Source organism: Phascolarctos cinereus, unplaced genomic scaffold, assembly GCF_003287225.1.
Source record: "Phascolarctos cinereus isolate Bilbo 61053 unplaced genomic scaffold, phaCin_HiC Scaffold_3;HRSCAF=262, whole genome shotgun sequence".
NCBI lineage: Eukaryota > Metazoa > Chordata > Mammalia > Diprotodontia > Phascolarctidae > Phascolarctos > Phascolarctos cinereus.
Window position 1 is genome coordinate 258465041 of NW_027555736.1, and position 144179 is coordinate 258609219.

General features: G+C 37.6%; 1 protein-coding gene, 1 long non-coding RNA gene and 1 other non-coding gene across 5 annotated transcripts; all 3 read left to right on the forward strand.

Annotated features, from left to right (window-relative positions):
- Nucleotides 1–9889: 9889 nt before the first annotated feature.
- On the forward strand, nt 9890–16399 carry BMP4 (bone morphogenetic protein 4). Of its 2 annotated transcripts, none has more exons than XM_020974889.2 (4): nt 9890–9921; nt 12648–12773; nt 13848–14230; nt 15267–16399. In XM_020974889.2, exons 1-4 carry the CDS (start codon nt 9908–9910, stop codon nt 16121–16123), a joined length of 1380 nt encoding a protein of 459 aa, XP_020830548.1. In that variant the 5' UTR covers nt 9890–9907; the 3' UTR covers nt 16124–16399. The 2 variants fall into 2 exon arrangements, with proteins under 2 accessions (XP_020830548.1, XP_020830549.1); XM_020974890.2 differs by lacking the exon at nt 9890–9921 and adding an exon at nt 10004–10116.
- A 3955-nt stretch (nt 16400–20354) lies between these two features.
- Nucleotides 20355–114150, forward strand: LOC144456210 (uncharacterized). 2 transcript variants are annotated; one of them, XR_013485125.1, is made up of 4 exons: nt 20355–20781; nt 111688–111818; nt 111971–112233; nt 113718–114150. It is a non-coding gene; the product is annotated as an uncharacterized LOC144456210 (long non-coding RNA). The 2 variants fall into 2 exon arrangements; XR_013485124.1 differs by having other exon boundaries at nt 111971–112041.
- On the forward strand, nt 97505–97612 carry LOC144456468 (U6 spliceosomal RNA). The gene has a single exon (XR_013485556.1). It is a non-coding gene; the product is annotated as a U6 spliceosomal RNA (small nuclear RNA).
- Nucleotides 114151–144179: the final 30029 nt, after the last annotated feature.

Here is a 144179-nt window from a genome sequence, read left to right on the forward strand (position 1 = left end):
GCATATGTCCAGAAATGTGAGATTGTAAACAAGAAATGGAAATATTTTCCCTCCTCATCCCATTCTTCTAATATGTAGTGGGAGTGTATAAGTTTTCAGGGAAGACTAGTACCTCTGGTGTGAGGGCTGCTGAGCCCTTTTGCTGTCCACCTGCCACCCAACCTGAGGCTCCAAGAAGCTATAGCTTCTGCAAGCAGCCACACCCTAGCAAAACATTTCTACAGACAGGCTAAACCAGGTTGAAAGTAACCAACGAGCCTCAAACCTTTTGGTGAGTAAGGAGGATGTCTACCCCAAGCATGTGAAGACTTTCCTCAGTGGAATGGGCAGATGTGAACAATTTGTCCCAACTGGTCATGAAGGTGGCTGAAGCAGGCACTGTGGACCACTTAGAGTTTGCTCAGACATTTGAGAAACCAAAGTTATCCACTGCATCCAGGGCCATCTTGACTTTTGTCTTGCCACTGGACTTTGGTGACTCTGCAAGAGAGAGTGAAGCTGGTGACTTCCAACAATTCTGCTTCACTTAATCCAATTTATGCAATTCAAAAGACCACTCATACAATTTTACCATTTTTTACCTACCTCAAAGTCTTGTGGGTGACAAACAAATGACAAAGCAGCATTTGTGAATGCACTGGGAGCTCTAGTTAGAACCCTGAACACAGGAGACCCAGGCCATAGGGTTTTCTTCTCACCCGACTGAAGCAGCAGTGGGATTCAGCAGCTCCCTAGGTGTCTGAACATCTTTTTAAAGCACTGGATTGCTTACTTCTCCTCATAAGAGACTAGCAAAGGTGCCCTAAAAATTGTTTGCTTCACCTAGTGACCTGCCCAGAGTCACACAACCCTGGCTTGCTTACTACAGCAGGCAAAGATCTTACCCTGAGGTTGAAATACACACAAAAAGTATAAAAACTTTGCAAAGATCGTTCCATTCACCACTGGTACATGGAATGTGTTCATGCTTGTGGATAACGAGAAATCCAGCAGATCTGAAAGTTGAAGCAGTTCTTGTTGTGAGAGAACTCAGCAAATATCACATTCAAATAGCAGCCTTGAGTAAAACAAAACAGGCAAATGAAGGCCAGCTTACCAAAGTTGGAGCTAGATGCACATTTTTCTGAAGTGGCTTCAGTGATGAGGAGCATTATGAAGCTGGGTGTAGGTTCTCCAATCAAAGCTAATTTAGTCAACAAGCTTGGATGCCTCCCAAAAGGAGTGAATGACAGGGTCATGACACTGTGATTGCCACTTGTGGGAAAGCACCATGTCACCATCATTAATGTATATGCTCCCACCGTGATGAACTCTGAAGAGGTCAAAGAAAAATTGTCTGAAGACCAGGAGACCCTCATCATCAATGTGCTAAAGCAGGACAAGCTTGTAATTCTGTGTGACTTTAATGCCAGAGTAGGCACAGATATCAGACAGGACAGGGAGTTCTTGGGGAAAATGGAGTTGGAAACAGCAACAACAATGGTCACTTAGTACTGAAGACTTGTGTGCCTCATGACCTAAACACAACAAAACTTTGTGGATGCACCTTCACAGCCAGCATTAGCATTTAGTAGACTATGTTCTTGTAAGGAGAAGATATCTCTTCCTGTCTATTGACAGGATGTGAGCAACAGAAGTAATGTGTGGAGCAGAGTGCTGAATCCATCATAGACTTAACCTCTCCATGTTAAATAAATATTCACATTCCACAAAAGTAGCACCAAGGCAAGCTGTTTACCAGAAGACTTACTGTCAACATATTAGACATAGTGTCAACTCAGCATGAATAGTTTGTTGGGAACTTGGAGGGAAAACTGGGTCTGTTATACACAACTGGCAACAGTGGAGCAGAAAAGGAGTGGTCAGCTTTCAGAGATTTGGCATACAGTGCTACAGTTACTCATCTGGGTCAAAACACACAAACACCAAGACTGGTTTGATAAAAATGGTGCAGAAATTCAGAAGCTGCTAAATAAAAAATGAGAATTCCACAGGGTTCACCAGCAGGATAGTTTGTCCATCTCTAAGAAGGCAGCATTTAACTCCACCAAAAGTAAAGTGCAAGTGAAGCTTAGAAAGATTCAGGATTCTTGGCTCAGTAAGGGGGTGCATAAAATTCAGTTTTACATTGGTAGTAACAATCCAAAGCACTTTTATGATGCTCTGAAGGCTATTTATGGGTCAAAGACCTATGGTCCATCTCAACTTCTCAGTGCTGATAGATCATATTGATTAGTGACAAGGACATGATCCTGGAGAGATGGGCTGAACATTTCTATAGTGTTCTCACCAGGCTGTCATAAACCAATGATGAAGCTGCCTAGGTTGAAGTCAGTCCCTCTTTAGCCAAACTTCCAACTGAGGAAGAGGTTTTGAATGCCATTAGGCTCCTCTCATGTGGCAAAGTGCCTGGTACTGATTCTATTCCAGCTGAGATTTCCAAGGCAGAGGGTCCACTGCTCATAGAAAAGTTGACTGAAATCTTCCCAGTTACATGGCAAGAGGAGGTTATCCCAAAGTAGTTCAAGGATGCCTCCACTGTCCATCTCTATAAAGAAAACATTGTTCTTTGCAATCACAGAGTGAATGTGTGTGTGTGTGGTGGGGGGTGGTCTTTTTCTCAGACATTGCTGGCAAGATTCTTGCCATAGTCCTTTTTAATAGGCTGATCCTTCACCTGGAAAATGGTCATCTACCCTAGAGCCAGTGTAGCTTCAGAAAGGGCTGAGGTCAGTATAGTGTTTGCTGTCCAACAACTCCAGGGAAAATTCCAGGAGCAGAACAGAGGTCTGTACACAACATTCATCAATCTGACCAAGGCCTTTGATACTGTGATTTGTGATGGCTTGTGGAAGATGATGGCAAAATTTGGTTGCCTGGAGAAGTTCCTTAGTATTGTACGTCAGTTTCGTGGTGGTATGCTTGCACTGGTTCTGGATAATAGATGATGCTCTCATGCTTTCCCAGTCACCAATGGAATGAAACAAGACTGTGTGTTTGCTCCTATGCTTTTTAGCATGATGTTTTCAGCAATGTTGTCAAATGCCTTCAACGAAAACGAACATGATATCAAGGTGAGCTACCAAGTAAATTATTTAACTTGAAAAGTTTATGAGCCAAGACTTTCTTTCTCTTCCTTCTTTCCTTCCTTCCTTCTTCCTTCCTTCCTTCCTTCCTTCCTTCCTTCCTTCCTTCCTTCCTTCCTTCCTTCCTTCCTTCCTTCCTTCCTTCCTTTCTTTCCTTTCCTTTTTTTTTTGTGTGTGAAGCAATTGGGGTTAAGTGACTTGTCCAGAGTCACACAGGCAGTGAGTGTGCTATGTCTAGGCTGTATTTGAGCTCAGGTCCTCCTGACTCCAGGGCCAGTGCTGTATCCACTGGACCACCTCACTGCCCCAAGGTGCATGCTTTTTCCTTTGTAGATGATTGTGTACTCAATGAAACCTCTGGGGAAGATGAAACAGAGTATGGATTGATTCTCTGCCACTTGTGCTAATTTTGGCCTAACAATTAATATAAAGAAAACAATGGTTCTCCATGAACCAGCACTGCACCATCCACAAATGGAACTGTTTAGAGCAAATGGGGGAATTCTGAATGCTGTGGATAAATTCACTTACCTTGGCAGTATACTTTCTAGGGATGACCACACAGATGATGAGGTTGACACACACATCATCAAAGATAGCTCAGTGTTTGGGAGACTCCGAAGGAAACTGTGGGAAAGAAGAGGTATTAGGCTGCCTACCAAACTAGATGTCTACGGAGCCATTTTGTTAACTTCATCATTGTATGTCTCTGAAATCTGGACGGTATACCAATTCCATGCCAGAAAACCAAATAACTTCCATTCGAATTGTCTTAGAAAGATTCTGAAGATCACCTGGACACTAAGACACCAGACACTGAGGTCCTTTCTCAAACTAAACTGCCAAGCATTCAAACTCTGCTTCAGAGAGTGCAATTCCTGTGGGCTGGCCATATTGTTTAAATGTGAAACATATATTTCCCAAAAAGACTATTTTATGGAGAACTTACACAAGCTAAGCATTCACATGGAGGTCAGAAGAGCTGTTATAAGCACACTCTTAAGGCCTCTTTGGAAGAACTTTGCAACTTTGGAATCATTTGAGAGACATGGGAGACACTGGCACAGGATTTCCCAGCACGGCATGACTGCATCAAAGAAAGCGCTATGCTTTATGAGCAAAGTGTAATTGCAGTAGCTCAAAGGAAACATGAGATGCGCAGATTTAGAGACATTTCCACTCAAAATGTTCATGTGGTGCATGACCTGTAGTAGAAGCTTCTGAGCTCTTATCAGTCAAGACGCACTGTACCTTGACCCCAACATAGTGATGTCATTTTGGTCCTCTTAGAGAATGAAGGATAATAAATAACCAACCAAGCAAGCAACAAAAGTGTAACACCAATTCTAATAGCCTCTCCTATAGAGGCTATGTTTACTGTCACTAAAACTTTGAGATTCTGATGGAATGTAGAAGATTTGGCATTTAGACTGGAAGTTTTGAGAGACTATGAAGAAAGAAATGATGAAGATAATTTGAGAACTATGGAAAAGAGACTGAGGAAAAATTTTATATGAGAGAAAAAGAGACTGAGGAAAAAACTTTATGTGAAATATTTTTGACTCATGTTGTGAAGAAATATTATGAAGACTATTTTATGAACTGTGAGTCTAGCAAGAAAGTGTCAAAAGTTGTGGCTTGAGAAAAATTAGAGGAGATAGAAGGAAAATGGAGAGAATTTCCCTGCTGGAATTGTTTCGATCTTTGTCTTGTAAAGGAGATGAAAAGAATTCTTGAGAAGAGACTTTAATTTATATCTAGAGTGTATTGAAAGTTGCTACGGTGTTCCAGAAGTAATGGGAAGTCGTCTGAAATTACAGCGATTGTTGGAGGTTGCACTGGCTGTGGTCTTTCTCATAGCTAAAACATTTCAAATTTCCTACATATAACAAAGATTTTGTCTTTGCATGTGGCTTAAAGAGAGGCAGAATAGACATCTCAAGACTTCCTCTCATATTCTCCAACTCTTTCTACAAAGGACACCTTAATTCCTGCCAAGAGTGGAAGCAGAATGTTTGGGCTAGAGGACAGCACTCTGCTCTCTGCAGGGAGATGGGGTACTGGACTAGAGGTATTATCTGTCTGCTCCCTTAAATATTGTTCATTTAGGGGACATGATTTGTTTTGAGCTAACTTTTGATTGTTTTGTCCTTTTGGAAGAGGGTAGGGAGACCTCAAGCTCTTTATTCAAAGGTTCCCCACCTAATTCCAGGTCCACAATGAACACATATAGCAAATAGCAAAGAAATTCATCTATCCAAATAGTAGCAAAACAGAAATCAAGGTGTACATGAGAGAATGCATACCAGACAACATAGAGTAGAAGGACTCTTCCTTTTGGAATGAGGTAACTCAGCTCAACCAATTAGGGAACCTTTCTGATATCTCTAGGGGAGCAGGCTGGGAATGGGGACATGATAGAGGTTGCCAGCTCCTCTCATGTCTTCCTAGAGTCTTTTTCTTCCACAGCCTGAAGTGGGGTCGGCCTCTTCCATCTTTCCTCTTGGAGCTGCAAGCTGACTAGATGGTCAAAGAAAACTTGAAGCTTGACCAGTCTCCAAAGGGAGAACTCTGAGAACTGAAGCTCTCTGCCCCTCGACCATACCACTCCACCCATCAGGTAGGACAGGACATTCATTTCCACCAATAAGGAGAGAATTCCATACCAGTGGGCTTTGGGGCAGGGGTTACATACTCTTTGTGTCATTAATTTACTACATTGTTAGTAAATTGAAAAACTAGTGACTTTAATATTTATTTAATCCTCAGATACTAAAGGTTTTGACACAGAGTAACAGTTTATAGAAAAAGATATTTCTCAAGTTTGTTAAATATGTAATATTTAGTACATTGGAGTAGGCACTTAGTTATTTTATTAAAGAGAGATGTGGCAATTAGGTCATCATTGAGGAAATATGCTATATTAACAGGTGACCAACAAGTGAGTTTGCATGACCCAGCATAACTCTGTTACAGAAACATTGTTTATAAGGCAAGAAAGGCAGGTTGCTTAGTGTAGGTAAGGTTCCTGGGTGATATGTTATTATAATCTTAGAGGAAGGTGATATTGGGGCACATAATTTTCTTGGCCTTAGCAAAATTGGGTAACCTCCTATCCCACAAAATTTGAAGATTTATTTCTCACCATACAGAACATTTTTGTTTGTTTTAAATTTTGCTTTTAACAAAATAGTGTATCTGCAATTTCTGAGACTCAGGAATAAGACAGCTGCATTTGATACTGACTGCTCGATAACTACTTATCTGATCACTAGAGCTAAAGCAAGTATACTGAAAATATAATACCTGATATGGCAGAGTATAACATAGCAAGATAGACACTATACAATTTTAATGAAGTTTTAATTTTAAGTAATTATTAATGATAATTATTGTAATTCTGTATTATTATGATTATGTCATAAAATGGGTAAGTATTGATACTATCTTTTAGGGGAGAAAATTGTCCTACTTTGTTAAAGCAGAGGAGGTATACTTTAGTTAAAGAAGCCAAGTAGCCTGATGAAGTCTCAGTTCTACTCTTAGATCAACAAGGGACCTCAGAAATCATGTAGTCCAAAAATTTTACAAGTGAGGCAACTAAGATCCAGATAGGAAGTGACTTGCTCCCGGCCACATAGTACTTAATACATTGTCAGTATCAGTCTGATTGGGTCATTATCAACCCTAAACTATGAAGGGATAGAGGGCAGGGTATTTGGATTTTTGCCAAAATTCTAGATGTTTCCCAGGTTTAAGAGATGTCTTCCTGCATCAGTGGCTCAGGAAAGGTTAAAGGTAAGAAGAGCAAAGGGAAATGGCTAACATTTTGAAAAATAAGCAACAGTGGCTATAGGAAAAAAAAGAATTTGTTAGTGGAGAGGTTGGTTAAATACCTGCTAAATCATTGCGGCCTTCAGTTTTTCAAGAAAAGCCAGTGTATACTGCCAGACATCATTTATATGTTGTTTGGTTTTTACTGAATTCCCCCCCTTCTTTTTAAAATTTTAATAAAAGAGATGGTTAACTGTGAAGGAATATTTTAGGAAATGAAGGTTTCATAAAAGTAAGATATCAATAACAGTATTTTTTTTAAAGACAAATTGCTTACAATCAACGTCATAAAAATGTTGGAGTTGGAAGAGGCTTCAGAGGTCATCCAACTGAAACTCCTATGCAAGCATCTGTTTTCCCAATGTAATCATTTTAACAGCCTATTGAGAGAACTTTCCTTCCATTCTCAACAAGTCAAGGAGGCATGAAAGGAAAAATTGCAAATGCTTAATTTTCCAGCACATGGCCAATATAAAGACTGTGCACCCAAGGACTCTACCTTGGCAATGAGAAGTCTGCATTTTTGAGCAGAACCAGGCATTTACTCGACAGTTTTAGTCAAGTTCCTTTAACGTCTCTGTACTTCATTCCTTCTCTTTTTCCCTGCCTCCCTCTTTTCTCCCTTACTATCTCCCTTTATTCTCTCTTTTCTCTCCCTTTCCTCTTCCTCCTTCTTATATCCCTTCCTTCCTCCTTTCTTTTCTTCCTTCCTTCCTCTGTTCCTTCTTCCCTCCCTTCCTCCCTCCTTTTTTGTCTGTCTGTCTCTCTGTCTCTGTCTGTCTCTCTGTCTCTCTTTTTGTCTCTGTCTGTCTGTCTGTCTCTCTCTCTTTCTCTCTCTCAAAAAGGAATGGACCTCACATGTGTAGAGAGGCCCATGTGTTGCAAAAGGTCCACCATTGGCAAGGCTGTCATTGTGTGGCAGGAAAGAAGGCAGAATAGCCTCTTCTTCCCAACCTTCTCCAAGGAAGACTTTCATTCCTTCCAGGTGGGTAGCAGGAGGTTGGCCAGATGCCACTATGCTCTCCTTAGAGAAGGGGGATACTGTGTTAGAAGTATATCTATCTGCTCCCTAAAATCTTTTTCATTTAGGAATATGGTTGGGTTTGAGCTAACTTTTGATTGCTTTGTCATTTTGAGAAAGGGTAGGGGGATCTCAAGCTCTAAACCCAAGGTTTCCTAATACCTAATACCAGGTCCAAAATGAACACATATAGCAAATAACAAAGAAACCCATTTATCTAAATCATAGCAAAGCAGAAATCGGAGAAGTTATGAGATAAGTCAGCTCAGCTAAGAGAGAGTCCTTGACCTTATCCAACAGAAAACTTTTTCTAAAACCATTTCTAGTATAGCAAGCTGCAAATAGGGACATGATCCTCTCATGTCTTCCCAGTCACTTCAGCAATCTGAAGTGGGGTCATCCTCTTCCATCTTTCTTCTTAAAGCTGTAAGCACAAAGAGGACTTGAAGCTTAATGAGTCCAAAGTGGACTTTGCTTGAAGAGCAAAGTCTGGCCCAGAACTGAAGTTCTCACCTATCTCCAATTCTCACCCCACCTCTCACACAGGGCAGGACATTCATCTCCACCAGTAAGGAGAGAACATACTAAGGGGCTTCAAGAAAGGAGCTGTACTTTCTTCCTTTATTTCTTTTTCTTCTTAAAAACAAAATAGAGGAGAGAGAAGAAAGAGACATACTCATATCTTGAAAAAGGTACCTGTGATCTAGAAAAGAGTTATTAATTGGCACCTTGTTGGGGAGTTGGAGGTAGTGATAAATGGGAAGCCAAGCAAAGGGGAAACAATTATATGTATATGTAAACTTTTTTTTTTATTTGAGTTCTTGTGCTGCACTTTGGATCACTTTTCAATCCTACCCTGTCTCTAACCGTTCTAGATGCTGTCACCCCCAAAATTCATGGCTTATTTTTGCATATCTGTGGGAGGGGGCAAGGGGTTGAAGTCAGTAACCAGATCATCATGGATCTCATTGTATATACTGTAATCTGTGATTTCATACATATACACACACATAAAAGCAGTGTGGGGTAAGGGGATGGAAAGCACACCTGCCTCAGAGTCAGAAAAACCTGAGTTCAAGTTCAACATATCCTGGCACTGTAAACCTGGGCATGCCATTTAATTTCTCCAGGAAACATTAAGACTACAAATTACAAAAGTCACCTCTCTGAATTGGTAGGGAAAATTACCTCACTGGGAGCTCCCTACACCAATTAAATCCCAGGCCTGGACTTATACATACTTATACATACATTTAGATATACATATGGCATACATACATATATGTATTTATACACATATACACATATATGCAAAAGCCTTTTCATAGATATTGTAGGGGAAGTCTTTTTAGGTTTCAGACTTTCAGAGCTTACTTTTCTAGAAAATTGTTCACAGTTTGCTTCTCAGCATTTAGAAATCTTTCAACAATTTAAAGACAGCAAACTAATCCAACTGCTCCTTTCTCCATAATTTGATTTTAGAGGTGTTTCATTATCTCTAATTACTCAGAGTAAATTATGATTACTCAGTGTTTTAATAATCAGTTTGAGTAGCAGTTACTCTAAACTTAAGGGAAGGCCAGACTCCCATGGGTATTTCTTGTGAGCAAGCAGACTAGTCTGTGCATGCTTTCTAGTACCACTGAACTTGGTCCCCAGGTGAGGACCACAAGCCATATTAGAATGGGAAAAGGAGCTTCAGAAACTCTGGGGTTTAGAATTAAGGCTGCCTTGGTTTTCAGGACCTTTCGAGGTTAGCTTGCAGGATTAGAGGATGTGGGCGGGCACTCACATGGAAAAAGGGAGGAGAAAGCCAAAGAGAAGCATGAAGGGGAGGAGAGGCTAAGAGAGGAGAGGGAGGAGTGGACCCAAGTGTGAAAGAGGAAAGGAGGGCAGGGCTGCTGAGAAAAAGAGGAAGGAAGGAAGAAAGAGGGGAGAGAAAAGGAGAGAGAAAAATGTAGAGAAGATGGCAAAAGTTAGGTATGGTTAGTATGGAAGGTGATTTTACTCTTGCAAGAATTGATTCTGCTTGCCTGGTGATTGTTATATCTCACTGATAAGATTGCAGTTAAAGATTTTTTTAGATTCCTGTGCCCTAGCCTTTGGTTTCTGGACAGGTTTACTACAACCTTTCAGACAGAATTGCTCAAGATTCTACTACTCTGAAAACACACGGTAAGCAATAATAGGCTAGGGATAGCAGGCACAAGGAAAATCACTGCAATGAGGCTTCCAAGAAAGGGGATAGAAGGGAGGAGGGAGGGAGAGACACACACACACAAACACACACACACACACACACACACACACACTCACAGAAATGGAAGAAAGGTTGTGGGGAAGTTTTGTTCATTTCTTAGTTTTCCCCACACAAGACTAAAGAAAATAGAAATGAAATGTTTAAGTAAGAGATGATGACTCCAGGATACGAACTTGTAACTGTCCTGTAGCCATAAGCAGTAACAGAATGAGACAGAATGGGGGAGGTGAAACTCTTTGTAGGTGGTTGCTAAATATTGCTTCTTGGAGCCCAAAGGAGAATATCTTTGCTCTGGGCTCTGAAACTGCTCTCTCTTTTCTCTCCAGAGTCAGTGGAGAGCTGAGAGTTCTTTAGTCCTCATGTACGGCGGGGAGTGAGTTAGGAATGCTGGCTCTGTTCTGAAGCCATGTGGGCACACCTTGCAGGGAATACTTGATTTCTGAAACTTCCCCTGAAAAATATCTTCCTACCACCACCAAAGACCTTATTACTGTTAACACACACACACAGACACACACACACACACACAGACACACATACACCTCCCACTGCTCCTATAGTCAGATTTACTAGTGTTTTCAGAGAGGCGTTGCCTTGGAAAATATTTTTCTATTGCATAGTCGAATGCGGAGAATTTTGGCAAATTGGGGAGGCATTTTTCTATTCTTTACTCTCCTCCCTTAGGATGATCTTGTCTTCTCAGTCTTGAGTTATTCTGAGGGGCTTTTCAGGAACAGAGACTTCATAGGGAATTAGTTGCTGAACTCTATCCAGAGATGTAAGGAAACCAAAAGGGCAATAAAAGATTGCTTATTCCTCTGGGCATCTGCTTCTAAATTGATGATTAAAATCAGGCTCAATTCTTCAGATATCAAAAAAGGTTTCAGTAAATCTATGTATCTTGGGTTGGAGCTCAGGGAGAGTGAATTTTTTGCTGTGAGATGCCAAGTTATCTGGAGCTATTTTCCTTTTTTCCACCTAAGTGGCCCAAGAAAGAAAAAAAAAAGGTTTTCTAAAAGGGAATTAAGCAGACCAAGTTAGAGGGATCATGGAGGTGGAGAAAAGGAAGTCAGTGCGGCACAGAAAAGAAGTGTGTGAGTAGTACTGAATTGTTTTGGATGGAGAGGGTAGGGATTCATTTTTGTAAATGTTTTATTTGTATACATTTGTAGGACAGAAAAATTTGACACCAAAAGCTGCTCACAATTATTTAATTCTATGACCAGATGGGATTTAATCTTTACAGTGAGGTTAGGATATGAAAAGTCACAGACCAGGAATTGAAAAAGAGTTGAGAAGCATTTCTGAATGGGTGTTTTTTTTTCTGGGTGTTTTTTTTTCTGGGAGTTTTGCCTAGTTTAAAATTGATTAGTATTACTGAGTATAAACCTGGGCATTGATGTTCTCTTTCGGAAAGTCAGTTCTTTTTTGGATTCAGGGTATTCTTTTGCCAAGTTCAAATGAAGGAGGTGGGCCTAAGCCATTTATTTAAGAATTCTTTTAGTAAAGAAAGTTGAGAAAACGGTTATTTCCCTTTTTAGTCTTCCTACTCCCTATCCATCCTCCTAAGTGTCGATCAAGAGCCTTTAGCTGGGTGGTCTTAGAACTTGATGTCTGCTGTTGCTTGTGGTGACTTTTCTCTGGAAAGCAATATTTTGACTGTAAGAGATTTGCAAGAGGAAGTGGTAGCAGAGTGTGTGTGTGTGTGTGGTGTGTGTGTGTGTGTGTTCCTCTGTTTTCTTTTCTTTCTTTTCTTTCTTTCTTTCTTTCTTTCTTTCTTTCTTTCTTTCTTTCTTTCTTTCTTTCTTTCTTTCTTTCTTTCTTTCTTTCTTTCAGACACAACTCACTCAAAAGACCTTGTGGTATAAATAAGTCATGCCAACTGAGTCTAATAAAAGACCCAAAAATTCCAGAATTCCCATGAGTTTCTCGTTAAAAAGGCACAGACGCAGTAGTGGGTACCCACTGAGTGGTACCTTTGAACCCTTGGCGGGAGGAGATTTTTCCAGACATCCTGTAATCCGCAGGTAGAGAGGATAGTCTTCCACTTCTCCTTTCCCCACAAGCAGCTTTTCTCATATCTGCTTGAATTAGCTGAATCCTTAGCGCTTTGGACTGGAGGTTTCGCCTTGGGCTGCTCGAATTTAGGATACACCGCGGACCCGGCAAGGCTCTATCGCGATTCCCAACTACCAGCTAGGTTCCTGGAGTCGCTGGAGGCGTTGCGATTGACTTCGGGGTGGGAAGGTGTTCAGGGAGTGGAAGGGGCGGGGAATGGGAAGGATTGTGGGGTGGAGGGAGGAAGGAATGACCCTTTTGACTCCAGAGGAGGGACGAGATTCTCAGCGCGAGAGGCGGGGACTGGCTTCACGTGACTTTGAGGGGCTGGAAGAAAAACAGAGCCTGTCTGGTTGGGAATCTCATTATTTTCAAATATTCATTTTAGGAGCCATTGCATAGTGCCATCCCGAGCAGCGCAGTGCCTCAGCTTCCCTGAGCTTTTCAAGAAAGTTTGTTTAAAGACTGGCTGTCAAGAATCATGGACTGTTTTTATATGCCTTGTTTTCTGTCAGTGAGTAGACGCCTCTTCTTGCTTTTTATTTTATTTTTTTACTACCCCCCCATTAATTTATGCCCCCGCTTCTTCCTTTCTCCCCACTCTCCCTTTCTCCAGTGTAACAATTTCGGTCTTTGATATGCAATATTATAGCCCTTAATTTTTTCTTCGCAGCCTTTCCCTCTCCAGCTCCAAATGCAACTTAAGTTGCCTTCACATCTGGTGAAGAAGGGAAGCGCAAGTGGGGAAGGGAAATGGGGGGCGGGGGGAAGGAAAACCCAGCAGTTAGCCTTATATTTACCTTCCTTGATTTTTCCCCTCTTTTTAGAAAGCCCATCATTTCTGTTTATGTTCAGTGTCGTTTGTCAAAGCTGTTTGAGCGGGCAGGGGGAGGAGCCATGTGCTCATTCCTTGCTGAGTTTATCGGGAAGCAATTAAGCACTTTTTGCTGGTCTCTTAAAAACACTTAAGCCTCAGAATAAACAAACGAGGCATCCAGCCTGCTCCAAAGCTGCTTTCTCTGTTGTTGGAACTCTTTTGACGCATCCTTTGATTCCACCCCTCACCCTCTAAGCCTACCACTCCCCTCCAACCCAGTCTTAATCAGCGGGTTGTTCTGCTGCCCGGGGGTGGGGGTGGGGGGTGGGGGAGAGGAGGTGGGAAGGGGAGGAAGAGTAGAGAAGAGAGAAGGAGAGGGTCGGAGGAGAAAGGGGGGTCGATGGCATTTCAAGCACCCCTCCCGTTTTAAACCCCTTCAACGTTAACTGTTTATCCTTGGGCAAGCCAAGTTGAGATCATGGCTAAGATAGTAACAGGGACAAAAAAAGATTAACAGAATGGAGGCTATCCGATTTGGGGTTATTTGACTGTAAACAAGTCAGAACAAGTAATTACAGGGCAATTCCTGTGTTCAGACCATGCATGGCTGCAGCTGATCCGGAGTAGAGGGAAGGCGAGACACAGACTTGATCTTTGGTCTGGTTATTAATCTTGGCCGCCATTTGTGGACATATATGTATACACAAGTGCACATATTTTCATCTTTATTTATTTTATTAATTTAACCCTCCAACCCTTAACCCTCCCTAGAGACACCATGATTCCTGGTAACCGAATGCTGATGGTCGTTTTATTATGCCAAGTCCTGCTAGGAGGCGTGAGCCATGCTAGTTTGATACCTGAGACGGGGAAGAAAAAAGTCGCCGAAATTCAGGGCCACTCGGGAGGACGCCGCCCTGGGCAGAACCATGAGCTCTTTCGGGACTTTGAGGCTACGCTGCTGCAGATGTTTGGGCTTCGTCGACGGCCCCAGCCTAGCAAGGGCGCTGTCATCCCCGATTACATGCGGGATCTCTACCGGTTGCAGTCTGGAGAGGAGGAGGTGGAGAAGGAGCAAATCCAGAACTTCAGCCTGGAGTACCCAGAGCGTCCAACCAGCCGGGCCAACACCGTGAGGTGTTTCCATCACGAAGGTCAGTCTGAATGCCCTAAGTCTAGGGATGGAGAAAAGAAACTATGCTCCCGGTTAAGAGTAGGTAGGACGGAGGAAAAGACTAGGGAAAGAGTATGTATGTGAAAAATTAAATAATAGCCCCCAACTACAGTCGACTTTACCTATGCTACTGACGATTTGAAGGTCCTGAATCGAATACTAGAATGAATTTTACATCTCTGGAGACTGAGAGGAAGGAAGTTGAGGGCACTGGAGGTGGGGAAAGAAGGGATGTCATCATTAGGAAAAGTTCTCTTACTTCCCTATTACTTGTCTTTTCCTGCCTCCTCCTCCTCCCCCCAACCTTTTCAGAGTTATCCCTGTCAGCTTTTCAAGTAGTATTTTTTTAAGTACCGACTAAATTTAATACTACAGCTGTTATTTGTAAAGTTTGTTCAATAGGGGCCTTGTAATCCTATCTGAATGTTTCCTAGTGGATGTTTCCTTTCCAGGGTAAATCTGAGTTATTAATCCACCAGCATCATTACAGCTTTGGAATTTATTTTCCCTTCTGTAACATGATCAACAAGGCATGCTCTATGTTTCTTAAATTGATGTGGAAATGTTTAGCAATACTAGAAAATTGAAGCAGAGTGGTAGTTTGTGTATATTTCCTTTCACTTCTTGCTGTATCTTCTCCGTTTTCTTTTTTATTTAAAAACAACTTGAAAAACAAATGAACAAGCAAACACACTAAAGCATGGACACGAAGCCAAGATGTTTTTAAAGAAGAGTCTGATCGTGCTGGAGTAAGGAGCTGCCACAGGGAAATTACTAGAAATATAAAAGAAGATAGGAATTGCTTTCTGGTTTTGGTACTTGAGAGTTGCATTTTTGCCTATTTGAGAGAGTTGCTAGTTTAAACTAACTAGCTAAATTCATGTCCATAAAATATCTGACTGGCAGTGTTCATAGTTCAGCCCTTTAGTTGTATCTTAATTTTCTCGTGATTTTCCTCCCTCTCAAGAAAAAAAAAGTTAATGTACTCTTTTTTCCTTTTTCCCTTCTGTGCCTAGAACATCTGGAGAGCATCCCAGGGACCAGAGAAAACCCTGCTTTTCGTTTTCTCTTTAACCTCAGCAGCATTCCAGAGAATGAGGTGATCTCTTCTGCAGAGCTCCGGCTTTATAGGGAACAAGTTGATCAGAGCCCTGACTGGGAGCTGGGTTTCCATAGGATTAATATTTATGAAGTCATGAAGCCCCCAGCAGTGTCCATGCCGGACAGCCTCATTACTAGACTATTAGACACCAGACTTGTCCATCACAATGTGACTCAGTGGGAAAGTTTTGATGTAAGCCCCGCAGTCCTTCGATGGACTCAGGACAAACAGCCTAACCATGGGCTGGCTATTGAAGTGACTCACCTCCACCAGAGACAGACCCACCAGGGCCAGCATGTCAGGATTAGCCGATCTTTACCTCAAGGGGGTGGGGATTGGGCCCAGTTCCGACCCCTTCTGGTCACTTTTGGCCATGATGGCCGGGGGCATACCCTGCTCCGTCACCAAAGAGCTAAGCGCAGTCCAAAGCACCATCCACAGCGGCCCAGAAAAAAGAGCAAGAACTGCAGACGCCATCCCCTTTATGTGGACTTCAGTGACGTGGGCTGGAATGATTGGATTGTGGCTCCCCCAGGTTACCACGCCTTCTACTGCCAGGGGGACTGCCCCTTCCCACTCACTGACCACCTCAATTCCACCAACCATGCCATCGTTCAGACCCTGGTCAACTCAGTCAATTCTAGCATCCCTAAAGCTTGCTGTGTGCCCACAGAGCTAAGTGCAATCTCCATGCTGTACCTAGATGAATACGACAAGGTTGTACTTAAAAACTATCAGGAAATGGTGGTAGAAGGATGTGGGTGTCGCTGAGACTCGGGTAGCCCTTGGTGGGAAGGGGAGAGGATACACACATGCACAAATACAAACTCACCCTCATCCTCCACCTAACCACTTATCCACACACAGACTGTTCCCTTATAGCTGGACTTTTTATCTTTTTTAAAAAAGAGAAGCAACACCCTAAACATTCACACCTTGACCTTATTTATGACTTTTACGTGCAAATGTTTTGACCATATTGATCATATATTTTGACAAAATATATTTATAACTATGTATTAAAATAAAATGAGTCATTATTTTAAAGGTAAATTTTATTATTTTTTTCATTAAACCTGCCTCCCTTTTTTTCTGCCCCATATTTTTGGGGTAGGATTTGTATACTTTATACTAGTAAGACCAAAGTAGTAGGGTAGAAGAAGGATGAAGAAAATCTCATGTCAGGGGAGTTGGAGGAAAGGAAAATGAATTGTATAACTTTGAGAGAATAGAGAATTATTTTTATTAATGAAAATAATTATAACATTTATATAGTGCCTTATTTACTGTTTATAAAGAACTTTTGTCACATTAAGAGATAGTAGTTCAAAATAATACCCCCATTTTATAGGTGAGGAAACAGGCCAAGGGAGGTTCAGTCTGAAGTCACACTCTTTTCAAGCACCCCTGGTAGAGTTAGAACCCAGACTTTCTGACTCAAATACAGTATTTTTTCTACTACACTACAATCCCCAGTTAGAAAATTTTCATTTTCATTTCTTTTAAAAACATGTAACTTTCTTTTATATCTTTTTCTTTCCTCTCCTAATTTGTTCAGCATCCCTGTGAGAAATATTGGGATACGAGATAAAACATCTAGGATTTTGTTTTTTCTTTATATAGCTCCTAGCTTTGTCCAGTCAGGAAACCTTTTTCATACTTTGTAAAGCTGTAACAAGGCCTAAATACATTTTTGCACTTTGGTTAACATTAATACCTATAATTTCTGTTAATTTACTTAAAGGTAAAGATCTTTTTCGTGAGAGGAAGAGGACTTCCTCCCCAGGGTTGGGGGAAATACTACTTTGAGATGGTTGGAGAGGCAAAAAAAAAAAAAAAGATTCTCCCTAAGACAGCATTTACCTTTTACAAGCAAGCAATAATAAATTGTGATGAAGTTCCTCAACACTTGAAGATATGGTTCCCATCCCTGCTTTTATGACACCCCAGCCTGTTTCCTGTTATTCTTGGTTGTGGCATTCTTAAAATGCATTTTCATTCATTATTTTTTTATAAGGTCACAGGCCATTTTTAGAAGAAATGGGCAGTATAAAATCAAGCAAGTATAATGCCCCAGATCAAAAAAACATTGGGAACCATATTTGAAAAAATATTTTAAGTGGAGAGTTGTTTTAGCAAACCTCTTCACCAGATCCCTGTTTCCCTTTGGGCTCAAGGAGATTCTTAGGAAAAGCTGGGAGATGAAAACTGGAGCATTCTTTTCCCTCCTCAATCCTTTAAAAGCTATTGGAGTTGGTGTCCTTCCAGTTTAGCTGATATAATCATAGAAAACAAGGAGTAGATAACAGAAGTAACAGGTATTAATATGTTAAGTGAAGTACAAAAATGGATCTGGCCCTTGTTATTGCTTTACAAAGTGTAGAAAAGTTTTCCTGCCTGAACTGGAAGGAGGACTTGGCATAGGTTTGAAGATAAGCTGCATCCCTGGTAAATTTTTAAAAAGCAAAGGTTGTTAGTCCTGGAGGTGGTGAAGTTACATGAGTCAAAAAGCAAGTTTTTTCATGATCTTTGCCATGGCATCTTGCAATAGAACTATTTTTTTCAGTAGAAGACGTCTGTTTACAGCAAGGAGCTAGAGTCCGAGTATCAGGGGCAAGAAGCAGCTTAAAAAAGTATGACTTCTGGCAGCAGAGAAAAGAGCTGACTACGGATTCAAGACAGAACTAGCTTTGGTTGTTGAGAGTTGACTTAAAGGGAGGAGCAGATCCAGGGCACTCAATGGAGGAACTCGCCAAGCAGAGACATTACAAAAGTTCCTGTAGTAAATTGAGTTGCCTTGCTCGTATATATGTTCCTTGTGGCCATTTCTTTTTGAATAAGTTGTCTTTCTTTCTGTTCTCTGCCCCTAGAGGAAGTGATTGTATTAACTAAGCTGGGGGAGGGGAGGATTCCCCTCTGTCCTCCCTACTACAAGTAGATTTCCTAAAATAGGACAGGCAAGGGGGAGGAGAATCAACATTTATATAGCACTACTATATGTCAGACATTGTCCTAAGCGCTTTACAAACACCTCATTTGATCCTCATAACAATCCTTTGAGGTAGGTGCTGTTATTACCCCCATTTTACTGTTGAGGAAACTTAAGCAAACAGGTTAAGTGACTTGCCCAGGGTCAAATAGCTATTAAGTGTCTCAGGCCAGATTTGGTCTTCCTGACTCCAGGCCTTCTGCTCTATCCACTTCACCATCTAGTTGCCAGAAATAATGATAGCAACAGATCTGGTGTTAAGGCCCCTCTGGTTTGTTTATAACAAAAACTAAATGAGAGCATGATAGAGGACTAGCTGAATGACTTTGGTGTTAGGGCTGAGGCAGTTAGGGAGTGTAATGGATAGAGTGCTGGACAAGGAGCCAGGAAGATTTGAATTCTAATGCAGCCTAAGATATTTACCAGCCTAAGCAAGTCACTTTAACAATTTAACACTTAATTCCTTGTTAGCCTCAGTTTCCTCAGTTGTAAAATTGGGATAATAATAGCGGGTGTTTCCCAGGATTGCTATGAAGATTGAATAAGACAGTATTTGTAAAATGCTTAGCACAGGGCCTGACAAATGCTTAAAAATTCTTGTTTCCTTCTTTCCTCCCTTAGGCATTTCTCTTCAACTAAGAGCTAACCCCAGGAATTAATTTCATGGGAGACATATGTGAAAAAAGAGCAACTTTTCCTTTAAATATCACCAATAACCCATTTAACTCCTGGAATTTTAAACTTACTGCATTTCTTCTGTATCTCTAGATAGCCTAGGCTATATTTTGAAAGGAAGTAATATCTTTCTATGGTGTGTGCTTGTGTGTAGGGAGTGAAGGGTGCAGTGAGTGGAGAAGTGAATAGGGGAGTATTTTTGTATGGTGATGGCACAGGGTTGTTATGGGTGTTGATTCCAAATGAGTGAATGAGCTATGTTCACAGTAGTTTACTAAATCTGTACACCGATGTTATATGTATTTACCATATGTGGTGTATTGATGGTATATGTTATACCCAGTCATGCATGTGATCTTAAGGCGAAAAAATGGGGAAGTATGATTTATTTTTGTTTTAAATTATTGAAGCCTTGCAATCCTCCAAAAGGAGCTGTTTAGTTGAAACCAATAAAAATAGAAATGGAAAAGTTGCCAAAGCCTCAGCTCCCTGCAGAGTGCAGGTGGAGAGAACAGATCAGAGTCCCACTCCAATTCAGCATTAGGGTTCTCTCAAAAAATCCCCGCAAAGCGATTTTACCCTTTCCCCTCTCTTTAATAAGGATGGGTCTTGAATAAATCTTTTAAGAAAAGCTGAACTGTCAGTTCCGTTGCCTGATTTCCAACACTTTCCTGAAATTTACGTGTCATTGAAAAAGTCTGGCTTTCCTCTTTAGTGCTTGAACTAATCTGAGAGCCCAGCTATGTTTAAGGGTCAGTCATATTCTAGCCTCCCGGCTCCTCCTTCCCATTCTTCATTGGCTTGTTTTCAGTAATGGATAATGTTCATTTGTTCAGCCAAATATTTGGTATGGGGAATTTACCATGAAATTCTGCGAATAGTATGTACCTAGTTAAGAAAACAGTCCCAACACCGCAAACGTCAGCATGAAAACCAAACTGCTAGGGTGTTTTAACTCTTTGAAGACGGACCGACGTGCAGCGCGAGGCAAGGGAGGGCTTTCCTTTGTAGTCCGGTGCTTAGCCGGGTGTCCCTGCTGCAGTCGGTGCCCTGTGGAGGACGCTGTGATCTCGGAATAATGGGGTTGATTTCAAATGCCTTTCCTGCTATTCTCTGATCATTTCCTTAGATAGTTGCCTTTTTACAAATGGTAATTCAGAGAGAAATTGCGGGGGTGAGGGGTAAATCCAAAGAGTCCGCACCTTCGAACGTTTATAATAGTCAAGACCAGAACACTTGCTTTGTGGTCCCTTCTCCCCATAACTTCAACTTGAAACTGCTTAAGAAGGGGGAAAGGGGGGGGGCGAGGGGAAGGAGGAGGAGAGAACGACCCAACATTCGGGTCGTTGCATAATGCGCTAAGCCCCTGCCAGGTGACCCGCTGACTTTGTTTTCTGTCCTGACTGTAACTTCATTCCTTTCCTCCTTGCCCCCGGCTAACGTCACACAGAGAGTGACACAAAGAAACCGCAGCTCTGGCCGACCCTCGCATCCCTCCGGCTGGACTAACTTCAAGAACTCGCAGTCCCCTCCACCCCTTTCCTTCCCCGCCCCACGCCCGCCGGGTTTCCTTTTCCTGTGACTGAGGGCCCGGGAGAGGAACACTGGCCGGGGAGGCGGGGAGCCCGCGCCGAGGACTGTGCCGGGCGGTCGCCGGGAGGCGCTCGAGCCACTCTGTGGAGGAGAAGCCCTGGAAAGGAGCGGGGCGGGCGAGTACCACGCTGAGTCCCCTGGGAGGCGATTTACGGAAGGAAAGGACCAGTAGGTGCGAAAGAGCTGCGACTCTAATCTAATTAATACAGTGGGGGGGGGAGGAGGAAGAGCTTGGCAGAGGGAGGAAGGAGACTTCCCAGGGGTGGGAGATATATCACGGAGAATGGTGGAGAGGCTCTCCCTAGGACAACATCTTTAAAGTCATGTACCCTGCCCTGTCCTGGGCTGCCAGAGTGGGTTAAACAGAATTTGCTCTTTTAGTTTCAAGTTCCAGAGATCAGAGCTCATACTCTTCGTGAATAAAAAATAACAGGTCACTTCGGCTGAAAGATTATGCCTCCAAGCCTTCCACGAGATTTTCTAGGAATCATTGAATTAAGGTTCCCAGAATATGCCTGTGTGATCCTAGACATAAACTCAGTGGAAACTTGGTGACATAAGGCTTCACCAATTGCCTCACCACCTTGAATTGTGTAAAGCAGTGAAATGCTAAAAAGAACAATAACTGATATGAACAGGTAGGGGGGCAGTCTGTGGCTTCACATTTCACATCAATCAGACGGTTATTTGTACATCTTAGGAGTGTAATTACTCTGGGATTGGTGGACAGTGTTAATTAAACATAAGTGCAAGCATTTTGATGTTTACAAACATGAAAGCAGTTCTAAAATGAAAATATGACAAAGTTGAGAGCAATGTGTAATCCCCTGGGATTTTGAGAACTTTTATTCCATCCTAAACAAAAACTAGTTGTTGGAGGATCCATAATCTCAAAATCATAACTGTGATCACTATCTGAGAAAGGAGCTGATTTAAGGAAAACATTGAGTTGCAGAATCTGGATCTGGTGGATCAGGGAAAATGAAAACAGCGAAAAGACTGGAGGTGTACAAGGAAGAAAATAAGGAAACCTCAAATCTGTTATTTTTTTTTGGCCTTTGTTGTTTTAGGCAATGGGGTTAAGTGACTTGCGCAAGGTCACACAGATAGTAAGTGTTAGGTGTCTGAGGCTGTATTTGAACTTAGGTCCTCCTGAATCCAGGGCTGATGCTCTATCCACTGTGCCACCTTGCTTCCCCATCACTGACTGATTTGTAAAGGAGTTTGGATATTACTATGAATTGTTAGCTTCAAAAGATCAGAACGAGCCATGAGAAGTCCAGGAGCTAGAGCCCACACTGGAATTTTCTAGAAGCCAGATGGAGAATAAAGTCCTTAGAGACCTTCCTGGCCCAATCCAAGCAGAGATCCTATTTATTGGCTATGCCACATTTGGGTGAATTTAGGTATGTGGTGTGGGGTGAATGTTATGTAGAAACTATGTTAAATCTATGTCTACTCTCCCCAGAAACTGAGATGGTATAGGGAAAAGTATATTTCCTAGGCATTGAATCAGATGTTTGTAACTTCTGTTCTTGCTATGTCTTTGTAAAAGCTTTAAAAAAAAAAGCAAGCCAGTCAACTCAGTAGACATTGTCTCTTAAGAGAGTCATCTCTGACAGCAGGGAGGAGCATCAGCTATAGAGGAAAAACTTAACCCTTGAGAGGGAATCACTCTTGAACTTTCCTTCCAGAGTTCAGCATAAGGAGGTGGGATTTGTTTTCTTCCCCATCAGCAGTAGTATCTCACAGCAGAGGAATTCAACCAGTAGAAAATGTGGTATTCCAGAGAAAACAGGCCTTACAGAAGCTAGCTTTGGATTCTAGTTGAGCTTCAGAGAGTAAGCAGGTCCAAGGACCTGCATAAAATAACAAATGACTCAGTAGTTACACTGCACCTAGGAAGAGCAGGATGAAGATACCATGAGAAAATTACACCAGGGTCCTGCAATGCCGGAGGTATGAATTGCCTTGGTCACACATGTTCTTGGTGTGTGTCCATTCGGCCCGCTGAAGCTGTGTGTATTTGGGGGAGAGTGGGTACAAGGTTCGCTGGGAAAATATTTTCCTGGTAGTACTTCATATCCTGACATTTCAGTAAATAAATGCCTTTGCTTTTTATCTAATTGTGTCAAATGGCTGACTACTAAAAGTGAATGTAAACCTCATGAACTATAGTTTTAGGAGTATAAATACACAGAGGGACTTTGAACCTGGTTGGTCTTAGATGCAGGAACACAACCTGTAAATTAGGGGAGAGAAGCCCCAGAGGAAATTCTGGATAGTATTAGAACTTAACTTGGAATTTCTAGCCTTTATGTTTGAACCATTTTTGGTCAAAAATGAATTTTGAGTTGCTGTATTATTTTCAGATTCTTCATGGATTAAAAAAAAAGATTGGACACAAATAGGGAACAAACTAATCTTAGATTCCTGTAAGTATTTATACAATTTTATTTTACGACACTAAAGTTACCTTTTAGTGTTGTGCTAAATATTATGTTGGCAGCTAGGCGGTGAGTGGATAGAATGCTGGGCCTGGAGTCAGAAAAACCTGAGTTCAAATGTGAGGTCCAACACTTACTAGCTGTGTGATCCTGGGCAAGTCACTTAACCCTGTTTGCCTCAGTTTTCTTATCTGTATAATGAGCTGGAGAAGGTAAAGGCAAACTACTCCAGCATCTTTGCCAAGAAAACCCCAAATGGGCTCATGAAGAATTGGATACTACAACAATAAATGTTATGTTAAAATAGTTAATTTACCTCCAAAAGATAAATCCCTTTACCACTAGAAAGCTATTGACTTTTGCAAAGATCAGACTCACCTTTTGCATAGCAAAGCATTCCATTTAACTCTGGAGGAAAGATTCCGGTGGTCATCCAGCTTACACTTGAAAAATCTCCAGCTTTAAAAGGCTTTTAGGACCTAAAGGTGTAAAAGACAACTTATGCTTTATTTATTTATTTATTTATATTTTTGCCAGTGCAAGCTCAGTTCAGACTTTGAAAATGATTTATTACTCTGTGAAAAATATCATCCTAATAGTCATCTGAATCAACGCACAATTCAGAAGTGTCCAATTTATCATGACATTATTTTTTGTAGCATATGAACAAATGTTCTACTGGCAGATAGCTTATAGTTAAGGAATAAATACTATTGGAATGTGCCATTTTACCATTTGGCATAATATTTTGAGCATGAGATGCTCAAGCATCATTCCTACCCATTGAGCTGCATTTCCAGTCTTCATATGTGTATCATTAGGCAGTTAAGTTGGCATCTTCCCATTTGAATTGTAAGAATTATTTTTTATATTTGGGAATTATCCTTCTATGTAACTATATGTGATAACTAAAATATCTTTAATGTTATACTATAATTTTCTTGTTGTTTACTTATTCAGGAGTGTTGCATTATATAGACAGACTTAGCTGTGGACCTCAAAACAGGATACACTTCATGTTTCACTGAATTAACATAAACTCTTTCTTCTCATTTGTGCAAATGTTCATCTTGTTCTAAATGTATATTAAATATAAATCAGTAGCATTTTTTTTCTTGGATATGGGGGGTGAGAGGTTTTAAGCCTGAGACTTTGGGAGGATCATGATGCCTTTGACAGTAATAAGGGATTTTGGAGAGGGGGAAGTTTAAAGGAGTTATAAGTTTAGTTTTGGAAATGTTGAGTTTAAGAAGTCTACTGGACATCCAGTTTGAGATGTATGAGAAGCAGTAAGAGATGCAATACTGGAGGTCAGCAGAGAAGTTAGGGTAGGATAGGTAGATTTGAGAATCATCAGCTTAGAAAAGAGAATTAAATTTAACCATGACATGTATTTGTTTGTTTGTTGTTTTCCCTAATAAATTCTGAATTTTTTTGGGGGGGTGAGGCAATTGGGGTTAAGTGACTTGCCCAGGGTCACACTGCTAGTAAGTGTCAAGTGTCTAAGGCCAGAGTTGAGCTCAGGTCCTCCTGATTCCGAGGCCAGAACCATATCCACTGAGCCACCTAGCTGTCCCAGATTCTGAATTTCTTGAGGCAGAGATTGTCCTTTACCTCTTTTTGTATTCCCCAGTGCTTAGCACAGAGCCTGGCATATCATAAGCAAATGTTTGTCAGCAACCAAATGGATAAATTATAGTTGTTAAAGCAATTAATAATGAAGACAGCAGGTTTTATTCTTGGAAATAAATTTTACTTGTAATTTCATGTAGAAAAAAATGAATGATGGTGATAAATATTATTAATGATTTGTGAGCAAGAAATTATGTAATACAATAAAAAATAGTGTAAAAATATCCAGAAAACCCATCATTAGAAAAAGAGGAAGTGGCTAAGTTAGCATATTAGATAGCACCTAGTGAGGTGGTACATTATCAACTTAAGTTCTTGAGTGGTACCCGTATTGTTAAAAGACTTTTAGTATGTTGAATGGATCATTTATCAATAATTTGAAAGGACATGGACAAGAATCATGTGATGAAAAAGTATGAATACTTATTTTAGGTTTGGAATTTTGGAATTGCCTGAAGGCATCAGTCTTTAATAGGAATTCTGAGGAAACTATAAGGGGTGGATGAAATTCCCAAAGCCCAGAAAAACTTCACTTTATATATTTAACAAGGGAAATGATAATTAGCACACTAATATGTACAAAATATTTCCTCAATGGATGTGGGATTTCATTGATGTGACAAATTGTGGCCATCTTTCTCTTTCTACCCTTTTTCAGATCTTCTCTAAATCACCTACAGGGAATCCATTAAATCTTATTCTAGATCTCATGATATGACAATACCCACGAAACATACAGTCTTCACTCTTGCTACATCACTCTACCTCCTTTTCTGGTTACATATCTCTTTGTTTATATCTTTTATACTACTTCTGATGTGCAGTTTTTTGCATGAGGGTATGGAGGCTGAATAATTATAAATTTGGTGCTTCCAAATCTATTGTCATGACTAAAAATTATCTCACGAGTACTATTGACAATGGGTTTCATTTTCACATATCAAAGATAGTAATATGAAACATCTTTTTCATGTAGGCTGGGCAGATTTTCATTTAAAAGGATGAAAAAGGCCTTGATTAAACAAATTCAAATACCATCCAAATACCTAATGATAATAATAATAATAATAATATTAAAGCTTTAAGGTTTGCAGAGTACTTTACACATATTCCCCATTTGATCCTCATAACAACCCTATAAGGTTAGCGCCATCATTATGCCCATTTTACAGATGAAGAAACTAAGGGAGAGAGCAATTTAATGATTTGCCTAGGGCTATACATCTAGTACATGTCTGAAGCAGGTTCAAATTCAGATATTTCTGACTCTTAAATAACAAAGTCTATCCACTGCACCCCCCAGTTGCCTTTGTGGTAATACGCTACAATCCATTTGTGGCCAGTATTTGTCTCTCAGTTGCCCTTTTAGTGACTTTCACCTTGAACTCTTCAAAGACTATGGTAATCTAATAATTAATGTTGTCTAAAAGTGGAATGGACTCCCTGACTTTCCCATAACCAAATGTATTCCATCAAAGTCTGAATGTCTACTTATTTGATATTATAATGGAGATTCTTCTGGGGTATAGATTGGATTAATTGGCTATTGAGATACCTTCCAGTTCTAAAATTCTGTGATTCTATGATTCACTTATATATAGTATAACAGAATACTTGTGTTAAGCATGGGTCTTTGAGGCCAAGGGATATTTCATTTGATTTTGTATTTCCAGTACGTAGCATAGTACATGACATATACTATAGTGAGTACTTAATAAATTGTCAATGATTATGGTTTCAGAGGGAACCTTGACTTCATTTAAAATACTGTAAAACATCTGTTCTCTTACTTCTGAACATTAACTTAACTGTTAGTACTCTGAAAAATATTAAAATAATCCAAAACCAAATTTTCCTATAAGAAAATGAAATACTAGGCAACTATCAACTTGTCTTTATTGTAATTCAACTATACTTTTTCTGGACCAGGGCAATCCAATGATTCAGGCTCATCGCTAAAACCTAACAAAACACTCATAGACCCCAAAATTCAATAAAAACAATTTTACATAATATAAATTATGAAATAAGATATGATTACTAATTAAAATGAGGTGGTTCCCTCAGTTTCTTCATTTTCCATAGTCACAATAGAAAAATATCTCTTGAATGAAAGTAACAATTCTGCTAAACCTCTGGTTTAGCAGATCTCCCCATAAGTTGAGCTTTTTATGCCTTTTTTATCCCTTTAAATGGAAATCTGCCCAGCCTCCTTAAAACAGATATAAACTACATACCTGTACCTACACATTCTTTTGCAAAGATGAGCCCTATGATTATGTGCATTGTATTTCTTTGAGGCTATCAGTATAAATTCTATGATTCAAAATCTATTATCATGAATAGAAAATTATCTCCCATACATATACTATTGACAATAGGTTTTCACTTTCACATATCAAAGTAATAAGCCATCACAGATAAAACCCCAAAAGTAATTACAAAGAAATTAAATGCATGTAATCATAGATAGGGCTGGTCTTTGCAAAGGAATGTGTAAGTACAGGTGTGTTGTTTTCTTTTGACTTCAATTAGCTAAGAATAGTTAGGGTAGAAATTTGTTCTTGTAAAACTAAGGAAGAACCCAGCTGTGATCTTTATGTATAACTAAAAACTTTTTGTAGTACTTATTGCTTTTTTGTGATTTTTTTAGGGGGGTGGTAAAATAAACAAATTACATTAAATGAACAAAATAAAGAAAATTAAACAAAAGGGAAATGAGGTGTTAATTATTTCACATGAAATATTTATTTTCAAATTTAATACTAATTTTTTTCGGCCAAAGACAAGGTTTATTAAAGATCTGCCATATTAGCCAGATTCTTGAGGAATCTGAGAGCTGTGAGGTGTTAGCTAGATTCTGAGAATCTGAGCAGTGGCTAGATTGTAAGAATCTGAGTACCTTAATGGAGACAAGGTGGACCTTATATACAGAAAGACTACAGGAGGGATCTAGGAGTGGCCAAGTACTTTGCGGTGACTGGAAGAGGGGTCTAAGGAAGATTTGGATGGCAGTGGCCAGTAAACTGGGGTGAACAGAACTCCTGGGAGCTGGCCATGTGGCCAAGGGAGAATGGAGCCTAGCTAGGATTAAAGGTGGGAAAGGTCTGGGGCTATAGGGAGGTAAGACAATAGAGGGCTAGGCTAGGTTAAAGGTAACAGAGAATTGGGAGATTGGGTGTAGCCACAATGAAAGGCCAATTGATGGGATTCTAGCCTCAGGCGAATGCCAGAGATTTGGCCATGTAGGGAAGTCCAGGGTTTTTTCCTTTCTGGGGTCCAGATCCTAACCCCATCATTCCCACCTCAAACAAATGGGACCCAAATTCTTTTGGTGTAAGGGGCGAAGGCCTCGGCTTCTGAAACTACTTCCAGCTGGCAAAGGGGTCCCAAAGAGGAGGTTGACTGGAACCAAGCACAGGATGCATCCAGCGAATAATGGGGAGACATTGGATGGTACTCGCTGTTTGCTACCAACTGTAGGTGAATGGGTTGTAGTCTGGAAGATACAAATCTGACAGAAAAGACTCCAGGGCCCAGATATAAAGCAGGGACTAGATTTAGGGCCCAAACATGAGAGTGATGGGGTGTGGGCTCAAGCCAAGATCTTCACCCCTTGCCCAAAGGGAATCTGGCTCCCATTTGTCTAGCTACTTGTCTCCCTCTTAAAGCCCTAGCCCCACCTTTTGATCTTATTCAGATGCCTTTCAAACTTCCAGTTCCCTTCATTATCTATTGCCATTGTCTATTCAATCTCTCAGACCTTCCCATGGGAATTTTCACCTAGACCCTTTTCCCAGCCCCCTCCTCTGGCCATCCAAAGTTACTTTAGTGTATGTAAGATCCACTCTGGCCCCCATTCAAACCCTGAGATTCTCTCATGCCCAAAAGGCTGAGACTTTCTCATTCCCATTTGTCCCTACTGGCGTTACTAATGTTCAGATTCCTTAAGAGTCTGGCCTGTATGGTTTATCTCTAATAAACTTTTTCTTTGGCTGGAAGAAGATTTGGGTTGAATTCATTCAGGTAAGGCTCATGTTGCGATCTTGGGGTTCCAGCACCCCTGCACCTCTGGACCTCATCAAGAGGATAAAACATCCTTAGTTCTGGTTGGATTCAGATAACTCAGTTTTCCAGCCATGTGGTATCAAATCCACCTCATAGCCAGAATCAGGAATAGCCAGGTGGGTAATATTCCCTTTCAAAGGAACATAATGGGGAAACTGAGCCAGGAGGATCCCATCTTAGACTGAGGCTAAAATTGTCCTTTCAGCTTTTCCTGATGCTGACTTCCCACCAGTATCACATTCTCTGAGTAGCTTGTGGCATTTCTCAGATGGTAGATTATTGATTTATCAATGGATTATTATGATCCATTAGACAACTCAAAATAAAATCTTATGAGCTTTTACCTCACACAGCAAGTTTCACTAATCACAGCTTAGGAGAAACTTTTCCAGGATTTACATCTCAAATTTGAATTTGTCCTGGTCTAAAAAGCTAGTAGTTAGAGATTATTTCTATAGACTTGCAAATTCTCAGCAAGCCGAAATGCAAACAAGCTTTTTGGCAAGTTTACACATTAAAGCAATAACCAACAATAGCCAAATTATTTTAGCAGTAACCAAACTGTGAAAAGTTGTTTGACATAACTGATACAAAAAGTTCACCATTTTGAAACATGAAGCAAACTCATTACCAATCAGGTGACTTCAATTTTGTTAAATGTATTTCCAAATTGCTTTACACAGAGAATCAACATCTCATCATTAACAGTTAAAACCACAACTTTAAAAGAGTGTGCTTACCTAAGTTTGGAGGCTAGCTTTTTTACCTTGAGCAGGGTGTGCTGAACCTGGGTGATGCTTCCAGGCAAAGGTTGCCCTGGAGCCCAAGGCCATTACCAGTGGGGCCCATGCTGTAGCTGCTGCTCCTTACCCTTCCTTCTTTTCCCCAGGTAGGGGAGGGTGAAATCAAAGGTGAGGGAGAAAGGGTGAAACTCTCTTCTCCAATGAGAGGGGTTAACAGATACCCTCTTGATTCAAGAGAAGAGAGTGACCAGGATTGTAAGGAGGTGTTTCAAAACTCCTTCATGATCAATCACAAAACCTCCAGAATCTGTCAAGATATTTTTAGCTGTTCTAACTTTTCCCCATAACCTCCATGAAGGAGGATTCAGGGGTGTAGAGGGAAGGGAGTAAGTAAGCCTCAGGGAACCAAAAAGCAACTGCAGTTTTTTTCAATTCCCTACCGCCAAAAGAATTGACAGAATTGGGCATACGCTTTTGATAGGACATCCATCCTTGTCCTCTATGCTGCAGAAGGTGTATCCAGGTCCATGGCCTTGAACCGACCCAGTGGACCAAGAGCCTGAGAGCATCAGGCTGAGTGTGAGACAGTCTCGTAACTGCCTGCTCAAAAAGCACCTCCAAGCCTTGGTGCTTGGAGAGTGACCCCAACTGCAGAACAAGAAAGGAGTGGGTGGGGGGAGGCTTACATACCTTCCAGTCTTGGCTGAAGAAGAATTTGGGGTTAGGAAGTTTCCCCTTTTGGGCCACTAGGCCTCAGCACATGCTAGACACCACCTTTAGGATTGCAGCTGAACCCCAGGTAAGCTGCCAGACCCCTACGACCTCCAGCAGTGCCAGCCACTCCCAACCCCACCCCTCAACACAGCACCAGACATGAGGGTCCCCCAGGACCCTCAGGGCAACATCAGCACAACATCAGGTAAACAGCCAGGGCCTGCAACCACTGGCACAAGAAGCCTGAGACAGCGCCCCTTCCACCCTGATGCAGAGTCCTGATAAAGAAAGGAAAAAGCCTCCTCCCTCCCCCTCACCCCCAAAACCAAACCCAACAGAAAAAGAACCTGACCAGATGAAGTTGTTATGGTGGCAGGGAAGACCAAGACATAGACTCAGAAGAGTACTACACTGTCAAAACACCTATGGGCAGAACCCCAAAGAAAAACAGGAAGTGGTCTTGAGACCAAAAACAACTCATGAAAGAGCTCATAAAGGAGCTTAAAAATCATACAAGAGAGGTACAAGGAAAAAATGGGAAGAGAAATGAGAGTGAAGTAAGAAAATTATGAAAAAAAGAATCAACAACTTGGAAAACTGCTTAAAAAGTAGAGTTGGCCAACTGAAAAAGGAGATACAAAAATCCACTGAAGAAAACAACTCCTTATAGAGTACAATTGACCAAATGGAAAAGAAAGTACAAAAGCTAACTGAAGAAAACAACACCTTAAAAGTTAGAATTGGGCAAGTGGAAGCTAATGAGACTATAAAACATCAAGAATCAATCAAACAGATTCAAAAGAATGAAGAAATGGAAGGAAATGTAAAATACCTCATTGGAAAACAATTGACCTAGAAAACAGACACAGGAGAAACAGTATCAGAATGATTGGACTACCTGAAAGCCATAGAGAAAAAGGAGGACCTGGACAGCATTTTTCAAGAAATTGTCAAGGAAAACTGTCCTGATATCCTGGAACCCGAAGGCAAAATAGGCATTGAAAGAATCCACTGATCACCCTCAGGAAAGAGATCCCAAAATAAAAATTCCAAGGAACATTATAGCCAAATTTCAGAACCATCAGGTCAAGGGAAAAAAAATACTCTAAGTGGCCAGAAAGAAACTATTTAAATATTGGGGAGTCACAATCAGGATTACGCAGCACTTGGCAGCTGCAGCATTAAAGAATCAGAGGTCATGGAACATGATATTCTAGAAGGCAAAGAAACTAGGAGTACAACCAAGAATCACTTATCCAGCAAAATTAAGCATAATACATCAAGGGAAAAAATGGTCATTCAATGAAATAGAAGGATTTCAAACTTTCACGAGAAAACCAGAACTAACAAAAATTTGATCTTCAATATCAAAACCTAAGAGAAACATACATAGGTAAAAAGGGAAAAGAGAACATAAGGGATTCACAGAGCTAGACTATTTACATCCCTACACAGGAAGATGATACTTGTAATTCTTAAAAATTGTATCACTAATAATATAGCTAGAAGGAATATACATAGACAGAGGGTATACATATAAGGTGAATATGAGGGAAGGACATAAAAAAATTAAGGGATGAGAAAGAGGGGCATAATGTATATAGAAGGAAGAGAGAGGTAGAATGGGGTAAATTATTTCATATGAAGAGGTGCAAAAAAACTATTACAGTAGAGGGGAAGATGGGTGACGAGCATCACTTGAATCTTACTCTCATCAGTATTGGCTCAAAGTGGGAATCATATACACAACCAGTTGAATATAGAAATCCATCTTACCTGACAGGGAAGTGGGAGGGGAGGAGATAGTGTAAAAGCAAAGTGGGGACTGACAGAAGGGAGGGCAGATCAGGGGAGGTGTTAGACAGAAGCAAAACACTGGTGAGGGAAAGGGTAAAAGGAGAGAGAGGACAAACAGGAGAAAGAATAAGATGGAGGGAAATACACAGGTAGCAATCATAACTGTAATGTGAATGGGATGAACTCTCCCCTAAAACAAAAGCAGATAGTAGAGTGGATCAAGAAATAGAAAATCCTACAATATGTTGTTTGCAGGAAACACTTCTGAAGCAGAGAGACACAAATCTGTTATGCTTCAGCTGCAGTAAAAAAAGCGGGAATAGCAATCCAGATCTCAGACAAAGTAAAAGCAAAAATAGACCTAATTAAAAGAGATAAGGAAAGAAACTACACCTTGCTAAAAGGTACCATAGACAGTGAAGCAACATCAGTACTAAACATATATGTACCAAGTGGTATAGCATCCAATTTTTTTAAAGGAGAAGTTAAGTTAATTACAGGAAGAAATAGACAGCAAAACTATACCTGTGGGGGACCTCGACTGTCCCTTCTCAGAACTCAATAAATCCAACCGAAAAATAAAGAAGAAAGAAACTAAGGAGGTAAATAGAATATTAGAAAAGTTAGATATGATTAAACTTTGGCATGATTTAGACATAAAGAGTAACACTATAAGCAAATTAGAAGAGTGTGGAATAGTGTACCTGTCATGTCTATGGGGAAGGGAAGAATTTATGACCAAACAAGATATAGAGAGCATTATGAAATATAAAATAGATAATTTTGATAATAAATTAAAAAGCTTTTGTACAAACAAAACCGATGGCAACTGAGATTAGAAGGAAAGCAGAAAGATGGGAAACAATCTTTACAGCAAGTGTCTCTGATAAAAGCCTTATTTCTCAACTATGTAGAGAACTGAGTCAAATCTACAAGAATACAAGCCATTCCCCAATTGATAAATGGTCAAAAGATATGAACAAGCAGTTTTCAGATGAAGAAATCAAAAGTATAGGCATATGAAAAAGTGTTCTAAATAACATTTGATTGCAATTTAAATGCAAATTAAAACAACTCTGAGATACCACATCACGCCCATCAGATTGGCTAATATGACAGAAAAGGAAAATGATAAATGTTGGAGGGGATGTGGGAAAACTGGGACATTAAAGCACTGTTGGTGGAGCTGTGAACTGATTTAACCATTCTGGTTTTGTTTGTTTGTTTGTTTGTTTGTTTGTTTGTTTGTTTGCTAGGCAATGCAGTTAAGTGACTTGCCAAGGGTCACACAGCTAGTAGGTGTTGAGTGTCTGAGGCTGTATTTGAACTCAGGTCTTCCTGACTTCAGGGCCAGTGCTCTATCTACTGCACCACTTAGCTGCCCCCTGATTTAACCATTCTGGGGAGCAATTTGGAACTATGCCTAAAGGGCAACCAAATTGTGCATCCCCTTTGATCCAGCAATATCACCACTAAGTCTGTATCCCAAAGTGATCACGAAAAAGGGAAAAGGACCTACATGTGCAAAAATGTTTATAGCAGACCTTTTTATGTTGAAAAAATATTGGAAATTGAGGGGACACTCCTCAGTTGGGGAATGGCGGAACAAGTTGTGGCATATAAATGGAATACTATTGTGCAATAAGAAATGATGAACAAGCAGATTTCAGAAAAACCTGGAAAGATTTGTACTAAATGATGCAAAGCAAAATGAACAGAACCAGGAAAACATTGTACACAGTATCTGCAACATTGTGTGATGATCAGCTATGAATGTCTCATCTCTTCTCAACAACACAATGATCCAATGATCATGAAGGAAAATGCTGTCCATATTCAGATAAAGAACTGATGGACTCTGAATGCAAATCAAAGCATGTTTTTTTCATTTACTTCATTCTTTCTCATTTTTTTCTTTTGATCCATTTCTTTCACAACTGTGACTAACATGGAAATATTTTTACATGATAGCACATGTAAAAACTATCAAATTGCCTACCATTTTCAGAAGAGGGGAGGGAAGGGAGGGAGAAAAATGTAGAACTCAAAATCTTGTAAAAATGAATGCTAAAGTTTTTCTTGACATGTAAATGGGAGAAAATAAAATATTATTTAAAAATAAAACCATTAAAATGTTACAATGAGAAAAAAATAATATTTGGCTTTCCTCCCACCTCAGAAAGTTTGAAGGAGAAGGTTCAAAAGGAAATGTGAAGGTAGGGAAAAAATTAGATGACCAATAAACTAGTTTGATCTCATATTTGACTGAAAACTAAGATGACTTCCACTGATGAAAATTATCAATCAATCAATAAATGTTGATTTAAGTATGCCTGCAATGTACCAGGCAATGTGTTAAGTCCTAGGGGTATAAAGAGGCAAAAGACAATTTCTACCCTAATAATCTAATGGGGGAGACAACACACAGACAAATCTATACAAAGCAAACTACATATAGAATAAACAGTAAATGATTAATGGAGAGAAGGCACTGGAATTGAGAGGGCTGGAATGCTTCCTATAGAAGGTGAGATTTTAGTTGGGACTTAGGGGAAGCCCAGGAGGTCAGTAGGCAGAGCAGAGTAAGTAGAGTGTTCCTGGTATTGGGGACAGACAGAGAAAATTCCTGGAGCTGGGAGATGGAGAGATAGAGTATCTTTTTCATGGAACAACAAAGAGGCCAGTGTCACATGATCAAAGAGTATGCAAAGAGGAATAAAGTCTATGAAGACTGAAAAAGTAGGAGATTATAAAGGGTTTTGAATGCCAAACAGAACATTTTATTTTTGCTCCTGGAAGCAATAGGAAGCCCCTGGAGTTTGAGGGGGCGTGTGTGTGTGTGTGTGTGTGTGTGTGTGTGTGTGTGTACATTACATGATTAGATCTGCACTTTAGGAAAATCACTTTAGTGGCTGAATGGAGGATGGGTGGGAATGGGGAGAGACTTGAGGCAGATAGATCCACCAGTAGGCTGTGGTGATGAAGGCCTGAACTAGAGTGGTAGCAATGTTAGAGGAGAGAAGGGGGTATATTTGAGAGATGTTGCAGAGGTGAAGTTGACAGGCCTTGGCAATAGCTTGGATGTGGGGAATCCAGGATGATTCCTAGATTGTGAGCCTAAGGGACTGGAAGGATGGTGTTGCCCTCTACAATAACAGGGGAGATATAAGGAGAAGAGGGTTTAGGAGAAAAGATTATCAGTTCTGTTTTAGACCTATTGAGTTTCAGATGTCTAGTAGGCATTCAGTTTGAGCTATCTGAAAGGCAATTGGAGATGCTAGATTGGAGATTTTCAAACTATTTTGGAGATACCCAGTTTTTCAAAGCTAAGGCCTAGCAAGCAGTCTGTGCCCTGATCTTGGCATAACAATAATCCTTTATGCTCTGGAATCATCTCACCCTCTGGTGAAATGTATTGCTTGGACCAGCACCAGGTGTTCACTGAGGGATTTAGCTCACCCTATTTCCCAGGGCCATTCATCACATATTCATAATCCCTGTGTCTTGTCACTGACAGACACATTCCCGTACCTGTTATAGAACTGATTCTGCCCCCTGTAAGCAATCATAACTCCCAAGACTTGAGACAATGCTGTTCCTACAGGGCCCATAAGAACAGTAACTCAAGACCCAAAAATAATTATGTTATGGCCCTGCCTGGTATGTATATAAGACATGCCTTTAATCCAGCATATTAAGCCCTCCTCTTAGGAGCAGGAGCTTCTACCTACAGGTGTCATTTTCCTCACTCTGAAATTAATTAAGCTTCTGTTTGTGTCCTGACTCTCCTGTCTCTTGACTGCTCTGTTTGTTTGGTTCTAACCACCAGCAGGTTAGAGGCCAGTTCTGGTCTGCTTAACAAGATAAATAGATTGAGGCAGGAACGGTAGATTTGAGAATCATCAAGATAGAGATAGTAATTAAATCCATGAAAGTTGAAGAGATCACCAAGTGAAGTAGTATAGAGAGAGAAAAGAAGGGGACCCCAAACAGAACCTTGAGGGACACCTGTGGTTAAAAGGTATGAGCTAGAGGAGGAACAGTCAGATATATAGAAGGAAAACCAAAAGAAAATGGTGTCTGGAAAATTTAGAAGAGAAGAGACAATCAAGTAAAAGAGAGTGATCAGCAGTGTCCAAGGCTGCAGAGAGGTCAAGGAGAATAAGGACTGAAAAAAACATTGAATCTGGCACGTAAGAAAGACATCATCAGTCATTTTGGAGAGAGCAGTTTCTGTGAAATGATAAGATTAGAAGTCGGATTGTAAGGAGTTTAGAAGAGATTGAAAGGAGAGAAAGTGGAAGCATCTATTAGGCATTTAGTGTCACATGACAGCAGTTGGATTGCTTAGATACCAGTGCAGAGTGATAAATAATAAATTCCCAGAAAACAATACTGTTTCTTGGTATAGTGCCACATGCAATTAGGGGATGTAGTAAATAGGTTTGATAAAGTATGAGAAGTGAGAGAGAGGAAGAATGGAGTCTGAAGAATTTTCACGTTTGAACAAGAACTATATGGAGAGCATCACTTTTTGGTAGACCCTGACAGAGAAACCACCAGCAGCAGTTCTATAGAGGGGAGGAAGAAAGACCACTGCAGAGACTTGATAGCTTCCTAATTATTCAGGAGCTTTCAGACCTTCTAAATTTAGTATCCATCATCACAGCCCTGATCATTTTACCCTAATTATGTCTCTGATGAAGTTCTTTGAAGAAAGAGCTTTGAAGTTCTTAGAATTGGAGGTCACACTTAACTTACTACACAATACTTCAAGGGTCTTTGATTTTGTTGTTGTGGGTGTAATCCTTCATGGACAAAGATTGCAACCATTTAATCACGATAGGTATTCTTTGCGAGTTGCTGTAGTCCAAAACATTCCTCATCCTATGGCTAGCCTGCTAGTGAAACTTTGTGAATTTAGCTTGGCTGGTTCTTAGACGTGTAGTTAGTTGGGAGTGGGAGTGGGAATGGAGCATATTCCAGTGTCAAAGGACCTGTCAGAGCTTGTGCTCTGTTGACCTAGCCTTTGAGAACCCAGGTGTCAGAGTAAAGCTTTGCTGAAGGACCTTGCAGAGTTCCAAAACAATCATGTATAATTAAATCACATTTTAAATGGACTAGGTAAACTTGCTCTTTAAAATAATTTAATAGAAGGCACCTTAAGGATCATCTCCTCCTATTTCCTCCTTGTTTTACATGTGAAAGGAAAGATGTGATCCCTATCCCCGATTCAGTTGATGTAGTAACAGTATTTAACCATAGATTCGAGGTTTATATGTGGTAACAATGTGTTAAGCTAACTGTAACTGTAGCCATCATTTATAAGGTACTGAGAAGTCCCTTGAGTGAATCAAGAGAACAACAGATTGGCTGAGCAAACAAATTTGTGAAGCCCCAGTGGGTGTTAAATAGCTAAGCCTTGGTGAGTTCCAATAGTCCAGACTGGTAACTCTGTTTCATTTTGGTGAAGGATTTGGCAAAGCCCTATGGAAGGCAACTAGTTCAGAGACTTAGAGATCTGAGTAAAGAAGGAAAGAGAGTATTCCAGCTATACACCTGTTAGAGTTAGAAGGGCTTACGTTTCCACGCAGAGATTTAAAGAACAACAGCTCCAGAAAGTAGTACACTATAGGTGGGCTCAGGCTTAGCCAATAAAAAGTAAGTAGATGGTTCCATAAAGACTCCAAAATCAAGATAAGGGTCGAGCTAGCTCAGACCAGTTAGGGTCAACCTGAGGACACCTGAAAAATGTTAGTGCGCTTGCTTAATGAACTTCATTACTATTATCTGACACACCCCGCACAAAATTAGAGCCTCATTAACGAGTCATGGGAGGTATGACCAAGGGAGGGGGAACATACCTGAGCATATCAAGGGGAAACATGTAAGGAAAGGTGTAACCTGGGAAGGGATGGACCAATCCAGGCCTGGGAGGTTTCGCACCGAATTCAACTGCGTAAAAGCACACTTGCCCTTGCACTTGCAGGCCCATCCCTCCTGAAGAGGGGTGGAGCCCGCTTCTGGCCAGAAACGTCTAAATCCTCTGGACTTTCTCTGTAATACATTTTCTTGATACTAAATTTTTGGTGTCAAGCCTATTTCTAACACACCTCAGAAGAAATAATTTGGGTGATGCATCTAGAAATGGTAGGCAACTTTTACCCCTGAAATTAAAGGAGGTAGAAGACTAAAATACCTGTGGTGGATCACTCCTCAAAGAGACATTGATGTGAGAATGCCCTACATTTTTAAGAGCTATGGTTTGAAGATAATTGTGTTCTACTGTCCTCTACTCCCTCCAGCTATGTTCCTGGGCCTTTCCAGTTCTATACAGGTGTGGGGAACCTGACTAAATCAAAGGGCTGCGCTTGAGAACCTAGAGATCCACCTGTGGCTTCGAGGCTGCAGGTTCCTCATCCCTGTAGGGGATTTACTCAGAACTCAGTTTACCTTCCTGGTAGCAAGGAGGAAATAAATATTAGCAGATTGAAAGAACAAATACCTAATAATTTCCTGTGCTCTCCTTCTGCAAAGACTGGATGCTTTTGAATTGTTAATGGTCACAATCTCATAATTGCCTCAGGAGAAGTACACTGAAAGTAGGCTCCACTTGCAGTTTGGAATTAGCAATCATGAACTGGGAATTCCTAATCTTGGTGGCAGCTTTATAAGTTTAAGTTTTTAGTGGATCTTGCGTCTCTCAATAGGGGATAAGAGTTTTAAGTTTCATTTTGAATTGACTCCAGCACGGCCATTTTATTTGTAAGAAAAATCATATAGCCAGCTGAAGCTTTCCTTGTAGTGTGGCATTTAGTTGAGACTTCCAATAATTTAACTCAAGATGTATTAACTGGTTAGGGGTAAAATAATTTCTGGGCTCAGTTTAAAGATAATCATTAGCCAGCTGTAAATTCCTATCTCCTGTCTATGTTTTTTGATCAATTTATAACTTGATCTGATGTAGTTTTTCTCTTCTTCTTTTTTGAGTTGTTAACCTCCTCTCTCCATTAGTTTACTATAAATATTATAAACATAGTTTTGAAATAATAAATCTTAATTGTATCTTTTTTTCCTCTGATATAATTGAAACTACAGAAACCTTGGGAAAACTTTATTTTGTACTCAGTGGTAAATTTTAGATACCCTGAATCTATGTTGAGCATAATAAAGACAGGTTCTTAAAATGTTTCAGTGTGTTGGTAAGTATGATTGGCATCATTATGTATCAATGAATCCTTGAATATTTCCATATCAGGGCAGACTAGTGGCAGGAGGAATTTCCTGCATTCAAGCAGATAGCCACTTACAGAGAGGGAAACCCAGTCCCTGGCATGATGGGCTAGTTTTTTAGAGTTCTGATCTCATCAATTTCAATAGACTAGCCAGGGGTAATAATACTCTAGCCTACAGGACTGGGCCCCAGGAGGCAGCTAGGTGGTGCAGTGGATACAGCACTGGCCCTGGAGTCAGAAATAGCTGAGTTCAAATCTGGTCTCAGACCAGATACTTGACACTTGCTAGTTGTGTGATCCTGGCCAAGTCACTTAACCCCAATTGCCTTGCAAAGAATAAAAAAAAAAAAGAAAGAATGGACTAGGCCCCAGCACTGGAGTGGTCAGGTCCTAAGCAGGAGCAGCAACAGCCATAGTATTCCTGCCAAGCACAGGAGAGTAATGGCAGCACAGGCCTGACTCAGTCCTAAGCATGAAGCATAAGGGGACAAAGTCAGGCCTACCATGAAAGGCAAGAGGGAGTCAGGTCCCAGAAGTGGTATATTATTAAGGCCTATAGCAACACTAGTTCTCATCATAGGGTATATAGAACTCAGCCTCCTAGTAGTAGAATGGGTGGTGAAAGAGAAGTGTAGCTATTGATGGTCACAGAGTGGGTGAAGATGTGAGCCTCAGTGATGGTAGCTAGTAGGCACAGACATAGACCTTAACAGCACTGGGCAGAATACTGTTGCTAGGAGCAGTGGCAGACAAGTAGCAGAGGAGTGGTTAGTGGCATGTGTAATGGCAAAGGGCAAGCCTACTGTAGTCCATTGCTTACTCTAAAATAGGACTGATTGACCTCTCTATGTTGCTGCCAGTATAAATCTCCAAGGAAAGCTTAGAAAACCAAGAGGAGACATTGTTGGGAAGGAGCTTGCTTTCTAGAAACAAAAAGTTCTCACAGGAGAAGGGGGGAATCCCTCAGAGGTCTTTCATGTGACAAATATTTTTGTGATTCTTCTACCCTGTTTTCTGGGTCTCCTAGGCAACTCTCCCTGACCCGTGATGGGCATCAGTAATGCAGGAAGTGTGATCATTTTTGTTGTAGCCCAGTGTTCTGGTGCTGCTCTTGTGCTGTAAACTATAAAAATCTGGCAGCACCACTACATGTGCCCTATCCTTTAGAGCTAGGAACAGGTCCTTTCTGGCGCTCTTTCAGGGAGTTCTGACGTTGTTTTGTTTTCGCTATGTTTCCGTTTTAGTTTTTCTTTTCTTCCTTTAGTACTGAGTGTATCAGACTTCTTGCATATCACAGGTCAGGACTGACGAAGATGGGAATCTCAAGCAATGCAGCATTACCTAGCTGAGTCAACTGGAAGTTTCCTCAATGCATCTCTTTGTTGTCCTTTTGCTGCAGCTAAGTCAATCTTTTGTTAACTGATGAATGATCTAGGAGTACCACATTTTGTTCCAATATCAAACCTAAGCTAACTGAGTACTTCCTAAGTCAGGCCAGCACAAAGCAGGAATAAAGTGTGAAAACATTGTAAAGGTAAGAAAGGGCAAGGTTTGAAGGACTTTAAATGCTAACTAGAATATTTTACATTTGATCCCAGAGCTGATAGGGAAGTAGTGAAATTTATTGAGTGTGTGTGTGTGTGTGTGTGTGTGTGTGTGTGTGTGCAAATTCAATATATCCAAAATTTTCCTATTCTTGTGAAGGATACTATTTTCACCCAGTCACCTAGTGAATCTTTAGACTTTGAGAAGAGAGACTTTCTTTTGCTTTTCTTTATATCTGCAGCACTTAGCACAGTATCTCCAGACTTCTTTTTTTTATCTCTATACCTTGAATTTTCTTCATCCTCATCTCTATCTCCTGGTGGAATTTCCTTCCTTTATATCTTAGATAAAATCTCACCTTCTACAAGAAGCCTTTCCCAGTCCCACTTAATGTTAGTGCCTTTTCCCTGTTTATTATCTCTGATTTATCCTGTATATATCTAGTTTGTACATATTTGCTTGCATCCTCTCTCTCTCTAATTAAACTGTGAAATCCTTGAGAGTGAGACTGTTTTTTATCTTTTTTTCTGTCTCCAGTTTATGGCTCATAGTAGGCTTAATAAATAGCTTGACTTGAAGTATGTATGGGGGTGGGCAGGACATAGACAGGCCTGCTCTTTAGAAAAATCATGTTGGCAGCTGAGTGGAGGATGGACTGGAGTAGGTGGAGATTTGAGGTGAGAATAACAGTCAGTCAGAAGGTTATAGCATAAACCAAAATGTGACTAAAGTATAATGAATTTCAGTTAGGCTATTTGTTTATCTTTTATTAAAAAAAGTATGATTGATGCCTTTTGTTTTTCAAACCGCAATCATTTGCCAGTATCCTTCCCCCAGCATTGAATTTTTCCCTTGTGTATAAGCATATTAAAAGCTCTCTTTTGTTTCAACTGAAAATATAATTAAAACATGTTTCTATAGTATAAGGTCCTTTACAGGAAGGAGATTTTATCAGTTCTTACTCAAACTTTGGGGAAGCAATGTCTTGTACTGAAGTCCTTCTCTCCTCTTCTCTTGGCTCTAACCTTTTTCTTTTAGGCACAGAGTATAAGAGGTCAAGAATGAAACAAAGGCCCTGAACAGATTGAGTGGTAACCAGATTTAGAAAGAAATACCTTATGCCTAATTAATATCATGGCCTTTCCCATTACCCTGAAAGAATGAGAGTATTAAAAAGAAGAACCTTTGAAAAGAGTTGTCATAGAGAGAATGAGTGGATTTAGGAGAATTATTTTCTAGGGATATGCCTGAAAGATTGACTATTCTTCTGGACTATTGAAACAAAACAGTAACTTTTATCTTATCCTACACTGTATAACTATATCTTATTAAATTGGGAAATTTTCATTATTCAAGATTTCTATAAATGTTATTTTAATATGTCTTGGGAGACATACATATCTGGGGGCATGAGGGGACTCTAAACATTTCTTTTTTTACAAGCAGAACCATGCTTGCCTTAGAAAAATGCTAAATCAGTCATTTTTCCTGGTAGGCTTATACCAACAGAGAATAGAGTTTATTATTGATATTTTTTTTCTTTGAGAGGTGTAATAAAGAAAAAGAAGTGAGCAAAACCAACAAAATGACCTTGTCTCATAGTGTATACAATATTTCACTTCCATAGCTTTCTCTGTTTCTATCATGAGTTAGGCAGTATACATCATCATCTGTTTTCATGTACCAAGATTGGACCCTTCAACTTCTTTCTTTTTTTTTTTTTGAAAAATTTTTATTGACATGTTTTGTTTTACATTGCCCAAATTGCCCCAGGTATTCTTCTACCTGCTACCTCTCAGAAAACCATATAATAGTTTTTCTCCTATAGTAGTTTTAATCAAGATTAAAATTAAGATGAAAACTACTAAATCCTACTCCTAAGATGATTTAAAGTCATAGTAGAATTTAAAATAAAAATATTTAAAGTAGATTAAAGTAGTTATCACCAAGATTAAAATGACTAAAGATCTCAGAAAGGAGAAATCTCAGTTAAAAAACTGGAGCACAAGGAGATAAAACAATAGGGAAAATATTAAATCAGAAGGGAAGATGGCTACTGAGATCTAAAATGCTTCTAATGTCTGTGAATAAATATTGCAAAACAAAGGAACTTGAACCAATATCTGATGAAACACAAAAACCTGTGTGTTTCTAAAACTCCTTTCTGTTTGATGGTAGATGTACCCCCAGGGGCTGAACCTCAAATATAGGGAAATTCACTTTTTATCAACCTCATTTCCTGCCCTAAATGTCTTGAGGTTAAGGATGTGCAGGACTGGCATTCAGTTGGTGCCATTGCCCTTTCCGTCAGGCCTGTTTCATTCCCTACATGCTGGTGTCCTACCCCAGTTTATTCCCTTCTTTAATTCTCTGGTTGAGTGCTGCTCCAGGTGGAGGGTAGCCCTTCCTCTATAGCTCTTCTTTTTTCACAAGTGGCTAGGCAGAGTTGTGAGATATGCAGCTCATTGCCATAGAATGATGCACTGATGGCAGGAGCAAGATCTTGGAAGAGAATGCAGAAGCAGTAGGAAAATTATTGAATAGGTCCCACAACCAGTGATAGATAAGCCAGTGAGTCTGATCCTGTGTTGATCCAGAGGATAGAAGCTAATGGTGAGGGGTGCTGAGTGATCTTGTTAGGGACTAACATTCGCCATTGTTAATTCTTAGTTTCTTGGCCTGAGACAGCTAAAATTGGTCTACCTCTGCTGCTTTGCCTGCCTGCCTGTCTTCCTTCCTTCCTCCCTCCCTCCTCCTTTCTCTCTCTCTCTCTCTCTCTCTCTTTCTTTCTTTCTTTCTTTCTTTTTTTTCCTTCCTCTTCTTTCTTTCTTTTCCTTCTTTCTTTCCATTCTTTCTTTCCTTTTTTCCTTCCTTCCTTCCTTCCTTCCTTCCTTCCTTCCTTCCTTCCTTCCTTCCTTAAAATTAATGACGACTAGAGAAATTTTTTAGTCTCCTAATCTTGTTGGTCATGTGACCAACTCTGGGCCCTTCATTTTCTTCTTTTTTGTTTTTGTTTTTTATTTATTTCTTTTCTTTTTTCTTCTTTTTCTTGTCCTGCATTTTCAAAGAAGATATAGATCACAGTTTTGTTTCTGGACAATAGGAGTATTGGATCTGACTCCACTTAGGTCTGAATCTTCTAGTGTTCTCTTTACTTAGGATAATTATATAAGACATAGAGGATCACTTTCCCACACAAAAGGAACAACTCTGGCAAATCTGACAATAAGAGTTTATGCACTTTTTCAAACCTATTGATTTTTCCGGTTGACTGTAAAGCATTTTTGTTCTAGAAAAAAGAATTGGTGTAAAAGTTTTAAAACATAATTTAGAAAAGAAATCATTTCCAAAACTATGAAACAAGAATCTTTTTTTTTTTCATGAGAAGAATACCCATGGGGGCAGCTAGGTGGCACAGTGGATAGAGCACTGGTCATGGAGTCAGGAGGACCTGAGTTCAAATTCAGTCTCAGACCAGACACTTGACACTTACTAGCTATGTGATCCTGGGCAAGTCGCTTAACCCCAATTGCCTCACTAAAAAAAAAGAAAAGAAAAGAAAAGAAAAGAAAAGAAAAAAGAAAGAAAAGAAAAGAAGAAAAGAAAAGAAAAGAAAAGAAAAGAAAAGAAAAGAAGAAGAAGAGGAAGAAGGGGAAGAAGAAGAGGAAGAAGAGGAAGAAGAAGAGGAAGAAGAAGAAGAAGAAGAAGAAGAAGAAGAAGAAGAAGAAGAAAAGAAGAAGAATACACATGACTGAATGGAAAATAATTTCATTTTCCAAAGCTTTGACTTAAACAAAAAGATGCTTTGGATACTTCTCATTAACTTTGATTATTGAAGTTGCTAGGAGTTAAAAGTTTACTCATTTAGCTTTATGGTATCCAATAACCAATAGAAATTTGGCCCATATCCTCAAATAAAATTTCCTTTAAAATTTGGTACTGTTTCAAAAGAATATATTTATGCCAACATTAACTTTGATAACAAATCTCCCCCCAAGATTTTGCAATAATTAAAATATAATAATCTCAATGAATTCTACTTTGTCCCATTGAGCTGAAAATGCATTTCCCAGTCTCTTTACCTGGTCTTAAAAATTAAAACAAACAAACAAAAAGCACAATACTTGAAGTAACGTCTCCATAATTTTGTACTTGTCAAATTTTTAAATATACAAGCCTGGAGAGGTTAGCTAACACTGGATGATAGGTTTCAGAAATGTCTTAACAGGCTATGATACTGGGCTACATAGAATAAGATGAAATTTAATAACTTAATTAAGGGACTAATTAAGGGATGAATGTAAAAGCCTTGGGTTAAAAAGTAATACTCATGACGCATGATCAACAAGATGGAGGCCTAGACGTTTTCTCTGATTCATATGACCTCTTAAACCTCTCCAAAATCGAAATTATGTACCAAAGTAATTTCAGCTTTTTCCATGGTCTAGGATACCAGGAACCAAAATAAGATTAAAAAGAATTCATGAATTAAAGTCTGCCTTCAGTTTACTCAATATACCTCCTCCATGCTCTTTGTAGTAAACCTGCACAATATGAACTGATTGGCTAGTGACAGAATGCAGCCCCAAATCCTGACCTTCCATCTACCTTTTTCTAGTTCCATGTAGATCTGGGCTCCAGGTTGTGGAAGTTTTCTGGGATCTTGATGGCCAGCATCATGACAGCATTGTGTGCTGCAAAAGATCTCTGCAGAAAAGTTGAGGAACAGAGAGATCAGGACAGGACACATGTCTGGGCTTGAAATAGAGCTCAACATCATACTCCAATTTTTATCCTCTCCTCCCAGAGCCTTGGAAATCTAGACCTGAAACAACATAAATCAATGTTGGTGGCAATAGCACCAGCATGGTAGCACTCTATATTATTGGAACAGGTAAAGTCAGGAACAGAAGGAACAGGAGAGCACTTTGCATGTGTTTGTGTGTGTGTGTGTGTGTGTGTGTGTGTGTGTGTGTGCGCGCAGGGCTATGTGACATGCCACTAACTTTGAAGGAAAGAGTCCAGCATCCAGTTGGGGCTACTTCTGTCCCCCCAGAAGTGCTATGGGGCAGAGAAGTAATCTAATAAATTATGATTGCCCAGTGTGGAAAGATGTTAATTCACTTTGAGATTCAAGCCCAGGGAAACTACCATCAGAGGGGAGACATTCAGAAAGTGAGCAATAAGGGAAAGTAAGAGGGAACAAAATAGATGAAAGTTACCAAAGATCTCATGAGGAAGAAAACTCAGACCTTGAACATAAGCAGATAAATCAACAAGAAAAATATTAACAGAAAAAGATGGCCTTCAGAAATAGCAAATAATGTCAGAACTCTTATGAATAAATACTGCAAAACAAAGGAAAATGACTCAACACTTGATGAGATAGAGTACCCTATTTGAGGAGAATGTACTGTTCCTGAGTTGATTAAAAGAGATGAAAATTATGAGAGCAGAATTTATGGCCTTCACAACAGAAACAATTGGTAGAATAGAAAAACTAATCTGCAATGGCAAGTCTGACCAAAGAAACAAAAGATAGAAAAACTGATTGGGAATGCAAATACGCATATGTGAAAGACAATCCAGAAGAAAAAAATATATAGTAATATTAAAGAAAGTATGCTCTTAATAAAGGCAAAAACACATTGAACTTGATGACAAGATGTGTAGAGATAGCCTAAGGACCATAGGTTTGTCCGTTCTCCCAGAAGAACATGACAGATCAAAAATACTGAAAACTATAGTGCAAGAAACAATACAAAAAAATTGCCCCAAACTTCTGAAAACAAAGTACCAGTCAAAAGAATTTACAGATACTTGGAAAATCCTAGAGAATCAGCAAAGATATTAAATTCAAACAATCAATAGCTTCAAGCACAGTTGCAGGCTAAAAAATCAACCCATAAAAATGAACTGCATTTTTATATGGTAATAACAAAATTCAAGATGTTAAAATAGAAAGGGAAATGTCATTCCAAATAACTACAAAATGAACAAGATATATGGAAAGTGATCTATCTAAGCACGCAATAGACTCATATAGATTCAATTACAAAGTGCTACTTAAAGAAATAAAGAATAACTTTAATAGTTGGAGGAATATTCAGTGCTCATGGTTAGGCTTTGCCAACATGATGAAAATCACAATACTGTCAAAGTTAATTTACACTTTTAATGCTATACTAGTCAAATTGCCAAGAAGATACTTTATAGAACTTAATGAAAAGTCTTTTGGAAAAACAAAAGATCTAGAATATCAAGGGAAATGATAAAAAGAGGTAGAGAATGAAGGGGGAATAACACTTCCAGACCTCAAACTATATTATAAAGGTGCAGTCACCCAAACCATCTGTTATTCATCAAAAAAAATAAAGGTAGATCAATGGAACAGACAAGATAATGGTGAATCAGGAACAATGCAACTCTATCATCTAGTGTTTGAAAATAGAAAACATAAATAACCCTTATTTGATAAAAACTTTTTGGGAAAACTGAAAAAATGTCTCACAGAAATTAGGCTTAGGCCAGCACCTTATATCACATTCCACAATATGTTCTAAATGGATGTGCAAAGTTAGTGTTAAAGATTAAACTATAAAAAATGAGAAGAATATCATATACATTTCATAGCTGTGTGTAGGAAATGTATCCTTAACCAAACAAGGACAATTACAAAAGCTAAAATCACTAACTTTGATTTCATGAAACTGAAAAGTTCCTTTATGGACAAAACTGATACACCTAGGATAAGAAGGGAAGTGATCAAATGGAAAAAAATATCTTTGTTTCAAATTTCTCTGCAAAGGTTTGGTATCTAAGATATATAAACAATATACATATACATACATATGTGACTGAGAGCCGTACACCAATAGATAAGTGGTCAAAGAATATGAACAAATAGTTCTCAAAAGGAAAACCACATGAAAGAATGGTTCAAATCACTAAGGTCATGTTCTATCTCCATTTGGGAATCTATGATCCTAGAACAAATCTACTTCCAATATATCAAAAGTGTACTTGACTTCATCATTCCCTCAATAGGGACAGGATTTCCAGGCCTATGTGGAGTAAAAAAGTCCCAAAACATATGCTTAACTCATGTACTCTCACCTAGACTTGCAATGTTTATGTATAACTTTGAATGAAAAATTTGTGTTATATCAGAAAAAAAAAACCTTACCTTTACCAATCTTTAGTATTCTAGTCTTTTTACTGTCTTGCCCATAACAGTGATTTTGAGTTCCAAATTTTCTCCTCATCTCATCCCTACCCCCACCCCAAGATGTCATGCATTCTGAATATCTCTTCCCCTAATCTGCCCTCCATTCTTTCTCTTCCCCTCTTCTTGTATCCCTTTTCCCTTCTGTTTTCCTGTAGAGCAGTATAGATTTCTATACCCCACTGCCTGTATATCTTATTTCCCAGTTGCACCTTAAAGCAATTTTTAATATTTGTTTTTAAAATTTTGGATTCCAAATTTTCTCCTTTCCTCCCTCCCCACTCAGTATCATAGAGAAGGCAAGCAACTTCATATATGTTATACCTGTGTAGTCATGCAAAACACTCCCATAGTAGTCATGTTGTGAAAAACTAACTATATTTCCCTTCATCCTATCCCGCCCATTGTTTATTCTATTCTATTCTCTCTCTCTCTCTCTCTCTCTCTCTTCTCTCTTTCTCTCTCTCTCCTCTCTCTCTCTCTCTCTCTCTCTCTCTCTCTCTTTTAGGCAATTGGGGTTAAGTGACTTGCCCAGTGTCACACAGCTAGTAAGTGTTTGGTCTGAGGACAGATTTGGACTCAGGTCCTCCTGACTTCAGGGGCAGTGCTCTATCCATTCTCTCATTTGACCCTGCCGCTCCTCAGAAGTACTTCCTTCTGATTACCCTTTTCCCAATCTGCCCTCCCATCTATCATCCCCCTGCTCTCTTCTCCCCTTCATCCCCTATTTTCCTGTAGGGTAAGACAGGTTTCCATACCCAATTGAGTGTGTATGTTATTCCCTCCTTAAGCCAAATCCTATGAGAATGAGATTCCCTCATTCCGTCTCACCTTCCCCTGTTTCCCCTCCACTGTAAGGACCTTTTCTTGTCTGTTTTGTGCAAGATGATATACCCTATTCTACCTCTCCCTTTCTCCTTCTCCTAGTATAATCCTCTCTCACCCCTTAATTTTATTCTCCAGATATTACCCCTTCATCTTCAACTCACCCTGTGCCCTCCATCTATCTAGCTATTTATCTATACATATAATTTTTCCCCTCCAACTGCCCTAATACTGACAAAGGTCTCATGTGTTACATTTCCATGCAGGAATGTAAACAGTTCAACCTTAATAAGTCCCTTATGATGTCTCTTTCCTGTTTCCCTCTTCATGCTTCTCTCGAGCCTTGTATTTGAAAGTCAGATTTTCTATTCAGCTCTGCTCTTTTCATCAAGAATGTTTGAAAGTCTTCTATTTCACTGAATATTCACTTTTCCCCCTGAAGGCTTATACTCAGTTTTGCTGGGTAGGTAATTCTTGTAATCCTATCTCCTTTGTCCTCTGGAATATTATATTCCAAGCCCTCCTATCCCTTAATGTAGAAGCTGCTAAATCTTGTGTTATTCTGATTGTGTTACCATAATACTTGAATTGTTTCTTTCTGGCTGCTTGCAATATTTTCTCCCTGACCTGGGAACTCTGGAATTTGGCTACAATACTCCTAGGAGTTTCCCTTTGGGGATCTCTTTCAGGAGAAGATTGGTGGTTTCTTTCAATTTCTATTTTGCCCTCTGGTTCTAATATATCAGGGCAGTTTTCCTCGATAATTTCTTGAAAGATGATATCTAGGCTTTTTTTTTTTGATCATGGCTTTCAGATAGTCCAATAATTTTTAAATTCTCTCTCCTGGATCTATTTTCCAAGTCAGTTGTTTTTCCAATGAGATATTTCACATTGTTTTCTAATTTTTCATTCTTTTGGATTTGTTCTACTGTGTCTTGATTTCTCATAAAGTCACTGTCTTCCAATTGCTCTATTCTAATTTTCAAGGAAGTATTTTCTTCAATAATCTTTTGGACTTCCTTTTCCATTTGGCCAATTTTTATTTTTAGGACATTCTTCTCCTCATTGGCTTTTTGGACCTCTTTTGCCATTTGGGTTAGGCTATTTTTGAAGGTGTTATTTTCTTCAGTACTTTTTTGGGTCTCCTTTAGCAAGCTGTTGACTTGTTTTTCATGATTTTCTTGCATCACTCTCATTTCTTTTCCCAGTTTTTCCTCTCCTTCTCTTACTTGCTTCCCCTTTTGAGCTCTTCCAAGGCCTGGGACCAATTCATATTTTTCTTGGAGGCTTTGGATGTGGGAGGTTTGACTTTGTTGTCTTCTTCTGGTGGTATGTTTTGATCTTGTTCGTCACCAAAGTTAGATTCTTTGGTCCGACTTTTTTGTGCTGTTTGCTCATGATCCCAGCCAATTACTTAACTTTTAAACCCTTTGCTAAGGTAGGGGTCTGCTTCCAGTGTAATGTACTTCCCCAAGATTTGGAAATTTTGTGCAGCTATTTTCAGAGATACTTCTAGGGACCTGTAAATTTTCAGTTCTTCCACGAGGGGGTGGAGCCAAGATGGTGGAGTGAAAGCAGTGACTTGTTTGAAATCTCCCCCAAACTCCTCCAAATACCTGCAAAAAATGGCTCTAAACAAATTCTAAAGCAGCAGAACCCACAAAAAGACAGAGTAAAACAAATTTCCAGCCCAAGACAGCCTGGATGGTTGATCAGAAAGGCGTATCGTGTCAGGCTGGGAGTGGAGCGTTGTGTGGCGTAGGCATGCAGGCTGCAGTGAACCTGAAGCAAGCCTCAGAGGACTGAATTATAGGCAGCTGTGGCAGTTTCCAGACTCCTCAATCCATGAATGCCAAAGACAACTTAGAATGTCAGTGGAAAAAATCTGTTTCTGTGGTGCTGAGGGAGTAGCTCGGGGTCTCAGATCCATTCCCTGAGAGCAAGGCCCTGGGAGGGGCAGCTGCCTCCTGAGCTTCTGGCCCACAGACTGAGGGGGAATCCAGTGGCTGATCAGAGGGGAACTGCAGGGATCTCTTTGCTGGTACTGAGGCAGGAATCTCTTGCTTTGCCCGAGCTTGAATCTGGGTCACAGTTCTGGGTGGTGGTCCTGGGGTGAGGAGGAGCGCTGGCGCAGTAGAACTTGTAGTGTCAGTGGAGAGGAAACCCTCCTCACAGTTCCAAGAGAGAAAAGACTGCTTGTGGTCAGTCACTCAAAGATGAGAGCACAGGAAAAGAGTAAAAACCTCGTCCCTTATCATACCACCTTGGAAGAACTGAAAATTTACAGGTCCCTAGAAGTATCTCTGAAAACAGCTGCACAAAATTTCCAAATCTTGGGAAGTACATTACATGGAAGCAGACCTACCTTAACAAAGGTTTAAAAGTCAAGTAATTGGCTGGGATCATGAGCAAACAGCACAAAAAAGTCGGACTATAATCTTACTTTGGTGACGAACAAGATCAAAACATACCACCAGAAGAAGACAACAAAGTCAAACTCCCACATCCAAAGCCTCCAAGAAAAATATGAATTGTCCCAGGCCTTGGAAGAGCTCAAAAGGGAGAGAAGCAAGTAAGAGAAGTAGAGGAAAAACTGGGAAAGAAATGAGAGTGATGCAAGAAAATCATGAAAAACAAGTCAACAGCTTGCTAAAGGAGACCCAAAAAATACTGAAGAAAATAACACCTTAAAAAATAGCCTAACCCAAATGGCAAAAGAGGTCCAAAAAGCCAATGAGGAGAAGAATGCCCTAAAAAAAAAATTGGCCAAATGGAAAAGGAAGTCCAAAAGATTACTGAAGAAAATACTTCCTTAAAAATTAGAATAGAGCAATTGGAAGACAGTGACTTTATGAGAAATCAAGACACAGTAAAACAAATCCAAAAGAATGAAAAATTAGAAAACAATGTGAAATATCTCATTGGAAAAACAACTGACCTGGAAAATAGATCCAGGAGAGAGAATTTAAAAATTATTGGACTATCTGAAAGCCATGATCAAAAAAAGAGCCTAGACATCATCTTTCAAGAAATTATCAAGGAAAACTGCCCTGATATATTAGAACCAGAGGGCAAAATAGAAATTGAAAGAATCCACAATCTCCTCCTGAAAGAGATCCCCAAAGGAAAACTCCTAGGAATATTGTAGCCAAATTCCAGAGTTCCCAGGTCAAGGAGAAAATATTGCAAGCAGCCAGAAAGAAACAATTCAAGTATTGGAAACACAATCAGGATAACACAAGATTTAGCAGCTTCTACATTAAGGGATAGGAGGCATGGAATATAATATTCCAGGACAAAGGAGATAGGATTACAAGAATCACCTACCCAGCAAAACTGAGTATAATCCTTCAGGGGAAAAAATGGTCATTCAGTGAAATAGAGGACTTTCAAGCATTCTTGATGAAAAGACAGAGCTGAATAGAAAATTTGACTTTCAAATACAAGGCTCAGAGAACATGAAGAGGTAAACAGGAAAGAGAATCATAAGGACTTATTAAGGTTGAACTGTTTACATTCCTGCATGGAAATGTAACACATGAGACCTTTGTCAGTATTAGGGCAGTTGGAGGGAAAAATTATATGTATAGATAAATAGCTAGATAGATGGAGGGCACAGGGTGAGTTGAAGATGAAGGGGTAATATCTGGAGAATAAAATTAAGGGGTGAGAGAGGATTATACTAGGAGAAGGAGAAAGGGAGAGGTAGAATAGGGTATATCATCTTGCACAAAACAGACAAGAAAAGGTCCTTACAGTGGAGGGGAAACAGGGAAGGTGAGGAGGAATGAGGGAATCTTATTCTCATAGGATTTGGCTTAAGGAGGGAATAACATACACACTCAATTGGGTATGGAAATCTGTCTTACCCTACAGGAAAATAGGGGAGAAGGGGACAAGAGAGCAGGGGATGATAGAGGAGGGCAGATTGGGAAAGGGTAATCAGAAGAATACTTCTGAGGAGGACAGGGTCAAAAGAAAGAATAGAATAAATGGAGGGGGCAGGATAGGATTAAGAGAAATAGAGTTAGTTTTTCACAACATGTCTACTATGGAAGTGTTTTGCATAACTGCACATGTATCATATATTGAGTTGCTTGCCTTTTCAATGAGGGTGGTGGGGGGAGGAAGGAGAAAATTTGGAACCAAAGTTTTAAAAAACATGTTTAAAAAAAATGTTTTCACATGCAACTGGGAAATAAGAAATACAGGAAATGGTACAGAAATCTATCCTGCCCTACAGGAAAATAGAAGGGAAGGGGATAAGAGAAGGGGGGAGAGATAGAAGGAGGCAGACTAGGGGAAGGGTATTCAGAATGCATGCCATCTTGGGGTGGGGGAGGGGCAAGATGGGGTGAAAATTTGGAATTCAAAATGTTGTGGAAGTAAATGTTGAAAAGTAAAAATAAATAAATTTATATTAAAAAAAAAGAAACTGTTTTGCTATGACATCTAAATAAAAAAAAAATTCAGTTCTTCCAAGGTGAAGTGATCAAGGGTGAAGTGTTTATTATTTTCCTGGCATGGGCTCTTGTTTATGAGCGATCACAAACACTCTTTTCTGCCTTGGAACTGTAAGGACGATTCCCTCTGTATTGCCACTATAAGCTCCACCAGGCTAGAACTCCTTCTCACCCCAGGACCACCATCCACAGCTGTGACCCAGATCCAAGTATAGGCAAAGCAAGAGATTTCTGCCACAGCACCAGCAAAGAGATCTCTGCTATCCTCCTCTGATCAGCCACTTGATTCCCCCTCTATCTGAGGGCCAAGAACTCTGGAAACAGCAGCTGCCCCGACTGTGCTGGCACCGGGGCTGGGACAGAGCTTCTCTCTCACCACAGTCACAGACCTTTCCTACTGACCTTCTAGGTTATCTTTGGCATTTGTGAGTTGAGAATTCTGGAAACTGCCACAGCTGCCTGTGATTGGGTCCCCTAAGTCCTGCTCCAGGTTCACTGTGGCCTGATTTTTGCTTGTGCACCCATGCTGAACCGTGTTCCTCTCCCAGTCTGGTGCAATAGCCCTTTCCAATCAACCATCCAGGTTTTCTTCAGCTGGAAATTTGTTTCACTCTGTCTTTTTGTGGGTACTGTTGCTCTAGAACTTGTTTAGAGCTGTTTTTTACAGGTAATTTGGAAGGGTTTGGGAGAGAGCTCAAGTAAGTCACTACTTTTATTCCACCATCTTGGCTCCACCTGGATTCTTTTTTTTTATTTAATTTTTAAAATTTATTTATTTTCAGTTTTCAATATTCACTTCCACAAATTTTTAAGTTCCAAATTTCTCACCCCGCCCCCCACCCCAAGATGACATGCATTCTGAATACCCTTCTCTTTTATCTCTCCCGCCCTCCCTTCTGTTATCCCCTTCCCTTCTATTTTCCTGTAGAGCAAGATAGACTTCTGTACCCCATTTCCTGTATTTCTTATTTTTTAAACTTTTTAAAAATTTTTTAAATATAAATTTATTTATTTTTAGTTTTCAATATTCACTTCCACAAGTTTTTGAGTTCCAAATTTCTCACCCCTCCCCCCACCCCAAGATGGCATGCATTCTGAATACCCCTTCCCCTGGTCTGCCTTCTCTTCTATCTCTCCCTCACACCCTTCTCTTATCCCCTTCCCCTTCTATTTTCCTGTAGAGCAGGATAGACTTCTGTACCCCATTTCCTGTATTTCTTATTTCCCAGTTGCATGTGAAAACATTTTTTTAAAACATGTTTTAAAACTTTGAGTTCCAAATTTTCTCCCTCCTCCCTCCCCACCCACCCTCATTGAAAAGGCAAGCGACTCAATATAGGTTGTACATGTGCAGTTATGCAAAACACTTCCATAGTAGACATGTTGTGAAAAACTAACTCTATTTCCCTTAATCCTATCCTGCCCTCCCATTTATTCTATTCTTTCTTTTGACCCTGTCCCTCCTCAGAAGTATTTGCTTCTGATTACCCTCTTTCCCAATCTGCCTCCTCTCTATCCCCCTGCTCTCTTGTCCCTTCTCCCCTATTTTCCTGTAGGGTAAGACAGATTTCCATACCCAATTGAATGTATATGTTCTCTCTTAAGCCAAATCCTATGAGAATAAGATTCACTCATTCCTCTCACCTTCCCCTTTTCCCCTCCACTGTGAGAGACTTTTCTTTTGTTTTTTTTGTGAGATAATTTACCCCATTCTACCTCTCCCTTTCTTCTCCGAGTATCATCCTCTCTCATCCCTTAATTTTATTCTCCAGATATGACCCCTTAATCTTCAACTCACCCTGTGCCCTCTCTATCTATATATACATACATACAATTTTTCCTTCAACTACCCTAATACTGACAAAGGTCTCATGAGTTATAAATATCATCTTTCCATGCAGGAATGTAAACAGTTCCTTAATAAGTCTCTTATGATTTCTCTTTCCTGCCTCTTCATGTTCCACTTGAGTTGTATTTGAAAGTCAAATTTTCTATTCAGCTCTGGTCTTTCATCAGAATGCTTGAAAGTCCTCTATTTCACTGAATGACCATTTTTTCCCTGAAGGATTATACTCAGTTTTGCTGGGTAGGTGATTCTTGGTTGTAATCCTATCTCCTTTGCCCTCTGGAATATTATATTCCATGCCCTGGTCCTTTAATGTAGAAGCTGCTAAATCTTGTGTTATCCTGATTGTGTTTCCACAGTACTTGAACTGTTTCCTTCTGGCAGCTTGTAATATTTTCTCCTTGACCTGGGAACTCTGGAATTTGGCTACAATATTCCTAGGAGTTTTCCTTTGGGGATCTCTTTCAGGAGGAGATCTGTGGATTCTTTCAATTTCTATTTTGCCCTCTGGTTCTAATATATCAGGGCAGTTTTCCTTGATAATTTCTTGAAAGATGATGTCTAGGCTCATTTTTTAATCATGGCTTTCAGACAGTCCAATAATTTTTAAATTCTCTCTCCTGGATCTATTTTCCAGTCAGTTGTTTTTCCAATGAGATATTTCACATTGTTTTCTAATTTTTCATTCTTTTGGATTTGTTCTACTGTGTCATGATTTCTCATAAAGTCACTATCTTCCAATTGCTCTATTCTAATTTTTAAGGAAGTATTTTCTTCAGTAATCTTTTGGACTTCCTTTTCCATCTGGCCAGTTTTGCTTTTTAGGCATTTTTCTCCTCATTGGCTTTTGGACCTCTTTTGCCATTTGGGTTAGGCTGTTTTTAAGGTGTTATTTTCTTCAGTATTTTTTTGGGTCTCCTTTAGCAAGCTGTTGACTTGTTTTTCATGATTTTCTTGCATCACTCTCATTTCTCTTCCCAGTTTTTCCTCTCCTTCCCTTACTTGCTTCTCAAAATCTCTTTTTGAGCTCTTCTAAGGCCTTGGATGTATGAGCTTTGATTTTGTTGTCTTCTTCTGGTTGTATATTTTGATCTTGTTTTTCACCAAAGTAAGGTAATATAGTCTGAGTCTTTTTGCGCTGCTTGCTCATGATCCCAACCAATTACTTGAGTTTTAAACTCCTTGTTAAGGTAAGAGTCTGCTTCCAATGTGGAGAGCGCGTACTGTGCCAAGCTTCAGGGGTTTGTGTAGCTGTTTTCAGAGATACTTGTAGGGACCTGTAAATTTTCAGTTCTTCAAAGGTGGTATGATAGGGGGCGAGGTGTTTACTCCTTTCCTGGCCTGTGACCACAAGTATTCCTTTCTGTCTTGTAATTGTGAAGAGGGTTCCTCTTCACAGCCACTGCAAGCTCCACCACGCCAGCGCTCCTCCTAACCCCAGCACTGCCTCCCAGGACTGTGGCCCAGATCCAAACGGGGGCAAAGCAAGAGATTCCTGCCGCAGCACTGGCACAGAGATCCCTGCAGTCCCTCTCTGATCAGCCACTGGATTCCCCCTCAGTCTGTGGGCTGGAAGCTCGGGAAGCAGCTGCCCACCCCCTGCCAGGCTCTTGGGGAATTGAGCTGAGATCCCGCCTTCCTCTCTGACCACCAACGGAAACAGACTTTTCCCACTGACCTTCTAAGTTGTCTTTGGCATTTGTGGATTGAGGAGTCTGGAAACCTCCACAGCTGCCTGCGATTCAGTCCTCTGAGGCCTGCTCCAGGTTTGCTGTGGCCTGCACGCCCATGCTGTGCTGCGCTGCCTCACGGCCCGGCGCGATATACCTTTCTGATCAATCATCCAGGTTGTCTGGGGCTGGAAATTTGTTTCACTCTGTCTTTTTGTGGGTTCTGCTGCTTCAGAATTTGTTTAGAGCCATTTTTTATGAGTATTTGGAGGGGTGTTTGGGGGAGAGCTCAAGCAAGTCACTGCTTTCACTCTGCCAGCTTGGCTCCGCCCCTCCACCTGGATTCTTAAAATAATAAGACCTCATTCTAAATTTCTTACAGGTGTATTTCATTTGGATTTATAGAACCCTACACACAGATAATGGTGAAGACTGAGTACATCGAATGGAATGCTTTTCTGAGCAATGAGTCTCAAGTTACAATAACATTCCAATTTTTCTATCAGACATATTTGAGGCCTTTACAATAAAACACTGAAAATTTGTGCTCTTGGTGACAAAGGCTGTACTTATCTGAGATACAAGGCAATTCTGAAGATTCCTAAGAAGTAGTTCCTATGAAAAAGAAGTTTAGATACATTAATTAAAAATAATTCTAGGCTATTCAAAATACTAGCAGTATGTTATAAGTGACAGGCTGGGAACCAGTACTTTGGTTATCCACACAGCTTGTGCAGATACCTACAGGAGTATAGAGGCAATTAGCAGTGAACATCATGAAAAAACCAAACTCCCAACCTTACAATAAGATCCTTAGAAATTTGACTTTGGTGATTCTTTAGTAGTAGAAGAATAGAAGTGTTTGTCTAGGCATGAGGACAAGCAGTATGAATAGTGTATGTATAGTATGTGAAATATGTCTAAGTAATGAGTGACAGAATACAATCTGTTAATTCCTTACTATTCTGGAATGTGAGAAAGGAATTTATATGTGTAATGAATATAATAATGATTTAGTTTTCTCCAGAGCTGCCTTTTCCAGCTTGTGAGTCAGACTCATCATGAACTGATCAATCAGACCTTGACAAGACTTACAATCATTGGCATCCTGCCTACATACCTGAAGTAAAGTGAATCAAAGACTGTAGAACCTGTTCCTATCATACAACTTATCCTGTGACCCACCAAGGGGCGACCCCAAAGGACTTGAGCAGTATTGCTTCCACAGGACTCTAGAATTGTTGTATTGTCTTCCATTTGTGGCTTTGTCATGGGAAACCACTCTGGCCCTGGGAACAATTGTTTGTAATCCATCTTCCCCCCTCCCTTCCCACTTGTGATTTATGTATATAATCTCAGTCTTCACTTCAGCAAGGTGGAATTCTGATCAGGAGAATTCCAGATTTGCAAATCTGTTCCTCATAATGAAACTAATTAATTATATGGCTCAGTAAAATCCTGTGAACAAATCCTATAGGAAGACAACATTATATGTGGTGAAAGACCCCCAAAATTATCTAAAATAATTTCTGGTCAATGAATTCATCAGTGTCCAGTAGCCTATATGCATGACCTATAATGATTTTTGAGAAGATGAATGGGAAGATATGAATGTGTATAGACAACTGAATTTTGCATAAAAGAACTAAAGGAGACCGTTGGACCCTGCCCCTGGCTTGAAAGATGCCTTATCATTGTCTGTCACACAGCCAGAGGTTCTCAGTGTTGGGCTTATTCAGTGCCCAATACCAGATTAATATGGAAGAAAACAAGAAGATGGCTTTCATCTGACCAGATGTATTCTATTAACTTGAACATATGCCCCAAGGCATTTTGAGGGCACTTACAAGTTGCCGATGACTGATGGAGACAGTAGTTGGCTACATGAACTAGGTATGCTTTGATGACATCATTGTTATTTGCAAGATCTTAGAAGGGCATGAGAGAGAATTATGGTGCTACCTCATTTAAAACAATATTGTTAACCATTTTTTTTCATCATGGACCAAAGAGCAGTCTGGTGAAACATTGACTCCTCAGGATAATGTTTGTTAATGCACAAAACACAACTCATAAAATTAAAAATGAAATCAGTTATATTGAAATAGTTATAAAAATACTAAAATGAAAACAAAACAAGTTTATTAACTCCACTCAAAAATCACTTATCTTGATGAAACTGGTCTCAGGCTCTCAATTGATGAACGTCTACTTTTGCAAAGTCTCTGTTAAGTATGTGGGTCAGGCAGTATTTCAGCAAAATGTGGTCACTGACCCAGAGAAGGAAGAAGCATTCCTGACTGAGGGATGTCCATGGAACCTTTGAAATCTAAGCACTTTTCTAGGATTAGGCTGCTATTATTGAAATTTTATTATTAGACAATGAGAGAAGTTGGATCTGTGCATTGGAGTGCTTCAATGAACTGTGAGTATTACTACAAACAGTACCAAGAAGCAATTGGTGCTGCCCACTACATATTGCTATATATTTATGAAAGCTTTACATGATGCCTGTGGACTTATAAATCAAGAGAGAACCCTGGAGCTAGTAAGAAATAAATTTTACTGGCCTATGATAACAAAATATGTCACTAAGAAGGACGAGACGTGATTGCTTTGTGTAAAGAAAAGCACTACAAAATTACGCTTCATATTTGTAGAATATAAGTATTAGTGAACTTGAAATTTTCTACATTGATTTTCTATCTCTGGAAGAAGATAGAAAGAACATAAGTCATATTTGGGTGGTGACTGACCATTTTACTGAGTTTGCACAGTAATGCCCAACCAGAAACAAGAAAGCTTCCATACTTGATAATGTGTTGTGGGAGAAGTATTTCTTAGTGAGGTAGTGTCAAATTCAAATAGAAACAAGGGGCCACTAAACTACACAAAGGATCCCTGCTGGCTGCATATTAACTTAGAAAACCACATGTTAGTACCTATATTCTATTGTATTTTTATTTATTTTGCTAAATATTTCCAAATTACATTTTATTCTAGTTCAGACTTTACTTGTTGGGGGCTGCATGTGGTTTCACGTTTGACACCTCTGTCTTTGTGTATGTATTCTCTGGTAGGATCCATCTTAACCATGGCAGAAAATTTAAGAAAAACCCACTCGAGGTGATGCTAGCTTTGGCTGACATCAAGATGTCTAGAACTACCTTACCATTCTCAAAGAGACACACAGTTTGAATTTTTCAGTCACACATTGACAGACATGGTTGGAATACTCGTACCAGAAGAAAAATTTTAGTGGAATCAATGTGTGTTCTTTCTTGTACATGCATACCAACCACCCCACCAGGAATAATGCCAATAAATGCATGCCATATTTGTGGATGTGTAAGTGAGAGTCATGCCTACCTATTGACTCAGAGACCGTAACTATACTTATAGCTAGTCTGGGCCTTTAAAAAGTTTAGGTTTATGAATTCAGGACTATGAATCTAGGGATGATGATGGTCAAACTTGCCCTACAAAGTCTCAACCATGGCTCATTCTTTGCAACTACTGCATTTGCTTCTAAAACACTATTTGTACTGCTGACTGAAGCTGGAGAAAATCATGAAGCTGTGTGGTTTGGGTTTCCTACAAATTTACCTTATATAACTTCAACTGGACCTTCACTTTAGAAAGGCAATCCTTTTACACTTCCCTAATCGATTCATTATCCCACTTGCCACAGGAATTTTTTCTTAACTTTTTAAAAATCTCTCCTTAACTTCCCAGAACTCTCCCTCTCCCCCTTCTACTCACTCTACTGAGAATCTTGCTTCAAATTTTAGTGAAAAAATTGAAGCCATTCACTGAAATTTCCCTTTCCTCCCCTCTCCCTTACATCTCTCTTGGCCTTCTGCCATTATCTCCATCTTAATCTCTGTCTCCTTTCTTGTCAAGGCAAATGCCTCTACATGTATGCCATTTCCTTCTTTCCTGTCTTTTCTAGTAGCTTGTTTTTCTATTATCATCACTTTCACTTTACCTTTAATCTCTGTTTGCTGACTCCTTTGCTAATGCCCACAAACAATGCTAATGCCCATCCTCAAAGAACACTCACTTGATTTATCCATCCCCTCTGGCTCTTATCCCATAACTTTTCTCCTTTTTGTGGGCAATCTTCATTGTTTTCTTATTTTAAGAAGTTGCTACAGCCACTGCATCCTTCAGCAACCACCACCCTGACCAGTGTCAGCAGCCATCAACATCTAGGCAACACCATCCACCAGCAAAAAGATTATGACTTGCTGAAGACTCAGATGATGGTTAGCATTTTTTAGTAATAAAATATTTTTAAATTAAGGTATGTACATTTTAAAAAACATAATGCTATTATTGCACACTTAATAGACCACAGTACAGTATAAACATAGCTTTTATATGCACTGGGAAGTCAAAAAGTTCATACAACTTGCTTCATTGAGATATTTACTTTATTGTTATGATCTAGAACTGAACCAACAACATCTTCAAGGTATGTCTTTACACACACACACACACACACACACACACACACACACACACATGAATTCTGATGAGTGAGGTTCAAGCATTGCCCCCCTTCCATTTCCCCTCAAGTATAAAAGCTATTCTTTGCACACCTCTTTTATGTGAGATAATTTTCCTTAGTCTACCTATCCCTTCCCCCTTCTCCCAGTGCATCCCTCTTTCTTACTCTTTATTTTTTTAATATCATCCCAACATAATCAACTCATATCCATGCCATCTGCCTAGGTAGATTGCTCCTAATTTCTCTAATAATGATTAAGTTCTTAAGAATTACATAGGAATGGATATAGTTAAACTTAATATATTGAGTCTCATTATTTCTCTTTCATGTCTACCTTTTTTATGCTTCTCTTGGGTATTGTGTTTAAATGTCAAATTTTCTATTCAGCTGTAGTCTTTTCATCAGGAATGCTTGAAAGTCCTCTATTTCATTAAATATCCAGTTTCCCCCAAACAATTACACTCAGTTTTGTGGTGTAGGTTATTCTTGGTTGTAATCCTAGTTCTTTTGCCTTCTGGAATGTCATATTTCAAGCCCTCCACTCTTTTAACATGGAAGCTGCTAAATCTTGTGTGGTCCTGACTATAGCTCCGTGATATTTGAATTGTTTCTTTTTGTCTAGCTTACAATATTTTCTCCTTGACCTTGGGCTTTAGAGTTTAGCTATAATATTCCTGGGAGTTTTCATTTTGGGATCTCTGTCAAGTGATCAGTGGATTCTTTCAATTTCTATTTTACCCTCTGGATCTAAGATATTGAGGCAGTTTTTCTTTATAATTTCTTGAAAAATGATATCTAGCCTCTTTTTTATCGTGACTTTCAGGTAGTTCAATAATTCATAAATTATCTCTCCTTAATCTATTTTCTAGGTCAATTATTCTTCTGATGAGATAGTTCACATTTTCTACTTTTTTCTCCCCATTCTCTTGATTTAGTTTTACTGTTTCTTGATGTCTTATGGAGTCATTAGTTTCCACTTGCTCAATTCTAATTTTTAGGGAATTATTTTCTTCAGAGAGCTTTTGCACCTCTTTTTCTTTGGCCAATTCTCCTTTTTAAGGAGGTTTTACTTCAGTTAATTTTTGTACCTCAATTTTCATTTCACCTATTCTGCTTTTTAAAGAGTTATTTTCTTCATTTTTGCTCTTTCACCATTAAGCCAATTCTGTTTTTTTAAAGTGTTATTTTCTTCATTATTTTTTGCTTCTTTTACCAAGTTGTTAATTCTTTTTTCATAATTTTCTTTCATGTCTCTGAATTTTTCCCAACTTTCTCCTACCACTTTTACCTCTTTCTGTAACTCTTCCAGGAATTCTTGCTGGGCTTGTGTCCAATCGTTATTTTTCTTTGAGGCTTTGATTGTAGTTGTTTTTACATTTTCTTTTTCTGAGATTTCGTCTTGGTCTTTCCTGCCACCATAGTACCTTTTAATCATAAGTTCTTTTTGTTGTTGTTGTTTGCTCATTTTTAGCCTATTTCTTGACTTTGAACTTTACACTAGAGTTGGACTTTACTTAACTCGGTAAGGAGGCACTGTCCCAAGCTTTAGGCTTTTTTGTGCTGCTTTTTCTCAGAACTAGTTCAGGGAGAGGGGGAAGGGAGGGTCTGCAAGTTTTCAGTGCTTCCAAAGTGTAGTCTGGGTGAAGGTGTAGTCATTGCTTTTCTGGTCTGCTGTCTAGTTTTTACCTGGGAAGAGTCTCTACTCCTCTGTAGCTGCAAGTGCTAGTACTCCTCTCTGCCCTGGAACTGTGTATGGGCAATAAAACAGGGTCCTGCATCCATTGTCAGCTCAGGGTTCCCTGTAATCTCCTTCTGACCAGTTGTCTGATCTCCTTTTGGTCACTGGGCTGAGAACTCCAGAAGTTGTTACTTCCGGATACCTCCAAGGTGGCCATTTCCTGCCACTCCCCTCTGGGCTGGCCCCACTCCAATGTCATAGATCTCTTCTGCTGCCCTAAGATATCTTAGGCTTGAAAAATGTTCACCCTGGCCTATTGCTGGCCTGCCACTCTAAAATTTGATTTGAGTTAAATCGTTTGGAAGGAAATGTTGGGAGAGTTTCACTGGGCCTCTAATCCTCCATCTTGTCTCCACCCCTTCCCCTTTTACACTTTTCTGACTCACTACTCCCTCACCACAGTTACTTTTTTGAACGTTCTCTAACTACCTGAGGCTGCCCCTCTCCTCTATCTTCTCAGCTAAGAATTTTTGCTTCATATTTCATTGAAAAAAGATTTACACTATTCGCAAAGTCTGCCATCTTCTCCTCTGTACCTCATATTAAATAACTTGCCTTCTACCATTTTCTTCTTCATTATTGTCTCTTGAAGAGAGATGGCAAACCCTTCTACATGCACAAATGATCCCATTCCATCCTGTCTTTTCCAGCAGACATCTCAATAATTCTTAGTCTCCTAGTAATCTCCAATCTTTCCCAATATGCTGGCTGCTTCCTCATTGCTGACAAACATGTCCATGTTTCTCCCATCTTCAAAAAATTCTTTACTGGATCCATCCATCCCTGCTTGCTTTTTTGGATAAATTCCTTAATAAATACTCATATAATCTTTCGTTTCCTTTCTTCTCACTCTCTTCCTAACTCTTTGTAGTTTGGCTTCTAACTTCATTATTCAACTGAAACTGATCTCTCCAAGTTACCAATAATCTCTTAATTAACACACCTAATGGCTTTCTCTCAGTCCTCATACTTTCTGAATTCTCTGCAGCCTCTGATATTGTCAATCACCGAATTTTCCATGATAATTTCTTCTCTCTAGGTTTTTGTAACACTATACTTTCTCATTCATCTCTCATCTTTCTGACTTAGTGGTCAGTCTCCTTTGGAAGGACTAGAGAGATCCAAGACTCCTGGATCTTAATTGAGATCATCCCTGCTAGCCTTCTGGGCAATTTTTTTCTTTTTCCTTTATACTATTTCTCTTGGTTATTTTGGTTCTGGTCAATTTTTTTTCTTCTCTACTATTTCAATTGGTGATTTCATCATTTTCTAAGGATATAAGTATTATATCTGTGTAAATGATTCTCAGATATATTTGCCCAGCTTCACATCTCTCTGGACTTGTAGACTAGCATCTTCAACTGCCTATTGGACATTTAAAAATAGATGCATTCTAGACATCTTAAGCTCATGTCCAAAAATCTTTATTATCTTTTTTCAAAATCATCCCCTCCTCTTAACTTCTCTGTTATTTTTGAGGGCATCCCCATCCTCTGAGTCACCTAGGATCACAACCAAGTGTCATCCTTAATTACTCACTCTCTCTTAGTTCTATATTCAATAAGTTGTCAAATTCCATAATTTCTATCTTTCAAATATCTCTTAGAAGATCAATGAATTGGGCATAGAACTAAAAAAACTAGAAAAAGAACAAATTAAAAATCCTCAATTAAACACCAAATTAGAAATATTGAAAACCAAAGGAAAAATTAATAACATTGAAATTGAGAAAACTATTGAACTAATAAATAAAACTAAGAGCTGGTTTTATGAAAAAAACAATAAAATAGACACACACCTTTGGTTAATTTAATTTAAAAACGAAAGAAGAAAACCAAATTACCAGTATCAAAAATGAAAAGGGTGAAGCCACCACCAAGGAAGAGGAAATTAAAACAATAATTAGGAACTATTTTGCCCAACTGTATGCCAATAAATTTGACAATCTTAGTGAAACAGATAAATATTTACAAAAACATAAATATCCCAGATTAACAGAAGAGGAAATAAAATACTTAAATAACACCATCTCAGAAAAAGAAATTGAACAAGCCATTGATGAACTCCCTAGGAAAAAATCTCCAGGGCAAGATGGATTTACAAGCAAATTCTATCAAACATTTAAAAAATAGTTAAGTCCAATACTATATAGATTGTTTGGGAAAATAGGTAAAGAAGGAGTCTTACCAAATTCTTTTTATGATACAAATATGGTGCTGATACTTAAAACGGGAAAAGTCAAAACAGAGAATAAAAATGATAGACCAATTTCCCTAATGAATATAATATTTTAAATAAAATATTAGCAAGTAGATTACAGCAACTTTTCACATGAATAATATACTATGACCAGGTAGGATTTATACCAGGAATTCAGGGCTGGTTCAATATTAGGAAAACTGTCAGCATAATTGATCATATCAACAACAAAACTAACAGAAACCACATGATCATCACACACAATAGATGCAGAAAAAGCTTTTGACAAAATGTAACACCCATTCCTTTTAAAAACTCTAGAGAGCATAGGAATAAATGGAGTCTTCCTTAAAATAATACATAACATCTACCTAAAACCTTCAGCAAACATCATATATAATGGGGACAAGCTAGAAGCATTTCCAATAAGATCAGGGGTGAAACAAGGATGTCCATTACCACCACTGTTGTTCAATATCGTACTGGAAATGTTAAGAAATTGAAGGTATTAGAACACGCAAAGAAGAAACAAAACTATCACTCTTTGCAGATGATATGATGATATACTTAGAGAATCCTAGAGAATCAAGTAAAAAACTACTTGAAATAATAAACAACTTTAGCTAAGTTGCAGGCTATAAAATAAACCCACATAAATCATTGACATTTGTATATATTACCAACAAAGCCCAACAGGAAGAGATAGAAAGAGAAATTCCATTTAACGTTACTGTAGACATTATAAAATATTTAGGAATCTACTTACTGAAACAAACCTAGGAACTATATGGACACAATTACAAAACAATTTTCACACAAATAAAGTCAAATCTAAATAATTGGAAAAATGTCAGTTGCTTATGGGTAGGCTGAGCTAGTATAATAAAAATGATAATTCTACCTAAGCTAATTTATTCAGTGCCATACCAATCAAACTACCAAAAAATTATTTTATAGAGTTAGAAAAAATAATAACAAGATTCATTTGGAATTATAAAAGGTCCAGAATATCATGGGAACTAATGAAAAGAAATGCAGGGGAAGGTGGCCTAACCATTCCAGATCTTAAATTATAAAGCAGCAATCATCAAAACTGCTTGCTACTGGCTAAGAAATAGTGGTGGATCAGTGGAATTGATTAAATATGGAAGACGCAGTGGTCAATGACTATAGTAATCTCTTATTTGATAAACCCAAAGACCCCGGCTTCTGGGATAAGAACTCACTCTTTGACAAAAACTTCTGGGAAAACTGGAAAAGAGCATGGCAGAAACCAGGCACAGATGAAAATCTCACACCATATACCAAAATAAAGTCAAAATGGGTTCACGATTTAGATATGAAGGCAGATACTGTAAGCAAACTGGGAGAGCAAGGAATAGTTTATCTATCAGATTTATGGAGAACAGAAGAATTCATGACCAAACAGGAGATAGAGAACATTATGAAAAGCAAAATGGAGAACTTTGATTACATTAAATTGAAAAGTTTTTGCACAAACAAAGCCAATGCAACCAAGATTAGAAGGAAAGTAGAAAATTGGGAAAGAACTTCTACAACCACTCTCTCTGATAAGGGCATCATTTCTAAAATATATAGAGAACTAAGTCAAACTTATAAGAATACAAGTCATTCCCCAGTTGGTAAATGGTCAAAATATATGAACAGGCAGTTCTCAGATGAAAAAATTAAAGCCATCTATAGTCATATGAAAAAATGCTCTAAATCACTATTGATTAGAGAAATGCACATTGAAATAACTCTGAGGTACCACATCTCACCCATCAGATTGGCCAACATGACAAAACAGGAAGATGATAAATGTTGGAGAAGATATGGGAAAATTGAAACATTAATGCATTGTTGTTGGAGTAGTGAAATGATCCAACCAATTTGGAGAGCAATTTGTAACTGTGCCCAAAAGGGAAAAAAAATGTGCATACCCTTTGACCCAGCAAAAACATCTCTAGAGCTATGTCCCAGAAAGATCGTACAAATGGGAAAAGGACCCACCTGTATAAAAATATTTATAGCAGCTCTTTTTGTGGTGGCAAAGAATTGGAAATTGAGAGGATGCCTATCAATTGGGAAATCAAGTTGTGGTATATGAATGTAATGGAATACTATTGTGCTATAAGAAATGATAAACAGGCTGACTTCAGAAAAACCTGGAAAGACTTATATGGTCTGACGCTGAGTGAAGTGAGCAGAACCAGGAGACTGTAGTACATAGTAGCAGCCACATTGTGCAATGACTGCTATTGATAGACTTAACCCTTCTCAGCAGTACAAGGATCTAAGATATCTCCAAAGGCCTCGTAATGGAAAGAAGAAAGAACTATGGCATTTGAATGCAGATCGTAGCATCCTATTTGCTATTTTTTTTCTTCTGATGTGTTTTGATTCTTGTTTCTGGTGGTTCTTCCTATTGGTTCTAATTCTTACAACATGACTAATGTGAAAATATGTTCAATAGGAATGTATATGGATAGCCTATCTCAGATTGCTCACCTTCTTGGGGAAGGAGGTGGGGAGAGAGGGGGAGAAAAATTTAAAACTCAAAAGCCTATGGAAGTGATTGTTGATCATTCAAAATAAATTAATAAAAAAATAAATAAGAAACAAACCAAAAATCATCCCTTGTACATGTCCCCTTCTCTTCTCTGATATTGTCATCACTATGAGGAGCATAGATCCTTTTCATCTCATATTTAGATTAAAAAAAAAAGAAAAGTAAAAGTGTTACTACCTGAGTACCTATTGTTACTTTAGCACAAGTATTTCTTGATCCTGCTTCTCAGTTACATTGGATCCAAATTATCAAATGTGCCTGTAAACCATTACACATTATTTCCAGATAATAAAGCCATCCTGTTGTAACTTAGTATTTATATTATCCTTTGAAGACATAATTCCCCATCAGCTGTAAACACATGTCAAAAATATTTTATTATTACCCTGTTGTTCTAGGACTGTAGACCTTCAAAGACATTTTGTTCTAAAAGTGGAAAGTTATGGGTACAAGAGAAACTTTGTTTTCATTACAAACTATGGCAGCATATTGATTTGCTCATAGAGAAAATGTCTATAAAACAAATGTGTTCTCTTTTTTAAATCAATCTGCAATAAGCAGAAAATGAGAAGTAAATGTCAAGGCCATTTGAACTGGTTTATCAACTGTTAACGAGTATAAGATAGTGTTGTTCCTTATAATGTTCAAGGTATAAACATCTTTACCTTTTAATTTAAAAGTTGAGTGGTTATTTACCCTATTTAAAATTACATTTTTTTAAGAGAAGAAGGTTTTTTCCTACTTTTTTTTGTGTCTACCTTTATCATAATGGGACATAGTATATATTTATTGATTGATCAAGGACAGAAGAAAAATAACATTGTTCCCAGATATAGATTTCTCATGTCTCAAAGCTTAGTTTTATAATTATGAAGAGGGCATTAATGAAGATGAAGGTATTAGCTGAGTGGTTTGATTTTCCTGGAGAGTTAGTACAAAATTCTTTCAAATTTAATTTTGTAATGGTGACTTTTGGACTTGTAACGAGATTGTGGGTAAATCCAAAGAAAAGAAAGTGAAAATGACTTGTACAATGTATATGGAAATGAAGGCTGATTCTAAAATGGAGTTTTTCACGTCAAGAGAAGAAAAATGCACAACTTCTCCCTCTTTGCTTGCATGCTTTATAATGTGTGTGTGTGTGTGTGTGTGTGTGTGTGTGTGTGTGTGTGTGAGTGTGGTGCTTATTTACAGGGCAGACTATTCACTTTTTATTTCACCAGCGTAATTGGGAATAAGTATGTTAGGACAAAGAACTCTATTTTGTTTTGAGCCTCCATTTTGTGCCTAAATAGCTGTAATGTGATTGTAATGTACATTTTTTTGATAATAAGATGAAGAATTGAGTGGAATAGTTTGACAATGATAAGTCGGTCCTGCAAATTTGGTAAACAATGGCCAATATATGTATTCTCCAAATCTGGCAAACTGATAAACCCATGCCAATGGATCATTTCCTTCATCATAAGCTTAGGTAATAGATCACCAATCAGAACTTAAGTGTAACTTCTAATTGGTCTTATCTAGAACCATAAAAACCCAGCTGAAAGCCCAGCCATTAGCTTGTTCTCAAGAGTCGTGCTGATTGATGGAAACTTGTCAGAATGCCACCTCTAAAGGAGATGCATGAACTCTGATTGAGCAGAGAAAGAACTTCATTATTAGTACTATCATTAGCATACTTATGGGGACCTTTAGGGATTTAGGGATTTGTTCCTAGAGGATTTAATATTTTTCTTATTTAATAGTAAATAACATTGATTGCATTCATGGATGAAGGTAAACCATATTAGTGTACCATTAACCTAATAAGCATATATAGGAGTAAATCAATTTAGATTTCTACTGTTACAACTAGTTAGACTAATATCTCACACTTTGTCTAGCTTTTGTGTTTTATGTTTATCGTAATCTACATAATACAAAACACTAGAAATTCTTTTATATAATACAAGTATTTAATGAACCATGAAATAACTTAGATTAAGAATCCTTTCATGATGCAGATCTAATTAGCCACATTGTCCTTTGGTGCTATGAATTCTTTTAAAATTTGTCTGTTATTTACTATTGAAAATTTTGTCTTTATTTACTTTGTCTAACTTTATTTACTTTTACTATTTTTATATCGTGAAGGTTCCTAGGTTCTTGCTTTCAGGGCATTGTTAATAATCTCTCATTCTCACTGATCTTTCTTCTTTGCCCATCTCTTAAGTTTATGTATTACTGGAACATACAGTGGGCATATGCTTCTTCTCTCTTTCATCCACCTAGGGGTCTTATGGTCTCTGTTGCATTTCAGGCCCAGAATTTCCAAAGTTCTTTGTTGTTGTTGTTTTTCTATTTATTCATTTATTTTAACATTATTTTTTATTAAAAAAAATTTGAGTTCCAAATTCTCTTCTTTCAATTCCTCCCCAACGTATTTAGAAGGCAAGCAATGTGACATTGATTATATGTGTAAAGTAATGTAAAACATACCCATATTGCAAAAAATGTAAGAGGAGCAAAGTGGAATAAGTATACTTCAGTCTGCACTCAGAGTTCACCAGTTCTCTCTCTGGAGATGGATAGCATTTATTTTTTATCATGAGTCCTTTGGAATTATCTTGGATTATTGTAGTTAAATCTTTCACAGTTGATCATTGTTACACTAGGGCCATTACTATGTACAATGACCTGGTTCTGCTCACTTCACTTTCCATTGGTTCACGTAAGTCTTCTTGGGTTTTTCTGAAACCATCCCCCTTATTAATTCTTATATCATAATGGTATTCTATCATAATCATATGCCACAACTTGTTCAGCCATTGGCCAGTTGATGGGCATCTGCTCAATTTCCAATTCTTTGCCACCACAAAAAGAGCTGCTATAAATATTTTTGTACAAATCAGTCCCTTTCCCTTGTCTTTGACCAGAGACTTCTTTTTTTTTTTTAATACTGGATTAGCTTCTCTGTCCATTTTTGGTCCAAAGTGCTACATAACTGAAAGCCATAAACGCTTTTTTAGTGAAGAAAAAACCAAACTATTCACCTCTCTGTGTTATAAGGTTCTTGGAAAGATGAGGCCCAGAACTCAAGGACATTACTCCTTTTAAAACTAAGTACTAATGTTCCATTAACATCTGGTTTTCCCTGGAGATGTTTATATGCAACTGTTCTATGAAATCAGCCAACCATGAGAACTCATTTTAGTGAAAAAAAGCGTGGAGATGGTTTAACTTAATGACTTAGTTGAGTTGAATGACTTCCAGTAGCATAGTAATGTGTTTCAAGAAGAAATTTTAAAAAGAGAGAGAAAAGCTTGTCTCTCATCTTGTTCAAATGATTTTCCTTTCTTTAGGGGGAGAAAGGAAAGTCTGAGAATCCATCAGAGTTAAAACAGGTTATCCACTACTTTATTTTATAATGTTTGGAAAGAAAATATGTAGTCAGTAAAATCTGTTTATTTGGCTCTCGTTGGCATTCCGTATGTCTGGGAGTAAGATTAGAGGGAAACAAGATCATTAAAGTGTATTTCTGCCAAGCTGTCTTTCTAGTGGTTTCACTTGTATAACCAAGGTATCCCATGCGTAATGATCCTACTGAAACTAAATTTTGCTGGAGTATTTGAATACAGTATGCTGTCCCCTAGAAACTTTTTTATAAAAGAGTGATCCCACTTTATGCAAAAGATAAGAAACTTAATCTTACTGCAGATATCAGGTAGAATAAGTCAATGAGAAATATTTCCTTATGTTGAGAAGATCACTAACACCTAATTTGTCTGTGAAGAGAGAAATGATCATATAGATGTCTTCTATTGGTTCATGACACGACAACCATGACTTAGTTCATCTTGGAGAGCAGGATGAGTAAAGGTAGAGAAAAAAAGCAAGGCTTCTTTTCTTATAGTCAGTCATAACCAAGATGATTTCTTTGATGTACACCATCTGCCATGGGAAGAAAGCCTTTCTTTTGTCAAATTATTTTTTAGAAACTGGCTAATTAGAACTCAGGTACCTATTTAATTAGTTATTTAAGCAAAGTAGCTTTTGAGATTTCAGTTCCATTCAATGGGACATGAATTGTAAGTACTCACTATTTACAAAGTACTGTGCTAGATGTTGAGGATGCAAAGATGAAACATGATAACATATTTGTCAAGGAGCATGATGGGAAAACATGACATATACACAGATGAATAAAATACAGTATGATTAGAATGTGATAGATTTACTGAAAGATGGCAGAACAACAAGAAGTGAAAAGAGCTAGCTCTGATCAAATCCTCTCAATGAATTAGAAACATCACCTTATTGGGGGGGAGGGGAGAGACAGAGAGAGAGAAAAGAGATGAGAGATTATTAAATCCTAGAGAGTCCTGAGCCATCTTGCTTCTCCACATCCTATGATAAAATAAGTGGAGACTTTCACTTCTCCCTGATACTACTAAAAGCACTGCCTTACCAGAGACTAAAAGTCATGTGACTCCCACCCACTTACCTTTTCACAAATAAGACACTATCTCTTGTCTCTGGACATTTTTTCTGGTTCCAAATTACGTCCCCACCCTCCACCCTTCCCCCGGTGCATGAAAGGCTCTCCCTCCTCACCTCTTCCTCTAGCTTCTTTGGCCTCCTTCAATTTTTTAACTAAATTTATCTTCAGCAGGAAGTCTTTCTCCACCCCTCTTAATTTCTAATCCCTTCCTTCTGTTGATTATCTTCTATTTATCCTCTATATAGCTTGTTTCTACATATGTATTTGTTTGTCACCCCTATTAGATTGTGAGATCCTTGAGGGTAGAGACTGTCTTTTACCTCTTTTGTACCCCTAGTGCTTAGCACAGTGCCTGGCACACACGTTCTCAAGAAATATTAATTGATTGACTCTTCCCATAACCAACTAGACCATGACTAATGCCTGGCACCACTTATACCCAACTCTGAACTTAACCAAATTCTTCCCCTTGGTGCCATGGAGGAGTAGTTCTAGCTCATAGTAACGTGTTTTGCTAGGCCTGCTTCTTCTACCTTTCCCTATTCTCAAACGGAAAAATTAATAGTGCATTTTAAAAAATGTAACATAATAAATATATTACATAATATAAAATAGTTGGAGGCTGAAAATTCCTCAATAAATTCAAGTCAAATTAACAGGTGGACAAACATTTATTGCATGCTGGGCACTGTGGTAAAGGCTAGGAATACAAATAGAAGCAAAAAGAAATACAGTCTTTCCCTTCAAGGGAAAACTGAAAAGCAAGACGAGGGAGGAGAAAGTATCCATAAGTATCAGGAGAAGAGGGAGGCAGATTCAAGATTGAGCAAAACTAAGCATTTTCACCTAGTTCATCCAACATACCTTTTCAACAAAATGTCTAGAAAAGGCACAAGATGGAATTCTGATAGAAAACACAAAAAAAAGTCACAATAAGTTATTTTTCCAGCATAGAATAGTTTAGGGAGACAGAGAGTCTGCAAACATTGGTCATGGGGTCTGGCCAGAAGCACACACACAGCAGGAGAGCATGCTGGTGCCCAGAGACTGAAAAAAGGGCTAATATAAGGCAGCAGAACAGAAAACACTAGGCAGAAAGAGATCCCAGGTGTTCCCTGAACAAGTGGTGGATGCAAAAATGGGTGCCATCTGGCAGAACTGTCTTCCACTAACCAGTTATAGGTTTCAGCTCAAGGACAAAGAGGAGTAGTTATGGTTATGGACCATACCTGTTGAAGGAACATATTCTAGAAACAAACAATGCCTGTGTGACTCTGATCCCAGGACTAGACTCAGTTCTAGCCTTTAGCCCAGCACATACATTTGAAATAGAATAACAAGGGTGGGAGTTCCAGACCATAAGGGAGTCTGTAGTAGCTCTGAACCTACAGAGTCTCTCAAAGGGCTAATAGTGATCAAGTCCAACAGTAGTCTACTGAAACTTCCAACCAAGGACAAGCTGAGAGACCCAAACCTAAGTCAAGAACTTGAAGTTCTCAAACCAGGAGGGCAGATCTTGTTTTAGATCACATTACATTAGGACCACTGAAAGCTTGCAAGCCCCAAGTCTAAGCTATGAAAATAGCAGAAGGATATAAGAAGACAAAAGCTCAGGCCAGACATCTAACACCTCCCTTATCCCCAAAGTATGCAAAGTCCCACATTAACATGAAGTCCAAAGTCAAGAAATGAACTAGAAGAATGAGAAAGCACAAAGAATGTCAGCATAAACAGCTATTGTGGAGACAGGGGAACTAAAGACACAAACCCAGAAGATAATGACTTAATAACATCTACAAGCAAAGTCTCAAAGAAAAATGGAGCTTGGACATAAGTCTAATAAGAGTTTCTAGAAGAATCAAAGCAGTAGTTTTTAAAAGGAATTAAAATTATTTTAAAAGCTAAAGAAGTGAGAGTTTGAGGAAAAAGATATGAAGTAAAAATTAACATCTTGAAAAAAGAGACAAAAACTTTTTAAAAAAATAATTTATTTCAATTTTTACATTTCCATGTACATAGCAGAACACAAAGAGAGGATTCTTTTCTGTGCTTCCTTGTAAGTTTTCTTTTGTTCTCTGCTGTGCACTTTTTGTTTTTTTCCCCCCCACCAGAAGGCTACAATTAAATATGAAAATGTACATATATAAACACACCTACATATACACACATATACATAAATGTAAAACCATATTGTACATACTTCTAATTATGAGTTCTTTCTCTAGAGGTGGATAGCATTTTCATTCATAAGTCCAAGTCTTTCTGTGCTTTTTCTAAAATCGACCAATTCATAATTTTTTTTATACTGCAGTGGTATTCCATCACAATCATATATCATAATTTGTTTAGCCATTCCCCAATTGAAGGATATCTATCATTTTAATCAGTCTGAGAGGTGTAAGATGATATCTCAAAGCTGTATTAATTTGCATTTCTCTCAATCATAATTTGGAGCATTTTTTCATATGACTCTATCAGTCACCTCCTGAAAGAAGATGAAAATTAAAACTCTTAGGAGTAATATAGCCAAAAGAACTCCTGGATTGCGGAAAAAATGATGGGAGCAGCCAGGAGGAGAATTCAAGCTCATTCAGGATCACACAAGATTTGGGAGCCACCATATATGGTGGAATGTATATATATAGAATATATGGAATGAAGAGCTTAGAATATAATATTCCAGAAGGTAAAGAATTTAGGCTTATAATCAAGAATAACCTACTCAGCAAACTGAACATAATTTTATTTGGGGAAAAATAGACACATAACAAAATAGAAGAATTCCAAGCATTCCTGATGAAAAGACCAGAGCTGAATATGAAATTTGACATACAAACTTAGGAGTTATGAGAAGTACAAAGAAATAAACATGAGAGAGCAATCATGGAATTAAACAAGGTTAAACCATATACATTCCCATATGGGGAGATGATACATGTAACTCCTCAAAACTCTATCATCATGAAATTTCATAGAGGAGAATCTAATTAGACTGAGGACCTGGGAATGACTCTGTTGTGTTTTGATAGTATCAGAAAAATGAATGGAATGGATGGGGAAGAGGAACATACTGAGAGAGGATGAAAATAGAAAGAATGGGGGAATTTATTTGACATAAATGGAGAGTGCAAAAAGGAGTTTAAACAACCAAGACGGAGAGTAAGTTGCACTTACTCTTACCTGAACTGGATAGAGATGGGAAGAATACACATACAGACACAGTAGTGTACAGAAATACAACTCATCAACAAGGAAGTAGGAGGGAAAGAGGCTAAAGGAAAGAGAGAAGAGAATAGGAGGAAGGCTAGACTAAGGGAGGCATTAGTGAAGAGCAAAATAGACTCTTGACATTGAAGAAAAAAGAGAAAGAAAAGTATAAGAGAATAAGATAGAGGGAAGTACACAGCAACCACAGCTACAGATCTGGGATGAACTCACCCATAAAACAGAAGAAGATAGAATGGGTAAAAAAACAGAATCCAATAATATACTGTTTACAAGAAGCAAACTTGAAACAGAAAGATGCACATAGAGTAAAAATTAGGATGGAGCAAGATCTCTAATGCTACAAGTGAAATAAAAAAAAAAACCCTAGAGGGTAATGATTATGATCTCACACAAAGACAGAAAAATAGATGAAATTAGAAGAGATAAACATGGAAACTAACTTTTCTTGAAAATGACATACATATGTATGCTAAAAACCATAGCATCTAAACTATTTTTTGGTAGTTTTATTTATTTGGTATATTTTCTCCAATTACATGTAAAAACAATTTTAACATTCATTTTAAAAACTTTAAATTCCAAATTCTCTCCCTTCCTCCCTCCCCACCCCCCTCATTGAGAAGACAAGTAATTTGATACAGATTATACATACGTAGTCATGCAAAACATATTTCCATATTAGTCATATTGTGAAAGAAAACATAAAATGAAAAAAAAACCTCAAGAAAAATAAACTAAAAGAAGAGTGCTTTAATTTTTATTCAGACACCATTAGTTCTGGGATGGATAGCATTTTTCATCATAAGTCCTTCAGAGTTGTCTTGGATCATTATACTGCTGACATTAGCTGTGTCATTCACAGCTGATCATCTTACAATATTGCTGTTACTTTGTACACAGTACATTTCTCTTTGTATCAGCTCATCAGCTGATGGTTTTTCTGAGAGCATCCTGCTTATCATTTCTTATAGAATAACAGTGTTCCATCACAATCACATAGCACAATTTGTTCAACCATTCCCCAACTGATGGGCATCCCCTCAATTTCCACTTCTTTGCCACCAGAAAACAGCTGCCATAAATATTTTTGTATTTGTAGGTGCTTTTCTTTTTGGGGTTTTTAAAATCTCTTTTTGGATACACACCTAGTAATGGTATTGCTAGGCTTTGCTAGTTTGTACATGGTTTTAGAGCCCTTTGAGCATAGTTCAAAATTGCTCTAAAGAATGGTTAAATCAAGGGGCAGCTAGGTGGCACAGTGGATAGAGCACTGGCCCTGAAATCAGGAGGACCTGAGTTCAAATCTGGCCTCAGACCAAACACTTGACACTTACTAGCTGTGTGACCCTGAGCAAGTCACTTAAGCCTAATTGCCTCCCCCTAAAAAAGAGTAGTTAAATCAGATCACAACTCCACTAACACTGCATTAATGTCTCATTTTTCCCATATCCTCTCCAGCATTTGTCATTTTCCTTTTCTTTCCTATTAGCCAATCTTATAGTAATGAGGTAGTACCTCAGAATTGTTTTAATTTGCATTTCTCTAATCAATAGTGATTTAGAGCATTTTTTTCATATAGCTATAGATAGATTTGATTAATTCTGAAAACTATTCATATTATTGATCATTTATGAATTGGAGAATGATTCTTATTTTTATAAATTTGACTCAGTTCTCTATATATTTAAGAAATGAGGCCTTTATCAGAGAAAATTGCTTAAAACTTTTTTCACAGTTATGACTGCTAAATGTATTTCCCTCCATTCTAATTCCTCCCCATTTATTCATTTCTCTCTTTTTTCTCACCCTGTCCCTCCTCAAAAGTGCTTAGTTTCTGATTATTGCCTCCCCCAATCTGCCCTCCTTTCTATCACTCCCCCTTTCTCTTATCCCCTTCTCCTCCTGCTTTCCTGCAGGGTAAGATAGATTTTTATACCCAATTGAATGTATATGTTATTTCCTCTTTGAGCCAATTCTGATGAGAGTAAGGTTCACTCACTCCCCTTCCCTACCTTCTCCATCTTCCCCTCCACTATAAAAGCTTTTTCTTGTCTCTTTCATGTGACATAATTTACTCCATTCTATCCCTCCCTTTCACTTTCTCCCAGTACATTCCTTTTTCTCACCCATTAATTTTGTTTTCTTTTAGGTGTCATCCCTTCATATTCAACTCACACTCCTGCCCTTTGTCTGCTTCTAACTGCCATAATAATGAGAAAGTTCTTATGAGTTACAATATGATATGATACATATTCTCATGTAGGAATGTAAACAGTTTAACCTCGAAGTCCCTTATGATTTCCCTTTCCTGTTTACCTTTTTATGCTTTTCTTGAGTTTTGTATTTACAAGTCAAATTTTATGTTCAGCTCTGGCCTTTTCATCAAGAATGCTTGAAAGTCCTCTGTTTGTTTGAATGTCTACTTTTCCCCCTGAAGGATTATACTGAGTTTTACTGGGTAGTTGATTATTGGTTGTAATCCTAGCTGTTTTGCCCTCTGGAATATCATGTTCCAAGCCCTCAAATCCTTTAATGTAGAAGCTGCTAAATCTTGTGTTATTCTGACCATGGTTCCGTGATAATTGTTTTTTTTTTTTTCTGGCTGCTTACAATAGTCTCTTCTTGACCTGGGAATTCTGGAATTTGACTATGATGTTCCTGGGAGTTTTCATTTTGGGATCTCTTTCAGGAGACGATAAGTGGATTTTTTCAATTTTGATGTTACCCTCTGGTTCTAGAATATCAGGGCAGTTTTCCTTGATAATTTCTTGAAAGATAATATCTAGGCTCTTTTCTGATCATGGCTTTCAGATAGTCCAACAATTTTTAAATTATCTCTCCTGAATCTATTTTCCAGGTCAGTTGTTTTTCCAGTGAAATATTTCACATTTTTTTCTATTTTTCTCACTCTTTCATTTCATATTTTTCTTTGAGGCTTTTGAGGTAGGAGCTTTGACTTTGTTGCCTTCTTCTAAGTGTGTTTTGATCATCGTTGTCACCATAGTAACTTTCTATAGTCAGATTTTTTTCTGTTGCTTGCTCATTTTTTCTAGTCTATTTCTTGACTTTAACTCTTCCTTAAAGTAGGTCTCTGTGGGGCAGCTAGGTGGCACAGTGGATAGAGCACCGGCCCTGAAGTCAGGAGGACCTGAGTTCAAATCTGGCCTCAGACCAAACACTTGACACTTACTAGCTGTGTGACCTTGGGCAAGTCACTTAATCTCAACTGCCTAAGCCAAATAAACAAACAAACAAACAAACAAACAAATAAATAAATAAATGAAAGGGCTCTGCTTCCAAGATGGGAGACATGCTGTCCTAAGTGTCAAAATTTTTATGCTGCTATTTTCAGAGATACTTCTAAGGATCTATAAGTTTTCAGTTCTTCCAAGGTGGTATGATCTAAGTAGAGTTGTGTTTACTACTTTCCTGGTCTGTGAGTGACCACAAGCATTCTTTTCTGTCCCTACTCCACTGCAGCCCACAAGTTTTAGTGTGCTAGTGCTCCTCATTGCTGCAGGATTGCCATACAGGACTGCATCCCACATCTGAGTATGGACAAAGCAATAGAGTCCTGTGCCCACTGCCAGCAAAGAGACCCTTGCAATCTCCTTCTGATCAGTTGTTTAACCTCCTTACTATTTGTGGGCTGAGAGCTCCAGAGGCAGCAGCTGCTACTCCTACTGATACAGTGGTACCTAAGGCCTGATCCTGTCAGAGCAGGGCCTGATCTGCTCTGGCATAGCCTGCACTGTATTTATCTTACCCAGGTGTGACAGACCTTTCCTGCTGATCTTCTAAGTTGTCTTTGGCTGGAAAATTATTTCACTCTCTCCTCTTGTAGGTTCTGAGACTCCAGGAATTGTTTTATGAAATTATTTAAAGGTCTTTGGAGGAGTTTGAAGGAGATGAGATGCTGCCTTTTCTCCACAATCTTGACTCCCTGTCCCCTGTGCATCCCCTGCCCAGTAATTCAAGGTCATAATCTTAGCTCATTTGCCTTCTGGAATATCATATTTCAAGACTTCCACTCCTATAATATAGAAGTGGCTAAATTTTGTGTCATCTTGATTGGCCCCACGATATTTGAATGGCTTCTTTTTGGTTACTTGCAATATTTTCTCCTTGATCTGGGAGCTCTGGAATTTGGCTATAATATTAGTAACAGTTTTCATTTTGTGATCTCTTGGAGGTAATGATTGGTGGATACTTTCAATGTCTATTTTATTGTCTGGTTCTAGAATATCAGGGCAGTTTTCTTCGATAATTTCTTGACAGATGATGTCTAGGCTCTTTATTTCTTTTTATTCTAGCTTTCAGGTAATCCATAATTCTTAAATTGTCTCTCCTTGATCTATTTTCCAGGTCAGTTGTTTTTCCAAAAGATATTTCACATTTTCTTCTATTTTTATGATTCTTTTGATTTTTTATTATGTTGTTTTATTATGTTTCTTGTTATCTCATGGGGTCATTAGCTTTCATTTTCCCAGTTCTAATTTTTAAGAAATTATTTTCCTTGGTGAGCTTTTGTACCTCACTTTCCATTTGGCCAATTCTACTTTTTAAAGAGTTTTCTTCTTCAGTGATTTTTGTTCCACTTTTTCCATGTGGAAGGAGTTTTTCGCTTCAGTGAATTTTTGTATATCTTTTTTTCCATTTGGCCAATTCTGATTTTTAAGGTTTTCTTCTCTTTAGTGGATTTTTGTGGCTCTTTTACTATTTGTCCTATTCTGGTTTTTAAAGGTTTTTTTCCTTCTGTATTTTTTGTGCCTCCTTTACCAAGCTATTGGCTCTTTGATCATGATTTTCTTGTGGCACTGTCATTTCTTTTCCCAATTTTCTTCTACCTCTCATTTTATTTTTAAAATCCTTTTTGAGGGCAGCTAGGAGGCACAGTGGATAGAGCATGGGTCCTGGATTCAGGAGGATGTGAGCTCAAATCTGGGCTCAGACACATAACATTTATGTGTAACCTTGGGAAAGTCACTTAACCCCATTGCCTAGCCAAAAAAAATTATTTTTGAGCTCTTCCAGAAATTCCTGGGCCTGAGATAAATTCACATTTTTCTTTGAGGCTTTGGATGGAGCAGTTTTGACTTTGTTGTCTTTTTCTGAGATTGTGTTTTGATGTTTCCTGTCACCATAGTAACTTTCTATGGTCAAATATTTGTCATTGTTGTTTGCTCATTTTTTCCAGCCTATTTCTTGATTCTTAACTTGCTATATTAAAGTTGGGCTCCACTCTTGGGATGGAGGAGGTACTGTCCCAAACTTCAGGGTTTTTGTGCAACTGTTTTCAGAACTAGATATGGGGGTCTGTAAGTTTTCAGTTCTTTCAAGGTAGTATTGTTTAAGGAGAGGTGTACTTACTGATTTCCTGGACTGTGCTGTGGTCTGTGAGTGACCACAAGTACTCTTTTCTGCCCTGGAAGTGTGACCAGAGTCTCTACTCCCCTGTGTAGGTGAATTCTGGTGTGCTAGTGCTCCTTTTTATCCCTGTGCCTGCAACCCAGAACCCATATGGGCAATGTAACACAGTCCTACCTCCAGGACCAGCAACAGGACCCTTGTAATCTCCTCCTGACCCAATTGTGTAATCCCTTTACCATGTGTGTGGACTGAGAGCTCTGAAAGCCATAGCTGCTGCTGCTGATTCAATGAATTTCAAGGCCTGATGCTGGTTTCCTAGGGCCCAGTCTGCACCTGCACTGGACTGTGCTTCACTCTCATCCTGGTGTAACAGACGTTTCCTAAAGAATATGTCAATAGGTGTTATGAGCTGGAAAATTTCTTTACCCTGTTCCCCTGTGGGTTCTGCAGCTTCACAATTTGTCTTGAGGCACTACTTAACGTTATTTGGAGAGGAATTTGGGAGATCTCAGATGACTCCTTGGCTTTTCTCTGCCATCTTGGCCTTCCTACAGTATTTTTTCCAAGGTTTTTTCCCCCTGCATTTATTGATATAATCATGTGATTTTTGTTTTTATTAATGTAGTCAATATTTATACTTTACCTGACATTAAAAAGCCCTGCATTTCTCATATAGAAATCCAATCCAATAGCAGTGTATAATCTTTGTGATATGTTGCTTTGTTAATATTTTATTTAAAATTTGTTTTATATTGCTTTGTTAATGTTATATTTCAAAATTTTGTTTCAATATTCATTGGGGATATTGGTCTGTAAGGTTCTTTCTCTGTTTTATCTATCTCTGGTTTAGGTATCAAGACTATATCTGTGTCATAGAAGGAATTTGGCAATACCCATTGTTTAATTAGTCATTAAGTGATTGTTAGAATTCACTTCTAAATATCTTTTAATTTCTTTGGAAGTTTATTTATGGATTGTTCAATTTCATTTTCTTTCTTTTTTCTTTTTTTCTTTTTAGGCTGGGAAGTGGGGTTAAATGACTTACCCAGGGTCATACAGCTAGTAAGTGTTATGTGTCTGAGGCTGGATTTGAACTCAGGTCCTCCTGAATACAGGGCTGGTGCTCTATCCACTGCACCACCTAGCTGCCCCATTCAATTTAATTTTCTAAGATTGATTTGAGTCATCTATTTTTTATTCTATCTGGGCATTTCAAGCTTTCATAAATATTCATCCATTTAATTTATATTGTCAGTTTTGTTGGCATATAATTGGACAACATAGTTGTTAATTTCTTTTATTTCTTAATTGGTTATGAATTCACCTTTTTCATTTTTGATATTAGTGAATTAGTGTTCTTTCTTTTTTAAATTGTTACCTAATCATCTATTTTATTGTTTGTTTTTTTTCAAAAAAATCTCCCATTTTATATATTAATATTTTTTGCTTTCAATTTAATTAATATCTTATTTTTCAAGATTTTTATTTTGGTATTTGATTGAAGAGTGGGTGGGTTATTTTAATAATTATCCAATAGCTTTTTGGCTGCATGAAATTATTTGGAGATACACAAAAAATATTAGTATATTGTCTTCTTGTTGTCTTTAATGAAATTATTGCTTCTATGATTTGATGTTTGATCTACCTATTTTTTTCCCTTTAATAGTATTTTATTTTTTCCAATTGCATGTAAAGATAGTTTTCCACATTCATTTCTATAAGATTTTGAGTTCCAAATTTTTCCCCCTCTCACCACCCCTCCCCCTTGGAGATGTCAACCTCATATAAGCTATACATGTTCAATCATAGTAAATATATTTCAACATTAGTCATGCTGTGGAAAAAAAAATCAGAGCAAAAAGGAAAAGCCACCAGAAAGAAAAAAAATGCTTCAATCTCCTTTCTGACTCCATAGTTCTTTCCCTGGATATGGATAGGATCTTCTATCATGAGTCTTTTGGAATTGTCCTTAGTTCATTGTATTGCTGAGGAGAGCTAAGTATATCAGAGTTGGTCATTGCACAGTATTGCTGTTACTGTGTACCATGTTCTCCTGGTTCTGCTCACTTCACTCAGCATCAGTTTATGTAAGTCTTTTCAGGCTTTTCTGAAGTCTGCCTACTCATCATTTCTTATAGAACAATAGCATTGCATTACATTCATATATCACAACTTGTTCAGCCTTTCCCAATTGATGGGCATTCCTTCAAAGTCCAATTCTTGGCCACCACAAAAAGAGCTTCTAAAATATTTTTTGTACACGTGGATCCTTTTTCCATTTTTATGATCTCTTTGGGACACAGGCATAGAGGTGATATTGCTGGGTCAAAGGGTATGCACATTTTTATAGTCCTTTGGAGCATAGTTCCAAATTGCTCTCCAGACTGGTTGGATCAGTATATACCTCCACCAGCAATACATTAGTGTTCCAATATTTCAACATCTTCTCCAACATTTGTCATTTTCCTGTTTTCTCATATTAGCCAATATGATAGGTGTGATGTGGTATCTCAGAGTTTTAATTTTCATTTCTCTAGTCAATAGTGATTTAGATCATTTTTTCATATGACTAGAAATAGCTTTAATTTCTTCATCTGAAAACTGCCTGTTCATATTCTTTGACCATTTACCAATTGGGGAATGACTTGTATTCTTATAAATTTGACTCAATTCTGTATATATTTTAGAAATGAGGCCCTTATCAGAGACCCTGGTTGTAAAAATTCTTTCCCAGCTTCCCTCCTAATCTTGGTTGCATTGGCTTTGTTTCTGCAAAACCTTTTCAATTTAATGTAATCAAAATTATCCATGTTGCAATTCATAATGTTCTCTATCTGCTGTTTGGTCATAAATTCTTCCCTTCTACATAGATCTTACAGGTAAACTATTCTTTGCTCTCCTAATTTGCTTATGGTATGCTTTATGGTCTAAATCATGCACCCATTTTCACCTTACCTTAGCATGCAGTGTAAGATGTTAGTCTATGCCTAGTTATTGCTGTACTATTTTCCAGTTTTCTGAACAGTTTTTGTCAAATAAAGAGTTCTTATCCCAGAAGTTGGAGTTCTTGAGTTTATCAAACAATAGATTACTGTAGTCATTGGCTACTGTGTCTTGTGTACTTCTCCTATTTCACTGATCCACCACTCTATTTCTTAGCCAGTAACATGTTGTTTTGATGATTGCTGCTTTACAATACAATTTTAGCTCTGTAGAAGGCTAGGCCACCTTCTCTTGCATTTCTTTTTATTAATTCCCTTGATATTCTGTCCCATTTGTTCATCTAGATGAATTTTATTATTTTTTCTGGCTCATAAAATACTTTTTGGTAGTTTGGTTGGTGTGGCACTAAATAAGTAAATTAATTTAGGTAGAATTGTCATTTTTTATTATTGGCCTATCCATGATAAACTGGTATTTTCCCAAATATTTAGATCTGACTTTATTTGTGTTAAAAGTCTTTTGTAATTATGTTCATATAGTTCCTGAATGTCTACAGTTATTTTAAATGGAATTTCTCATTCTATCTCTTGCTGCTGGGCTTTGTTAGTTATATATAGAAATATCAATGATTTATGTGGGTTTATTTTATATCCTGCAACTTTGTTAAAGTCTTAATTATTTCAAGGAGTTTTTTTGTTAATTATCTATGATTCTCTAAGTCTACTATCATATCATTGGCAAAAATCTGTTCAGCCATTCCCCAATTGATAGGCATCTCCCCAATTTAGAACTCCCTGCCACCAAAAAAGAGCTCCTATAAATATTTCCATGCATATACATCCTTTGCCCTTTTGTTTTTTGTTTCTTTTGGGATACAGACCTAGTAGTGGCACTGCTAGGTCAAAAGGCTTTTTAAAAAAATAGCTAATTAATTTTTAGTTTTCAAAATTCACTTTCATAAGATTTTGAGTTTCAAATTTTATCTGCCTTTCTCTTCTCCCCCATCTCTAACACAGTGTGCAATCTGATAGAGGCTCTACTTATACATTCATATTAAACGTATTTTCACATTAGTCATGATGTAAAGAGTAATTAGAACTAAGGGGAGGAACCATGAGAAAGAAGAAACAAAACAAAACAACAAAAGAAAAGGAGAGCAAATAGCATGCTTTCCTTTCCAATCAGACTCCAAAGTTCTTTCTCTGGATGTGAATAGTGTTTTCCTTTGTGAGTCTTTTGGAGTTGTCTAAGATGTTTGCATTGCTGAGAAGAGCTAAATCTATCAAAGTCAGTCATTGCATAATGTGACTGTTACTGTGTACAATGTTCTCCTGCTTCTGCTCATTTCACTCAGCATCAGTTCATATAAGTCTTTCCAGGTTTTAAATAACATATTGTAGGATTATGGTCCTTAATCCACTTTGCTATCCATTTCTGTTTCATGGGAGAGTTCATCCCATTTACATTCACAGTTATGATTACTATCTGTTTCTTTCTCTCCATCCTATTTCCCCCTCTCCATTTATGCTTTTCTTTCTCCTTTCTCCCTTTCCTTCCCACCAGAGTTTTGCTTTCAATTACCACCTCCCTCAATCTGCCTTCCCTTCTATCAGTTCCCTCCCTTTTCTTCCCTTTTACCCTTACTACTTCTTCCCTCCCTTCTGCCCACCCCTTCTTTTTCTTTCCCCTTTTCTCTCCTACTTCCTATAGGGTAAATTAGATCTCTATATCTCAATGATGATGTTATTCCCTCTTTGAGCCATATCTGATGAAAGTAAGGTTCAAACAGTACTCATCTCCCTCCCTCCCTTCTTTCTCTCTATTCTAATAGGTTTTTGTGTCTTTTCATATTTACCCTTGTTTGCCTCCTCCTTTCCTCTTCTCCCAAAACAATTCCCTTTCACCACTTAATTGGATTTTTTTGTCAACACATCAAAGTCAATTTATAGTCATGCCTTCTGTCTATGTATACCCCCTTTAAATGCCCTAATAATGAGTTCTCAAGAGTTACAAGTGTCATCTCCCTTGTAGGGATATAAACAGTTTGCACTTATTAATAGCATGTTTTTTTTCCTTTCTTGTTTACATTTTTATGCCTCTCTTGGGTCATGTATTTGAAGATTAAATTTTCTGTTGAGCTCTGATCATCAGGAAGGTTTGGAAGTATCTTATTTCATTGAATGTCCATATCCTCCCCTGAAAGATCATGCTCAGTTTTGCTGTGTAATTGATCCTTGCTTGTAATCCAAGCTCCTTTGCCTTATGGAATATTGTAGTCCACGCTCTACAACCTTTTGATGTAGAAACTGCAAGGTCCTGTGGTTCCATGATATTTAAATTGCTTCTTTCTGTACTTGCAGTATTTTTTCCTTTGACGTGGCAGTTCTGGAATTTGGCTACAGTATCCCTTAGCATTTTCAATTTAGGATCTTTTTCAGGAGGTTATAACTATATATATATATATAATATATATATACACATATAGTTTGATGACAATTTTACTCTCTGGTTCTAGGATCTCAGGGCAGTTTTCCTTGATGATTTCTTGGAAGATGCTGTCCAGGCTCTTTTTTTTCCCCCACGATTTTCAAGTAGACCACTAATTTTAAAATTATATCTCCTGGTTCTATTTTCCAGGTCAGTTGTTTTACCAATGAGGTATTTTACATTTTCTTATATTTTTTCCTTCTTTTGTTTCTGTTTGATTGATTCTTGATATCTCATAGAGTCATTAGCTTCCACTTCGCCAATTCTAATTTTTAACAAATTGTAACTCTTTTTCCATTTGGCCCATTTTGCTTTTTAAGAAGTTCTTCAATGAGCTTTTGTGCTTCTTTTTCCATTTGGCCCATTTTATTTTTTAAGTAGTTGATTTCTTCAGTGTACTTTTTTCCATTTGGCCAATTGTATTTTTTATGCACTTGTTTTCCCCAGTGTACTTTTTTTTCCCATTTGGCCAATTGTATTTTTAAGGACTTGTTTTATGCATTCAATTTTTGTCCTTTTTCCAAGGTATTGACTCTCTCTGTCATGCCTTTTATTTCCTTTCCCAATTTTTCCTCTACCTTTTTTTATTTGATTTTTAAAATCCTTCTTGAGCTATTCCAAAGAGGGGAAGAGGATAAGAGAATAGTGGGGTGTGATAGAAGGGACAGCAGATTGGGGGAGGTGATAGTCAGAAGAAAAACACTTTTAAGGAGGGGCAGCATGAAAAGAATAGAAGAAACAAGGGGAGGCAAGAGGTGGAGGGAAATACATTTAGCAATCATAACTCTGAAAAAAAAATTCCTGTGGGGGAAAAAAAAGCCCTCCAAAGAGGGCTTTTGGGGCTTCAGAGCAGTTCATATTCCCCTTTGAGGTTTCAGATGTGGGTATATTGACAATGTTGTCCTCTTCTGAATTTGTGCCTTGAGCTTCCTTGTTCCCATAATAAGAATCTATGGTCACTGTCCATTTCTGCTTTCTACTTATAGTGTTTGCCTATTTCCTGCCTTTGAAAATTAATCTCTCCTCCTGGAGCACAGGGGACACTGACCCAAGCTTCTTGTGCTGGGATCCTGGGACCTTATCACTGGCTTTGTGTGCTGGGGCTTCAGGTGCTGGCAGTTGGAGGCTGTAGGGGTCTGTCAGCTTATCTGGTACTGAGCTAGGGTCAGCAGCACTGGAGTTCTGGGGTTGGGGTGGGGAGTATGGCCCTTGGAGGATGCCTGCTCATCCATGCTTCATGAAAGCATTCAAATGTTAGCTGCTGGATATCTGCCAGCTTGGAGTTGTGCTGAAGCACTGGGAAATTTGGCTGCTGGAGAATGTGGCACAAGTGGTAATTTTCCAAGCTGGTATTTACTGGTTCCCCTGCCTGTGCTGAGGCACTTGGGGGTCCTGGTGTTGGTGCTTGACTACTCCACCACTCTTGGGCTCAAGATCTCCCCCTGGTTTTGCTGAGGTGGAGCTTGCTGTTGGCTTGCTAGGACACTTCCCTTCCTATATTGCTCCCTCTCCCCTAGAGCAAAAAGGGCCTTTCCCATTAATCCCCCAAGCTTCCTGGGTCACAAGACTGCTACATCCCATCTTTCTGCTGGGTCAGCTGTTCTAGGGCTTTTCCTGGGATGATATTTTCTGGGCTTTCAGAGGTCAGTAAGGTAGGGTGAGAGTGACTTACTTCTTGCTCCACCATCTTGGCTCCGGGAAGTCCTAGGTCAAAAGATTTTATAGCCCTTTGAGCATAGTTCCAAATTGCTCAAAAGAATGGTTGAATCAGTTCACAACTCCACCAGCAGTGCATTAATGTCTCATTTTCTCCACATCCCCTTCCATATGTCATTCTCATTTTTTGTTCTATTAGCCAATCTAGTAGTTATGAGGTAGTACCAAAGAATCGTTTCAATTTGCACTCTTCCAATCAATAGTGATTCAGAGCACCTTCTCAGCTTTAATTACTTCATCTGAGAACTGTTCATATTTACTAATCATTTTTCAATTAAGGAATGGCTTCTATTTTTATAAAATTGACTCAGTTCTCTATGTATTTGAGAAATAAGGCCTTTATCCAAGAAACTTGCTTCAAGATTTTTTTCACAGTTTTGATTGCTAAATGTATTTCCCTCCATCTCTTGGCCCTCTTGTTTATTCTATTCTCTTTTACCCTACCCCTCCATAAAACAGTTTTTCTTCTGACTACCACCTTCACAAATCTGCTCTCCCTTCTATCACACCCCCCCTTCTGTTATCCTCTTCCCTTCCTACTTTTTTCCTTCTTTGTTTTTATTTTTTAATTTTTTTGTGTGCAAACAATTTTTATTTCCTTATACATTTTTTGAAACATTTGTTTTTAAAGCTTTGGGTTCCAGATTTTCTCCCTTCCTCCCTCCCCATCCATCCTCATTGAGAAGGCAAGCAACTCAATACAGGTTATACATGTGTAGTCATGCAAACACTTCCACAGTAGTCACATTGTAAAAAAACTAAGTATACTTCCTTTAATCCTATCCCACTCCCCATTTATTCTATTCTCTCTTTGACCCTGTCCCTCCTCAGAAGTGTTTGCTTCTGATTATCCCCTCCCCCAATCTGTCCTCCCCTCTATCATCTCCCTGCTCTCTTATCCCCTTCCCCCACCCCTATTTTCCTGTAGGGTAAGATAGATTTCCATACCTAATTGAGTGTGTATGTTATTCCCTCCTTAAGCCAAATCCCATGAGAATAAGATTCACTCATTCTCTCTCAGCTTCCTCCATTTCCCCTCCATTGTAAAGGCCTTTTCTTGTCTGTTTTGTGTGAGATAATTTACCCCATTTTACCTCTCCCTTTCTCCTTCCAGTATAATGCTCTCTCACCCCTTAATTTTATTCTCCAGATCATTTTCAACTCACCCTGTGCCACCTATCTATCTATCTATCTATCTATCTATCTATCTATCTATCTTTACATAACATATAATTTTTTCCCTCCAAGTGCCCTAATACTCACAAAGGACTCATGAGTTATAAATATCATCTTTTCATGCAGGTATGTAAACAGTTCAACCTTAATAAATCCTTATTATTCTCTTCCTGTTTACCTCTTCATGTTCACTTGAGTCTTATTTGAAAGTCAAATTTCTATTCAGCTCTGGTCTTTTCATCAAGAATGCTTGAAAGTCCTCTATTTCACTGAATACCATTTTTTCCACTGAAGGATTATACTCAGTTTTGCTGGGTAGGTGATTCTTGCTTGTAATCCTATCTCCTTTACCCTCCAGAATATCATATTCCAAGCTCTCAGGTCCCTTAAAGTATAAGCTGCTCAATCTTGTGTTATCTTGATTGTGTTTCCACAATACTTGAATTGTTTCTTTCTGGAAGCTTGTAATATTTTCTCCTTGACCTAGGAACTCTGGAATTTGGCTACAATATTCCTAGGAGTTTTCCTCTGGGGATCTCTTTCAGAAGGAGATTGGTGGATTCTTTCAATTTCTATTTTGCCCTCTGGTTCTATAATCAGGGCAGTTTTCCTTGATAATTTCTTGAAAGATGATATCTAGGCTCTTTTTTGACCATGGATTTCAGATAGTCCAATAATTTTTAAATGCTCCCTCCTGGATCTCTTTTCCAGGTCAGTTGTTTTTCCAATGAGATATTTCACATTGTTTCTATTTTTCGTTCTTTTGGATTTGTTTTACATGTCTTGATTTCTCTAAAGTCACTAGCTTCCAATTGCTCCATTCTAATTTTTAAGGAAGTATTTTCTTCAGTAAGCTTTTGGACTTTTCCATTTGGCCAGTTTTGCATTTCAAGGCATTCTTCTCCTCATTGGCTTTTTGGAGCTCTTTTGCCATTTGGGTTAGGCTATTTTTTAAGGTATTATTTTCTTCAGTATTTTTTTGGGTCTCCTTTAGGAAAGCTGTTGACTTGATTTTCATGATTTTCTTGCATCACTCTCATTTCTCTTCCCAGTTTTTCCTCTACTTCTCTTACTTGTTTCTCAAAATCCTTTTTGAGCTCCTCCATGGCCTGGGACTGATTAATATTTTTTTGGAGGCTTTGGATGTGGGAACTTTGACTTTGTTGTCTTCTTCTGGTTGTGTGTTTTGATCTTCTTTGTCACCAAAAAAAAAATTCTATGATCTGACTTTTTTGGTATGGTTTGTTCATGATCCCAGCCAATTACTTGAGTTATAAACTCTTTGTCAAGGTAGGGCTCTGCTTCCGTTGTGAAGAATGTACTGTCCCAAACTTCAGGGGTTTTGTGCAGCTGTTTTCAGAGATACTTATAGGGGCCTGTACATTTTCAGTTCTTCTAAGATGTTATGATCAAGGGTGAGGTGCTTATTCCTTTCCTTGCCTATGAAGAGGATTTACTCTCCACCACCATGGCAAGCTCCACCGTGCCAGCGCTCCTCCTCGCCTCAGGACTGCCACCCAAGAAATGTGTCCCAGATCCAAGCATGAGCAAAGCAAGAGAATCCTGCCTCAGCACAAGCAAAGCAATGTCTGCAATTCCCCTCTGATCAGCCACTTGATTCCCAGTCAGTCTGTGGGCTGGAAGCTCTGGAAGCAACTGCCACTCCAGGGCCAAGAGTGAGGACTGAGGCTGGCACCGCACTTCTCTCTCACCATAGTCACAGACCTTTCCCACTGACATTCCAAGTTGTCCTTGGTGTTTGTGGGTTGAGAAGTCTGGAAACTGCCACAGCTGCCTGCGATTCAGTCCTCTGAGGGCTGCTCCAAGCTCAGTGAGGCCTACTTTGCCTGCGTGCCCACATCAAACTGTGTTCTTCTCCCAGTCTTGCACAATATACCTTTCTGATCAACCATCTAGGTTGTCTTGGGCTGGAAATTTGTTTCACTCTGTCTTTTTGTGGATTCTGAAGTGTAGAATTTTTTTTAGAGCCATTTTTTACAGGTATTTGGAGGGCATTGGAGGAGAGCTCAACCAAGTCACTGCTTTTACTGTGCCATCTTGGCTCCACCCCCTTTCCTACTTTTCTATAGTGTAAGATAGATTTCTATACCCAATTGAGTGATGTGTGCTGTTCCCTCTTTGAGCCAATTCTGATGAGATTAAGGTTCACTCACTCCTCCCCAACCTCTCTCATGTTCACCTCCACTGGAAAAGCTTTTTGTTGTGAGATAATTTACCACATTCTACACCTCTTTTCCCCTTTCTCTCAGCGCATTCCTCTTTCTCACCCCTTAATTTTATTTTTTATATATCATCCCTTCATATTCAACTTACATCTGTGCCTTCTGTTTATATGTACTACTAAGTGCCCTAAAAATGAAAGGTTTTTTTTTTTTTATCAGTTAGAAGTATCATCTTCCCATGTAGGAATGTAAACAATTTAACTTTATTACGTCTGTTATGGTTTCCCTTTCCTGTTTACCTTTTTGTGCTTCTCTGGTCTTGTATTTGCAAGTCAAATTTTCTATTCAGCTCTGAGCTTTTCCTTAGGAATGCTTGAAAGTCCTTTACTTCATTGAATATCCATTTTCCCCTGAAGGATTGTACTCAGTTTTACTGGGTATGTGATTCTTGGTTGTAATCCTAACTCTTTGCCCTCTGGAATATCATATTCCAAGCCCTTTAAAGTGGAAGCTGCTAAATCTTGCATTATGTGGCTTGAGACTGTGGCTCCACAATACTTGAATTGTTTCTTTCTGTCTGCTTGCAATATTCTCTCCTTGACTAGGAGTTCTGGAATCTTGCTATAATATTCCTGGGAGTTTTCATTTTAGGATCTATTTCCTGAGGTAATCAGTGCATTCTTTCCATTTCTATTTTACCCTCTGGTTCTAGAATATCAGGGAAGTTTTCCTTGATAATTTCTTGAAAAATGATGTCTAGGCTCTTTTTTTTGATCGTGGCTTTCAGATAGTCCAATAATTCTTAAAATCTCTCCTGGATCATTTTTCCAGATCAGTTGCTTTTCCAAAGAGATATTTTACATTTTCTTCTATTTTTTTTCATTTTTTGATTTTGTTCTATTGCTTCTTAATATCTCATGAAGTCATTAGCTTCCACTTGCCCAATTCAAATTTTTAGGGAATTATTTTCTTCAGGGAGCTTTTATAATTCCTTTTGCATTCAGCCAACTCTGTTTTTGAAGACATTCTTTTTATTGGATTTTTGTGTCAGTTTTACTATTTGACCTATTCTGTTTTTTTAAGGTGATGTTATTTTCTTCAGTATTTTTTGTGCCTCTTTCACCAAGCTGTTGACTCTTTTTTTCATGATTCTCTTTCATCACTCTCATTTATCTTCCCAATTGTTCCTCTACCTCTCTTACTTGATCTTTAAAATCCTTTTGAACTCTTCCATGGCCTGACATCAATTCATATTTTTCTTTAAGGCTTTTTATGTAACATTTTTGACTTTGTTGTCTTCTGGGTTTGTATGTTGATCTTTCCTGTCACCATAGTAACTTTCTATAGTCAGGAACTTTTTCTGCTTTTTGCTCATTGTTCCAGTCTATTTCTGGACTTTCAGTTTGATATTAGAGTTGGGTTCTGCTTTTGAAATGGAGGAAGCACTGTCCCACCATTTCGGTGTTTTGTGTATGTAGTCCTTGTGGTGGAATCCTAACAAAGCTCAATATACCCTCTGCCTCTAGCGAGCCACCGTCCCTAGATCCAACCACAATCACATTTTAGCACAAGACAGGCCCAGAGTACCTAACTATCCATTTTGACCAGAGAAGACCATAGTAGCTAGTCAGTCAGAAAGCAGCACAATCAGAATGTTTGACCACTAAACCATAGAAGGGACCCCTCCCCTATTACCTAATCCCTTGACAAGCTCCTCCTGCCTTTTTAATATTCATAACTCCGATTTTGTAATCAGCATCATTACACCCTTATCTTTCCTGGTAAGCCGTGAGATCCTTGAAAGCAGGGACCATATCTTATTCACGTTCTCCTCTTTCATGTGCCAAGGCCATGACTTTGAAAATGTGAGCGTTTAATGAATATTTTTAAATTTGAAAATATATTGGATTTTCATAAAGTGGGTGAAGAATGCTTTATTTGTCTAGATTCACTTTAAAAATTAAGTATAAATATAGCAACTGATTTGTCCTGGATAACTTTAATTTCAATGCAATCTATTGTCTTTATTTATAAAATGCAGTAAAAATATTTGGATTTAGAAGTTATCATTTCCCTGAGTGAGTATGGATAGTAAGATTTTATCATTGATATTTTATTATTCAAATGAAGCAAAAATAGAGCAAAAAAAAGGCTTCTAGTAGCAACTAATATCATATGTAGACTTCCATATGTTTTGAAAGAGCCATGGTTTTCCTTACTCTTTCAAAATGGCTTTCTTTCCATTGTGACCAAAAATAAAGTGATTACAAATTCTGCAAAACATATAGTTATACATGCTCCCATGATATTGCTTTTGGGCTTATAGTATTGGATTGATTTGAAATAGCAAAGGTAGATTCTTAAATTAATTAGAAGTACCAAGGAAAGCTAGGTGGCACAATGGATAGAACACTAGCCCTGAAGTCAGAAGGACCTGAGTTCAAATCCTGCCCAGACCAAACACTTGACACTTACTAGCTGTGTGACCCTGGGAAAGCCACTTAACCCCAATTGCCTAAAAAGAAAAAAGAGAAGTATCCCTGAACACTTCTTTAACTATACTAGCTGAGGTTTACTAGCTGAGTAGTTAATGCTTTACAATCATTCCACTAAAAATCATCTAGTTTAATAATGAAAGAAGTAGTTCTGCCATTGTATTAAAAAATAAAACCAGGAAAACTATGAAATAAGTATAATAGGGCATTTCCTCTTATAAAGAAAACAACAAACTACACAAATAAAACTGGCTTGTTGCTTGATGATTAAAAAGAGGAGACCTTCTGGGTTAGTTCCCAAAAGGTACAAACAGATGTTTGCACTGTTTCACAGCTGCTAAAAATGATGTAAATCCAAAGAATTTTTCTTTGTTTTTATAAAGTAAAAAAAGATTCAGACAGCAAATTTTAGTCATTCAGATACTCTTAGCAAATGACATCTGGTTTCTGTGCAGCTTATTTAAGCAATTCTTTTAAAAAAAAAAGTTTGCCAAGGAGAGCAACTCTAAACTTTCAATCCTTCATCATAAAGAACTGTAAAATTTAGATTATAGTGTAGCATGAAGAGTCTATTTTAAGCAAAGTCTTTATATCTTAACTGGTAAGTATTATTTTAAGAAAATAGGATAGATGTATAATTGGGGAAATTCACAATGAAGTTACATTGAGAATCCTAAGATTTAAATCCAAATTGATTCCATATGTTATGCAATGGTCTTATGGTTGGGGATAGAGTTAAATAACACAATGTTAAGAAGTTTCCCAAAATAAAATGTGTAAGACTAGAGTGAATTTCATTTGGCCTTACATTTAAGGTGAGGCAACACAGAAAATAATCACAAGTTTTCTGGTGCTAGTAAAGAAACCGAAAGGAAAGGAGTGACAGAATAATGTAGAAAGCAAATTAATTATAAAGGACATGTGAAGAAAGACACTATCTGCATCCAGACAAAGAAGTGACAAATAGAAGTATATATAGAATGTGTGTGTGTGTGTGTGTGTGTGTGTGTGTGTGTGGTGTGTGTGTGTCTAATGGTAACTATCTCTGAGGTAGGGTGGTGGGAAGAAAAAAAGGGAGGAAAAGGAAATTTACATAACTTTTTTTTTTGGCTAGGCAATGGGTTTAAGTGACTTACCCAGGGTCACACAGCTAGGAAGTATTATGTTTCTGAGGTCGGATTTGAACTCAGGTCCTCCTGAATCCAGTAGTGGTGCTCTATACACTGCTCCACCTAGCTGCCCCAATAACTTACTTGTGTATTTCAAAGGAATAGCAAGTAATACATAGTGAATTTGCAATTTCATGTGCACCTTTTTTATTATACTATGTTATGAAAATGCCTGTTTTATTTCATAAATTTAAAAAAGAAAATTAATTGATTAATTTTTTTAAAAGAAGAAGAAAGCAAGCCTATGGAAAAAGATAAGCACAAACTCTTAGAAAAGAAAGAAATGTTGACACTCTCTACAGGTATTATGTCTTTAAATTTATATTCAGAGGGTAACATGGTATTTACTTATGTCACAAAAGACTCTGGGCTCAAACAGACCTAGATTTAACATTGGGAGCCTGACTCCAGAGGACCTAGTTTCTTTCTTTGCTTCATTTCCCCCATTCTGGAGTAAAATCTTAGGGACTGATAATCAAAGCTTAAGTATGGCTTAGGTCTAGGTTTTCCTAAATATGGGTAACAATTCCCCTTCAACAAAGGTGGAACATAAATGACTCTTCAAACAAAATGGAACATGTGGTTATCAAATAAAATTAAACTTTTATTTCACCCACTGGAGAAAATGCTCAAGATACAAGCAACTCACAGGAAACTATTAAAAATAGAAAAACCAAAAAAAAAATTCAAGCAGTCCATAAATACCTTAAATGTCCCTAGGAAAGTAAAAACATTTTGAGATTCTATTTTTACCCCATTCACTTTTGAACAATACCATAATATCCTTTGATAAAATCTAGAACTTCTGGGGTCTCAGAGAAGGGCATTAGTTTTTCAGCTGTAAGGCGACTCCATTGAATATCCTCCTTTCCTTCTTGAGAAGAATAGTATTAAGGAGATCTCCTTCTGAGAGGCCAGTTCCAACTCAAATCAAGACTGGAAATAACTATTCTCTGATGTATTCTCAGAAAAGGAAACAGAAAGTAAGAAGAAGTCAGCCAGAAGAAATTCTTCCTTCTCTTCTCAATCCTCCCATATACCTTGCTACTTGTTTAATTGAAAGTTGAGGGGCAGCTAGGTGGCACAATGGATAGAGCACTGGCCCTCAAGTCAGGAGGACCTGAGTTCAAATCCGGCCTCAGACCAAACACTTGACACTTACTAGCTGTGTGACCCTGGGCAAGTCACATAACCCCAATTGCCTAAAAACAAAAAAACAAACAAACAAAAAAAGAAAGTTGAACAGAAGAGTTTAGGAAAAGAAAATTTGAGTCTTAAGCTGACTCTCAAAAAAAGAACAACATTTAATATTAGAGGTGAGAAAAGGTTGTTCCAAAAGAGGGGAAAAGAGTGAAAAAGAAATCATGGAAGTGAGAAGAAAGTATACGTAGGAGACCAGCAGAAGTGGAGAGGTGAAATTGGGAAGAATAAGGGAAGAAGTTGGATAGTTAGGACCAAATGATAGAAAGACCAAGTGATAGAGGGTCTTGAATGTGAAACTCAAGCTAAATGGGAAACCATGATGATCTTTTTGATAGGTGTTATCTAGTTCCCCCATGGACTATGACCTCTTTAAGATAAGGCACTGTCTCTTTTCTTACTTTGAACCTCCATTGTTTAACATAGTGCTTGGTACAGAGTAAGTGCTTAATAAATGTTAGTTGATTCACTGACTGACAGAGAATGACACTAAATATGTGGTATTTGATAAAGGTGATACTGAAATCTTACATAAAGCAGACCAGAACAGGAGGAACTGAAGACAGGAAGACAGTGTCTATTGCTTTAACTTAGGTATGAGTCATTTATTCAACAAGCATTTATTGAGTTCTTACTATGTACCAGGTACTTTAATAAGTTCTGGGAAGAGAAAGAAGACACTAACAATGCCAGCCGTCAAAGAACTTACTTTTTAATGATGGACTAGGCAGTATGTTAATAAATAGGTATATACAAGATATATGAAGAATTAATGCACAGTGACCTTAGAAGGTAAGGCTCTAGAATCTGAGGAGACTAGGAAATGTCTCCTGTAGAAGGTAATATGTAAGTCAAATCTTGAAGGAAACTGGAGATTCTAAGAGGTGACCAGTGTGGTGGGAAAGCATTCCCACCACATGGAGGAGAGTCAATGCAAAGGCATAGAGACAAGAGTTGGAATGTTGTGTGTGGGGAATAGCAAATGGCCTGATATAGCTGAATTTTAGAGTTTATAGAGTGGAAAAAGTATAACATTAGAAAGAAAGAAAATGGCCAGATTGTGAAATACTTTAAATGCCAAAAGGAGGAACTCTTATGTAATACTAGAGATAACAGGGAGCTGCTAAAGTTTACTATGAGTGGGGAGAGAGTATCATTAGCAGACCTACATTTTAGGAAAATCACTTTGGCAGCTTTGTAGAAGATGGACTGGGTGCTCGCTTCAACAGCACATATACTAATAATTGTAATGATACAGGGCAGATTAGCATGGCCCCTGAGCAAGGATGACATACAAATTCATGAAGTGTCTGAAAAAATCTGAAAAAAAAAGATGGATTGGAATAGGAGAAAGAATTAAGCTAAGGAGACCAATCAGAAGGCTCTTGCAATGGTACATTTGGGAGATGATAAAGGACTGAAAGAGGATGGTGGTTGTGTCAGTGGAAACAAGAATATGTGGAAGATATTTGACATGATAGAATGCATGCTTACTCTGTTCTGCTGATCCACCTTTCTATTTCTTAGCCAGTACCAGATAACTTTCACAATTTCTGCCTTATAATATAGTTTAAAACCTGGTGCTGCTAAACCTTCTTTTTTTCCATTAATTTCTTTGATATTCTTTTGTTCTTCCAAACGAATTTTAGTATTTTTTCTCTCTCAATAAAAAAAAAATTTGTAGTTTAATTGAGATGGCATTGAATAAATAGATTAATTTAGATAGAATTGTCATTTTTATTATATTGCTTCTGCCCACCCATGAACAATTAATATTTCTCTGGTTATTTAAATTCGACATTATTTGTATATAAAGTGTTTTACAATTATGTTCATGTAGTTCATGGGTTTGTCTTGGCAGATTTATTCCCAGATATTTTATTTTTACTGTACTCACAGTATTTTAAATGGGGTATCTCTTAATTTCTCTTCTTGCAAGGTTTTGTTGATAATATTATAAGAATATTGATGATTTATGTGGATTTATTTTATATTTTGTTAATTTACTAAAATTATTGCTTCAACTAATTTTTTAGCTGAGTCTCTAGGATTTCCCATGTATCATCATATCATCTGCAAAGAGAAATAAATTACCTCATTGCCCATTCTAATTACCTTAATTTCTTTTTCTTCTTGTATTACTGTTACCAGCATTTCTAATAAAGCCATGCCTTTATTAATGCAGCCTAAGATTACATTAACTTGTTTGACTGCTACATCACATTGCTGACTTATGTTAAGTTCACTAAAACAAAATACTCTCTCTTTTAGGAAAATTGCTCTCAAACCATGCTTTTCACAAAAGTTAATTGTGAAGTAAACTTTTGAACTTATGTCAGAAGTACCAGGTTTGATATCAGGATGAAAATAATTTCGGCTGCTTCCAGATTCTATGACACCATGCACCATAAAAAGATATTGGTCCAATGAACTAACAGCGTAGAAGATTAATCTCTTATACCTAACACATTCATTTTCCACACCTTCACAAGCTGCCATGCTATGTAAAGATTGTATAAGCCTACCTCTGAGCTTGCAGCAGAGCTCAAATATGTCACCCTCCTCCTCTACCTGGGGCACTATCTTTACAAAAGGCAGATATTCATTCTGGCTGAGTCTTCAATGTGGCAGTGCTGTGTAATACAATACTACTTGGCCAGAGAATGTAGGAGCACAGTGAACTTAATGAGGACACCAGAGTATGAATCAAAAGTTCCAGTATGTATCTAGGCCAGATCTGTCTCTCCTAAAAGTCACTTAAAACAGAAACTAAAGACAATGAAATGTGAAATGCCTAGTGTGGCAGGAGACTGAGGCAACTTTGAGGTCCAATACCCAAGGAAAATCACAATCAAGGAGAAGGAGTTACAAGGTGAACAGAAGGGACAGAAAAATGGAGTTACCTGAGATCTTAGGTGGTCTGCTCTTTCTCTATTTTATGACTGTAAGCATTTAGTGATATAAATTTTCTTCTGATTACAGATTTTGCTGTATCACATATGTTTTAATATGTTGTCTCATTATTGTCATTCCCTTTAATGATATTATTGATTGTTTCTATGATTTAATCTTTAACCCACTTGTTCTTTAATAGTAGGTTATTTAGTTTCCAATTAGTTTTTAATCTATGTTTCTGTGGTTCCTTAGTAAATATAATTTTTGTTGTATTGTGATCTGGAAAAGGATACTTTTAATATTTCTGCTTTTAATTATCAAATTTTTACATTCTAACATATGGCAAATCTTTGCAGAGGCACCATGAACTGCTGAGAAAAAGGTGCATTCCTTTTTGTTCCCATCAAGTTTTCTCCATATATCTACATATGTAGCTTATCTAAAATTCTGCTCACTTCCTTGACTTTTTTCATTAGATTTATCTAGTTTTGAGAGGGGAAGATTAAAGTCCCCCACTATTACAGTACTACTGTCTATCTCCACCTGTAATTTATTTAACTTTCTTTTAAAAATTTAGATGCTATTGTGTTTGGTGCACATAGGTTCAGTATTGATATTGCATCATTGTTTGTGCTATGTTTTATCAAAGTGTGGTTACTCTTATCTCTTTTAATTAAACCTATTTTAGCTTTAACTTTAAGATCATGATTATTACCCCTTCCCTTTTTTTTTTTTTGCATCAGCTGAAGCATACTATATCGCACTCCAACCCTCCATTTTAACTCTGTGTTTCTTATAACAATGCATTTCTTATAAACAATATATTGTTGGATTCTGATTTTTTAATCCATTTTTTTCTATCCATTTTTGTTTCATGGATGAGGTCATCCTATTCAAATTCAAAGTTATAATTACTATTTGTGAATTCCCCTCCATCTTATTTTTATTCATTATTTTCCTTCTCACTCTCTCTTTTCATCCTATCTCTCTTACCTTATTAACTCCCCTTACTCTCCTATTCCTTATTCTACCCACTCCTCAAAGAATCCCTCTATTGTCTTCTCCACTGACCCTCCTAAATCTTAATCTATACACCCTTCTAAGAGTCCTTCCCCCCTATCCTCTACTCTTCTTATTTCTTTATAAACTTATGAATAAATCAAACTAGGAGTTGGTTTTATGAAAAAAAAAACCTCAATAAAATGGATGAATCATTAGTTAATTTTATTTTAAAAAAGAAAGAAGAAAACCAAATCACTAGTATTAAAAATGAAAAGGGTGAATATACTACTAATGAAGATGAAATTAAAAGAATTATAAGGAATTTTTTATTTTATAATATACCAATAAATCTAACAATTTAAGTGAAATGGGAGAATAGTTACAAAAATGTAAATTGTATAGATTGGCAGAGGAGGAAATAGAATATCTAAAAGATCTATTTTAGAAAAATAAATCAAACAGGCCAAAAATTAGCTTCCTAAGAAAAAATCACCAAGACCAGATTAATTTACAAGTGAATTCTATCAAATATTTTAAAATAACTGTTTCCAATATTAAATAATTTATTTGGAATAATAGGTAAAGTAGGGGTCTTACCAAACTACTTTTATGAAACAAATATGACACTGATACCTAAACCAGGAAAAGTAAAAACAGAGAAAGAAAATTATAAAACAATTTCATTAATGAATACAGATGAAAAAATCCTAAATAAAATGCTAGCTACAAGATTACAACAATATATTACAAAGATTATCTATTATGAAGAGAGGGTTTAACATAAGGACAACTATTAATGTAATTGAGTATATACATAATAAAAGTTTTAATAAATCATATGATTAAGACTTCCAGGAGCCAAGATAGTGGAGTAAGAAGTAAACTGCTCTCACTCTCCCTTACTGACTTCTAAAAACACAGAAAATATCACCCCAGGAAAAACCCTGGAAAAACTGAGCCAGCAGAAAGATGGGGTACAGCAGCCTTTTAACCCAGGAAACTTGAGGGATTAACAGGAAAGGCACCTCTTTTTCCGGTGGAAGAGGAGCAGTACAGGACAGGAAGTGTCCCAGCAAGCCAATGGCAAACTACACCTCAGGAAACTAGTGGGAGATCTTTAGCACCAGGGAGCAGGCAAGTGCAAATACCAGGACCCCCAAGTGCCCTGTCACAGGCAGGGGAACTGGTAGACTCCAGCAGCAAGACTTCCTGGTGCTTCAGCACAACTCCAGGAAGCACAACTCCAGGAAGGCAGACATCCTCCACTGACCAAACTGTCTGGAGTTTTAAAGCAGCTGTCCTCCAGGGTCCAGATCCCTCTACACCCCAAGAGCTTCAGTGTTGCTGACCCCAGCTCAGCACCAGGTATGCTGCCAGACACCTACCGCCTTCAGCTGCCGGCACCTGAGGCCCCAGTGCGCAAAGCCAGGGACAAGGTCCCTGGCCCCCAGTGCAAGAAGCTTGGATCATTGCCCTACCTGGAGAGCTCAACTTTAAAAGCCAGGAAATAACAACATGAGAAAAAGGCAGAAACAGACAATGACCATAGATTCTTACTATGGGGACAGGGAACATCAAAACACAAATTCAGAAGAGGACAGCATTATCAATACGCTCACACCCAAAACCTCAAAAGGGCATATGAACTGGTCTCAAGCCCAAAAAAGCCTTCTTGGAAGAGCTCAAGAAGGATTTTAAAAGTCAAATTAAAGAGGTAGAAGAAAAATTGGGAAAAGAAATGAGAGGTATGCAAGAGACAATAGCTTGGAAAAGAAAGACAAAACTTGACTGTAGAAAATACCTCCTTAAAAAGTAGAATTGGCCAAATGGAAAAGGAGGCACAAAAATTCACTGAAGAGAGGAACTCCTTAAAAATAAAATGCGATAAATGGAAAAGGAAGTACAAAAGGTAATTGAAGAAAACAATTCATTAAAAATTAAAACTGGGCAAGTGGAAGCTAATCACTCTATGAGGCATTAAGAATCAGTCAAATAACATGAAAAAATGGGGAAAAAAGATAATGTAAAATACTTCATTGGAAAAACTAAGTAACCTGGAAAATACATCCAGGAAAGATAAATTAAGAATTATTGATCTATCTGAAAACTATAATCAAAAAAGAGTCTGGAGAGCATATTTCAGGAAATGATCAAGGAAAACTGCCCAGAGGTCCTAGCAGCAGAGAGGAAAATAGTCACTGAAAAAATCCACCAATCACCTCCTGAAAGAGATCCCAAATTGAAAATAACAAGAAATGCTGTAGCTAAATTCCAGAATGATCAAGTCAAGGAGAAAATACTGAATTGGCCAAATGGAAAAGGAGGCACAAAAATTCACTGAAGGAACTCCTTAAAAATAAAATGGGCCAAATGGAAAAGGAGGTACAAAATCTAATAGAAGATAAGAATTCATTAAAAATGAGAATGGAGCAAGTAGAAGCTAATGACTCTATGAAAGAGTAAAAATCAATCAAATTATACAAAAGAATGAAAACATAAAAGACAACATAAAATATCTCATTGGTAAAATAACTGACCTGGAAAATAGATCCAGGAGAGGAAATATTTGATCTACCTGAAAACCACGATGAAAAAAAGAGTCCGGATAACATCCTTCAGGAAATCATCAAAAAACTGCCCTGAGGCCCTAGAACCAGGGGGGGAAATGTCATTGGAAGAATCCATAGATCATCTCCTGAAAGACATCCCAAATTGAAAATGCCAAGGAATACTGTAGCGAAATTCCAGAATGATCAAGTCAAGGAGAAAATACTGCAAACAGCCAGACAGAAATAATTTAAATATCATGAAACCACAGTCAGGATTATGCAGGACCTGGCAGCTTCTACATTAAGGGCTTGGAATATGATATTCCATAAGGCAAAGGAGCTTAGATTAAAACCAAGGATCAACTATCCAGCAAAATTGAATATAATCTTTCAGAGAAGGAGATGGACATTCAAAGAAATAGGGAACTTCCAAACTTTCCTGATGAAAAGGCCAAAGCTTAACAGAAAATTCTACCTTCAAATACAAGACTCAGGAAAAGCATAAAAAAGTAAATAGGAAAAGGAAAAAAAAAGTATTATTCAATAAGGGCAAACTGTTTACATCCCTACAAGGAAAAATGTTATTTGTAACACTTGTGAACTGTATATTTATTATGACATATAGAGGGGGTATACATAAACAGAGGGGGTGGGTATAAGTTGACATTGATATGATTAAAAAAACCAAAGGGATTATACTGGGAGAAAAGGAAAGGAGGAAGCAGAAAAGGGTAAACTACATCATATGAAGAGGCACAAAGACCAATTACAGTAGGGGGAAAGAAGGGAAGGAGATGAGCATTATTTAAACTTTACTGTCATCAAATTTGGCTCACAAGAGGGAATAATTTAATCAGTTAGGTATAGAAATCTAACTTACCTTATAGGAAGTAGGAGAGGAAGGGGAAAAGAAAAGGGAGGAGTGGACAGAAGGAAGGAAAGAAATAGTAAGGGAAAAAAGAAAGAAAAGGGAGGGCAGACTGAGGGAGGAAGTGGTCAAAAGCAAAACTCTAGTGAGGAGAGAAAAGGAGAAAGAAGGGAGAAAAGCATAAAGGGGGGAAACTAGGACAGAGAGAAAGACACAGATGGTAATCATAACTGTGAATGTGAATGGGATATACTCTCCCATAAAATGGAAGCAGATAGCAGAGTGGATTAAAAACCATAATCCTACAATATGTTGTTTAAAAGAAAAACATTTGAAGCAGAGGTACACACAGGGTAAAGGTAAAAGGCTGCAGTAGAATATTTTATGCTTCAGCTGAAGTTAAAAAAAAAGCAGAAATAGCAGTCCTTATCTCAGACAAAGCAAAACCAAAAACAGATCTAATTAAAAGAGATAAGGAAGGAAACTAGATTCTACTAAAAAGTACCGTAGATAATGAAGTAATATTACTAAATATATATGTACCAAGTGGTATAGCATCCAAATTCTTAGAGGAGAAGTTCAGGGAGTTACAGGAAGAAATAGACAGCAAAACTATGCTAGTGGGGGACCTCAATCTCCCCCTCACAGAACTAAATATATCTAACCACAAAATAAACAAAAATTAAATTAAGGAGATGAATGGAATTTTAGAAAATTTAGATATGGTTGACCTCTGGAGAAAATTAAATGGAGATAGAAAGGAATATACTTTTTTCCCAATGGTACATGGTACCTACACAAAAACTGACCATATACCAGGACATAAGAACCCCACAATCCAATGCAGAAAGGCAGAAATATTAAATACATCTTTTTCAGATCATGATGTAATACAAGGCCATGGAAAGGTAGATTAACAATTAATCAATTAATAATTAATAAAATTGAATTTAAGAAAACTATTGAACTAATAAATAAAACTAAGCTGGTTTTATGGGAAAAACAATAAAATAGATAAACCTTTGGTTAATTTGATTAAAAGAAGAAAAAAATAAAATTAAATTAACAGTGTCAAAAATGAAAAGCATGAATTCACTACCAAGGAAGAGAAAATTAAAAGAATAATTAGGAACTATTTTGCCCAACTGTATGCCAAAAAATTTGACAATCTTAGTGAAATGGATGAATATTTCCAAAAATATAAATTGTCCACATTAACAGAAGAAGCAATAAAAACTTAAATAATCTCATTTCAGAAAAAGGAATTGAAAAAGCCACCACTGAACTCCCTAAGAAAAAATCTCCAGGGCCAGATGGATTTACAAGTGAATTTTATCAAACATTTAAAGAATAATTAATTCCAATACAATATAAACTATTTGGGGAAATAGGCAAAGAAGGAGTCCTACCAAATTCTTTTTATGATACAAATGTGGTGCTGATACCTAAAGTGGGAAGAGACAAAACAGAGAAGAAAATTATAGATCAATTGCCCTAATGAATATAGAGGCATAGAATTTAAATAAAATATTAGCAAAGAGATTATAACAATTTATCTTGAGGATGATACACTATGACTAGGTAGGATTTTTACCAGGATTGCAAAACTGGTTCAATATTCAGAAAGCTATCAGCATAATTGACCATATCAACAACAAAACCAGCAGAAATAATGATTATCTCAATAGATGCTGAAAAAACTTTTGACAAAATACAATACTCTTCCCTATTAAAAGCACTAGAGAGCATAGGAATAAGTGAAGTCTTCCTTAAAATGATGAGTAGTATCTACCTAAAACCATCAGCAAGCATTATATATAATGGGGATAAGCTAGAAGTTTTTCCAATAAAATTGGGGGTAAAACAAGGATGTCCATTACCACCTCTGTTATTCAATATTGTGCTAGAAATGTTAGCTTTAGCAATCAGAGAAGAAAAAGAAATTGAGGGAATTAGAATAGGCAAAGAAGAAACAAAGCTATCACTCTTTGCAGATGATATGATGGTACACTCAGAGATCCCTAGAGAATCAACTAAAAAACTACTTGAAATAATGAACAATTTTAGCAAAGTTGCAGGGTATAAAATAAAGTCACATAAATCTTTGCATTTCTATAGATTACTAACAAACCCAACAGCAAGCGATAGAAAGAGAAAATTCCATTTAAAGTTACTGTAGACACAAAATATTTAAGAGTCTACCTGCCAAAACAAACCCAGGAACTATAAGAACACAATTAGAAAACACTTTTCACACAAATGTCAGATCTAAATATTTGGGAAAATACCAGTTGCTCATGCGTAGGCCAAGCTAACACAATAAAAATGACAATTCTACCTAAATTAATTTATGCATTCAGTGCCATACCAATCAAACTACCAAAACAATATTATATAGAGCTAGAAAAAATAATAACAAAATTCATCTGGAAGAGCAAAAGGTCCAGAATATCAAGGGAATTAATGAAAAAAAATGCAAGGTGGCCTAGCTGTACCAGATCTGAAATTGTATTCTAAAGCAGCAATCATTAAAACTACTTGGTACTGGCTAAGAAATAGAGTGGTGTTCATCATTTCTTATAGCACAATAATATTCCACTACATTTATATACCACAACTTGCTTAGCCATTCCCCAAATCATGGGCATCCCCTTAATTTCCAATTCTTTGCTACCACAAAAAGAGCTGCTATAAATATTTTTGTACATGTCAGTCCTTTTCCCATTTGTATGATCTCTTTGGGATATAGCCCTAGAAGTGCCATTGCTGGATCAAAGGGTATGCACATTTTTGTAGCCCTTTGGGCAGAGTTCAAATTGTTCTCCAAAATGGTTGGATCATTTCACAACTCCACCAACAATAGTCTCTCTGATAAAGGCCTCATTTCTAAAATATATGGAGAATTAAGACAAATTTATAAGAACACAAGCCATTCCCCAATTGATAAATGGTCAAAGGATATGAACAGACAGTTCTCAGATGAAGAAATTAAAGCCATGTATAGTCATATGAAACAATGCTTGAAATCGGTATTGATTAGAGAAATGCAAATCAAAACAATTCTGAGGTACCACATCACACCTATCAGATTGGCCAACATGACAAAACAGGAAAATTATAATGTTGGAGAAGATGTGGGGAAATTGGAACACTAATGCCATGTTGGTGGAGTTGTGAACTGACTCAACTGTTCTGGAGATCAAGTTGGAACTATGCCCACATGGCTATAAAACTGTGTATACCCTTTGACCCACAATACCACTTCTAGGTCTGTATTCAAAAGAGATCACAAAAATGGGGAAAGGACCAACATATACAAAAATATTTATAGCAGCTCTTTTTGTGGTAGCAAAGAATTGGAAATTAAGGGGATGCCTATCAAGTGGGGAATGGCTTTGTGCTACAATATAAGATATAAATGATGAGCAGATATTCAGAAAACCTGGAAAGACTTATCTGAACTGACGCTGAATGAAATGAGCAGAACCAGGAGAGCACTGTACACAATAACAGCACGCAATGCTGCAATGGCTAATTTTGATAGACTTAGTTCTTCTCATCAATGTAAGACAACTCCAAAAGACTCATGATGAGAAATGCTATCCACATCTAAAGAAAGAAATGTGGAGTCTGAATGTAGATGGAAGCATACTATTTGCTATCTTTTTTTGTTGTTGTTATTTTGTTCTGTTTCTTCTTTCTCGTGGTTTCTCCCATTAGTTGTAATTCTTCTTTACAACATGACCAATGTAAAAATATACTTACTATGACTGTATATGTACAGCCTATATCAGATTGCATTCAGTCTTGTGGAGGGGAGTGAGGAGTGAGGAAGAGAAAATTTAAAACTCATAAGCTTTATGGAACTGAATGTTGAAAACTAAAAATAATTAATTTTAAAAATAAATAAATGAATTTTAAAAATCATATAATTATGTCAATAGATACAGAAAAAGCTTTTAATAAGGTACAGCACTCCTTTCTATCAAAAAGCACTTAGAAGTTTAGGTATCTGTGGATTTTTTTACTTAAATTAATAGAAAAAGCATTTACCTAACACCATCATCAAGTATTACTTGTAATCAGGATAAGCTAGAAGCCTTCCCAGTCAGGATACCCACTGTCACCAATATTATTTAGTATTATATTGGAAATCCTAACAATTGCAATAAGAGAAGAAAAAGAAAAAGAAGAAATGAAAATAGGGAATGAGGTAATAAAACTCTCTTTTCGCAGATGATATGATGATATATCTAAATAATCCCAAGGACTCATTTGAAAAGTTAGTGAAATATAAATAATTTTAGCAAAATAGCAGGATTTAAAATAAATCCACATAAATCATCAACATTCTTATATATCACAAACAAAATCCTACAAGAAAGGAGATGCATATGTATACATCTTTGTGTCTAATGGTAGCCATCGCTAGGTGGAGAGGGGAAGGGAAGAAAGAAAGAAAGGAAAAAAACTTTACATGATAACTTTATATTATATTTAAAAGGAATAACAAGTTGTATGTAATAGATTTGCAGTTTCATGTGCAATTATTATTTTCTAAATTCTATTATGTTATGGAATCACCTGTTTTATTTTATAAATTCAAAACAAAATAAATAATTTTCTAAAAGAGAGTATCAGTTAAAAAAAGATCTCAGGTATAAAAAAAACTAAGTTCATCACTCTGAGTATAAACAGATAAACTACCAAGGAAGATATGAAAAGAAGAGAGTATTTCCTTCAGATCATTTGAAAAGGTCTAGACAACTATCAATAAACATTGCAAAACAAAGGAAAATTAATCAATGTCTGATGAAGTGGAGAAAATCATGCATTCCCCAAAGAGCAAGGACCTACAACAAGCTATACCAAAATGATTTTAAAAAGAATTGTGAAAGCAGAATTTATGGCCTACACATCAGAAATAATTAGAAAAATAGAAAAGCTTAATTCCATAAGGGCAAACCTCACCAAAGAAACAAGGAAGAAAACTAATTGGAAATTCAAGAGAAAACATAATCTCTATACAAGCAAAATGTACTGACCTTAAAGACGGGCCATCTAGAGACACTTTAAGGTCTCCTAGAGGAATGTGACAAGTCAAAAATTATGAACACCATAATGTAAGGAATTATACAAGAAATTGCCCAACACTTCTGAATGTAAAAAAAAAATCAAAGGAATCCATGGATTACACACAAGAAAGGAGAAAACAAAAATAAAAACAAAAATGTATGCTACAAACTCCAAGACACATACTAGTTAAAAAAATTATAATGACAATCAGCAAATTCTGCAAGTGACCTTGACATGTAAAGCAAAGAAAATTTGAATATCACAGGACTATCTGCTCTGATCAGCAGAGAATGGAATAATGTGTTCTGAAGATCAAAAGAGTCAGAATCAGACCCAAGATGACACACATAAAAACAGCTGAATTCTCCCAACATTCCCCTCCAACAACTTGAAAATAAGTCCTCAAATCAAATTTTCAACCTACAGAACCGACAAAAGGTCAAAGTGAAACATTTTTCCAACCTAAGACAACTTAGGAAGTTGGCAGGAGAGATCTATGACACAGAGCTGGGGCATGGCCTGAAGCATGGCAGCGGCACCAGTGGCATGTCTTGGAGGTAGCCACAGTAGTGGCAGCAGCAGCAATAGCTTTGGGACCTCTCAGCCCAGAGATGGTAAGAGAGTTGTACAATTGATGAGGAGATTACAGGGGACCCTTTGCTGGCACTGAGTGTAGCTGGCAGTGATGAACAACTTTATTGACAAATACAATTCTGGGTCATAGTTCTGCAGAGAGAGTAACCCTTGGATTTAGTCACAAAAGAACAGGGACTCTGGTCACAGTTCTAAGGCAGAGAGGAAGACTAGGGCTTGTAGCTACAAGGGAATAGGGACCCTTCCTGGGTAAAGACAATAGTACAGACCAGGAGAATCCTGACTACATGTCTCCCAGGATCACACACCTTGGAAGCACCAAAAACTTGCAGACTCCTGGAACCAGCTCTGAAAACAATAGCACAAAAAAGCCTCAAGCTTGGGACATAGTTTCCTACACCCAACTGAGGAGAGCCCAAAACTTTATGGGCAGAACCTACAAAGTTCGAAGTCAAGAAATAGAGTGGAAAAAGGAACTAACAACAAAAAAGAATTTGATCGTAAAAAAGCTTCTACAGTGGCAGGGAAAATCAAGACATGAACAACAATGGAAAACAGCTAAAATCAAAGCCTAAGAGAAAAATGCTAATTGGACACAAGCCCAACAAGAATTCATGGAAGAGTTAAAGAAAGAGATAAGAATGTTAAAGGACAAATTGGGAAAAGAAGTGAGAATGATGCAAGAAAGTTACAATAAGAGAATTAACAGTCTGGTGAAAGAGGCAAAAAGAAAAAATACTGAAGAAATTAACACCTTAAAAACAGATTTGATCTAGTGGTAAAAGAGGAACAAAAATTCACTGAAGAAAAGAACTCCTTAAAAAGCAGAACTGGCCAAATGGTAAAAGAGGTATAAAAGCTCACTGAAGAAAGTAATTCCTTAAAAATTAGAATTGGGCAAATGGAATCTAATGACTTCACGAGACACCAGGAAACAAAAAAACGAAGTCAAAAGAAGAAAAAAAATAGAAGAAAATGTGAAATATCTCGTCAGAAAAACAACTGACCTGAAAAGTAGATCAAGGAAAAAATAATTCAAGAATCATTGAACTACCTGAAAACCATGATCAAAAAAAGAGCCTAGACATCATATTTCAAGAAACTATAAAGGAAAACTACCCCAATATCTTAGATCAAGGGGCAAAATAGAAATTGAAAGAATCACGAATCACCTGTTGAAAGAGACCCCAAAAAGAAAACTTTGAGGAACATTATAGCCAAATTCTACAGCTTCCAGGTCAAATCCACAATTACAACCAAGAATGACCTACCCAGAAAATCTGAGTAAAAATCTTTGCAGGGTGTAGGGAGGGGGAGTTGTGGAATGTACATTTAATGAAATAGAAGACTTTTAAGCATTCCTGATGAAAAAACAAATGTTGAGTAGAAAAAAATGACATTCAAAAAGAGAAGCATACAAAGGTAAACATAAAAGAAGAATCATAAGGAACTCAATAAACTTAAATTGTTTACATTCTTATACGGGAAGATGATACATGTATCTCCTAAAAACTTTATCAGTAGGAGAGTTAGAAAAAATTGCATAGAAAGGGGGCATTAGTGAGAGTCAATAAAAAATATGAAGGGGTTCAAAAAGAGAGATGCACTGGGAGAAGGAGGAAGGGAGAGGTAGAATGGGAAAATTTTTCTTACATAAAAGAAGTATGCAAAGAAGAGCTTTTATGATGGAAAAGAAAATGGATGTGTGGTGGGCAATGCTTGAACTTCACTGTCATTGAAAATTGTTTAAAGAGAGAAGAATGTGCTGAAGCGTGCATGAGCACACACACGCACACACACGCACACACACACACATGCACACCCAGCTGGGTACAAAAGTCTATCTTGCCCAACAGCGAAATAGAAGATGGGAATAAGAGATATGGGAGGAATGTAATAACAGAGGGTGGATTAAAGGATATGATGGTCAGAAGCAAAATCAACTTTTTTTGAGGGATAATATGAAAATAGAGAGAATAGTATAAACAGAAGAAAATGGGATGGAGGGAAATACATAGTAATTGTCAAACTCAGCTGATTGAATCTGACCTTGTCTCTATTCTCAGACCCATGAATTGCCTGAAGATGACCAGACAATATCACTCCCAGCCTCTGACTACTTTGAAAATGTCCCAAACTCTCCCCTCCAGAGATTTCCAAGCTTTCTCTAGGACTTTCACTTTTTATAAAACAAAAAAACAAAAAAACTTGCCTTGTGAAATTGTGAGATACCCCTAACCTCTCCCACCTGCAGCTTGGCCATTCCTTCTGCCTTAGTACCCTATATGAAACCTGTTCCCAGTCCCCTCTTTGGATACCTCAGCACTTGTTGTGTGGCACCCTGGCTGTAACTTACTTGCCTTGATCAAAAGCCTCAATTTTGCTATATTGGATGTTTTCTCTTGAATTCAGGTTGACATATTGGTGTCAGAAGTGGAATTTGAAGACCTCTGCCTGTCCAGCTCCATCTTGACCCCAGACACTTGGCACCAGCAGGAATCCTTTGTGTTCCAGTCCAGATTCAACTTGGTAGCTCAGCCTGAGTAAGTCTCAATCCTGAACTAATCCTAACCCTACAACTTGATGTACTTTATTCAAGTTACTTTTAAAATTGGTCCTTCTCTGTATACCACAGTGGAGGTAAATGATGAGGTATTCAGTACCAGTATTAATACTCATCTATCTTTGCTCTAAGTTCTAGTCAGGAATCATAGCAGAATCATCAGAATTGAGAGAACGCTGTTGCAGCTGATGGACCAGATGAAGGTAATAATTTAGGAAAGCTGTATTTGCTGGAAGCATGAAATTGTCCATCAGTCAAAATGTGCACCTACAAGACTTAACCAGTCAACCGCACTACAAAGATAAGGACTGAGAGAGGTAACTGAAGGAATGAAAGAGATTTATCAGATATATGCCAAGAGATCTCCCAAGGAAGTCAACAAAGAAGAGTTCGTGGTAAATGAATTTTACCTGCAGTTTAATGCGACTTAGCTAATAAGCATTCTAGAAGTTTATATAAGTGCTGATACTTTTGAAGGTATTTTACATAAATTATCTTTTTCTTTTTAGTCTAGCTTTTTCCTCTGCTGTTCAGGTTTCTAACAATGATCTAGAATTTTCTTGTTTGAGCTGTTTCCAATCAGGGGAATATTGAGTCTGCTTAGGGTCTACTTAGGTTTGAATTTTATTGAACTAAAGCAAGTGAATTTGTAACAAAATCAGTAAATAATATACTTCTCATTACATGCTATTGAATTGTATGAGACTGACCAGACATTATCACTTCCAGCCTCTGACTATTTTTTAAATGTTCTAAACTCTTCCCTCCAGATTCCCAAGTTTTCTCTATGGATTTTCACTTGTTATGCAAAACAACTTACCTTGTGAAACTGTGGGACACCCCTAATCCCTCCCACTTGCAGCTTGGCCATTCCCCCTGACTTACTACCCTATATAAAACCTGTTTCTAGCTCCCTCCTGAAATACCCCAGAACTTGCTATATAGTACCTCAAAATGTAACTCACTTTCCCTGATTAAAGACCTCAATTTTTCTATATTGGATGTTTTCTCTTGAATTCAGGTTGACATAATCATAGCTGTCAATATAAATGTGAATGGGATAAGTTCACCCATAAAAAGGAAGCAGGTAGCAGAATGGGTTAGAATCCATTAGAATCCAACAACATATTGTTTACAAGAGACACACTTGAAACAGAAAGACATACACAGAGTTGAATAATAAGTCAAAATTATCTAAATAAGTAAATTTGAAAAACAAACAAGGGAGCTGAAGATTCAACTAAAGATGACATATCCTGCAAACTTAAGCCTAGACAAAAAAAGATAAAAATATGGATACTCAATAAAAGAGGCATTTGAAGCATTATTACACAGAAAATAATACTTGAAAAAGTTATTTGTTTTACAAACACCAAGAGTATAAACAGATATAGCAACCCCTCAAAAAAAATCCAGAAAATAAAAAGAGAAAGAACAACAAAAGAACAACAAAAAATGTAACACCAGAGAAATCGTTACAGTATTTCTTCTTAAAAGTACTCAAAGGAGACAAGAGTGAAAGAAGTCAAATTGAAAAAGTGATGATGAAGAACAGTCATGGAACATGGACTAAGCCTTATGCTATCCTATCTATACGTGAATCAATTGCTTTTTGTGGGGCAGGATCAACAGGTAGTAAACTGCCGAGGGATATGTTGAATAAAAGGGAAAAGAAGAGGAAGAAGATAGAGGAATGAGTGATGTATTGTCTCTCAAGGAGAATGGATAAGAAAGACAAAAAGAGATTGAAATGATGGGGATGGAATTCAAGAGGAATCTTCATTCAGTTGTGGGAGGGTGTAACATTAATGAATGATATTATGGAGAGAGATATTCTATCATGTGACATAAGGACCTTACAATTGATTTTTTTTAACAGAGATTTGGTGCTTAGAGAGACTATTTATCCTACTCCAGAAGAAAAGAAATCACAGCTTCCAGAAGACTGGGAGGTCATGGACCAAGAGAGTATAGTTCATGGCAAGTGGGGAAAAATAATTACAGGGAGGGTGATAGTAAAGAACAGCATAATTGGGGACAGAGGAAAATTACTTCCATGAGACAAAACTTAAGTATTTAATGTGATTTTTATGAGAAGTATATTTTGTTTGCCTTATTTTAACATTCTTTTTTGAAAAAGTTTTGAGTCCCAGATTTTCTTTTTCCTTTTCTCACTTCTCCCCACCCCCGACACACATTGAGAAGGCAAACAATTTGATATAGGCAAACAATTTGACAGTCATGCAAAACATATTTCCATGTTAGTTCTGGAAAGACAATGCAGATTAAAAAAAACCAAGAAAAATAAAGTAAAGAAAAAAATACATTTCAATGTGCATTCAGACTCCCCAACAGTTCTTTCTTCAGGGATGGATAATATTTTTCATCATAAATCCTTCTGAATTGTCTTGGATCATTACATTACTGAGAATATCCAAGCCATTCTACATCCAACTGAATATGTATGATATTCCCTCTTTGAGCTAATTCCATTGAGAGTAAAGTTCATGTGCTCAATATTGTTGTATTCCAATAGGCTGACATAAGCTCCCATTTCAGCAATGGACCATACATTCACCATTACCACATCTTCCACTTCAGGAAATTTGTGCTGGTAGAATCTACAACTTAGTCCTGGCATTCTGAAATCTGTGAGTGAGGGTCCCGAACCGGGTCCCCGTGCTGCTCTCTGCACTCCGGGAGATGCCCAGAACTCAGGCTGCACCAGAACCAGCCGCCACTGCCCTCAGTGTGCATTGAGAACTTTTCCCTTAATCCTATTCCACTCCCCATTTTTTCTGTTCTTTCTTTTGACCCTGTCCCTCCTCAGAAGTGTTTGCTTCTGATTATCCCCTCCCTGAATCTGCCCTCCCCTCTATCATCACCTTGCTCTCTTGTCCCCTTCTCCCTTATTTTCCTGTGGGGTAAGACAGATTTCCAAACCCAATTGAGTGTGTATGTTATTCCCTACTTAAGCCAAATCCTACGGGAATAAGATTCACTCATTCCTTCTCACCTTCCTGTTTCCCCTTCACTGTAAGGGCCTTTTCTTTTCTGTTTTACTTTGTGAGATAATTTACCCCATTCTACCTCTCCTTCTCCCAGTATAATGCTCTTTCACCCCTTAATTGTATTCTCCAGATGACACCCCTTCATCTTCAACTCACCCTGTGCCCTCTATCTACCTATTTACATACATATAATATTTCCCTCCAACTACCCTATTACTGACAAAGGTCTCATGAGGTATAAATATCATCTTTCCATGCAGGAATGTAAACAATTCAACTTTAATAAATCCCTTATGATTTCTCCTGTTCACCTCTTCACGTTCCACTTGAGTCTTGTATTTGAAAGTCAAATTTTCTATTCAGCTCTGGTCCTTTCATCAAGAATGCTTGAAAGTCTTCTATTTCACGGAATAACCATTGTTTCCGCTGAAGGATTATACTCAGTTTTGCTGGATAGGTGATTCTTGGTTGTAATCCTATCTCCTTTGCCCTCCGGATTATTGTATGCCATGCCCTTTGGTCCCTTAATGTAGAAGCTGCTAAATCTTGTGTTATCTGGATTGTGTTTCCACAATACTTGAACTGTTTCTTTTTGGATGCTTGTAATATTTTCTCCTTGACCTGGGAACTCTGGAATTTGGCTACAATATTCCTAGGAATTTTCCTTTGGGGATCCCTTTCAGGAGAGATTTTTAAAAATTATTTCTTGTATTATTGTATCAAGATTCTTTTTTTAATCATAGCTTCAAGGTAGTCTGATTATTTTTATGTTTTCTCTTCTTGATCTGTTTTCCAGATCAGTTGTTTTCCTTTTGAGATGTTTCACATTCTCTCTATTTTTTCATTCTTTATATTTTGTTTTATTATTTCTTGATTTCTTATAAGTTCACTGACTTCCCTTTGCTCAATTCTGATTTTCAAGAAGTCATTTTCTTCCTTAAGATTCTGGATCTCCTTTTCTAATCAGTTGACTAATTGGTTTCAGAATCTTCTTGTTTTTCTTGGATTGTTGTTGTTGTTGTTGTTGTTGTTTTCCCTTAATCTCTCTCATTTGATGTAAAAAAATTTTTAAGTTCTACGAATACTTTTTTTTGGCAGATGACCATTTGATGTTACTCTTTAGGGTAGAAGAGGGTTTCATTACTTCAGTATTCTCCTCTGGAGATGAAGCCTGGTCTTCTCTATTCCCATAGTTACTCTCTATGGTTGGATTCTTTCTTGTTTGCCTCTCCATTAAAAAAATGAAATAGCTTAGTTTTTGTAATCACCTCTAGTCCTGGGGTATGGAGAGTGGTGCCTCTGACCTCAGATCCTCCTTCAGTTTTCCCCTCTGGCCTGGAACCTAGACCAAGACCTCCAGCCTTCTGTAAGTACCCACAGCCTGTGGCATCCCTGCCCCACTGCTTCTGCACATATCAGGCATGTGCTAGGCCCCTGCTGTGTCTCTGCAGCACAGCTGGGTCTGGTTTCCATCTCAGCAGAGGCTCCCTAAATCTTCCCCTGGCTCAGATGCCCAACTCCTCTCACTGTCCTGGAGCAAAATTTCCTGCAGCTGAAGACAGCATCCCAACCTAGGAAACCCCAGGGCTTGCTGCTCATTGTTTAAGCAGATCTGGGACATTCCCTGGAGGTGCTTACTCTTCACAGGGAACAAACTTCATCCTGGGATTTTTCTTCAGATCTTCTCTACTTGTTCAAAGAGGACCCCTGTTCTACCCTTACTGTTATTTAGTTTTAGCACTCTATATTTGTCCTGAGGTGTTATCTCATCTCTTTTGTGGGGGAAAATCTTGAGAGCTTGGAATTTTCTGCCCTACTCTGCCATCTTCCTAGAATTCTCACCAATTATTATTTTTTTGTGGTTTGTTGAGTTTTATTGCAAAGGCTTTTTAGAGGGGTACTATATATAGGGGAGACAGGAGAGAATCATTTCTTGATCTCTTCCTTCTTGGACAAAACCTTGATGATCTCCTCTTTCTTAGCCTGTGGATGCTTTTTCCAATACCTTTGGGGTTCCTTCATACTGAATCAGTGTGCCTCAGTATGGTAAACCAGAAGCTACCTCCAGGTCTTGTCTGTCTTCATTTGAAGAATGTGCTCCATGAAGATCTGTTTTTTGTTTTCACATTGAAGTACAGACTGTGGTACATATAGCAGTTGATCTTTGGGATTCATGATATCTTTGGAGCAAACAGTGCAGAATCTTCATTCTCCTTAAGCACATCACCTTCTCAGGCATATGAGCATTGGTAGTGGCCTTTCCCTTGTCATTGCAGTTGTACCTTCCTTTCCACTGAATTATGTTTTTTCTGGCATTGGAAACAAGAGTGGACAGTAACAGGCTTCTGCATGATCAGTCCATCTTCAATGAGCTTCTGGATCTGTTGCCAGAAACTGGTGTTGGCAATTTCATTGGTCTCACTGGGGTCAAGCCATATCTTCTTTTCACATTGAAGGACATAAGAGATAAGCCTCTTCTGAAACTTGAACATATTCATGACTGCAGCCACAGTGCAGAAGAGTAAAATGTTGATGATTTTGAGATACTAAAAAGTAAAAAGCAAAAACAAAAACAAAAAACAAGAAGAAGATCTTTGCATTTGAGTAGATTCTTTATGGACAATGATGGGAAATGAAATCAAGAATTGAACAAGGTGAGATGAAAGAGCACTGGCTCTGTATTAAGAGAAATAAATAAGAAAATTCACCTCTGATACTAACTCCTTGTGTGACATGAGTCGTTACTTTCAATCTCCTAGTCTTCAGTTTATTCATCTGCAAAATGAAAGGTTTAGACCAGATGGCCTTTGGGGGTCCCTTCTTGCTGAGACTGAAGTGCCTTTGATTCATATCATTGGATCCATACAGATGGAATATCAAAGGCTTTCTAGTACTGTTGGTTGAAGAAGTACTTCAAACTGATGGAATCATGAATAAAGGTTTTTGTAGGTGTCATTCTTTGTAAGGCCTTTCCTAAACACAAATTTGGAAAGTAGTGGGATTTATATCTCAGCTGATTAACATCGATATATATATTTATTGTAATTTTTCACACTTGAGCATATATAGTACTTTTTATTTCTTTTCTTTTTTTCTTTTTTTAACTTCTTATTTTAAAAAAATTATTTTTAGTTTTCAACATTTACTTCCACAAGATTTTGAGTTCCAAATTTTCACCCCATCTTGCCCCTCCCCCCATCCTAAGATGGCATGCATTCTGAATATCCCTTCCCCTAGTCTGCCCTCTCTTCTATCTCTCCCTTCCTTCTCTCATCCCCCTCCCCTTATATTTTCCTATAGGGCAGGATATATGTCAATACCCCATTTCCTGTAATTCTTATTTCTCAGTTGCATGTGAAAACATTTTTTTTAAACATGTGTTTTTAAAACTTTGGGTTCCAAACTTTCTCCCTTCCTCCCTCCCCACCCAGCCTCATTGAAAAGGCAAGTAGCTCAATATAGGTTATATACATGCAGTTATGCAAAACACTTCCACAGTAGACATGTTGTGAAAAACTCACTCTATTTCCCTTAATCCTATCCTGCCCTCCCATTTATTCTGTTCTTTCTTTTGACCCTGTCCCTCCTCAGAAGTATTTACTTCTGATTACCCCCTTTCCCAATCTGCCCTCCTCTCTATCATCCCCCTGCTCTCTTCTCCCCTTCTCCCCCTATTTTCCTGTAGGGTAAGATAGATTTACACACCCAATTGAATGTGTATGTTATTCCCTCCTTAATTCAAATCCTATGAGAATAAGATTTACTCATTCCCTCTCACCTTCCCCTGCCTCCCCTCCACTGTAAGAGACTTTTCTTTTATGTTTTTTCTTTGTGAGATAATTTACCCCATTCTACCTCTCCCTTTCTCCTTCTCCCAGGGTAATCCTCTCTCACCCCTTAATTTTATTCTCCAGATATGACCCCTTCATCTTCAACTTACCCTGTGCCCTCTATCTATCTATCTATCTATCTATCTATCTATCTATCTATCTATCCATACATATAATTTTTTCCCTCCAACTACCCTAATATTGACAAAGGTCTCATGAGTTATAAATATCATCTTGTCATGCAGGAATGTAAATAGTTCAACCTTAATAAGTTTCTTATGATTCTTCTTTCCTGTTTACCTCTTCATGTTCCACTTGAGTCTTGTATTTGAAAGTCAAATTTTCTATTCAGCTCTGGTCCTTTCATCAAGAATGCTTGAAAGTCTTCTATTTCACGGAATAACCATTGTTTCCGCTGAAGGATTATACTCAGTTTTGCTGGATAGGTGATTCTTGGTTGTAATCCTATCTCCTTTGCCCTCCGGATTATTGTATGCCATGCCCTTTGGTCCCTTAATGTAGAAGCTGCTAAATCTTGTGTTATCTGGATTGTGTTTCCACAATACTTGAACTGTTTCTTTTTGGATGCTTGTAATATTTTCTCCTTGACCTGGGAACTCTGGAATTTGGCTACAATATTCCTAGGAATTTTCCTTTGGGGATCCCTTTCAGGAGAGATTTTTAAAAATTATTTCTTGTATTATTGTATCAAGATTCTTTTTTTAATCATAGCTTCAAGGTAGTCTGATTATTTTTATTTTTTCTCTTCTTGATCTGTTTTCCAGATCAGTTGTTTTCCTTTTGAGATGTTTCACATTCTCTCTATTTTTTCATTCTTTATATTTTGTTTTATTATTTCTTGATTTCTTATAAGTTCACTGACTTCCCTTTGCTCAATTCTGATTTTCAAGAAGTCATTTTCTTCCTTAAGATTCTGGATCTCCTTTTCTAATCAGTTGACTAATTGGTTTCAGAATCTTCTTGTTTTTCTTGGATTGTTGTTGTTGTTGTTGTTGTTGTTTTCCCTTAATCTCTCTCATTTGATGTAAAAAAATTTTTAAGTTCTACGAATACTTTTTTTTGGCAGATGACCATTTGATGTTACTCTTTAGGGTAGAAGAGGGTTTCATTACTTCAGTATTCTCCTCTGGAGATGAAGCCTGGTCTTCTCTATTCCCATAGTTACTCTCTATGGTTGGATTCTTTCTTGTTTGCCTCTCCATTAAAAAAAATGAAATAGCTTAGTTTTTGTAATCACCTCTAGTCCTGGGGTATGGAGAGTGGTGCCTCTGACCTCAGATCCTCCTTCAGTTTTCCCCTCTGGCCTGGAACCTAGACCAAGACCTCCAGCCTTCTGTAAGTACCCACAGCCTGTGGCATCCCTGCCCCACTGCTTCTGCACATATCAGGCATGTGCTAGGCCCCTGCTGTGTCTCTGCAGCACAGCTGGGTCTGGTTTCCATCTCAGCAGAGGCTCCCTAAATCTTCCCCTGGCTCAGATGCCCAACTCCTCTCACTGTCCTGGAGCAAAATTTCCTGCAGCTGAAGACAGCATCCCAACCTAGGAAACCCCAGGGCTTGCTGCTCATTGTTTAAGCAGATCTGGGACATTCCCTGGAGGTGCTTACTCTTCACAGGGAACAAACTTCATCCTGGGATTTTTCTTCAGATCTTCTCTACTTGTTCAAAGAGGACCCCTGTTCTACCCTTACTGTTATTTAGTTTTAGCACTCTATATTTGTCCTGAGGTGTTATCTCATCTCTTTTGTGGGGGAAAATCTTGAGAGCTTGGAATTTTCTGCCCTACTCTGCCATCTTCCTAGAATTCTCACCAATTATTATTTTTTTGTGGTTTGTTGAGTTTTATTGCAAAGGCTTTTTAGAGGGGTACTATATATAGGGGAGACAGGAGAGAATCATTTCTTGATCTCTTCCTTCTTGGACAAAACCTTGATGATCTCCTCTTTCTTAGCCTGTGGATGCTTTTTCCAATACCTTTGGGGTTCCTTCATACTGAATCAGTGTGCCTCAGTATGGTAAACCAGAAGCTACCTCCAGGTCTTGTCTGTCTTCATTTGAAGAATGTGCTCCATGAAGATCTGTTTTTTGTTTTCACATTGAAGTACAGACTGTGGTACATATAGCAGTTGATCTTTGGGATTCATGATATCTTTGGAGCAAACAGTGCAGAATCTTCATTCTCCTTAAGCACATCACCTTCTCAGGCATATGAGCATTGGTAGTGGCCTTTCCCTTGTCATTGCAGTTGTACCTTCCTTTCCACTGAATTATGTTTTTTCTGGCATTGGAAACAAGAGTGGACAGTAACAGGCTTCTGCATGATCAGTCCATCTTCAATGAGCTTCTGGATCTGTTGCCAGAAACTGGTGTTGGCAATTTCATTGGTCTCACTGGGGTCAAGCCATATCTTCTTTTCACATTGAAGGACATAAGAGATAAGCCTCTTCTGAAACTTGAACATATTCATGACTGCAGCCACAGTGCAGAAGAGTAAAATGTTGATGATTTTGAGATACTAAAAAGTAAAAAGCAAAAACAAAAACAAAAACAAGAAGAAGATCTTTGCATTTGAGTAGATTCTTTATGGACAATGATGGGAAATGAAATCAAGAATTGAACAAGGTGAGATGAAAGAGCACTGGCTCTGTATTAAGAGAAATAAATAAGAAAATTCACCTCTGATACTAACTCCTTGTGTGACATGAGTCGTTACTTTCAATCTCCTAGTCTTCAGTTTATTCATCTGCAAAATGAAAGGTTTAGACCAGATGGCCTTTGGGGGTCCCTTCTTGCTGAGACTGAAGTGCCTTTGATTCATATCATTGGATCCATACAGATGGAATATCAAAGGCTTTCTAGTACTGTTGGTTGAAGAAGTACTTCAAACTGATGGAATCATGAATAAAGGTTTTTGTAGGTGTCATTCTTTGTAAGGCCTTTCCTAAACACAAATTTGGAAAGTAGTGGGATTTATATCTCAGCTGATTAACATCGATATATATATTTATTGTAATTTTTCACACTTGAGCATATATAGTACTTTTTATTTCTTTTCTTTTTTTCTTTTTTTAACTTCTTATTTTAAAAAAATTATTTTTAGTTTCAACATTTACTTCCACAGATTTTGAGTTCCAAATTTTCACCCCATCTTGCCCCTCCCCCCATCCTAAGATGGCATGCATTCTGAATATCCCTTCCCCTAGTCTGCCTCTCTTCTATCTCTCCCTTCCTTCTTCATCCCCCTCCCCTTATATTTTCCTATAGGGCAGGATATATGTCAATACCCCATTTCCTGTAATTCTTATTTCTCAGTTGCATGTGAAAACATTTTTTTTAAACATGTGTTTTTTAAAACTTTGGGTTCCAAACTTTCTCCTTCCTCCCTCCCACCCAGCCTCATTGAAAAGGCAAGTAGTCAATATAGGTTATATACATGCAGTTATGCAAAACACTTCCACAGTAGACATGTTGTGAAAAACTCACTCTATTTCCCTTAATCCTATCCTGCCCTCCCATTTATTCTGTTCTTTCTTTGACCCTGTCCCTCCTCAGAAGTATTTACTTCTGATTACCCCCTTTCCCAATCTGCCCTCCTCTCTATCATCCCCCTGCTCTCTTCTCCCCTTCTCCCCCTATTTTCCTGTAGGGTAAGATAGATTTATTTCCCCTCTTAATTCAAATCCTATGAGAATAAGATTTACTCATTCCCTCTCACCTTCCCTGCCTCCCCTCCACTGTAAGAGACTTTTCTTTTATGTTTTTTTCTTTGTGAGATAATTTACCCCATTCTACCTCTCCCTTTCTCCTTCTCCCAGGGTAATCCTCTCTCACCCCTTAATTTTATTCTCCAGATATGACCCTTCATCTTCAACTTACCCTGTGCCCTCTATCTATCTATCTATCTATCTATCTATCTATCTATCTATCTATCCATACATATAATTTTTTCCCTCCAACTACCCTAATATTGACAAAGGTCTCATGAGTTATAAATATCATCTTGTCATGCAGGAATGTAAATAGTTCAACCTTAATAAGTTTCTTATGATTCTTCTTTCCTGTTTACCTCTTCATGTTCCACTTGAGTCTTGTATTTGAAAGTCAAATTTTATTCAGCTCTGGTCCTTTCATCAAGAATGCTTGAAAGTCTTCTATTTCACGGAATAACCATTGTTTCCGCTGAAGGATTATACTCAGTTTTGCTGGATAGGTGATTCTTGGTTGTAATCCTATCTCCTTTGCCCTCCGGATTATTGTATGCCATGCCTTTGGTCCCTTAATGTAGAAGCTGCTAAATCTTGTGTTATCTGGATTGTGTTTCCACAATACTTGAACTGTTTCTTTTGGATGCTTGTAATATTTTCTCCTTGACCTGGGAACTCTGGAATTTGGCTACAATATTCCTAGGAATTTTCCTTTGGGATCCCTTTCAGGAGAGATTTTTAAAATTATTTCTTGTATTATTGTATCAAGATTCTTTTTTTAATCATAGCTTCAAGGTAGTCTGATTATTTTTTTTTTCTCTTTTGATCTGTTTTCCAGATCAGTTGTTTTCCTTTTGAGATGTTTCACATTCTTCTTTTTTCATTCTTTATATTTTTTTTATTATTTCTTGATTTCTTATAAGTTCACTGACTTCCCTTTGCTCAATTCTGATTTTCAAGAAGTCATTTTCTTCCTTAAGATTCTGGATCTCCTTTTCTAATCAGTTGACTAATTGGTTTCAGAATCTTCTTGTTTTTCTTGGATTGTTGTTGTTGTTGTTGTTGTTGTTTTCCCTTAATCTCTCTCATTTGATGTAAAAAAATTTTTAAGTTCTACGAATACTTTTTTGGCAGATGACCATTTGATGTTACTCTTTAGGGTAGAAGAGGGTTTCATTACTTCAGTATTCTCCTCTGGAGATGAAGCCTGGTCTTCTCTATTCCCATAGTTACTCTCTATGGTTGGATTCTTTCTTGTTTGCCTCTCCATTAAAAAAAATGAAATAGCTTAGTTTTTGTAATCACCTCTAGTCCTGGGGTATGGAGAGTGGTGCCTCTGACCTCAGATCCTCCTTCAGTTTTCCCCCTGGCCTGGAACCTAGACCAAGACCTCCAGCCTTCTGTAAGTACCCACAGCCTGTGGCATCCCTGCCCACTGCTTCTGCACATATCAGGCATGTGCTAGGCCCCTGCTGTGTCTCTGCAGCACAGCTGGGTCTGGTTTCCATCTCAGCAGAGGCTCCCTAAATCTTCCCCTGGCTCAGATGCCCAACTCCTCTCACTGTCCTGGAGCAAATTTCCTGCAGCTGAAGACAGCATCCCAACCTAGGAAACCCCAGGGCTTGCTGCTCATTGTTTAAGCAGATCTGGGACATTCTGGAGGTGCTTACTCTTCACAGGGAACAAACTTCATCCTGGGATTTTTTCTTCAGATCTTCTCTACTTGTTCAAGAGGACCCCTGTTCTACCTTACTGTTATTTAGTTTTAGCACTCTATATTTGTCCTGAGGTGTTATCTCATCTCTTTTGTGGGGAAATCTTGAGAGCTTGGAATTTTCTGCCCTACTCTGCCATTTCCTAGAATTCTCACCAATTATTATTTTTTGTGGTTTGTTGAGTTTTATTGCAAAGGCTTTTTAGAGGGGTACTATATATAGGGGAGACAGGAGAGAATCATTTCTTGATCTCTTCCTTCTTGGACAAACCTTGATGATCTCCTCTTTCTTGAGCCTGTGGATGCTTTTTCCAATACCTTTGGGGTTCCTTCATACTGATCAGTGTGCCTCAGTATGGTAAACCAGAAGCTACTCCAGGTCTTGTCTGTCTTCATTTGAAGAATGTGCTCCATGAAGATCTGTTTTTTGTTTTCACATTGAAGTACAGACTGTGGTACATATAGCAGTTGATCTTTGGGATTCATGATATCTTTGGAGCAAACAGTGCAGAATCTTCATTCTCCTTAAGCACATCACCTTCTCAGGCATATGAGCATTGGTAGTGGCCTTTCCCTTGTCATTGCAGTTGTACCTTCCTTTCCACTGAATTATTTTTTTCTGGCATTGGAAACAAGAGTGGACAGTAAACAGGCTTCTGCATGATCAGTCCATCTTCAATGAGCTTCTGGATCTGTTAGAAACTGGTGTTGGCAATTTCGGTCAAGATATCTATCTTTTCACATTGAAGACATAAGAGATAAGAAACTTGAACATATGACTGAGCCACAGTGCTAAAATGTTGATGATTTTGAGATACTAAAAAGTAAAAGCAAAAACAAAAACAAAAAACAAGAAGAAGATCTTTGCATTTGAGTAGATTCTTTATGGACAATGATGGGAAATGAAATCAAGAATTGAACAAGGTGAGATGAAAGAGCACTGGCTCTGTATTAAGAGAAATAAATAAGAAAATTCACCTCTGATACTAACTCCTTGTGTGACATGAGTCGTTACTTTCAATCTCCTAGTCTTCAGTTTATTCATCTGCAAAATGAAAGGTTTAGACCAGATGGCCTTTGGGGGTCCCTTCTTGCTGAGACTGAAGTGCCTTTGATTCATATCATTGGATCCATACAGATGGAATATCAAAGGCTTTCTAGTACTGTTGGTTGAAGAAGTACTTCAAACTGATGGAATCATGAATAAAGGTTTTTGTAGGTGTCATTCTTTGTAAGGCCTTTCCTAAACACAAATTTGGAAAGTAGTGGGATTTATATCTCAGCTGATTAACATCGATATATATATTTATTGTAATTTTTCACACTTGAGCATATATAGTACTTTTTATTTCTTTTCTTTTTTCTTTTTTTAACTTCTTATTTTAAAAAAATTATTTTTAGTTTTCAACATTTACTTCCACAAGATTTTGAGTTCCAAATTTTCACCCCATCTTGCCCTCCCCCCATCCTAAGATGGCATGCATTCTGAATATCCCTTCCCCTAGTCTGCCTCTCTTCTATCTCTCCCTTCCTTCTCTCATCCCCTCCCCTTATATTTTCCTATAGGCAGGATATATGTCAATACCCATTTCCTGTAATTCTTATTTCTCAGTTGCATGTGAAAACATTTTTTTTAAACATGTGTTTTTAAAACTTTGGTTCCAAACTTTTCTCCCTTCCTCCCTCCCCACCCAGCCTCATTGAAAAGGCAAGTAGCTCAATATAGGTTATATACATGCAGTTATGCAAAACACTTCCAGTAGACATGTTGTGAAAAACTACTCTATTTCCCTTAATCCTATCCTGCCCTCCCATTTATTCTGTTCTTTCTTTTGACCCTGTCCCTCCTCAGAAGTATTTTCTTCTGATTACCCCTTTCCCAATCTGCCCTCCTCTCTATCATCCCCCTGCTCTCTTCTCCCCTTCTCCCCTATTTTCCTGTAGGGTAAGACAGATTTCCACCCAATTGAATGTGTATGTTATTCCCTCCTTAAAAATCCTATGAGAATAAGATTCTCATTCCCTCTCACCTTCCCCTGCCTCCCCTCCACTGTAAGAGACTTTTCTTTTTGTTTTTTTTTTTGTGAGATAATTTACCCCATTCTACCTCTCCCTTTCTCTTCTCCAGTATATCCTCTCTCATCCCTTAATTTTATTCTCCAGATATGACCCCTTATCTTCAACTCACCCTGTGCTCTATCTATCTATTACTATCTATCTATATCATACATATAATTTTTTCCTCCAACTACCCTAATACTGACAAAGGTCTCATGAGTTATAAATATCATCTTTCCATGCAGGAATGTAAACAGTTCAACTTAATAAGTCTCTTATGATTTCTCTTTCCTGTTTACCTCTTCATGTTCCACTTGAGTCTTGTATTTGAAAGTCAAATTTTCTATTCAGCTCTGGTCTTTTCATCAAGAATGCTTGAAAGTCCTCTATTTCACTGAATGACCATTTTTTCCCCTGAAGGATTATACTCAGTTTTGCTGGGTAGGTGATTCTTGGTTGTAATCCTATCTCCTTTGCCCTCTGGAATATTATATTCCATGCCCTGTGTCCTTTAATGTAGAAGCTGCTAAATCTTGTGTTATCCTGATTGTGTTTCCACAGTACTTGAATGTTTCCTTCTGGCAGCTTGTAATATTTTCTCCTTGACCTGGGAACTCTGGAATTTGGCTACAATATTCCTAGGAGTTTTCCTTTGGGGATCTCTTTCAGGAGGAGATCTGTGGATTCTTTCAATTTCTATTTTGCCCTCTGGTTCTAATATCAGGGCAGTTTTCCTTGATAATTTCTTGAAAGATGATGTCTAGGCTCTTTTTTTGATCATGGCTTTCAGATAGTCCAATAATTTTTAAATTCTCTCTCCTGGATCTATTTTCCAGGTCAGTTGTTTTTCCAATGAGATATTTCACATTGTTTTCTAATTTTTCATTCTTTTGGATTTGTTACTGTGTCTGATTTCTCATAAAGTCACTGTCTTCCAATTGCTCTATTCTAATTTTTAAGGAAGTATTTTCTTCAGTAAGCTTTTGAACTTCCTTTTCCATCTGGCTGATTTTGCTTTTTAGGTCATCCTTCTCCTCATTGGCTTTTTGGACTTCTTTTGCCATTTGGGTTAGGCTATTTTTTAAGGTATTATTTTCTTCAGTATTTTTTGGGTCTCCTTTAGCCAGCTGTTGACTTGTTTTTCATTATTTTCTTGCATCACTCTCAGTTTTTCCTCTACTTCCCTCACTTGCTTCTCAAGATCCCTTTTGAGCTCTTCCAAGGCCTGGGACTGATTCATATTTTTCTTGGAGGCTTTGGATATAGGAGCTTTGACTTCATTGTCTTCTGGTTGTATATTTTGATCTTCTTTTTCACCAAAGTAAGATAATATAGTCTGACTCTTTTTGCACTGCTTGCTCAGGATCCCAGCCAATTACTTGAGTTTTAAACTCTTTGTTAAGGTAGGAGTCTGCTTCCAATATGGAGAATGTACTGTCCCAAGCTTTGGGGATTTCTACAGCTGTTTTCAGAGATACTTCTAAGGACCTGTAAATGTTCAGTTCTTCCAAGGTGGTATGATAAGGGGTAAGGTGTTTACTCCTTTACTATCCTGTGCTCTTGAATATTAGTGACCACAAGCACTCTTTTCTGTCCTGGAACTGTGAGGAAGGTTTCCTCTTCACAGGCACTACAAGCTCCAACACGCCAACACTCCTCCTTACCCCAGGACTGCCGCCCAGAACTGTGACCCAGATCCAACCACAGGCAAAGCAAGAGATTCCTGCCTGAGCACTGGTAAAGAGATCCCTGCAATCTCTCTCTGATCAGCCACTTGATTCCCCCTCTGTCTGTGGGTGGGAAGCTTGGGAGGCAGCTGCCCCCCAAGGGCCGCACTCTCAGGGAACTGGAACTGAGACCCTGAGCTCCTCTCTCAGCACCGCAGAAACAGACTTTTCCCACTGACCTTCTAAATTGTCTTTGGAGTTTGTGGGTTGAGAAGTCTGCGAGCTGCCACAGCTGCCTGCAGTTCAGTCCTCTGAGGCCTGCTCCAGTTTTGCTGAGACCCACCTTGCCTGCATGCCCACGCTGCACTGTGCTCCGCTCGCAGCCCCTGTGATACATCTTTCTGATCAATCATCCAGGTTGTCTTGGGCTAGAAATTTGTTTCACTCTGTCTTTTTGTGGGTTCTGCTGCTTTAGAATTTGTTTAGAGCAATTTTGTATAGGTATTTGGAGGGGTTTAGGGGAGAGCTCAAGCAAGTCACTGCTTTCACTCTGCCATCTTGGCTCTGCCCTCCATATCCCTCACCAATTACTGGTAATGCAAATAATACTAACTGTTCTCAAAAGTTGAGAAATAAAGCACCCTACCATATTCCTTTTATAAGACAAATATAATCCTAATATCTAAGCCAGATAAGTAAAAAATGCAGAACTATAGACCAATAGTTAATGGATATTGATTTGAAATATTTAAATAAAATCCAAACAGACTGTAATGATTCATTTAAGAAATTATTCATTTTGACAAATTTGGATTTGTATTAGGGATTTTATAAGGATAATTCAACAACAGGAAACCAATCTACATAATAATATTAAAACAAAAACAAAAAAATCATATTATCTCAATAGATGTAGAAAAAACTTTTAACAAAGTACTACACTTGTTTATGTTGAAATCCCTATAAAACAGGCATAGAGTGACTTTTAATAGAACACAAAATGTATCTATCTAAAATTAAAAGCAAATAATACATACAATGGGTGTATACTAGTCACTAGTGGCAGCTAGGTGCAGTGGTGTATGGAATGCTTGATGTGGAGCCAGGAAGATCTGATTAAATTTGGTCTGGGACAATCACTTAATTTTTGTGCCTCAGTTTCCATGTCTATGAAACTGGAATGGTAATAGTTTGCCTCTCAGGGTTTTTATGAGTATAAAATCAGATAATACATGTAACACCATTTATAAACCTGAAAGCAATATAAATTTTAATTCTAATTATTATTATCATAATTAGAAACTTTCCCAAGATAGGTGAGGAAAGCAATGATGCCCAATCTGCCCAGTATTAGCTGATATAGATTGGAAATGCTAACAACAGAAAAGATAAGGAACAAAAATTAAAGATTTACAGATAGATAGGTAAGGAGATAACTATTAATATTTGTTGATGACATGATGGCTCACTTGGAAAATCCTTAGAAAAACCATGAACAAAAATGCTAAATGAGGCAATACCTTCAGTAAATCATTAAACTACAAAATAAGCCCTCAAAAATTGACCAAATTTCTATTTAATCTCAAAATCCAAGAGGAAACAAGAGAAAGGAAAATTACACTATAAATAACTACAAAATGCACAATTGGGTGCATAGAATGCATAGAGTTACAGTGGACAGAGAATTATGCTTAGAGTTAGGAAAAACTGAATTCAAATCTTGCCTCAGATACTCACTAGCTGTGTGACCTTGGACAACTCACTTAACTTTTGCTTACCACAGTTTCCTCATTTGTACAATGGGGACAGTAATTGCACCTATCTTGCGAAGTTCTTGTGAAGATCAAATGAGATTCTCCATATCAATATCTAGGTATCTATATATACATATTTAAATAGATATGTCAGCTATTTAAATTAGAATGGACCAAATAGAAACCAATGATTCCATGAGGGAACAAGAAATATTAAAATAGAGTCAAAAGACTGAAAATGTAAAAGAAAACATATGGTAACTTGCAGCAATAACAACTGACCTTGAAAACAAATTGAAGAGAAAGAAAATTAAGAATCATTGGACTAAATTAATACTATGACCACTGTGTGTATGTGTGTGTGTGTGTGTGCGTGTGCATCAGATTTCTTAGAACCAGTGGTACAAAATGTAAATGGAATCACCTTTTGAAAGAAATCCCAAAACAGAAATTCCTAGGCATATCATAGCCTTCTATCTCTGTTTCTATATTTCTTTATGTCTGTCTCTTTCCAAAAGTAATTCAAAAGATGTGAACAAGCTGTTTTCAAAAGAATTGCAAACTATTAACCACCATATGAAAAAGTATTCCAAATCACTAAATAATAATAATAAAATTACCTGCAAATTAACAATGATGGAAGTTTGGAATAGTCATTTGTAGAGGAGTTGTGGGAAGATAGGTACTCTAGTGCATTATTGGTGTAGGTGTAAATCAGTACAACCATCTTGGAAGCCAATTTAGAATTTTGAAAATACTAAAATGTCCAAACACTTTGACTCAGAGATTCTACTGCTAGTTTTATACTCCAAGGAGGGCATTGACAAGAAGTCCCCATGTATACCAAAATATTTATAGCATCACTTTTTTAAATAACCAGGAATTGAAAATAAAGTAGATTGATTGAAGAATGGCTAAACAGATTGTTGACTTTAATATAATATGCTATAAGAAATGATGAATATAGAGAACCATGGCAAAATTTACATGGCAATGTTAAGGAAGTAGAACAAGCAAATAATATATAATTATAAAAATGTAAATGGAAGGAAATGCTACCAAAAAACAAAAAACAAATGTTTCAAAATTACAAAGAATAAGCATTGCTTCAAAGTAGAAATATCAGAAGATGTACCTTACTACCCCTTTGCAGAAGTGTGCATTGGCTCCAGAAGTATTGTGAATTGTACATATCTTAAGCCTTTTGTGATGTCAGATTTGCTGATTTTCTTTTTTTTAATTCTTTTTTATCTTGCTTTTTTTTTTGGTAACAAAGTAATAAGGCTACATGTCTTTATTATTACCTTTACAGCCAAGGCATGTAATAAACATTTTCAGTATTAATTACAAGGAGAGAGAGGATGAGGGACCTATCTTGTCTCCGAAGCTGCAGTTTACTAACTTTCTCTTTACTTCGGAAAGATGCCGCTTGGTTAGAGATATAAGCAAAGGCAAGGAGTGGTGCAAGTAACAAATAAAATGAAGGAAGCACATGGTAAAACAGCTCCACCAGTTATTTAGGGATGTAGACACATTGGTGCTACAGGAGGGATTAGGAAAATCTGGGGACATTCAAGAGTAACCTGGAAGTTCCCTCCTTCCTATAAATCAAATCTATTTCAGTCAACTAAGCATAGAGCATTAGAGCCCCAGTTTCCATGGTCCTTTTATTTTATTTATTTATTATTTATTTATTTTTAGTTTTCAACATTCACTTCCCCAAGATTTTGAGTTCCAGATTTTTTCCCCATCTCATCCATCCCCCCACCCCAAGATGGCATACATTCTGTATATCCCTTCCCCTAATCTTCCCTCCCTTCTGTCTCTCCCTCCTTTCTCTTATCCCCTACCCCTTCTATTTTCCTGTAGGGCAGGATATATGCCAATACCCCATTTCCTGTAATTCTTATTTCACTGTTGCATGAGAAAAACATTTTTTTAAAACATGTGTTTTTAAAACTTTAGGTTACAAATTTTCTTTCCTCCCTCCCCACCCTTATTGAAAAGGCAAGCAATTCAGTACAGGTTATACATGTGTAGTCATGCAAAACACTTCCATAGTGGTCATGTTGTGAAAAAACTAAGTAGATTTCCCTTCATCCTATCTGCCCCCCCATTTATTCTATTCTCTTTTTCACCCTGTCCCTCCTCAGAAGAGTTTGCTTCTGATTACCCACTCCCCCAATATGCCCTCCCCTCTATCATCCCCCTGCTCTCTTGTCCCCTTCCCCTCTTATTTTCCTGTAGGGTAAGATAGACTTCCATATCCAATTGTGTATGTTATTCCTCCTTAAGCAAAATCCTCTGAAAATAAGATTCACTCACTCCCTCTCATCTTCCCCCATTTCCCCTTTTCTTGTCTGTTTTATATGAGATAGTTTACCCCATTCTACATCTCCCTTTCTCCTTCTCCCAGTGTAATGCTCTTTCACTGCTTAATTTTATTCTCTAGATGTCACCCCTTCATCTTCAACTCACCCTGTGCCATCTATCTATCTATCTATCTGTCTATCTATCTATCTATCTATCTATCTATCTATCTATTTTTCTATCTATACATACATATAATTTTTTCCCTCCCACTACCCTAAAACTCTTATGATTTCTCTTTCCTGTTTACCTCTTCATGTTCCACTGAAGTCTTGTATTGGAAAGTCAAATTTTCAATGCTTGAAAGTTCTCTATTTCACTGAATGACCATTTTTTCCCCTGAAGGATTATAGTCAGTTTTGCTGGATAGGTGATTCTTGGTTGTAATACTATCTCCTTTGCCCTCCAGAATATCATATTCCATGCCCCGCTTTCATGTAGAAGCTGCTAAATCTTGTGTTATCCTGATTGTGTTTCCACAGTACCGGAATTGTTTCTTTCTGGCTGCCTGCAATATTTTCTGCTTGACCTGCAACTCTGGAATTTGGATACAATATTCCTAGGAGTTTTCCTTTGGGAATCTCTTGGTGGATTCTTTTAATTTCTATTTTGCCCTCTGGTTCTAAAATATCAGGGCAGCTTTCCTTGATAATTTCTTGAGTAGTTCTTCCCCTGCCCTCCTGATGATCATTTTCTTTTCCATTTACTATAGCATTTACTCTCTGGGTTGATGCCATCTTACCTTTCTGGATGCCAGTGTCTGCAAAGAACTTTAATTTCTCTTTTCCTGATGAAGATTGTTCTTGGAGGCACAGAGCTCAGGAAGTCATTTTCCTATTTAATACCTTCTCATATATGAGACTTATTGTAAGTTTTCTATATCCCATTATGGAGTATACTTGTCTTTCCCCTTCTCCATGTCATTTTTTTCCTATTTTACCCCCTCTTCCCAGTAGGTTGTTTGTCCATTTCCTCCCTTCTGTTCTAATTCCTCCTTTTTCTAACTGATCAACTCTGCCAACTCTTGTAGCCCTTCTTGTGGAAATAGTACAAGAATTTCCTTCATTTTCATCATGCAACCAATTAATGTACTCTTGAAAGATGATTCTAGGCTCTTGTTTTGATCATGGCCCTCACCAAACTGTGCTCCTCTTCCTGCCCGTTACGATATACCTTTCTGATTAACCATCCAGGCTGTCTTGGGTGGAAAATTTGTTTCACTCTGTCTTTTTGTGGGTTCTGCCGCTTTAGAATTTGTTTGGAACCATTTTTATAGGTATTTGGTCAGGTTTGGGGGACAGCTTAAGCAAGTCACTTCTTTTACTCTGCCATCTTGGCTCCACCCCCCTTCATCTTGCTTTTAAAATATTATTTGTTATATGGGGTGGCTCTCTGCAAACAGAAAAAGAAGGGTAATTGGGGGGAATTTAAAAATACAACAAAAGATATCAATGACAATTATTTTTTAAAAAGACATAAGAGAATGAACAATGAAGAGATCCTTTAAGGAGTAGAGGGGTGGAGAGAAGGGAGTTTATGACTATTGGCTTAAATGTTCTCAGGAAAGTAGCAGATGAGGTTCTATGTTGAAAGGAGTATGCCACTTTAAATAGGAGCTTGAGGAAAGAGTGAATAGTTTGGTACAGCCACTGTGGGTAGTTAACGAGAAATTAATAAAAGTATAGTCTTCCAGGGTTAAGGATCTATTTGGTCTTTTTCACATGAATATGTAGTGGACCTTATTCTCTAATTTTGTGACTTCCTCTAACACTGCTTTTAAATAAACTGGAAGGCCACAAATTAATAGCATCTACACTGTATTATATTTTTATTTAATTTGTTAAACATATCCTAATTATCTTTTAATTTGTTTCTGATTCCACTCAGAGATGTCCTTGTGAGTTTGACACTCTGGTTTACACTATTTCCATCTGTTCTCTATCACACCTTTTTCACTTTGCAGTCTTTCAAAACTTGCAGTTTAGCACCATGAAATACATTGATTCATCTGTCAAGACATGGTTGATTATCAGATTTAATCTATAGTATTTTAGGCCTTCTCCTCAACTGTTACTTGTCCTCTTTCTCTGAACTGCACTTTCACCTTTATATTCTACTTTTAGAAATAAATATTTTAATATTACATTGGCTTGTATCATCTTCCAAACTTCTTTTTAAATGTTTTATTGCTGCTTCCTCCCCACTTTTTGCATTTTTATCACTATAGGTAAACTCACACCACTATAAATAAGGTCCCCTTTGTAAAAAATATGTAAAGTCAAGCAAAACAAGCAAATATATTGACAATATTTGAAAATGTATCTCTTTCTGTATTTCTTTTTGATAATAGGACAGAGCCATTCTTCATCATCATTTATATCGAATCATGATTGGTCATTGTTTTGATCAAAGTTCTAAAATGTTTTAAGCTTATTCATTATAGATTGTGACATTATGCAAATTGTTTTCTTGGGTCTGCTCATTTTACTTTGTATCACTTCACATAGGTCTTTCCAGAAGTCTCTGAATGTCATGTTTATAATTTCTTACAACCCAATTGATGGACATTGACTTTGTTCCTAATTCTTTACTAAAACCAGAAGGGCTGTTATGAATATTTTATGTACATATGAGTACTTTTCCTTGATCTTTGAGCTCTCATGTATATTCTTTGTAATAGTATCACTACACAAAAGGGTATATAATAGAATTTAGTAACCTTTAGGATATTATTTCAAACTCTTCTCCAGAATGGCTGGACAAATTTACAGCTCTACCAAAAGCATGTTAATATGTCTGTCTTCCTATTGGCCCTCCAACAATTGTGCAGTTAATTGTTAACCTTTACCTCCCCATAAGTCATTTCCCCTCATTTTCTATGAATTCCTCTTGCTTCCATGCTCTCCTTTTTTATGATTGTCAGTTATCCCAGGAGCTCTGATTCCCCTTTTCTTGAGTCAGGATACTGTCCATGGAGGCACAATATTTTCTGAGCAGTAGTGTCTCTAAACATCAAATTCCTACATATTATATAAATTTAAAATCATCTTCTCCTATTACAATGTCTCTCTCTTTCTCTTATGGGAATTTTCTTCACTGGAAGGCCTTCCCACCACTGAACTGAGATTTCTTCCTTTCTTTCCCTTTTTTTTGAATCTTCCTTTCTGCCTCTGATTTGACTTTCACTTGAAGCAGGAAGAATGGTCTTTGTAAGCCCCCAAATCCTATCAATCAAAAATCATTAAACATTTGTGAAGCACCTACTAAATGCCAAGCACTGTACTAAGTGCTGGAGATACAAAAAAAAAAATGCAAGACAATCTCTACCCTCAAGGAACTTGTGATGTAATGGAGGAGGCAACATATAAACAAATACAAACAGAGCAAACTATAATCAAGATAAATAGGAAACAATGAAAAGAGGGAAAACACCTAAATTAAGGAGAGGGGAAGGCTTCCTGTAAGTTTTCTATATCTCTTTATAAAATATCTCTTCTGCCATGGGAACATTAATCACTGGTACCCTGTCCCACCACCAGAACAAGATTCCCTCCACCACTTCAATCTCTTTGCCTTCTCATCCATTTTCCCATAGGCTCTCTTCATCCCCTCTATCTTCTTCCTCTTTACCTTTGTATGTTTTCCCATTGTGTAATTTAGTACCCCCTCAAAAAAAATTTGATTCCCCTGTAAACAGGGTGTTGGGAGCTTTGGTCAATGATGCTTCAAGACAATTTTGACACTATCACTACTATTTGACCTCTGCTTTCACTCTAGTCTCCCTCTACTTTTGTGGAGAAATCTTTTCATGGTCTTTTCTAGTTGTTGTCCTTGCTAACTGTATTTGTTAACTATGCATTTCTGTTATATGGGGGGAGGTGCTGAAAACCAAATAATTTGTTCATTGTTTTCTTTATAGAATGCTTTAAATGCCTAATTTTTATGAACATTTATTTATTTATTCAACTTATAGTTAGGCTCAAATTTGTAGGTATGCCACCTTGGCTTTCATTTTGAGCTCTCACACTCTTTGGGAGCACATTATTCAATTCCTTCCTGAATTATCTGGTGGGTGTGTACTCAAGTTTCCTTTCTTTAATATTTTAAGGTCTTTCTAATCGGAATTGTTAAATTAATAGCTATATGTTGGAGTTTGCAGCATAGGTGCCATAAGTGTGATCTGTGAATTATTTTAATTGGCATTGGCTTTCCAGTGTTTAGATGGTTTCAGATTTTCTTGCTTTATAGTGTTCATATATTTATCAACTTATATTTTTCTTGGATACCTATAATTCTTAAGATGCTGCTCCATGTCCTATGTTTGAGATCAATATGTTTGCTTGTATGGTGATTAGGTTTTCTTTTAACATTATTGATTTTTGCTTTTATTCTTCCAGATTGTCTTTCATTTCTCTGCATTTTTCAATCACTAAATAGTCAATAAGTGCTTATTAAGCATCTATATATATTACATACTATGATTTCCCAATCAGTTATATTCTCTTTTGTTTCTTTGGTGAAACATGAAACTGTGGTTTCAAGTTTTCCTGTTCTATGAATTATTTTTGCTGCACAGGCCAAAAACTCTGTTTTCACAAGTCTTATTTCTCATTTAAACCACATTTTCTTGGAGGCCTTTACAGAGCCCTCTGCCTGATCAGGTGTTGATTCGTTTTCCTTTGTCTTGCAATATTTATTCATAGAAGAGTATTTTTGTTGATCTGATGGTCATATTCACTTTAAAAAAAAACTAACCCTTTTGCTTTGATTCCCTTATGCTCAAGACCTTCAAATGAGTTCTCTGACTCCTTAGATTTCTTGATAATTTTAATCTTTTTTTCCCTTTATGTTCCCCTGTGGCTCACTTTCTGACTCCTTCCTCTTTATTGGAGATTTCCCTGAGAGCTGGAAAGTAAAATTGTCCCAGTCTCCCCCAATATTGAGGAAGTAATATTTCACTGGCATTTGTCTCCACCCCAAGTGATTGATGGAAGGTCAGAACTGGTCCCAGCTGTTACTGGGTTCTTTACATCAGGCTTAGTGGTGTTCAACACAGCCACATAGGTATGTCTTGTTCCAGCTGTTTCTGTTTCTCAGTTCTCTGTGTGAGCTATGATGTGAGTACTGCCAAGTTGCTGTTCTAGCTAAGACAAGCTTCTGCCTTTAGTTTTCCAGGACATTATGAAGGGAGAGGGGTAAATTTGAATTCTATTACAAGACTGTGAGTAGGCTTGTACAGTCCTGCCAGAGAATCATGATGAGTTGTGCGGGAAATGATGCTGAGTGAGCATATTAGGGGTTATGGGTTACCCTTCTCTCTTGTTTGTTCATTCGATTATTATATAGTTAGGGTTCTTGATGATCTAGACTGTAGGGGTAACTGAAATTGGTATATTTCTTGTGTAAAATTCTTATTTTAGAAAGGTCTGGGAGGTTATAAAGATCAGAAAAAATGTCTAGTCCCTTATCTGCATTTTTATGTGATCTGGAAGTTCCATTCACACATAATGTTATGGTTAGGTTTATATTTTTGAGAAAATCAAATTGATGTTGTCTTCATTTTTTGTCATTTATTCTATTCTGTATCACCACTGACATTTTATATACATCCAAAGTCATGTTTCTTTGTCTCTGAGTTCAGTTCAGAAGTTCAGCTTTCCTCTTCAAGTTAATTCAGTTTAGAAGTTCAGTTTTCTTGCTAATCACTGCTTTATTCTTATGGCAAAGAAATGTTATCCTTGAAGGATGGAGGTGGATGCCAGGGTGTCTGGTCTGTTATCTCTACAACACTGGCTGTCCTTCAAAAAATCACTGTGACACTAACTAGCCATACAAGTAGACACTACTAATGAGCTTTCCATAGTGACAAGAGGGAAGAAGAGGTTGGTATTAATCCTGCATATTAAATTTTCAGCCAATGATGTTGTTTTCCCCATCTATGAGGCTGCCTTCTAGGTTTGGATGTTTCTCCTTTTTTCTGTAAAAATTATCTGTCTGCCCCCATTTGAAGTTTTTTCACTTGCTAAAGAGCTAAAGGTTACTTTTACTGATAATTTATTGATACCCTCTATTACTCCCTGATATTGTTTTCATTGTTTTTATTATTAATTATTATTATTCCTTGGTAAAATGCAGTACTTTGCATCTTCAATTGTTTTTATTTATTCTACTTTAAAGCAACCCTATTCTCACATATTCTCTTTCTAATTTTGTAGTTTTAATTAACTTTTTACTTCTTTTTATCTAATTCTTCCTCTCTTTTCTTTTCTCAGTTGGGTAGGTTAGTAAAATCCTCCCTATATTCCCCTTCAATGTTTTTATTTGTTAGAGTCACTCATTCTTGTGACTTCATCCAAAAAAAAATTGTTTTTCTTATTCTCTTTTTACTAATTTTATTCCTTTCTTCATTATTTTTTTTTCTTTTACTATTTTTTCTTGAAATTACAAGTCTTCATATGGATTTGTTCTTTTTTATGTCTCTATTCCTCATGAAATTACAAATTCTAAGGTTTGGAATTTGTAATTCCTTCTTCTAACTTGTTTCTATGTTATCAACTTGTCACCATCTCCCATTTTTTGGTCTTTGCACTTTTAGTCTTTAGAACTTTGTTTTATATGTTCAGAAATTAGTGGCAATTTTCTTGTATTATTTCTTATAATATTCAGGTTTTTTTTTTACCTGAGCTCTTTTGGGAGATATATAATCCTTATGTTGTCATTAGACATCCACCTCCAAGATCAACATGTCTTGCCTGCATGGAGATAATTTTTTTCTTTCAACATTATTGCTTTTTGCTTCTCTTATTCTGTAGTCATTCACTTGTGCTTATTTGTATTCTTGATCTATTGTTTTCTCTTTTGATTCTTTGGGGAAGTTTGTCACCATAGATTCATTTTTTTAGTCTGTGCCTCACTTTTAAAAGTATCAATTTCTTCATGAAATCAAGGGAATATAAGTATTGGACCATTGTAGGAATTTTCCTGTGTCCAGAATTGTGTGGTTTATTACTCCTACCTGTCTTACTTGTGATCATTTTTTTCCTATTTGCAATGAAATATCTTCCTTTGTTCCATCCCATCCCACTCTTCTTGTTATTAGTTTCCAATCTGTTCTGTTGTGCCTCACACTTAGAAGTATCAATTCTTCCATAAGATGGAGGGGAAATATTGTGTTTGTGTGTGTGTGTGTGTTCTCAATTGTGTGGTTCATTATTACTACCTCCTGTCCTTTCTGTGATGTATTTTTTTTCCTATTTGACATTAAATATCTTCCTTGGGTCCATCTCCTCACACTTTTGAGTTTCAATTGCTCCATGAGAGATGATTCCTCTTTTCTTGAGGACAGCACATGTTGTCCATGGAGGTACAACCCTTTCTCAGAAGTTGTTTCTTTCTAAATACCAAATCCCTGCAAATTATACCAATTTAAGGCCTCCATCTCAGACTTCAAAATAAATTGTCATTCTGGCATATTCACCTCTGAAAAACCATAAAATAGAACCCCAGAACAAATCTTGGAACAGCAGAGCCAGCAGAAAGATGGGGGAGCAGTCTTTTAGCTTAGGAAACTTGAAAGATCCATCTCACTCAGGTAAAAGAGGAGCACATTCCAGGACAGGAAGCATTTTAACAAGACAACAGTAAGCCCTATCTCAGCAAAACGGTGGGAGATCCTGAGTCCCAGTGCAGTGGAGCAGGCAAACACCAATACTAGGATCCCCACATGCCTTAACATAGCAAGAGGAAGCATAAAAATTTAAATAGGAAAGAAAAAAATGTTATTCAATAAGATTAAACTGTTTACATCCCTACAAGGTAAAATGATATTTGTAACTCTTAAGAATGTATCTTTATTACAACATTTGGAAGGAGTATACATAGACAGAGCATATGAGTATAAGGTGACTTCGATGGGTTAATAAAAAATTAAGTAAGGGATGAAAAAGGGATTGTATTGGGAGAAGAGGACAGAAAGAGGCAGAAAAGGGTAAATTATGTCACATGAAGGTGTGCAAAGAACTATTACAGTAGAAGGAAAGAAGGGAGAGAGGCCAGCATTTTTTTAACCTTACTCTCACTGGATTTGGCTAAAAGAGCTAATAACACACACATTCAGTTGGTTATAGAAGTAAGAGAAGAAAGGACAAAGAAAAGGGATAGAAGGAAGGGAAGAAGTAGTAGGGAAAAGGGGAAAGAAAAGGGAAGGGGAGCTGACAGAAAGGAGAGCAGATTGAGGGAAGTGGTAGTCAGAAGCGAAACACTGGTGAGGATGGAAAGGGTAAAGGGAGAGAGAAAAGTATAAATTGAAGGGGGAGAATAAGATGGAGAAAAAGACACAGTAAGTAATGATAACTGTGAATGAGAATAAGGTGTACTCTCCCATAAAAAGGAAGTGGAGAGCAGAATAGATTAAAAACCATAATTCTACAATATGTTGTTTAAAAGAAACACATTTGAAGCAGAGAGATACACAAAGAGTAAAGAGAAAGGGCTGGAGCAGAATATATTACGCTTCTGATTAAATAAGAAAAGCAGGCATAGCAATCCTGATCTCAGATAAAGCAAATGCAAAAACAGATCTAATTAGAAGAGACATGGAAGGAAACTAAATCTTGCTAAAAAGTACCATAGACAATGAAGTAAAATCAATATAAAACATACATGCACCAAGTGGTATAGCATCTAGATTCCAAGAGGAGAAGTTAAGTGAGTTACATGAAGAAAGTGACAGCAAAACTATACTAGTAGGGGAACCTCAACCTCTTCTTCTCAGAACTAAATAAATCTAATAAAAAAATAAGCAAGAAAGAAATTAAAGAAGTAAATAGAATTTTAGAAAAGTTAGATATGGTAGACCTCTGGAGAAAATTGAATTGGGGTAGAAATGAATATAACTTTTTCTCAGCAGTACATGGCATCTACACAAAAACTGACCATGAACTAGGGCATAAAAACCTCACAATCCAATGCAGAAAGGCAGAAATATTAAATGCATTCTTTTCAGATAATGATGAATTTAAAATTACGTGTAATAAAGGGCCACGGAAAGATAGATTAAAAATTAATTGGAAGCTAAATAATCTAATCCTAAAGCATGAATAGGTCAAACAACAAATCGTGGAAACATCAATAACTTCATCAAAGGAATGACAATAATGAAACAACATACCAAACTTATGGGGTGCAGCCAAAGAAGTTCTTAGAAATTTTATATTTCTCAATGCTTACATGAATAAAATAAAGAGGAGATCAATTAATTGGACATGCAACTAAAAAAGCTAGAAAAAAGAACAATTAAAAATCTCCAATTAAATACCAAATTATAAACTCTGAAAACCAAAGGAAAGGTTAATAAAATTGAAATTTAGAAAACTATTGAACTAATGAATAAAACTTAGAGCTGGTTTTATGGGGAAAAAAACAAAATAGATAAGCCTTTGTTTAATTTGATTTTAAAAAAAGAAGAAAACCAAATTACTAGTGTTAAAAATGAAAAGGGAGAATTCTGCACTAATGAAGAGGAAATTAAAACAATAATTAGGAGCTATTTTGCCCAACCAGGTGCCAATAAATCTGACAATCTAAATGAAATTGTTGAATATTTGCAAAAAAATATAAATTGCCCAGATTAACAGAAGAGGAAAGAAAATACTAAACTAACCCCATTTCAGAAAAAGAAATTGAACAAGTCATCAATGAACTCCCTAGGAAAAAGTCTCCAGGGCCAGAAGAACTTACAGGTGAATTCTACCAAACATTTAAAGAACAATTAGTTCCAATAAATCATTTGGAAAAATAGGTTAAGAAGGGGTCCTACAAAATTCTTTTTATGATACAAAGATGGTGCTGAGATCTGAACTGGGAGGAGCCAAAAAAGAAAAAGAAAATTATAAACCAATTTCCCTAATGAGTATTGATGCAAAAATTTTAAATAAAATGTTAGCAAAGAGATTATATAAACTCATCGCAAGGATAACACTCTATTACCAGGTAGGATTTATACCAGGAATGCAGGTCTGGTTCAATATTAGAAAACTATCAGCATAATTGACCATATCAATAACAAAACCAACAGAAATCATATGTCAATAGATGCTGAAAAAACTTTTAACAAAATGCAAAACCCTTTCCTATTAAAAACACTAGAGAGCATAGGAATAAATGGAGTTTTCCTTAAAGTGATAAGTAGCATCTATCTGAAACCATCAGCAAGGATTATGTGTAATGGGGATAAGCTAATAAGTTCAGGTGTGAAATAAGGATGTCCATTATCACCACTGTTGGTCAATATTGTACTAGAAATGTTAGCATTAGCAATAAGAGAAGAAAAAGAAATTGAAGGAATTGAGACAGCAATGAAGAAACAAAGCTATCACTCTTTGCATATGATATGATTGATTACTTAGAGAACCCTAGAGAATCAGCTATAAAACTACTTAAAATAATGAACAATTTTAGCAAAATCACAGGATACAAAATGAAGTCACATCAGCCTTTGGCATTTCTTTATATTACTAACAAAGCCCAGCAGCAAGAGATAGAAAGAGAAATTCCATTTAAAGTAACTGTAGACAGTATAAAAACCCAGGAACTATATGAATACTATTACAAAATTCTTTTCACACAAATAAAGTCAGATCAGTTGCCCATGGGTAGGCTGAAATGATATAATAAAAATGACAATTTTACCTACATTAATTTACTTATTCAGTACCATACCAATCAAACTACCAAACCATTATTTCATAGAGATAGAAATAGTACAAAATTCATCTGGAAGTACAGAAGTTCCAGAATATCAAGGGAATTAATGAAAAGAAATCCAAGGGAAAGTGGCTTAGTTATATCAGATCTTAAATTGTGTTCTAAAACAACAATCATCAAAACTGCTCAGTACTGGCTAAGTAATAGAGTAATAGATCGGTGAAACAGGCTAGGTACACAAGACACAGTAATCAATGACTATAGTAATCTCTTGTCTGGTAAACCCAAAGGGTCCAGCTTCTGGGATAAGAACTCATTATTTAACAAAAACTACTAGGAAAACTGGAAAATAGTATGGCAGAAACTAGGCATAGACAACATCTTACATCATATATTAAGATAAGGTCAAAATGGGTACATGATTTATACATAAAGGGTGATACAATAAACAAATTAGGAGAGCAAGGAATAATATACCTGTCAGATCTATAAAGAAGGGAAAGATTTATGACCAAACAAGATATAGAGAACATAATGAAATTCATAATGGATAATTTTGACTACATTAAATTAAGAAGGTTTTGCACAAACAAAGCCAACACAACCAAGATTAGAAATGAAGCAGACATCTGGGAAACAGTTTTTACAGCCAGTGTCTCTGATAAATGGTCAAAGGATATGAACAGGAAATTTTTAGACAAAGTAATCAATGCTATCTATACTCATATGAAAGAAAATGTTCTAAATCACTATTGATTGGAGAAATGCAAATTAAAGCAACTCTGAGCTACCATCCCACACCTATTAGATTGACTAATATGACAGAAAAGAAAAATGATAAATGTTAGAGAAGATGTGGGAAAATTGGAATACTAATGCATTGTTGCTGGAGTTGTGGACGGATCCAAATATTCTTGAGAGTAATCTGCAACTATGTCAAACAGGCTGTAAAACTGTGTATATCTTTTGATCCAGCAATAACACAACTAGGTCTATATCCCAAAGAGATCATAAAAAAGGGAAAAGGACCTACATGTACAAAAATATTTATAGCAGCTCTTTTTGTAGTGGCAAAGAATTGGAAATTATTGGGATGCCCATCAGTTGGGGAATGTCTGAATAAGTTGCTGTATATGAATGTAATGGAATACTATTGTTATAAAAAATGATGAGCAAACGGACTTCAAAAAAACCTGGAAAAAGTTCCATGAACTGATACTGAGTGAAATGAGCAAAACCAGGAGAACGTTATACATAGTAACAGGAACATGGTGTGATGACCAACTTTGATAGACTCAGCTCTTCTCAGAATATAATGATCTAAGAAAATTTCAAAAGATTCATGATGGAAAATGCTACTCACATTCAGAGAAAGAATTATGATGTCTAAATGCAGATTGTAGCATACTATTTTCTCTTTTTTTTCTTTCTTGTGTTTTTTCCCTTTTGTTTTCATTCTTCTTTCACAATATGGCTAATGCAGAAATACTTTTAATATGATTGTACAT

Coding starts and splice junctions, on each gene's coding strand:
- BMP4 (XM_020974889.2), top strand. Junction 12,774..13,847: donor ATATGCCTTGTTTTCTGTCA/GTGAGTAGACGC, acceptor AACCCTCCCTAG/AGACACCATGATTCCTGGTA. Junction 14,231..15,266: donor GAGGTGTTTCCATCACGAAG/GTCAGTCTGAAT, acceptor TTCTGTGCCTAG/AACATCTGGAGAGCATCCCA.